Here is a 144179-nt window from a genome sequence, read left to right on the forward strand (position 1 = left end):
CTGTGTTGGCCGAGAACAGTTCCGACATAAGTTTTGAAAGCAAGTAAAGGTTTAATTCCTATAAAACAGCTCGGTTATAAACTTCGAAATATAGCTCCTAAAGCGTTGTTTAAAATGTTCGACTCAATTCAAACCTATTATTTTATATGGTTCGGAGATTTGGGGTGTTTGGGTATTAGTTCCAAATCTACAAATGTTGCAGTGCTCGGAGAATGTGGTCGATATGGTATTTATATTGTTTCTTACACAATATGTTTAAGATACTGGCTTAAGCTTCTTAACATGTCCCAAGAGAGATTTCCAAAACGGTGTTACGATATGTTAGTTAGGTATGATGCCGTTGGTAGGAATACATGGGTTTCTGCTATTAAGAATATGTTATATTATCATGGCTTCGGACATGTGTGGTAATTTTTAGGTGCTGGTGATCCTGAATATTTTATAAGTGAGTTTATTCTGAGGGCTGAGGACTGTCATGTTCAAACATGGTATTCTGAAGTGTCTGGATGAGAAATGAGAACTGTATTCATTATTTAAGACATCATTACCACTTGAACCGTATCTATTAAATGTATAATCAAAAGAAAAACGACGCACGCTTACCCCTTTACGTATTGGAGAACTGGGAATTATGCACAACACGGGAAGGAGGGATGGCATCGATAATACACTCCGGTTTTGTCCATTGAGCAAGTTAAGGGCATTTAAAAATGAAATTCATTTAGTTCTTGTTTGCCCTATTTATGAAGATATTCGCTCAAAATATTTCCCATATTTAGACTTTATTACTGGTAATAATCGTAAAGACATACTAGTCAGAATGTTAAACTCTTCCAATGTAACCTGTCTTGAGAACTTAGCCAATTATGTTTAAGATGCTATCTGTCTTCGTTCTTCTTACCTGTAAATATCATATCATGCAACACTTGATGTGAAACTAAATTGTATATATCTGTACGTGAGCCTGAGGTCTTATTACCAAATAAACCGATTGATACCTGTACTTTTATTAACAGTTTTTTGAAGTTATATGGTTGTGTTGCATTAGTGTAACGTGCCCGTGGACTCGTAAATATAGGTGCTCAGACACATGGCTCCCAGAACCTATCTGCCTTCATCTGAAAAAAGTGTCATTGAGTGACTTAGATTTACGCCGCTTTGAACAATGTTCTTGTTCCATCACGACGTGTCAGCTGAACGTGATGCAGGTCTCAGACGTTTAGTACTTTGGTGAACCTCACTAGCGCGGAAATGGTGGTGACAAACCTAGAAACATAATCACCTACATTCGTTTAGCTTGTTTAAGAAAATACCTTACACCGAAGGCAGTAGTTTGTTCTTTTAACGCCGCAAGCAGCAACAATTAAGACAGGGTCGGACCTGTCTTTGAAGCTAATGATGGTTAAATAGCTGTAAAAAGACGGCATGTTGAAGAAAACGATTTGACAATATGGGTCTACTGTATTATGTCCGACTACAAGACCGTGTAGTTTCCGCTTGCACTTTCAAAACATGTACAACAGATCATAGAAAACACGACAGAAACATCGTATATACCGATTGTGACTAAGAGTGGTGTCCCTTTGGTGTACAATAATAGATGGTAATACTGAAATGTAGCGTATTTGAATGGGCACATAGTCGCTTATGTATATTTGGATGGTATGCAGTCTGAGAACATTTAATCCATAGAGGTTATCACGCTTGTGTGTTTGGGGATGGTAAATATCCTGTATTAGGAATAAACATTGTATTTAGCGAGCCTTGGCGAGCTAAATACATAGTGTTTATTCCTAATACAGGATATTTACCATCCCCAAACACACAAGCGTGATAACCTCTTTATCATATAATGTCATTCTTTAATTCTGTGCTTCAAAATCGCTTTCCCTCTCTCGCAAACATTACCGAAACATGCAAGTTTTCCTGGAATGGGCGCATTAATATTTATTACGTCACAGGATAAGTGATGTGTCAGTCGGACTGTGACACTAGCCAATATAGTTCAAACTGAAATCTGTTTCCTATAAAGTGGCGAAGCAACATATACGCAAAACAACAATTGTTTTTAATTGCCTTCCGCGGCAATCCATCGGTCTGTCCGCTAGAGTATCTGCCCTTTGTCAAAGGGAAGCTACTCTAACCCTAGTCTATGAGACGTCACGGCCACGGTCAAACGTTGTTGACAGTCGGTCTGTCCTGTCATAACGTTAAGAAGTGTAGTCAGATGTACACACAGCGACAAAACAAAACAAGGTAACAATGCAAACATATTTCGGCCAAATCCAACTATTTTAATTGGTGGAGAAGGTTTCAAGCCGCAGAGGTCTACAAGCACAGATGTGGCTACTAATCCCGTTTGGCTAGGCCTCGTGCCCTCGCAAAATTGTTTCGAAATTTATATCTCCAAAGTTGCCAAAACTTATAAAATGCCTTAGCTACGTCACAGTTAGACACTGATTTTCAGTATATTGGACTGTTCTTTTGATAATGATAGCAATTATCCATGTAGTTTATCCAGATTCACGATGGTTAATTCTGACTCGATCGCCGAATGACGAGGGCGACGCCATGTTTGTTTATAAACAGTAGTCCCTACTTGACCTTTGATATTTGCATCTCTATCCGCGTATGACCCCAACGGATGTCGTTTTTATCCGTTGGCTTTATCCGGCCGAGAAACCTACCCATTATATGATAAATGAATTTATATTTCATGATAAGAGGAAAAAAATCAAGCTTATGTTACTGACAGAAGCCATAACAGAAGTGTTATGGATTGCAAACATACGTTATATGTCTTTCTGACTGACGTCCCATGATTACAGTTCACTCCCACTACACTGGCTGGAATATTTCTCTTTGTAAGCGTACAGAGTAAAAAGAAAAAGCTGTTTGTATTTGATGTAAACTCAAAAGTGTGGTTAACGATCGGATCAATTCGTTGTTGAATGGAACCTGAATATACATTATATTATATATCTTTAGTAAATTGTATTATTTATAATAAAACATCACTGCTCTTTCTAGCATCTCATAATCGTTTTATCTACATATAAATTGTCACTGTTAGCAATATTCATTGAAAATATATAATTCACTATCGTCTTGCTTCTGTCACAAACTGGAATACTGCTGAGTGCGGCGTTAAACATTTTATACAAATAAACCGTACAATATAGTTCCGTGTAAAACAGTGTGACCTTACAATGTGATCATGAATTCCGTGTCACTTCTCCATGTTGTTATTGCTGGCGGTTTGGAAATCCCCATGTCGTCATTGGGAAACACCCCCGCTTTCTCAACCTCTAACACAAATAAGTTTTCTGTCAGAGTTACGATAGGATTTATCTTAGCTAAGATCGTTTCGAAAATCTAGGCCCAGTGTCGTAAACTAACAGTTATAGATTAGAATAGAATAGCAGGCGTGATTTTTGTCGTAAGTCGCTAAGATTTGTCTTAGATAAGACAGCTTTGTGAATGGGCCCGCCTATATATATATTCGAGTCTGGACCAGACAATCCAGTGATTGACACTGACATAGGCAATTTGGATACGTTGATGTGCATCAACCAAGTCAGCGAACCTGACCAAACTATGCTGTTAGTCGCCTCTCACGACAAGCATGGTTTGCTGAAGACCAATTCTAACCCGGGTCTTCAAGGGGTGTGGGAAGCATGGCCCGGGTTGGCTGCTGAAGATGAATTTTGACCCGGATATAAACGGATAGAATGCAGTAATCAATTTGTGTGCTAGTGTTTACAGGACGTTTCACACTCAGCCGCATACATCCCTGAATTTTACTAAAACTGATAATAATATCCAGCTCTGACTACAATAGACGCTGTAATTACTGAATTGACTTCAATGTTCATGTAGGTTGAACGTAGAATCCGGTTTCCAAAATGTAAATCGGCGTCGGATTTACGCAAATGTATTTATAAGTCAATGTAAAACATAAGCACACATAATGAACACAATGTGTATTCTTAATAAAGGGTATTTACCATCCCCAAACCCACTCGCGTGATAACCTCTATCTGAACGCTTACGTAAAAGGACGAGGTTGTCCGCTAGAAAGCAAATTCATGATCAGTCAATACTCTATTCTAAATGGGCTTGTACTTACGTTCTGCGTTCTGACGCGTGTGAAATTTTTACGTAATGAAACGAAAATGACGTCATAAACCAAATGACGTCATACGTATGTTGTGGAGCAATGGCGGACAAAAGAAACATGAAGCTCACCCTTGCAGTTTACACGCTGTTTATTTTGGTTGGTCAGTGGACGGGTGATATGAAAGAATACAGAGAGAACCCAGAGTATTTGCTGGAGCTATGTGACACAAAACAATCCAATGGTAAGCTCCTGCCGTCGAATGTATTAATGCGTCACGCTTTTGGTAACAAGATATACTAAGGATTGACTGTGTATTTGTTTCGGTTCAATGAGGTATGAATCGAAAAACCGAAGAGCCAACTAAATGAATGCGCGACTTGGGTAGTTTGGACAATGAATATGCATGAATGTCGCTAAATGTCCTGTGCATGACGATACACGTGAGCGGAAAGGGAATTCCCTCGACTAATGGCATTCCCAGATATTCCGCAGTAATAAAAGTAATGCGCCTCGTTGGGCGTGGCTTAATGTTTTACATTCATTGGGAAATGAACACACTCCGGCGCATTGGTGACTTAGCATAACTACCACAGTCTAATTTGCATATCACGTGACCGGACTTTTCTCTTGTTTGTAAACAAGCGAGCTTTTTCAGAAATCAGAATAGAACGGACTAATGCAAGTATTTAGGGGCGCTTTACGTATTGTTTTGCATTATTATATGAATATGCTACTATAACTGCGACAGTGAGTTGCATGACAATACATATTGATACATCAAAGCGACCGTATCGCTAGCTCTCCGTAGGCTCTCCAGGGTTTTCAGTGTAGCGCCCAACACCATCACATGACAACACGTGGAGCCGTACAACCAATGTAAACATAGGATAACTACGCAAATGGAAAATAGTTTTTCACGGATTAGGATATTTTCTCAATGAAAGTTAACCATTCAATGACATATGTTTATCTAGATATGTAGACTTTTCAAAAATGAAACAGATGAAAAACATACAATATATTGAATGGACCGCGTAAGATGTGACGAATCGTCACATGGCGCTAGCCTGTGGCAAAGGTACTATGCTGGTCGCATGGAACTCCAGGGAGGAGAGTAGGAAATGAATGCAATAACACGTGACCAATTCAGCTAATCAGAATGCAGGAATTTCAACGAAATTTAATTATATCAAAACGAAGAAGATTAGACCTGGTTGTGCCCTACACCCACTGTAGTGATGCTAAAGGAGGGTGGTCTTCAGCAACCCATGCTTGTCGTATTAGGCGACTTGGTTGATGCATTTAATCGTATCACAATTGCGCAGATCGATGCTCATGATGTCAGTCACTGGTCCAGACTCGAGTATTTACAGATCGTCGTCAAACAGCTGGAATATTGTTGAGTGCGGCGTCAGACAACAAACAAAGCTGAAGGAAGGAACAGTCGTTAGCCATTGTATGCGCCACTGTATGATCCACTGTATGTGTCATTGTATGTGTCATTGTATGTGCCATTGTCTGTATGATGCGCTGTGTGTTCCAGATGTCAAAGACGAAGGGTGTCGTGAGGCCAAGAACGCGACTCTGGTAAAAAAACATAAGTACATGTCGTCCATATGGTGTGCAAAACAGTGCTGGAAAGATAAATTCAAATATTCTCTCGTAAAAGTAAGTTACATTTTAGTTGAAAATAATTATAAATGAAGCATCTTGATACTGATTGTACAACCCCGCGGACTGTCGTTAGAGGCGACTGAAATTGTTCGGGTGGCCAAGCTTTGTGACTTGAAATTCGCACGCACTAACGCACTCACGCACGCACGCACGCACGCACGCACGCACGCACCGTAATTAATAATGGACCCGTGAAGATTCTTGGGTAGAAAAGGTCTTCAGCAACCCATGCTTGCCGTAAAAGGTGACTATGATTGTCGTAAAAGGCGACTAACGGGATCGGGTGGTCAGGCTCGCTGACTTGGTTGGTGCTTGTCATCGATCCCAATTGCGTGGATCGATGCTCATGACGTCAATCACTGGATTGTCTGGTCCAGACTCGACTATTTTCAGACCGCCGTCATATAGCTGGAATATTGCTGAGTGCGGCGTTAAACAACAAACCAACCAAACCAACCAACTAATAATGCCGCTGCCTCAGTGTTTTGGACAGCGATGCGTCAAGAACAATGCTTAACATGGCCGTCTATAGTTTAGCTCAGTATTATCAAACAAGGCACTACATACATGTATACGCTTCAAAAAAAAAAGAATCGCAATACGGAAATTATTTTGTCATAAAAGAAAACTTAGCGGACCAAGAGGTGCAAAATGAAGAGGTTTAATGTGTTACAGAATCAGTAACAAATTTCCCGATTCAAAATGATCACAAGGACACGCAAACCATTAGTCGGGAAACACGAACAATTCGGAAAACCGCACCCAGTGCATTAGGGCCATGGAGCTGCACGCACTGAATGTGCAGCAGCATAATGTAACAGAAGTGCAAAGAAACAACGCCATCAGCCGCTTGCAGGCAAGAGAATCCCGATCAGCTGTAGCCAGGGTTTTCAGTGCAGCGCCCAACACCATCACATGGCTGTGGGGTCGGTTTCAACAGCAAGGGTCAACACGTGATCGGCCAAGGTCGGGACGACCAAAGTAACCACCCACACAAGATCGCTACATCCGACTGCGCCACCTACGTGACCACAGCCACTTCAACCTCATCCCAAATACCAGGACTGCGCAGAATCTCCGACCAGACCGTACGAAACCGTTTAAGAGCAGCAGATTTACGAGCAAGACGTCCTGTTCGACCCGTCATATTGAGTCGACAACATCGTCAACAACGACTGGGTATGGCCTAAACTGCGATGGAGAGATGTCTGGTTCTCCGTCGAGGGGTTGGAAGAGCACGGGTCTACAGACGTCGGGGAGAACGTTACGCCGGAAACTGCGTACAGGAAGTGGACAGGTTTGGTGGGGGTAGTGTTATGATGTTTTGTTTGTTTGTGGGCGGATATCTCTCATCATGGCAGGACAGGTTTGGACGATATCCAGGGCAATCTTACGGCTCAACGATACATCAACGAAATTCTTTTTCTACACGTCCTCCCTCTTGCAGCCAACGGCAACGGTGTATTCCATCAGGACAACGCTAGACCGCATGCAGCACGGATCACAAGAGCCTGTCTACACAACAACAACGTAGATGTTCTCCCCTGGCTTTGAAACCGATAGAACATATGTGGGATGAATTGGATAGACGGCTACGCCGACGTCAACCACAGCCCCAGACGTTGCAGCAGTTGGCTTTTGCCTTGCAGGCCGAGTGGGCTAACATTCCCAAGGATGTGATTCGCATACTCGTCTCTTCCATGGGCAGGAGATGTCAGGCCGCTATCGATTCCAACGGGGGACATACGCGTTACTGATGGTAACTGACTTTTACCTTGGACTCTTCCTATGTACCGATAACTGAGATGACTACAATTACCAAGTGTTCTCTCCACAACATTTTGGCGCAATACATTGTACGGTTCCTCGTATAAATGTATTTTTCCACCTCACACAAATCTGGCTTTGCGTTTCTTTTGAAGAGTATACTTAACTATCTATCAACATTGATGTTCGGCCTGATGTCACTTGTTTCAGCGAGGAGACCACTGCCTCTGTTCTCAAGTCCTGGGAAGCAAGGTAGACAGCAACAAGTGCAACATCCCCTGCCCATCGTCCAAGGCACAGAACTGTGGGGGCTATCACGTGGTCAACGTTCTCTATACAGGTGGGTTGTAGGGCTATCACGTGGTCTTCGTTCTCCATACAGGTGGGTTGTAGGGCTATCACGTGGTCTTCGTTCTCCATACAGGTGGGTTGTAGGGCTATCACGTGGCTACTGTTTCTGTACATGTGGGTTGACTGTGACATCTTCATTAGGCGTAGTTACCCAGGGTCTGACTGTTCTTGGTCTGTCTGATGTCTGCCCGGTCTGTCTGTAGAGTTGCATCTGGTAAGTTACAGCAACACGGGAGCAACTAAAAGATCTAGCAATGTGGGCATAGGGGGCTTCAATCTGTATCAACCCAGGGCCCGCTCGCGTTGTTCGTGTGTCAGTCGTGACGTTGTTTTTTTGTTTTTTATCAGTGTGAGTGTCTGACCTGCCGTTCGTATCATTTATGTACCCTTATTGCACGTGTAGTTTCGGCAGCCCAAGTTCATATTTTCGCATTCTACAAAAGTGTCAGTTTACTTTACTCCTCGACGCGTCTGTTTCAGGATTTGTATCCTTCAACTGGAAACGTCTTGGGAAGATGTACAGCGACGCTATGAAGTTTAAAGAAAAGCGAGCACGCCAGAGGACGAAGCTCATGGCCAAATGTTAGTGTGGCAGACATCGGCGTCAATGATGGCTTTAGCTCACCTGTACCGAAGGGGTCCAAGTAATATTTTGGCATGGCACATTGTCTGTCCGCTCGTGTTTTTTTCCAAAACAGCTGACAGGAATCTGAAACATTATGAGAACATCTAGCACCACAAAGTAACTAAGTTCATGATACCACAATAAAAAAAATAGTTGCTTTTAACGGAATATATTTACAGAATCTTCTTTTCAGAACCAACACGGCCCAGAGAGCTGAAACTATATTAAAATGCTTAAAACTTCAATGTTCCTTGAATTTGTTCCTTGCATGGACTTATTTATACGATATTTTTAAGACTTATTCAACAATATTCCTCAATTGTTAATAGAGCTAAGCGCCCTCTGTTCAGAGAAGGTCAGAGACTTGAGATTAAGCGCTGCTATGACGTTCTGACTCATTGCAGTAACCTAAGCATTTCCCTCTACAAATTGGGGCAGTCAGGTAGCCTAGTGGTTAAAGCGTTAGCTCGTCACGCCGAGGACCCGGGTTAAAGTCCATTTCTGGTATCCCCCGCCGTGATATTGCTGGAATATTGCTAAACGCGGCGTAAAACCAAACTCACTCACTCACTCACTCCTCTGCAATTTGAAACGAAAAGAAGAAAATGAAAGTGAAATCAACATTACTGAACCCTTTCCATTCACCATCATGTAAGCTCACCTCTTCCCACCCAGATGACAAGGGCAAATGCATCCAGTGGAAGCCGAAGAAGGCCTTGACAATCGATTCAGAAATAATGACCGTCGAGATGTGCGTCGTCCACTGCTTCCACTACAAATACGTGTACGCCTTGCTCACGGTGAGATACAAACTCCTTCCACTGCACATACTTCTACGCCATGCTCACGGTGAGACACAAACTCCTTACACTGCACATACTTCTACGCCATGCTCATGGTGAGACACAAACTCCTTACAGTGCACATATTTCTACGCCATGCTCAAGATGAGACGCAACTCCTTACACTGCACATATTTCTACGCCGTGCTCAACATGAGACGCAAACTCCTTACACTGCACATATTTCTACGCCATGCTCAAGATGAGACGCTAACTCCTTACACTGCACATATTTCTACGCCATGCCCACGTTGAGATACAAACTCCTTACACTGCACATACTTCTACGCCATGCTCACGGTGAGACGCAAACTCCTTACACTGCACATATTTCTACGCCGTGCTGAACATGAGACGCAAACTCCTTACACTGCACATATTTCTACGCCATGCTCACGGTGATATACAAACTCCTTACAATGCACATATTTCTACGCCATGCTCACGGTCAGACACAAACTCCTTACACTGCACATATTTCTACGCCTTGCCCACGGTGAGATACAAACTCCTTCCACTGCACATATTTCTACGCCATGCTCAAGATGAGACACAAACTAATTACAGTGCACATAGTTCTACGCCATGCTCACGGTGAGACACAAACTTCTTCCACTGCACATACTTCTACGCCATGCTCACGGTGAGACGCAAACTCCTTACACTGCACATATTTCTACGCCGTGCTCAACATGAGACGCAAACTCCTTACACTGCACATATTTGTACGCCATGCTCACGGTCAGACATAAAACACCTTACACTGCACATATTTCTACGCCTTGCCCACGGTGAGATACAAACTCCTTCCACTGCACATATTTCTACGCCATGCTCAAGATGAGACGCAAACTAATTACAGTGCACATATTTCTATGCCGTGCTCAACATGAGACGCAAACTCCTTACAACTGCAAATATTTCTACGCCATGCTCACTGTGAGATACAAACTCCTTACGCTGCACATAAACTCATTTCTATATAATTACGGCTACATTATGCCCTCTCAAGTTTACAAACACGTTATCCTCACACATTCTCTCTCTCACTATGTCTTCTATTTTGGCCTCACTCCCTTCCTCTGTCACTCCGCAGCTCAGCACGTACTGCAAGTGTACATCTGACTCACCGGAAGTACTGTCGTCAGGTAAAACCATGGAGAAGATTCTGGAACGAGGCGAGAAGACTTCCTGTACAAAAGTGTGTGGAGGCAACCGGAAACAAATCTGCGGCGGCGCCATTAACGTCAACAGCGTCCACCTCACAGGTATATAACTGATATGTTTGTTTGCATTCGGTTGATATTTCTCGAATCCGCGATCTATTGCGTGCGTCTCCGAGGATCACGTGACCCACTTTTTCTTGCAGGTCACTACGACTCCAAGGACCAAGCCAGCAGGAAGGACTTCAAGAAGCTGCCAGCTCTCGAAAGCCACTGGAAGAGTAGGAAGCACGTTTGTTATTTCCATTAGTACCTGTACTTAAGTTCTCTGAACGAGGAGGACCGTCACATCCTGACCCATCCTACCTTCACCCTGACCCAACCTAACTGTCATACCCTGACCGACCCTGTCATAGCCTGACCCACCCTAACTGTCATAGCCTGACCCAACCGAACTGTAATGCCCTGACCCACCCTGTCATACCCTAACCTACTCTGTCATACCCTGACCCACCCTAACTGTCATACACTGACCCAACCTGTCATACCCTGACCCACCCAGTCATACCCTGAACCACCCTGTCATACCCTGACCCACCCTGTCATACCCTGACCCAACCTGTCATACCCTGACCCACCCTGTCATACCCTGACCCACCATGTCATAGTCTGACCTACCCTATCTGTAATGCCCTGACCCACCCTGTCATACCCTGACCCACCCTGTTATACCCTGACCCACCCAGTCATACCCTGACCAACCCTGTCATACCCTGACCCACCCTGTTATACCCTGACCCACCCAGTCATACCCTGACCCACCCTGTCATACCCTGACGAACCCTGTCATACCCTGACCCACCCAGTCATACCCTGACGAACCCTGTCATACCCTGACCCACCCAGTCATACCCTGACCCACCCAGTCATACCCTGACGAACCCTGTCATACCCTGACCCACCTAGTCATACCCTGACCCACCCTGACATACCCTGACCCACCCTGTCATACCCTGACCCACCCAGTCATACCCTGACCCACCCTGTCATACCCATGTGCAGGAAAAACTCCTCGCACTGTGAGGGTGTAGTGTGGGTTGGTTCTGTATGGTTACTGTTCATATGTGCAGGACAAGCTCCTCACAGTGTGTGGTGTGGTTCTGTATGGTAACTGTTCATATGTGCAGGACAAGCTCCTCACAGTGTGTGGGTGTAGTGTGGGTTGGTTCTGTATGGTTACTGTTCATATGTGCAGGACAAGCTCCTCACAGTGTGTGGGTGTAGTGTGATTGGTTCTGTATGGTTACTGTTCATATGTGAAGGACAAGCTCCTCACAGTGTGTGGGTGTAGTGTGGTTGGTTCTAAATGGTTACTGTTCATTTGTGCAGGACAAGCTCCTCACAGTGTGTGGGTTGGTTCTGTATGGTTACTATTCATATGTGCAGGACAAGCTCCTCACAGTGTGTGGGTGTAGTGTGATTGGTTCTGTATGGTTACTGTTCATATGTGCAGGACACGCTCCTCACAGTGTGTGGGTGTAGTGTGGTTGGTTCTAAATGGTTACTGTTCATATGTGCTGGACAAGCTCCTCACAGTGTGTGGGTGTAGTGTGGGTTGGTTCTAAATGGTTACTGTTCATATGTGCAGGACAAGCTCCTCACAGTATGTTGGTGAAGTGTGGTTGGTTCTAAATGGTTACTGTTCATATGTGCTGGACAAGCTCCTCACAGTGTGTGGGTGTAGTGTTGTGTGGTTCTGTCTGGTTACTGTTCATATGTGCAGGACAAGCTCCTCACAGTGTGTGGGTGTAGTGTGATTGGTTCTGTATGGTTACTGTTCATATGTGCTGGACAAGCTCCTCACACTGTGAGGGTGTAGTGTGGTTGGTTCTATATGGTTACTGTTCATATGTGCAGGACAAGCTCCTCACAGTGTGTGGGTGTAGTGTTGTGTGGTTCTGTATGGTTACTGTTCATATGTGCAGGACAAGCTCCTCACAGTGTGTGGGTGTAGTGTTGTGTGGTTCTGTATGGTTACTGTTCATATGTGCTGGACAAGCTCCTCACACTGTGAGGGTGTAGTGTGGTTGGTTCTATATGGTTAGTGTTCATATGTGCAGGACAAGCTCCTCACAGTGTGTGGGTGTAGTGTTGTGTGGTTCTGTATGGTTACTGTTCATATGTGCAGGACAAGCTCCTCACAGTGTGTGGGTGTAGTGTTGTGTGGTTCTGTATGGTTAGTGTTCATATGTGAAGGACAAGCTCCTCACAGTGTGTGGGTGTAGTGTGGGTTGGTTCTATATGGTTACTGTTCATATGTGCAGGACAAGCTCATCACAGTGTGTGGGTGTAGTGTGGGTTGGTTCTATATGGTTACTGTTCATATGTGCAGGACAGGTTCCTCGCAGTGTACATACAGTGTCTCTTTTCCTTCCCAGAGTACTTCCTGAAGAATAAGGAAGTCTTGCTGGGCGTGGCAAAGGGGAATGGGATCATTTTGAGATCGCCTGCAAGTAGGTGCTGACTTATTAGCCTAGTTACTGCAACACGCAATAGGCGAAACTCACACATCAAACAACTCACACGCGTTGATCGCCGTAGCTCACACACCACACAGCTCACACGCGTTGATCGCCGTAACTCACACACCACACAGCTCACACGCGTTGATCGCCGTAACTCACACACCACACATCTGACATGCTTTGATCGCCGTAACTAACACACCACACAGCTCACACGCGTTGATTGGCGTGACTCACACATCACACAGCTCACACGCGTTGATCGCTGTAGCTGACAAACCACACAGCTCACACGCGTTGATCGCCGTAACTCACACACCACACAGCTCGCACGCGTTGATCGCCGTAGCTCACACACCACACAGCTCACACGCGTTGATTGGCGTGACTCACACACCACACAGCTCACACGCGTTGAATGCTGTAGCTCACACACCACACAGCTCACATGCTTTGATCGCCGTAACTCACACACCACATAGCTCACACGCGTTGATTGGCGTGACTCACACATCACACAGCTCACACACGTTGATCGCCGTTACTCACACACCACACAGCTCACACGCGTTGATTGGCGAAACTCACACACCACACAGCTCACACGCGTTGATCGCCGTAGCTCACACACCACACAGCTCACACTCGTTGATCGCCGTAACTCACACACCACACAGCTCACACGCGTTGATTGGCGAAACTCACACACCACACAGCTCACACGCGTTGATCGCCGTAACTCACACACCACACAGCTCACACGCGTTGATTGGCGAAACTCACACACCACACAGCTCACATGCGTTGATCGCCGTAACTCACACACCACACAGCTCACACGCGTTGATCGCCGTAACTCACACACCACACAGCTCACACGCGTTGATCGCCGTAACTCATACACCACACAGCTCACACGCGTTGATCGCCGTAACTCACACACCACACAGCTCACACGCGTTGATCGCCGTAACTCACACACCACACAGCTCACACACGTTGAACGCCGTAACTCACACACCACACAGCTCACACGCGTTGATCGCCGTAACTCACACACCACACAGCTCACACGCGTTGATCGCCGTAACTCTCACAGCTCACACGCGTTGATCGCCGTAACTCACACACCACACAGCTCACACGCGTTGATCGCTGTAACTCACACACCACACAGCTCACACACGTTGATCGCCGTAACTCACACACCACACAGCTCACACGCGTTGATCGCCGTAACTCACACACCACACAGCTCACACGCGTTGATCGGCGAAACTCACACACCACACAGCTCACACGCGTTGATCGCCGTAGCTCACACATCACACAGCTCACACGCGTTGATCGCTGTAACTCACACACCACACAGCTCACACGCGTTGATCGCCGTAACTCACACACCACACAGCTCACACGCGTTGATCGCCGTAACTCACACACCACACAGCTCACACGCGTTGATCGCCGTAACTCATACACCACACAGCTCACACGCGTTGATCGCCGTAACTCACACACCACACAGCTCACACGCGTTGATCGCCGTAACTCACACACCACACAGCTCACACACGTTGATCGCCGTAACTCACACACCACACAGCTCACACGCGTTGATCGCCGTAACTCACACACCACACAGCTCACACGCGTTGATCGCCGTAACTCACACACCTCACAGCTCACACGCGTTGATCGCCGTAACTCACACACCACACAGCTCACACGCGTTGATTGGCGAAACACACACCACACAGCTCACACGCGTTGATCGCCGTAACTCACACACCACACACGCGTAGACTGGCATGACTCACACACCACACAGCTCACACGCGTTGATCGCCGTAACTCACACACCACACAGCTCACACGCGTTGATCGCAGTAACTCACACACCACACAGCTCACACGCGTTGATCGCCGTAACTCACACACCACACAGCTCACACGCGTTGATCGCTGTAACTCACACACCACACAGCTCACACGCGTTGATTGGCGAAACACACACCACACAGCTCACACGCGTTGATCGCCGTAGCTCACACATCACACAGCTCACACGCGTTGATCGCTGTAACTCACACAACACACAGCTCACACGCGTTGATCGCCGTAGCTCACACACCACACAGCTCACACGCGTTGATCGCCGTAGCTCACACACCACACAGCTCACACGCGTTGATTGGCGTGACTCACACATCACACAGCTCACACGCGTTGATCGCGGTAGCTCACACACCACGCAGCTCACACGCGTTGATTGGCATAACTCACACACCACACAGCTCACACGCGTTGATTGGCATGACTCACACACCACACAGCTCGCACGCGTTGATTGGTGTGACTCACACACCACCCATCTCACACGCGCTAATTGGCGTGACTCACACACCACTCAGCTCACATGCATTGATTGGCGTGACTCACATACCACACAGCTCACACGCGTTGATTGGCGTGACTCACATACCACACAGCTCACACGCGTTGATTGGCGTGACTCACATACCACACAGCTCACACGCGTTGATTGGCGTGACTCACATACCACACAGCTCACACGCGTTGATTGGCGTGACTCACACACCACACAGCTCACACGCGTTGATTGGCGTGACTCACACACCACACAGCTCACACGCGTTGATTGGCGTGACTCACATACCACTCAGCTCACACGCGTTGATTGGCGTGACTCACACACCACACAGCTCACATGCATTGATTGGCGTGACTCACACACCACACAGCACACACGCGTTGATTGGTGTAATTCACACACTATACAACGTCATACAACGTGAATATTGTTGAGTGCGGCGTTAAACAATAAACAAAAGTTTATTTGTGATTGTGTTTTTTCAGTAATGGTGATTATGAAGTGTCATTGATATTCGTGACAGTTGCGTTTTATCAATTATGATGACTGTGACATGTGATCAATATGCATCTGTCAGATATGTTGTAAATAAGCGTGTGTGAGGTGTTACCGTGACTAGGAGGCGATATCAGTATTCTTTCATGATATGGGTGCTTGTACAACCTATTTCTTGTCTCCAGGTACTACTCCCGGCACAGATGTGGTCGTTGTTGACGAAGGTGAGGCTGTCGCGGACAGAGGCGGGCCCGGCATTATCCCAGTGAAGCCCTTTCTGGGTTATATTAGATTGTGCAATGAGCCCGTTGGACAAAGGTTTTGTAAATAGGAGTGGAAACATCTGTCTACGCAATATTGGGATGCGATGACATGCATCAACCAAGTAAGCGAGTCTGACCCCGGTCCTGATGAGTTGCTAAAGACCAGTTCTAACCCGGATCTTCATGGGTGAAAGCCAGTTACACTTGAAATATATATTCAAGATACGGCAGATCTAATGGATCAGTCTGTGTCAGAATCCACGCTCTCCGTTTCAATGAGACTAATAATGAATTAATGATACACGTTTACAAAATAGTGATGTACCTCATTCTTTCTCAGGGGCACGGGTGGCCCACTCGTCTCAAGGGGCATTCACATGGTACAACTAGTGCAGAGTTGCGTCCCTTGGTAACGCCAGAAACCTGTGATTGTGGGTTCGAATCCCAAATCGCCCTGATTATGTTTCTAGGTTTGTCAGAACCTTACCCATGCTCGTGGGTTTCACCAAAGTGGTAAACGTTTTAGGCCTGCATCACTTCGGGCTGTCCTCCCACTCAAGCCGTGATATAACTGGAATACTGTTCAAAGCGGCGATTAATAGAGAATCTCACCCGAGTGTCTTTTGATATGAAATATATCAACACGAGTTGATAAAAGTGGAAAAATTCCGAGGCTTGCCGAGGATTTTTGGCACTTTTATCAACGAGTGTTGATATATTTGATATCAAAAGACACTCGGGTGAGATTTTATTTATCATCCAACATCATTCTTCCAACTTTTTCAATTTGTTGACAATAATTAGCAGTGTCTTCAGTGTAAAAAGTACTGCTAACAGCTTCAGTAGTAGATCCATAAGTGATGTCATTTGATTGTGACATCATGGTAACCAGTGACGTCACGATGGTCTGCAAAGCGATATCGCCTGTGGGAGCCAGTTTTGGATGATAGACCCAACTCAGTCACTCTGTCTCGGTCATTTGGCTCTGAAAGAAAATAACAGAAGTGAATTTCCCACTGAATCCAAAACGTGTGTTTGTGTGCATGATTTATTTATTTAAGATGTATTTCAATGCAGTGTGAGTGTTGATGGGAAGGTATTCTTGTAGTTCCCTCTGGAACGTTTTTTGAACCAATCAGAGGCTGTTGAAAACACGTGGTGTTTGTCGCCTTCGCGTTATACAATAACCTCGGTTCTGTAGAAGATACTGGTGTTGTGGACGCAGGACACATATTGTTTGTTTGTTTGTTTGTTTGTTTCGCACTCGCCTGAAGCAGTCATTAGAGAATAATACAAGTATGACGTTTTGCAGATGGACATGATAATACCACCGCCAAAGTCGTCGCGGGCGTCGCATGCGTGGGGCTGATAGGGCTCGTCGTCGCTCTTGTTATCTTCATCAAACGGTAAATAATATACAAGAAGATAATCACTCTTCTTTGACACAATGTATGGTTTTTTTCTCATCAACCGAACAAGTAGACAGATTAGGGATGAGGTAAATAGGATGGTTGTCGAGAAGCTAACCTCCTGTGCATATAGTGTATACTTTATTTTAGAATTATCCCATAGCAAACAATTGGTTTTAGGCATTGGTCATTGATTCTCAGAATAATATATGCGGTCAAGAAACGATGGTTCAGTAACTTAGCTTGTTGTTTTACACTGAGCCGAGCAATATCCCAGCTATATGACGGCGGTATGTAAATAATCGAGTTTGGACAAGACAATCTTGTGCTTGACATCATGAGTGGATATGGTTTTACGCAATCTCATTAAAATCAGATCTGAGTTGTCGCTGCCGCTAAACAAAGCTTTGTTTAGCGATAGCGAAAACTAAGATCTGATTTTAATGAGATTGGGTTTTACGCCGCTTTTAGCCATATTCCAGTAATATCACGGCGGGGGACACCAGAAATGGGCTTCACACATTGTACTCATGTCGCGAATCGAACCTAGGTCTTCGGCGTGACGAGCGAACGCTTTAACCACTAGGCTACCTGACCGCCCCTTGACATCATGGAATTGATCTACGTGTTACGATGACATCCAGTTAAGTAACTAGTCAGACCTGAAAACATTGCTGTAAACGAAGAATCTTGATTATAACTGTTATAGGTAAAGGTATGTATTTCACATTGTCATTTGAAGAAAGGAAGGTATCAGTCAAAAACGTCACTGTTCTTGCCCTTTGTACTAAATTAAGTGAGTGAGTTGGGTTTACGGCGTGTGGGAGGAAAGCCCTCCTCTACCTCCTCTTCATTGAAGTAATGTAGATGTTTGAGACTTCACCGGCGGAGGTTTTCTTCAGCTTGAAGTCATTACCCGACGAAGAGTCACGCGACACGACTCAGTAGTCACGTGCTGCTTGCGTGGCATCAGTTTACCCGAATGACAATAATCTCGCGAACATTTGGGTCACGCTGCATCACTCAGAACAACCTTCGTAATTCCCCGCTCAATACATGACTATATGTTTATACGTAGAGTATTTAGTGTTGCTGTATTTTCATGTTTTGTGTTTCAGGCGTAAGAAGGAAACAGAGGTAAGTTTTATAATTTGGTTGAGATAGTCTTGGCCACGCCGTACAATATATAGTTTGTCATGCTTCCAGACAATAACGTATAGGTCCAGAGGCAGTGAGGTTTTGTTTGTGTGTTTGTTTGTTTAAAGCCGCACTCAGCAGTATTCCAGCTATATGGCGGCGGTCTGTTAATAATTGAGTCTGGCCCAGACAATCCAGTGACTGACACCATGAGCATCGATCCACGCGATTGGGATAGGATGACATGCATCAACCAAGTCAGCGATCTTGACCAACCTGGTCCCGTTAGTCGCCTCTTACGACAAGCATAGTTGCCTCTCACAGCAAGCACAGGTTGCGAGCCTGACCACCCGATCCCATTAGTCGCTTCCTACGACAAGCATTGCTATTCTACCCGGATCTTCACGGGTCAAGTAGTGAGGCCTGGACTGTCTATAATGAAATTTCGAGACTACATTGCGTCCAAAATCAAATGCATCCATGTTTGCACCAATATTAGTGTTGTTGAGATTTAACTGTCCCATTGATTCATCAGATACCACAGGGCAGCGACGGGGGGGCGGCAGGCAAAAGGATTAAGGAAGAATTGTCCAAGGTGAGGATGGTTTGATTACCGCATTACCTCTACATTGACCTCTGTTCAAAATACTGTGTGAGTATTAACCACGCTGTCGGCATCTGTGGGTATCTGTGATTAATGGTTGGTAAGTGTGGGTAACGGTGAGTAATGGCGGTAAACTGTGAGTAATGGTGGGTAACTGTGAGTAAAGGCGGGTAACTGTGAGTAATGGCGGGTAACTGTGAGTAATGGCGGTAAACTATGAGTAATGGCGGTAAACTGTGAGTAATGGTGGGTAACTGTGAGTAATGGCTGGTAACTGTGAGTGATGGCTGGTAACTGTGAGTAATGGTGGGTAACTGAGTAATTGCGGGTAACTGTGAGTAATGGCGGGTAACTGTGAGTAATGATGGGTAACTGTGAGTAATGGCGGGTAACTGTGACTAATGGTGGGTAACTGTGAGTAATGGTGGGAAACTGTGAGTAATGGTGGGTAACTATGAATAATGGTGGGAAACTGTGAGTAATGGTAGGTAACTGAGTAATGGCGGGTAACTGTGAGTAATGGCGGTAAACTATGAGTAATGGCGGGTAACTGTGAGTAATGGTAGGTAACTGTGAGTAATGGTGGGTGACTGTGAGTAATGGTGGGTAACTGTGACTAATGGCGGGTAACTGTGAGTAATTACGGGTTTCTGTGAGTAATGGTTGGTAACTGTGAGTAATGGTAGGTGACTGTGAGTAATGGTAGGTAACTGTGAGTAATGGTGGGCAACTGTGAATAATGGCGGTGAACATTGAGTAATGGCAGGTAACTGTGAGTAATGGCGGGTAACTGTGAGTAATGGCGGGTAACTTTGAGTAATGGCGGTAAAATATGAGTAATGGCGGTAAACTGTGAGTAATGGTGGGTAACTGTGAGTAATGGCTGGTAACTGTGAGTAATGGCTGGTAACTGTGAGTAATGGTGGGTAACTGAGTAATGGCGGGTAACTGTGAGTAATGGCGGGTAACTGAGTAATGGTTGGTAACTGTGAGTAATAGCGGGTAACTGTGACTAATGGTGGGTAACTGTGAGTAGTGGTGGGTAACTGTGAGTAATGGTAGGTAACTGTGAGTAATGGTAGGTAACTGTGAGTAATGGTAGGTAACTGTGAGTAATGGCGGGTAACTGTGAGTAATGGCGGTAAACTATGAGTAATGGCGGGTAACTGAGTAATGGCGGGTTACTGTGTGTAATGGTGGGTAACTGTGAGAAATGGTAGGTAACTGTGAGTAATGGTAGGTAACTGTGAGTAATGGTAGGTAACTGTGAGTAATGGTGGGTAACTGTGACTAATGGCGGGTAACTGTGAGTAATTACGGGTTTCTGAGAGTAATGGTGGGTAACTGTGACTAATGGCGGGTAACTGTGAGTAATGGCGGGTTTCTGTGAGTAATGGTTGGTAACTGTGAGTAATGGTAGGTGACTGTGAGTAATGGTAGGTAACTGTGAGTAATGGTGGGCAACTGTGAATAATGGCGGTGAACATTGAGTAATGGCAGGTAACTGTGAGTAATGGCGGGTAACTGTGAGTAATGGCGGGTAACTTTGAGTAATGGCGGTAAAATATGAGTAATGGCGGTAAACTGTGAGTAATGGTGGGTAACTGTGAGTAATGGCTGGTAACTGTGAGTAATGGCTGGTAACTGTGAGTAATGGTGGGTAACTGAGTAATGGCGGGTAACTGTGAGTAATGGCGGGTAACTGAGTAATGGTTGGTAACTGTGAGTAATAGCGGGTAACTGTGACTAATGGTGGGTAACTGTGAGTAGTGGTGGGTAACTGTGAGTAATGGTAGGTAACTGTGAGTAATGGTAGGTAACTGTGAGTAATGGCGGGTAACTGTGAGTAATGGCGGTAAACTATGAGTAATGGCGGGTAACTGACTAATGGCGGGTAACTGTGAGTAATTACGGGTTTCTGTGAGTAATGGTAGGTAACTGTGAGTAATGGCGGGTAACTGTGAGTAATGGTGGGTAACTGTGACTAATGGCGGGTAACTGAGTAATGGCGGGTTACTGTGTGTAATGGTGGGTAACTGTGAGAAATGGTAGGTAACTGTGAGTAATGGTAGGTAACTGTGAGTAATGGTAGGTAACTGTGAGTAATGGTGGGTAACTGTGACTAATGGCGGGTAACTGTGAGTAATTACGGGTTTCTGTGAGTAATGGTGGGTAACTGTGAGTAATGGTAGGTAACTGTGACTAATGGCGGGTAACTGTGAGTAATTACGGGTTTCTGTGAGTAATGGCGGGTAACTGTGAGTAATGGTGGGTAACTGTGACTAATGGCGGGTAACTGAGTAATGGCGGGTTACTGTGTGTAATGGTGGGTAACTGTGAGAAATGGTAGGTAACTGTGAGTAATGGTAGGTAACTGTGAGTAATGGTAGGTAACTGTGAGTAATGGTGGGTAACTGTGACTAATGGCGGGTAACTGTGAGTAATTACGGGTTTCTGTGAGTAATGGTGGGTAACTGTGAGTGATGGTAGGTAACTGAGTAATGGTGGGCAACTGTGAATAATGGCGGTAAACTTTGAGTAATGGTAGGTAACTGTGAGTAATGGCGGGTAACTGTGAGCAATGGCGGGTAACTGTGAGTAATGGTGGGTAACTGTGAATAATGGCGTTAAACTATGAGTAATGGCGGGAAGCTGTGAGCAATGGCGGGTAACTGTGAGTAATGGTGGGTAACTGTGAGCAATGGCGGGTAACTGTGAGTAATGGTGGGTAACTGTGAATAATGGCGTTAAACTGTGAGTAATGGCGGGAAGCTGTGAGTAATGGTGGGTAACTATGAGTAATGGTAGGTAACTGTGAGTAATAGCGTTAAACTATGAGTAATGGTGGGTAACTGTGAGTAATGGTGGGTAACTGTGAGTAATGGCGGGTAACTGTGAGTAATCATGGGTAACTGTGAGTAATCATGGGTAGCTGTGAGTAATCATGGGTAACTGTGAGTAATGGCGGGTAAATGTGACTAATGGTCGGTAACTGTGAGTTATGGTGGTAAACTGTGAGTAATGGCGGGTAACTGTGACTAATGGTGGGTAACTGTGAGTAATGGTAGGTAACTGTGAGTAATGATGGGTAACTGAGTAATGGTAGGTAACTGTGAGTAATGGTAGGCAACTGTGAGTAATGGTAGGTAACTGTGAGTAATGGCGGTAAACTATGAGTAATGGTAGGTAACTGAGTAATGGCGGGTAACTGTGAGTAATGGCGGGTAATTGTTAGTAATGGTGGGTAACTGTGAGTAATGGTGGGTAACTGTGAGTAATGGCGGTAAACTATGAGTAATGGTAGGTAACTGTGAGTAATAGCGGGTAACTATGAGTAATGGTAGGTAACTGAGTAATGGCGGGTAACTGTGAGTAATGGCGGGTAATTGTGAGTAATGATGGGTAACTGTGAGTAATGGTGGGTAACTGTGAGTAATGGCGGTAAACTATGAGTAATGGTATGTAACTGTGAGTAATAACGGGTAACTATGAGTAATGGCGGGAATGCTGTTCATGTTAACAGAAACAAAAATCACTCCGTGGCGAGGGGAAACCTAAGAAAGATAGAAAGTCAAAAGACGCGGGCAAAAAGGAGAAGCACAGTCGACATAAGGCCACAGACAGATCCAAGGAAAAAAAGAAGAAAAAGAAAAAATGAATAAATCCTATACATTTATAACCTTTTGGTTTTGAATCCACTTTTTCATTTTTGATTCGGTGCCTCGACAAGTCCATGTGCCAAGGAGGGCATAGGTGGCCCAGTAGTCTAAAGCGCTGCAATGCGTTGTAGTTGCGTCCAGAAACCTATGATCGTGGGTTCGAATACCGTTTCGCCTCGCTTATGTTTCTAGGTTTGTCAGCACCATACCCGTGCCGTGCCAAAGTGGTTAACGTCTAAACTGACACGCCGTGCTACAGCTTGAATACTGTTAAAAGTATTGTTAAACAAACACACACAGCATTTCATTCAGACATAGATGGACAATTGCTGACGTCGACCTACAAGTTAACAAAAAAGTCAAGTCAACAAGTCAACCGTCATAGTGGACGCCCTGCCTCGAGATCATTGCCCTGCTGGCCTTTGCTGGGACATATGGGGAGTCAACAAGAGTGAGTGATGCGGCAGTCAACAACATACAAGCTATATCATGACGAATCAGGAACATGCAAACCAGTGGTTGATAGCATGAGCAACGTCTCGCGCCGATTACGATGACACAAGATCAGTCAGATCACATAATCAACTATGACATTGAATAGTGGTCTAATCTGATTGGTGAATTTTGAAGTGGTTAATGAGCGATAACCATTTCTGATTGTAGGGCAGCTTCACATCGCATTGGATAATTTAGCACACGGTGACCCCGGCATATCAACAAACATGTCGTCTGATCTACTACGACTATCGATACAACATTATTATCCCCCGCCACGAAGTGGAAGGGGGGCATAGGAATGGTTGCCGTCCGTCCGTCCGTCCGTCACATTTCGTTTCCGGTGCAGATTTTGAAAACCGTGCCATATTTCTTCACCAAACTTGGCACATAATGTCATCTCGCAGTATTGAATACATTTCCATTCTTGTTGCTAAGTTCTGCATTGCTTGTGTGTATGTTCCTCCAAAAGTGTCATGGACACGGTTGTTGCATTCATTGACTAACTTTATGCAGAAACACAACTCATTACAAATACAACAGTGTAACTGGTCTTAAACCTACTCAACTGTATAAACACTGCCTCCTATCCTGTATATAGTCGTGTCAACCATACTCTGTACTTCACTTGCTTGATAACGGTGTTAAAACCTACACCGAAATCATCGATCCTAATTGTAATAAAGAAGTTGTTTGTCAATTTGTCTCATCCTTACTCATTCCAAATACAGTTACATATTCTATCATAAACTGCAGATGGGAAACAACACCAGTTATAACTTTTTTTAGTGCTGCAAATTAGGCCATTTACAAAAAGGCCCAGTGAACATAGTTCACAGGAGCTAATGCATCGCACACAACCGGACATGTCATATTGGCGGGGGATATGAGTATTTCATGCTTGTTTGAAGTGGCTTTCATATTTCGAGTAGTTCACCGTTGATTGAACGTCGCTAAATGTTACATTAAAGACACGAAGCGGTGTTTAATCAACGAAGAACAACCACAAAAGTTAACACAGAATAGGTTTATCTGGTGATTGTGACCAATCGATCTTAGTCACGGCTTACTGGCTACTGCTGGCCACTGCTTGCTACTGCTATCGATTGGTGTAAGAAATCCTCATACATGATCCATGCAGCATTTCAAAACGTTTATCATTCATTTCAGTGTTTAGTTTTCCTCCACATTCAGATGTGTATATTCTGTCAAGGAGACGCATTTATAAAGTGCTTATAGTGGTTTTGTCTGACTGGTTACACATGCGGAATGCGGATCCGGCACGAAGGCACGAGGTGAGATTGTTTGATTTGTAAGTACAGATAGTAAAGCTCACTGTCGCGATTCTGGTGCGATTGGTTCATACTTCTGCAAAACTATCTGTAAACTCAGATGGAATTCTCTAACTACACAGGCCGATCTGATTTTAATTCGAATGCGTTTGTTTACATGTGACATGCAAATTATCGCGTTGAATGTTTTACAGCAAAGCAATCTCTGAAGCTCGTATCTCATGAAAATATAGTCACGTGTAAGGTTAAACAAATATAATTTTAACAAATTCATAATTTCAGTCGCAGAGTTGAGAATGGGATGAGTATACGTTAATAGAGCTGAGAAGGAGATGCGTATAGGCTGATAGAGCTGAGAACGGGGTGAGTATAGGCTGATAGAGCTGAGAAGGGGATGAGTATAGGCTGATAGAGCTGAGAACGGGGTGAGTATAGGCTGATAGAGCTGAGAAGGGGATGAGTATAGCTGATAGAGCTGAGAAGGGGATGAGTATAGGCTGATAGAGCTGAGAAGGGGATGAGTATAGGCTGATAGAGCTGAGAAGGGGATGAGTATAGGCTGATAGAGCTGAGAAGGGGATGAGTATAGGCTGATAGAGCTGAGAAGGGGATGAGTATAGGCTGGTATAGCTGAGAAGGGGATGAGTATAGGCTGGTATAGCTGAGAAGGGGATGAGTATAGGCTGATGTACGCAATGCTGAAATCAGAGCAATCCGGCGTCATGGACGTCTTTCAGTATGATTTACAGATTGTCTGATATAATAATATAATACGCTATTACAACGTGACATAGAAGAGTATGACAATATATCTTTCAACACCAAAGTGACCATATCGCTAGCTATCCATAGGACTTGGATGTCGCAATAGTTTTTCGCGGTTTAAGATATTTTCTCAATGGAAGTTAACCATTTCATGTCATGTTTATATAAATAAGTAGACTGTTTGAAAATGAAATGGACGATTCGTCACACCAGAGACCATATACCGTTATATAAATATATATACTAGTAATTTGGTGGAGCGTACGTAAGATGTGACAAGAGGTCCCTTCATGAGGATAACGGTATATGGTCTCTGGTGCGACGAATCGTCACACCTCGCTAGCCTTTGTCTGGTGCCCCTGGTAACTCCCTTGCCTTGGGAAGATGTTGTTTGATGGTGGCTAAACATGTAACAAACAAGAAATGGTAATCATGAAGAATTTGATAAGGTGCCATTGTTGTGTTTTGGATCTTAAAGTTGCATCGTTTCGGCGACTTCGTTCAGCCGAGTAACGTTTTGATAACGTTCGTAATATTTTTGTCAAGTCCAATTTTTAATTGCAGATTTTCATTTGCTCGACGGTGTATTTCTCGTCCATTTTATTTTGGAAATGTCTGCTCATTTCTAGATTCTATAAACATATGGTAAACTTTGAGAAAATATCATTAAACGTTGGAATCTGGGTCTTTGATATCTAGTGCAAGGGTAAATTTGTAAAGATGAAGTAGAATACCGTATGCAGTATGATCTGTAAATAACTTTGAAAGTGGTTGTGGCTGTGGTGGTGTCATGCCAAGTCAATCTGCTAACAGAAGGCCATATATATTTTTCACAGGCTTGACGGGAATAGTCAGACTCCGGCGCAGTGGTGACTTGCCATAACACTACTGCGGACCTTTCTCTTGTTCGAAACAAACGCGCTTATTCTGAAATAAGAACAGACTGGCCTTATCCAAGCCTATGGGTGCACATTAAATATTTTTTTGCATAATAATAATGATGATGCTACTACAACTGCGGCAGTGAGGTGCATGGCATTTTATCTTTATACATTAAAGTGGCCTTATAACCAATTAGTCGTAGAACCAATTCAAACAAAGGATAACTACACAAATTTCTCACGTTTTGGCCCATTTTCCAAATTCTATGACATACGATTATCTTAATGTGTAGACTCGTCAAAAATTAAACAAATGAATACATGTGCAATATCATGAATGGACTGTGTAAGAAGGGACATGACGCTGGCTTGTGGCAGAGGTACTGTGCTGGCCGCATGGAACGTGGCAAATAGGCGAACGTGAGATAGATGCCAAGTCATCACTGCGCAGTCCTTAGTGTGCAGTTAGTTGCCTAGCGAAGGTTGGAGACACAAGAAACATGACGTCATTAACCTCAGTGACGTCATCGGCATTACATGATGTCACCGGCATTACATGACGTCACATAACAATGAAAGAAAAATGGACGACAAACCGTACGGGTATTGTTTTCAAAGACTCATTTGTGTGTTTATTGCAGTTCTGATACTGCCGCAGACAACGCCGTTGGGTACTGATGAAAATGTGGAACATTTGTTTGGAATGTCAGCAAGAAACGAATCTAATGGTGAGATATTTTTAAACATTCATGTTCATTCATGTTTGAATCTTTGGTACCGAATCTTTCCTTGCAAACATTCTAACCGGGATCTTCCAAATTCGCTAAGGTAGTAAACTTTACAAACTATTTCTGTATGACATCAAGGCCTTACCATGGCCTTACCCCGGCCTTATCCTGTTCCAGCTGGAGGTCTGCAGTGAGAAGAAAGCGAGGAGTGAGTGAGTTAGTATTTGACGTTGCATCGGCATTATTTCAGCCATATACCGACGAGAACATGAGAACATGAAATAATCGAGTCTGGACCGGACAATCCAGTTAATGACATCATAAGCATCGACTGGGATACGATCCACGCAATTGGGATACGATGACAAGCATCAACCAAGTCAGCAAGCCTGACCACCCGATCCCGTTAGTCGCCTCTTACGGCAAGAATGGGTTGCTGAAGACCTATTCTACCCCGGATCTTCACGGGTCTAAATCCGACTGCACTAGAATTGAAGAAAGCGTGGTGGTATGCCCCCTTGTTCCAAGATATTCCAGACATATGGAACTATAGATGTATTATGCATTGCTACAGCAAAGGCATGACAGAAAGAACGAATTTCATTTCTTTCAGAGGTGCAGGATCTCGGATGCCGCAGTCCGGAGGGGACGACGTTCACGGTGAAGGCGGAGGGGGGCATGACGGCGTTGTGGTGTGTCGTCAACTGCTGGAAAAAAAAGTACAAGTATGCTGTAATCCAGGTTGGTGATGCGAACGTGCTAATGGGATTAGTGAGTAAGTTGGGTTAACGCTCTTTGGGTGAGTGAGTGAGTGAGTTTGGTATAACGCCGCTTTTAACAGTATTCCAGTTATATCATGGCGTGTCAGCTTGATGTGGGAGGAAAGCCCGAAGTGATGCAGGTCTCAGACGTTTACCACTTCGGTGAAACCCACGAGCACGGGTATGGTGCTGACAAACCTAGAAACATATTTGGGGCGAGCCGGGATTCGAACCAACAATCATAGGTTTCTGGCGTGCCCAAGGGACGCAACTCTGCACAGCGAATCGCGGCGCGGCGCCTTAGACGACTGGGCCACCCGTGCCCCCTAACGCTCTTTGAAGAGTATTCACATCACGGCGGTCCTGCAAATGTGTGAGGTAATCCCAAAGTGATGCAGATCGAACACGTTTACCTCTTCAGTAAACCACGAGCACGGGTCATTATTCCTAGGGGATGCGACCTGACTATCTGCGCATCCTGGCACGACTAAAGGACTGAACTCTTGCGGATTCGACCATTTGCTCACCCGTGACCCTCAATGTGGCAGTGGAGGTGGAACAAATGTATAGGTTTACCCACTTAGGTGTAGTTTAAGGGTGTGTCTTGTTTTTTCAGAACGGCAAGAAGTGCATGTGCTCTCACACCCAGAGCAAGGTCGTAGACAAGAACGAATGCAACATCGTCTGTCCGGGTTCAAAGAAACAGGTCTGCGGGGGCAAAAAGGTGGCGTCTGTCTTTTTCACAGGTAATAGTAATGGAGAAGGCGGAACAGAAGAGTCGTGTAGAGTAGAAAGTTACGATCCTTTGCAATGTTTTATGCATCTGCGCAATGTCATTCGATTTCATTCGAAATTAACGACATCTCAATTTCCGGTGTTTCGTACAATATATACACCCGACAAAAGGGAATTGATGAACTTATAGTGAAGGCGTAATGACGATAAATGTCGGTAAAATTAATTTCGGGCGTGTATATCAATATCTGGTGTGTCCACCATGTTGGGCGACACATGCACGACACCTTGATGGCATAGTGTTAATTAACGTACGTATGGTTGCCATTGGTATTGCCGCCATTCCGCCTGTAGAGCTGCCCAAGCTGGCCACATTAGCGGGTTCTGGGTCCCTGGCGCACACCCTCCGTCCGAGAACATCCCACAGATGCTCTATGGGGACATGTCCGCGAATCAGTCTAATGTCCTTACGCCTTCTCGTCGGAAATGACCGCGGCACGATGTGGTCTTGCATTGTTATCTTGCAGTTCAGAATTTCTGCCGATAATTCTAGCGAATGGAACAACGACAGGAAGAAACATTCCGTCAACATGTCTATGGCCAGTCATCAAATGTCCATTAACAATAGCCAAATCAATTCGCCTATCGTGTGTGATACCGCCCCCATACCGATCATGGTAAAACATGTTGCCTTGGCATCCCGCTCGCCGCTACGACGCCAACAACGTATTCTGCCATCCGTGCTGTCCGAGGCCTTGATTCTTCTGTAAACATGTTGCCTAGCCTACCCCAATCTCAGGGATGCTGTTAGGATCATACCTTTATAGGACGCCTTGCTTTCGGTTTGTTACGGTTTGTAACGGTAGATGAAATTCGCTTTCTTGTTGTTGTACGGAGTTTTCATATTGCAACCCCATTAACAAGAAGCGTAGCCAATCATATTGGCAAATGAAAATGAAGGGGTGGGGGGTAATTTGAGAATGGGGGAACCACGAGAATGGTCCCAGGGGTTAGTGTAGGTTTACTGAAATGCTAGTCCGGGAGATAAAGAGCATGCTATAACGAGTACTGTATCATTTGCAGTTATTGTCAAATCGATCACACACGGACAACCGTGCACTTCAACCTCTTCACAACTGGTTATTTCTTATAGGAGTGGATGGTGGTGAGATTAGCCATGTGAAATAGTGTTTATAAAGAAAACAATGACGAAAGATAAGTTTGCATTTATGATCTCAGCTCACTAGTTAGTCCCGGTAACGGAAACATGTTTTGCATAGATAGGTGTCTACATGGACCGCGCACGCGCACACACACGCACACTCATGTGCCCTGATGATGTATTGCAGGTCTGGTGAAGCTGGACTTGGAAAAGCTCCACAAGCTGTACACATCTAGCCGCGTCGTGTTCAACCGGAACAAGTCAAATATGACTGGGGAAATGGCTGCCTGTGAGTAGAAGATATTGCCTCTTGTAGCTGCTAAATTTTTTATCTATTTTTTTATAAGGTATTTCACATCAGGTGCCATGATTAAACAAGTACCCTACAGGACCACGTGGCTGGTCTAACGGTCGCAGCTGGTAGCTGCTAAAGTACCAGGTATGGGTGGACTGTTTCGTGAATACATCAGGTACCTGCGTGCATCCACTGTTTCTCATTTCAGATGACAACTTGGGCCCGTGTGTGAGTGTAACGCCACACAGCTCCCTATCCTTCACTACGGACCTCATGTCAAAGGAGATGTGTGTCGTCCACTGCTTCCACTACAAGTTCATCTATGCCATGCTCTCGGTGAGTGGAAATTAGGGCGGGGCAGGGTGGAGGTGTGCACCCCTTTCAACAACACAGAAAGTATGTGAAAATCAAATTATAGTGTCTGGTGCCTGTCACCGTCCATTAGAGGCAGGTCAGGTTTGAGCAAAGTGAACAACACCGTGTTATATAGTTTATCTTTCTCTCGCTGATGTGAAAACGTTGTCTTAACATTGTTAGAGATTTTAAGAACGCTTCCAACTACAGGTGATTTTGCGCGTATGACTTCAATAACAATAGATGAGGATTGTTCCAGCTGTATGTCGGTGTCTTGTAAATAATCGAGACTGTGGTTGATATTGTGACCAGGCTTCAACTGAAGTTCTGAATTTTGCACCCGCCCCCTTAAAACAATGCTCGATAATCAGATCTGGGCTCGGCTGGGAGACGCTACATTCTCAGGTTGATGTCCACTAACCAGACATTCTCAGGCTGTTGTCTACTAACCAGTTATTCTCAGGCTGTTGTCCACTAACCAGTTATTATCAGGTTGTTGTCTACTAACCAGTTATTCTCAGGTTGTTGTCTACTAACCAGTTATTCTCAGGTTGTTGTCCAATAACCAGTTATTCTCAGGTTGTTGTCCACTAACCAGTTATTCTAAGGTTGTTGTCGACTAACCAGTACTCTCAGGTTGTTGTCCACTAACCAGACATTCTCAGGTTGTTGTCCACTAACCAGTTATTCTCAGGTTGTTATCTACTAACCAGTTATTCGATCTAAGGTTGTTGTCCACTAACCAGTACTCTCAGGTTGTTGTCCACTAACCAGTTATTCTCATTCCCAGGCTGGCGTGAGGTGCACGTGTGTGTCAGCGCTACCCAAGGACGCCAAGGAGTTCACGAACACGCGGGACATCTGCAGAGCGCCGTGCCGCGGGAACAAGAAGGACTCCTGTGGGACCAGAGACGGGACATCCTACAACGTCTGGCTGACAGGTGGCGCCCTCTAGCTTATAATACCGAGCTTCATTTGTCAGGGCTTTGCTTAACTGTAGAGAATAATCAGTTCTTGTTGAACATAACCGTATTATTTTAGACCATGTTCGGATATAATATATTCACTAAAACATCCCTTTTTATTCACAACCGATGTTGCACTATTCCTACCTATCCATAAGTAGCCGATTCGCTGCATTTAATTACGCATGGCTTTATCGACAAAATGGCCTATGGCACGTTCGGTTCCAAATTCAATTTAGCAGGGTTAAATCTACAGGTAACCTAGCTCTACATTGAAAACACAGTATGTTTATTTCCATTCTACCATGACTAAATAAAACGCGAACTTTTTGGTGTTAGCAAACATACTGAGTGAAGCGGCAAGGGATGAATCCAGTGTTTTGAGTGGGTTATCGATCTGAATTACGGAATCACCGAACAAAATATGGCGCTGTATATACTCAAGCAGTTTGTTGACACCGTAATACTTCACTCGAACATATGACAGGCATTGAAAGCATATAAGCACGGCAACTTGGTAAGCTAACATGAGGTGGGCATCCCTAAAGAAAACAAGGCAAGCTTTGCAAGGTTTTCGCTCTACATCGCGCGTCACCATTATGACGTCATATCGCTCATTGTGACGCAAAAGATATGACGTCACAGTCGTAAACAGAAAAGCGCCAAAATTCCAAGCTTTCTGGGCCTAGATTTTCGAAACGATCGTAGCTAAGATAAATCTTAACAACTGACGTTCAAAGATAAGATATCGGTTAAGATAAGATAGATTTTCGAAACTATCGTAAACCTGTCGCAGATCGTTCAGAGTTACGATACCTGTCGTAACTCTGACAGAGAACTGATTTGTGTTAGAGATTGAAAAAGCGGGGTGTTTCCCAGTGACGTCACGGGGATTTCCCAGCTGCATATGCGTTCAGCATTTAACATGCGTGTTCAAGTCTGGTATACTGTTTATTTTTATGTTTATGTCAAAAGTCAAGTTTATATTAGTGTAAACACCAACATTATACGTGGAAACACTCAAAACAAAAATTGTTCAGGAAGCAGCGCACCCACAAGCAAGTTTATATGATAATCTAAGCTTGTTAAGTTTGTTTTGTTACTTATGTATCCAATATATTTCACGAATAAACCAAGGACTTAAATACAATATCAAGCTATTAGTATTTAGATGATGAAATTATTTTTTTATCTATCTAGATCCATAATTATTTTCAAAATTTAAAAGTGACACTAATTTTCGTTCGCAAAGAGAGATAATTTAGGAATGTCAAGTTATGTTGTCTCATGGAACACGCCACAAGTTAACGTGAACATTCATATAATGTAGTCATTTTCTATCCTTTAAATTAAGTAGAGCTAATAAACTGATTTGTCTGATTTCATTTAAATCTGGCTTAGGAGCGAAATACTTTGTAATGTGTCAAATCTATTCCAGGACGTAGTTCAATGATGTTTGGCTTGTCTGACAGAATTGCTGAGGATCATTTACTAGTATTTGTCCGTTGAACCTATACGTTACAACGATTTTATTGTCTGAATGGTCTCAAGGATATCTATATTTTTGTAAAACATAAAACGGGAAGATGTAGACTTAAATATTAAAAAGACCAAAATATTTTAAAACCGGTTTATTGAATGCAAAGATTATTGTGTTGAAAATGTGTATTTTATGTTGATCAGTAAATTTCATTCAATAAACTTTTTTTCTGCGAACATATATTTGAATGTGAATTTTGGACAATGTGCAATCTATGCTACATTTTGACGAGAACCAGAACGAGCATGGGAACTCATTTTTTATTTGATTTGTCGATACAAAAATCTGTGCTTAACTTTTGCTGTCAAAATTTCAGTAAATTGTTATATTTATTAGGGAATACATCTATATGCCGTTAATCACCTGCTTTTAAAGAATGCAATTATTCAACAGACAGTTTTTAATCACTTTTTATCAAATATTTGTCTTTCAAGAGGATATAGATAACGTAGGTATTGAATTTAAAACGAAACAAATTACAATTACTTTTGCAAGAAAAATATTAGATATTGTATACAAATATTTGATCACATGTATTTCCTTGTTAAGTCAATAAATACTACTGTATAGTTAAAATTCAATTATTAAAACCACCCGTCCCACACGATTTTAGATGTAAAAACTTATGCGAAACCTTTATGGTTGTTTTTACATATGTAGATTGATATAATTTTATAAAATGCGAAAATAAAGACTAAAGCATTGACTCAAATGCGACTCAGAAAATATAACAGCGGAACTCTGCGGTTTATGAAAACTGTACCATTGAGCAAGGTGTCCCGGGCGAATACAAAGGGAAACCACTCTCAACTAGACTTTGAACTAAGATTAGCTACCCCTAAACTATCAATAAGGTCACGGTCATTACTGTAGCCTGCCGACACCTTCCGTTTTTATCCTTCCCAAATTATCGAAAAGGTATGTTGTTTCACACTTCTTCAGCATGGACTTGGATAGACAAATAATGTAAGCTATCGACTCCACAGTTATGTGTATCGCTGTCGCGATTAAGAACATTTTTGACGTGAAATCCTTGATGCGTTCTTCGTGTTTTCGAATTGTCAATTTGAATCACTCAGTTTTACAAAATTAAATGTCAATGTTTGAACGTAAAGCGGACTAGTTGTTTGGCACAATATCTATGGAAAAGTATGCCGCCATCTTGGATGAAGATAAAATAAACTTACGACAGGTATAGAGCTATCTCATATTTACGACAAACTTAAGATATCTTAGGGCTACGATAGTTTCGAAAATAGGCTACGATAGCCTACGATTTCCTTACGATAACTTTACGATAATCTTAGGGCTACGATCGTTTCGAAAATCTAGGCCCAGTTGTCTCAAAAACGTAAATACATTCCCTTTGTAGATTTCTAACGTGTTTTCTGCATGAAATGTATTGCCACACATCCTTTGAATACTGTAGTAACCGCATCTGTGCATTTTGTAACCTGTAATTGTAGATATAATTATTTAAATATGCCTGACATGACTGAAAATAGTACTATTCTATGAATATTAGCTTCCGCGGTGATGCGGTCGTCAAACCAGCTGTTACAATCAGAGGGGGTTTATGGTGATTTAATAGCCTCTGATTGACCAATCAGAATCGAGTAAATTCCAAATTCATGGTAGAATCTCCATTATTATAGACCTATGTAGGCATTCATCTAAATGTGATCCGGGCGGTCGGGTAGGCTAGTGGTTAAAGTGTTCGCTCGTCACGCCGAAGACCTCGGTTCGATTCCCGCCATGGGTACAATGTGTGAAGCCCATTTCTGGTGTCCCCCGCCGTGATATTACAGGAATATTCCTTAAAGAGGTGTAAAACCATACTCACTCACTGGGGAAAGCAAGGCAGTAGCAACACGGCTAGTGACTGGACTGGTTCGACAGTAGCGTAGAGAGCTTTAATGTCGAGCGTCAGTCAGGGTAACAAGTACCATCTTCTAACATCTTTTGGTTTGAGGCGCACCTCGGATCGAAACACCGACCTTCCGCCCTCCAGGCTGACTCTCTTCCACTAATACAGGGAAGCGGTAGGTTACCCTTGTATCAAAGGCGATTACAAGGTGAATAGGGGAACAAGTCTCATAAAGTCTTGCATCTTAATTTGTTCAGTGATAAGAAACCTAAGCCATCTTCCCGATGCAAAGGAGTCAACTATAGTTACTATAAAAGTCCAGTTTCCACCCTTGCAAAACTAGCCAAGATCGTAGTGCCATCAGTGGTTATTACGAGTTATGTCCCTTCTATTGACCAATCAGTCAAGATCGATAATCAAAATCTATATTGTAATAAAACGGGTTTTACAACGCGAAGTGTATCAGATCAAATGAGCACCTTGATTTAAAAAAACATGAAAACTTGTCATGCACAAACATTCTAAACACATGATACCATATTCAAGAAGTGTTTCAAAGCCATCTGAAGAAATGCGTTATCCAAGCACTATCAATAGGTAGTTTGCGACTGTCAATTCCGTTAATTAGAATTGACGTTATACAAGCACGTATTTGTTGACATGCATCTACTGTACGATGGTGTACGTTATCGTAGATTGTGAATTAGGTACATCTGTGTCCACATCAATCTACCGTAGGGTGATGTACGTTATCGTAGATTGTGAATTAGGTTTGTTTGTTTGTTTGCTGTTTAACGCCGCAATCAGCAATATTCCAGCTATATGACGGCGATCGGTAAATAATCGAGTCTGGACCAGACAATCCAGTGATTGGCATTATGAGCCTCGATCCACGCAATTGGGATACGATGACAAGCATCAACCAAGTCAGCGAGCCTGACCACCCGATCCAGTTAGTCGCCTCTTACAAGCATTGCTATTCCACCCGGATCTTCACGGGTCGTGAATTAGGTATATCCGTGTCAACATCCATGTGTAGCTTCAGTCTAACTGTAGAGGCACAGTATCCTGTGAATGGTGTGATGTTTGTTACGTACCTGTTGGGGGGATGTTGCAGGCCACTACAACGAGAAAGACCACCTCAGTCAAGAGGACTATCGACCAGTCAACGCCCTCAATCAAGGATGGAAAAGTTAGTCTGCTACTTTGTAATTGTTGTACCTATGTAACTGACTGAAGTGAGTGTTGTACCTATGTAACTGACTGAAGTGAGTGTTGTACCTGTGTAACTGACTGAAGTGATTGTTGTACCTGTTTACCTGACTGTACAAAATGAGTGTTGTACCTGTGTAACTGACTGAAGTGATGGATGTGTCTACCAGGTTACCTGCTGATACACCCCGATGCCGCCAAGGAACTGACCAAACTGGGCATCAACGATGGCCCAACAACACCCCCTCCCACCAAACCGCCGACTTCAGAAGGTACGTGATGAATCTGGGCGGTAGATGGGTCTTGCTACGATTTGAGTGTAAAACAGTCATGATGAGATGTCTCGGTGAAAGAACGACACACATCATGTATGATATTGTGTATGTCATTGCAGGGAACGACGGTGACGTCGAGGTGGATGAAAACGACTTGACTGATGAAGGTGGGTGCAGCCTGTCCAATGTTCGTCCAGATAAGGTAGAGTGGTGTTTATGTAGTTCTGTGTGTTTCCACAGGAAATACACGCGCGCAGTGGAGTAGCCTTGTGCTTAAAATGTTCGTTTTTCAGGTGCGATTCCCCACATGGGAACACATCTTCCCGAGGCAAGGGCGTCAGCTGACTATAAAAGTATATATAGTCACTAACGCCCTTGGCCCAGGTCCACAAAGCCCTCTTAGCGCTAAGGTGATCATACTCCAATACTTTAACATTGGCTTACGACAATCATGGCGCTAAAATCGCTTTGTGGAACGGTGCCCTGGTCTCAGGAAGATGATGCCAACAATGTATTCCTTGTGGCCCCTTCCGTCATATTGCTGGAACAAAATTCAAAGGGGCGTAAAACAACACCCTCTCACCCAGAAATACAGGTGAGGTGAGGTGAAATTGGGTTTAACGTCGCGTCCAAGATTATTGCACTTATATAGCGACGTGCATGCACGTGTATGTGTGTGTGTGGCTGCTTGTACTAGTCCGGACTGATGCCGATTTATAGTGCTAGCTCACTGAGATACCATGCCGCAGTTTAACATGAATACCCCACTCAGACACAGTATACTGACTCCGAGCCGACCAGTCCTTGTTTTAGCCCCTTAATGCCGAGCGCCAGACAGGGTAACAACAAGTACAATCTTTTAACGTCTTTTTGTATGACGCGGCCCCCAGAAATACAAGTTGTGAACGTATTCGTTGTTGCTTTCAGACAGAAGCGGTGCGTCGGGGGTGCTGGCAGGGGCGGTCATAGCAGGCTTGGTTGCTGCGAGTGCCGTGCTGGGCCTCGTCTTGTATCTCAGAAGGTACGTCATAAGAGGGCGCGTGTCATTAAGTGAAATTGATACAATACATCTTGACCATATAATTTTTAGTACATGTATAATTTGAAATAAATGAATTGCAAGTGATCCCGGGATCGGGTCGTCGGGCTCGCTGACGTGGTTCATGCGTGTCATCATCGAATCCAACCACATGAACTCGTTATTGGTAAGTAAATAAATATGTATACCACCTACTACTTACATAGAGGGGGTACATAGAGAATCTCACCCTCGAGTCATTTGATATCAAATATATCAACACGAGTTGATAAAAGTGGAAAAACTTTGAGGCTCCGTGGTAATATATTTGACATCAAAAGACACGAGGGTGAGATTTTTTTATCATCCAACATCATTCTTCCAAATTTTTCAGTTTGTAGACAGTAATACGCTGTATCTTAAGTGTAAAAAGTACTGCTAACAGCTTCTGTAGAAGAGGAGTGATGTCATTTGGTCTGCAATTTCATTGCAGCAATATCTACAATGTAGATCTCACCCAAGCGATATCTCCTGTGGGAGCAAGTTTTGGATGATAAATATTCATTTACTGGCCAATAACGAGTTCCTGTGAATCCAACTTGCGTAGATCGATGCTTATCGTGTCAATCAATTGGTTGTCTGGTCTAGACTCGATTATTTACAGCCCATCGTCATAATTATAGCTGGAATATTGCTGGATGTGGCATAAAGCAACAAACAAACAAGTGAGTTCCATTGCCACGGGGATCTACACATTGTGCCCAGCTTTTTTTAACGTTTATACTGCCATAAATGCAAAAGATATTGAGGTCAATATCAATACCATTATTATTATTTTTTTCAGGTCAACGTATTCCAATCCTTATGGGGTAAGCATACAACAGTAACGTATGGTGGAATATTACGCAATAATACGACAGTAACGGTATCCCCTCGGTGGAGTAGAAAGCAATGTCTGCGTTATTTGATCATGGTTACTGAATACGGCCACCCGTTACATACAGCCTGTTGTTTACAGTATACAGTAGTATAGGCAAAGACAGTTCTGGCTCACATGAGGGATTTTTTTTATGCAAAAACGGTTATGTGATTCCATGAGACTAAACTAAATTGTAATGAACATATTCTCTATTATTTTTACTCACATGCTTACCATTATTTCGATCAAAGTGATAGCATACCATTATTTTTAACAAAGTGATATTCAACATTTTTACCAAGTTCTTCGTTCATTTTACTGGGAAACCAGGCTGTATATTATTCATCGAAATTGGAAGAACTGATGACCGTATTTGGTTGGTTTGACATCACTGATATAATATATACCTTGTGGTAATTCTCGCCATTTGATAGGCTTGTTATTCTCCATTATTATAGACCTATGTAGGCATTCATCTAAATGTGATCCGGGCGGTCGGGTAGCCTAGTGGTTAAAGTGTTCGCTCGTCACGCCGAAGACCCCGGTTCGATTCCCGCCATGGATACAATGTGTGAAGCCCATTTCTGGTGTCCCCCGCCGTGATATTACAGGAATATTCCTTAAAGCGGCGTAAAACCATACTCACTCACTGGGGAAAGCAAGGCAGTAGCAACACGGCTAGTGACAAATTCTGTCGAACTGGTTCGACAGTAGCGTAGAGAGCTTTAATGTCGAGCGTCAGTCAGGGTAACAAGTACCATCTTCTAACATCTTTTGGTTTGAGGCGCACCTCGGATCGAAACACCGACCTTCCGCCCTCCAGGCTGACTCTCTTTCCACTAATACAGGGAAGCGGTAGGTTACCCTTGTATCAAAGACGATTACAAGGTGAATAGGGGAACAAGTCTCATGATAAGAAACCTAAGCCATCTTCCCGAGGCAAAGGAGTCAACTATAGTTACTATAAAAGTCCAGTTTCCACCCTTGCAAAACTAGCCAAGATCGTAGTGCCATCAGTGGTTATTACGAGTTATGTCCCTTCTATTGACCAATCAGTCAAGATCGATAATCAAAATCTATATTGTAATAAAACAGGTTTTACAACGCGAAGTGCATCAGATCAAATGAGCACCTTGATTTAAAAAAAACATGAAAAGATTCGCAAAAAATCTGTCGACGCTCAGTTGACGGTTCACATGCTTCGCAAATCCTGCAGTGGACAGAATTCTGCACGTTGCAAGCCAAAGTCCAGCCAGATTGTAACTCCGGAATTCCAGCCTGGTTCGGCAAGGGAGGAAACTGGACTTTTATAGTCAGTTAAGGCCCTTACCTCCGGAAGATGATCTTAGCGGTCAGACACAGGTATGCAGTTACTGTCCACACACAGCCACGCAACTTGAAGTGTTCTCTGTTTCAGTCGAAGGAGGATCGTGAAGACCACAAGCTCCTGGCGGAACGGATGGGTCGGAGTCCGACCCAGTCGAGGACCGAAGGCTGGGGGGGCTTCGACGGCGATGTATCGGAGAACGCCCTGCCCGCCAACGACGATGATGATGATGACAATGTTGCTCGTGACGAAGGCGATGAGGAGGATGAGAGTTTTGCTAATGAAAAATGATGACAAAACTTTATGTTCATTGATGAGCTTGACTCAACCATCTGGCTCCATGTTGATGTATGGTTGTGAACAGTACCATGCATAGAACAGAGATGTCCCTATGTAATTAGTGCCACATGTAGAATAGAGATGTCCCTATGTAATTAGTGCCAAATGTAGAACAGAGATGTCCCTATGTAATTAGTGCCACGTGTAGGACAGAGATTTCCCTATGTAATTAGTGCCACGTGTAGGACAGAGATTTCCCTATGTAATAAGTGCCACTTGTAGAACAGATTTCCCTATGTAATAAGTGCCACGTGTAGAACAGAGATGTCCCTATGTAACTAGTGTCACGTGTAGAACAGAGATGTCCCTATGTAATAAGTGCCACGTGTAGAACAGAGATGTCCCTATGTAACTAGTGCCACGTTTAGAACAGATGTCCCTATGTAATTAGAGCCACGTGTAGAACAGAGATGTCCCTATGTAATTAGTGCCACGTGTAGAACACAGATGTCCCTATGTAATTAGCACCACGTGTAGAACAGATTTCCCTATGTAATAAGTGCCACGTGTAGAACAGAGATGTCCCTATGTAACTAGTGCCACGTGTAGAACAGATGTCCCTATGTAATAAGAGCCACGTGTAGAACAGAGATGTCCCTATGTAACTAGTGTCACGTGTAGAACAGAGATGTCCCTATGTAATTAGTGCCACGTGTAGGACAGAGATGTCCCTATGTAATAAGAGCCACGTGTAGAACAGAGATGTCCCTATGTAACTAGTGCCACGTGTAGAACACAGATGTCCCTATGTAATTAGTACCACGTGTAGAACAGATTTCCCTATGTAATTAGTGCCACGTGTAGAACAGAGATGTCCCTATGTAACTAGTGTCACGTGTAGAACAGAGATGTCCCTATGTAATAAGTGCCACGTGTAGAACAGAGATGTCCCTATGTAACTAGTGCCACGTGTAGAACAGATTTCCCTATGTAATAAGTGCCACGTGTAGAACACTGATGTCCCTATGTAATAAGTGCCACGTGTAGAACACAGATGTCCCTATGTAAATAGTACCAGTGTAGAACAGATTTCAGTATGTTATTAGTACGTGTCGGACAGAAATGTTATGGCAACCCATGTAAGCAACAGGTAAGTATGTTTTTATCAATGATCTGAGTGTATCACTTCTACAAGGTTACGGTTGAGATGTGGAGCAGCAGTGTTGCTGGACAGAGCAATGGCTTCCAAACCGATTGACAAGATGTATAGTCCTGCTTGTACATATCCAATAAACTGAAGATGCTAAGCCATTTTTGCAAATGTTTCTTCTGATTTTAGTCAAACTAAACAACATTTAACAGATATGATAGAATGATTATCATGCAGATTGACCTCGCACTGTAGATAACAAGGGTAAGCGAGTGAGTGAGTATTGTTTTAGGCCGCTTTTAGCAATATCACGGCAGGGTATCACTCTGGGTAAGTAGTTATCGGTATAAAATATCAACGACACACTTAGCAAAATATTTTGTCAGCGTTCATATTCAAATGTATTTTGCATAAATACTGACGAAAAACTCCCCACATCTAACGATTTTTACAAAACATACACGCCATCATAACGAAAACATTCAAAGTTCAGGTTCCTGAGACCATCATTTTGCACAGAAATAGTTTACAAAGTCATTGATGTTTATGAATAGATATTTCAATATAGCTGCCATGGAGTCCCTAAAGAAAATCGGATTTGAACCTCTTGAATAAATTCAGGTGTAAGCGGTAGGACGAAAGATGCGAGTTTTCAGTTACAATGATCCCCACCCCTTAGCCTCTTGTGGGGTCAGCCCCACCATTTGTACAATTTTGAATCCTCACCATTGGAGAATGCTTCCAACCAAATATTGTTGATATCTCTTAGTTCCGGTGAAGAAGTCGCTTAAAGCAATATAACCAAATTACCCTTATCCATAAGACAACCGCCTTCAGCATGAATGACTGACCTGCACGCAGGACCACAACCTCCAACTTGGATGACTGACCTCCAACATGGATGATTGACGTCCACACAGGAAAACAGCCTCCGTGGATGACTGACCTCCACACAAGACAACAGCCTCTAACGTGGATGATTGATGTCCACACAGGACAACAGCCTCCAACATGGATGACTGACCTCCAACAAGGATGATTGATGTCCACACAGGACAATAGCCTCCAATGTGGATGACTGACCTCCAACATGGATGATTGATGTCCACACAAGACAACAGCCTCCAATGTGGATGACTGACCTCCAACATGGATGATTGATGTCCACACAAGACAACAGCCTCTAACGTGGATGACTGACCTCCAACATGGATGATTGATGTCCACACAAGACAACAGCCTCCAATGTGGATGACTGACCTCCAACAAGGATGATTGATGTCCACACAGGACAACAGCCTCCAATGTGGATGACTGACCTCCAACATGGATGATTGATGTCCACACAAGACAACAGCCTCTAACGTGGATGACTGACCTCCAACATGGATGATTGATGTCCACACAAGACAACAGCCTCCAATGTGGATGACTGACCGCCACACAAGACAACAGCCTCCAACATGGATGACTGACCTCCAACATGGATGATTGATGTCAACACAGGACAACAGCCTCAAACGTGGATGACTGACCTCCAACATGGATGATTGATGTCAACACAGGACAACAGCCTCCAACGTGGATGACTGACCTCCAACATGGATGATTGATGTCCACACAAGACAACAGCCTCCAACGTGGATGACTGACCTCCAGACAAGAAAAAAGCCTCCAATGTGGGTCAAAGGACGTTCACACACAACATTGATCCAACAGGACACAGAACATATTGAATGACCATTTTATTGCAAATGATCTGTATGAACATGAGCCAGATATATACAAAGTCTTCAAGAACAATCCATGTTGTCTTGAGACATCGAGAGCAACTGTCGCTGGATCCATCTTCTTCACATCCCCTCACTACCCTTGCTGTCGGGGAGCACTCCTAGATGCACAGCTCACACGAGCCCACCTGTACATTATGGAACATATCTACAACTTCCTGTCAAGTTCCATCCCTCTATTCCAAGGGTGAAAGTCTCACAAATCGGCACCGTCTGCCTCAAATTAATCCCTGCACAAGTCAATGTTCAGAATTGGTTGCACTTTCAATGACTGTCCACGCCCCATCCATGGAGTCGTCTACACGTCGGCCACATAGTTGGGATGCACCACAAGGATGGGATCCTCCTCCCTGATCAGGGCCTGTGTGTCGTGCTTCGATTTGGGCTTCATCCCAGTCTGTGTAAGCTCAATCAGAACGTGATCCTGCAAAAACAAATGTTCCGTTCAAAACTTCAGGAAGCAGCTCCATAGTTCAATGCTAACCTTCTGGCCTATGGACTATCAATCTTACAATAACATTTGCTCTGCTGGTTAGTTTTCCATCTGGAAACTAAATATTTCCCTCCAGACTTCTGGGTCTCTTGTTTCAGGTATTGTTATAAAGCGGTTTACAAAACAAGTATTCATTACAAAAGAATCACAATCAAGAACACTCTCTCTTCCCGGTTTCCACTAAATAAAATAATAAACAGGGCCTTATTATGCCGTTTGGCAAGAAAATGTATGCAGTGTTCCTGTTCTGAATACAAATCCGAACAGAGCCTCCCCCACTTTTGCGAATGGCTTCCATGAAATGTTTCCACTTACATGATGCACAAGTCTCTCCACAACTTTCTCAGCTATAGTTTTCTTCTCCATTAGTTCAGCCTCCGAATCGATCTCTTCCTCCATCTCTGCCAGGTACCAGCTGATTAACTCGCTCTTCCTCAGACCAACACTCTCGCCACCTGTGCACACACAGTCTTGTACATGAACACGTTTTTATGACTTCAAGTAGACAATACAATAACTTGCATTCTGTAATTTTGTTGTTATATGTCTATCTTTTTGCACAGAAAATGTGTTCACTGCATACCAGAATATACATTTTCCAGAGGCAAGGGCGTTAACTGACTGTAAAAGTCATGTTTCCGCCCTTGCCGAACCTGGCTGAATTGTCTGGGCTCGTTCGTAGTGCCACAAGTTATGTCCCTTCTATGTCCCTCACCTCTAATATCACTTAAATTTGCTTCAAATACAAAGGTGGCTCTCAGCCAGGATGATCTGATCAACAATCGAGAAGTATATTGTAATGAAACGGGTCTTGAACACCTTGATCAAAAACATTAAATGATTTGGAAAATATTTTTGACTCCAAGTTGGGCGGTACACATGCTTTGTAAATCCTGCAAGCAATTCTGTATGGCAGTTTACAATATGGATGTCGACATTATCACACAATTTTGATGTGACTATGCATAGACTCGTTAGTCCAGCCAAAAACTAACTCCAGCCTAGTTTGGCATGGGTGGGAACAGCACTTTTATAGTCAGATAACTCCCTTACCTTGGGAACATGAAAGAAATAGGGTAAATCAGTCCAGTGCTTTCACAGATGTTTACAGATTATAAAAAGCTTCCTCGGACTTTGGATCCAGGGGAGATAACTCTGCCGCCTCTCACCTGCTGTGGGAACCTCTTCTTCCTCCTTGCGTTTCATCTGCAGCACCATGAGGTTGGCCATCTGCTTGTACTCCTCGTACGTCAGCTTCAGGCCCTTCTTCTGGGCCGCTGCCGGCTCCACCGGCGTTGGCGTTGTGGACTCCTCACTTACAGGCTGAGACTCCTCTGAGGAGGGAAGACAGTTCGGGGTAAAGGAAAAGTTACTTAAAAGTCACCACCAGTTGAAGGAGCAGGCAATGCCTTTCTCTGGTTACATAATTAAAACACCCATTTCAGGGTCAGATAAACCAGTCGCTGCCAGCATGAACAATGATCAACTCTTCAAGGGCCGATGACACTCAATCAGCTGGTCAAACACTGCAACTACCTGACCCTGACATCAATCAATTCTAAAGGCTGAATGAGGTATTGGAGTACTCTCATTCTGTCCAACAAGCATGAAATACACATATCCCCCACCAATATGACATGTCTGGTTGTGTTCAAGAAATATCGTATGGTTTTCAAGATCTGCTCCGGAAACAAGCACTACCGCCATTTTCCATCGGCTTCCATCAGCTTCCAACGACTTCGAAAATGGCATCTTCCCGAGGCAAGTGACCTAACTGATCATAAAAGTCCAGTTTCCAAACTTGCGGAACAAGGCGGGAATTCCTTGACTCAATTGTAGCGCCACCAGTGGCTATTACGAGTTATGCCCCTTCTATGCCTATCACATTCAACCTCTTGTATCACTTGCATTGCTTCAAACAAAATGGCAGCCCCAGTCAAGACGATCTGATCAATAATCAAGATCTACATTGTGATAAAACGAGTCTTACATTGCAAAGTGCATATCATGCGAGCACCTTGATTAAAAACATGAAAAGATTTAGAAAATATCTGTTGACAACAAGTTGGCAGTGCAAATGCTTTACAAATACTGCAATCGACCAAAATCTGCATGACAATTTACCAACTGGATTTTGATTTCGTTGCGCGATTTTGATTGGACTATGCATAGATTTGTTAGTTCAGCCAAAATGTAACTCCGTAATGCCAGCCTAGTTCAGCAAGGGTGGAAACTGGACTTTTAAAGTCAGTTAACTCCCTTGCCTCGGGAAGATGCCATTTTCGAAGTTTTTGAAGCCATGGAAAACTGGAAAAAATTTGTTTTTTTAAATCCCAATCTTTCAAAAGGCACCAGTTAACCACTAGACCTATCTATGTGCCAAGTATGGTTAAGATCTCTCTCATGGTTTTTGAGTTCTACTCTGGAAACGAAATGTGACGGTTGGACGGACGGACAAGCACCCATTCCTAAATAAACATAAACAGCACCACAATGAGACACAAACAGAATCATGTCCACTTGCAAATAGGATTATACATCCATGTTAAAGTGTGAGTTACAACAGTTAGAGGATTACAAGAGGTATGTGCTTTGTGGTCCCTACCGACCTGATGGCCATTCATTCAAGTGTAGACCACACTTAGTCTCAGCGTTCATTCTGTCTGCAACGTACCTTCAACCTCCATGTCCTGCTCTGCCTGCTCCTCCTCCAGATGGATGTCGGGCTGCTCGACACGGATGATGGACTTGTTCAGCAGCCGGAACGCTTCCTTCACATGCTTTGGCTGCACCTGGACATGAGTGAGTGAGTGAGTTGGGTTTAACGCCGCTTTTAACAGTATTCCAGTTATAACGCGGCGTGTCAGCTTAATGTGGGAGGAAAGCCCAAAGTGACGCAGGTCTTAGACGTTTACCACTTCGGTGTAACCCACGAGCACGGGTATGGTGCTGACAAACCTAGAAACATAATCGGGGCGAACCGGGATTCGAACCCACAATCATAGGTTTCTGGCGTGCCCAAGGGACGCAACTCTGCACAGCGAATCGCGGCGCCTTAGACGACTGGGCCACCCGTGCCCCCACCTGGACATGAGGGGTGACAGGGGGAGTGAGACATGTACTAACTGTACCAACATATATGGAGTACAATGGAAATGTCTGTTAGCGCTAAGATGATTGGAACTCTCATACTTTAACATAGACTTATGACAATCATAGCGCTGAGATAAGTTTGTGGATTGGAGGACAAATTAACCCTAATTCACTGTGTTTGTAACATTTACAGAATATAATCGGCTATTAAAATTTTCACTTCTGATTTCACTCGACAGAGGAAACAGCTAGTTGTACCTCGTCTTGGCAGTGCATCCTGGCCATGCCCTCCGACAGTCGGATCATACTCTCCAGCTGCCTCACGGTGATCCTCCACGCCGACTTGGCCGCCCCCGTGCCGTCGCGCTGCCGCAAGCGCTTGTACTCCTCTATCATGTACTCCTGGGACTCCTTGTTGATCTGGGGACACAGCACCTGGTCATTACTCTGGCCACTAAATCACCCCAGGAGGGATTTCCAGAGGTAGACATTTCAAATTGTTAGCAGCAGCAAAACCTATTACAGCAATGTATAGTTTCTTATGTAACTGACCAATACATATACAGTGCAGAGGGAGAGTGTCATGTTGAGAGAAGGGCAGTAGGGGCCCGGCAAATATGTGCAGAGGGAGGGTGGCAGGTTCAGAGAACAGCACCAGATTTTCCGCAAATATGTGCAGAGGGAGGGTGGCATACTCAGAGAAGGGCAGTAGGTTCAGGAGATGAGGTGCAGGGGAGGGAGGTATATTCAGAGAACAGCAGTGGGTCGGCAGATGACAAGTGCAGGGGGTAGGGGGACATCTTTCCAAGGCAATGGAGTTAACTGACTATAGAAGTCCAGTTTCCACCTTGCCAAACTATACTGGAGTTTCGTGGCTTGATCGCAGTGCCACTAGTGGCTATTATGAGTTATGTCCCTCCTACTGACCAATCTGATTACTTGCATTTGCTTCAAACCAAATGGCACCACCCAGTCAGACGATCTGATCGATATTCGAGATTCACAATGTTACAAAACAAGTCTTAATACCTCGTGAAGTGCATGAAATCACTTGAGCACCTTGATTAAAAACATTACAAGACTTGGAAAATATCTGTTGATATCTAGTTGACAGTACACATGCTTTGCAAATCCTACAATGGACCGAAATCTGCATGTTGAAATCAGTGTTACTTACAAACCAGATGTTGAATTTTGTTATGCAATTTTCATTGGACTATACATAAGTTTTTGCTGGACTAACAAGTCCAACTCCAAAATATTCCAGCCTAGTTTGGCAAGGATGGAGACTGATGGTAAAATTTGGCTTGGACCAGGAATTCATGTGACTGTCAGTCCCTGTTGGACCAGCAAATGAAGTACCGTAAAATCTTTGTTGTTGAACAAACATTGGCTGTAATCAGTAAAGTAGTTTCAAACCCAAGATTCCGGGGGAAAAGAGAAAATTGTGACTGAACTTAAGTTACTTCAGTGATGACGTCATTGAATTTGTCAGCCATGAATGTAGACAGTAAAACAGGGTAAAAATTGGGACTGGCAAAAATAGGGGGGTGGGGGGGCCTGGTAAGTTTCAGACTTGCCACCACTCCCACCGGGACTGGCAGTATCACAAGCCACCAGGAACACGGTCTCCTCACCTTGGGCTTGAACTGTCGGGCAAACATGAGGTAGCGTGTGATCTCCTCCACGCTGTACACCCTCTCCACTGACTCTTCCAGGTGACTGTGCAGGTCCACGATCCGACGTGCGATGGCGTAGTCCACAACCTTAACACAACTCGTGCATCAGACAACAGTTCACAACCTTAACACAACTCGTGCTTCAGACAACTTTGTTTGTTTGTTTGTTGTTTAACACCACACTCAACAATATACCAGCTTCATGACATCCTTCTGTAAATAATCGAGTCAGGACCAGACAATCCATGAGCATCGATCTACCTGATTCGGCTGCAATGACATGCATCAACCAAGTCGGCAAGCCTGAAGCTGAACCCGTTAGTCGCCTCTTATGACGAGCAAGGGTCTCTGAAGACCAATTGTAACCTGGATCTTCATGGGTCAGAACTAAGTACAGATGGATTATGCATAGTTTTAATAGTTTTAATGGCACGCTTTCCGTACTTTCACTGTACTTTCCTGTACAAACCAGTGAGAGCAGTCTGACTAGAGGTAGGCACTATACAACTGTCATTAGCTAAGTTACTGAGTGACCCTGGCTACTATATAAAAAACACCTCATTCGAAGCGGTGGATTGGTCACAGACATTAAACTGTTGTGGTGATAGGAAGTATTACTTCAAATTATGGTATGCTAGGCTGTATTATCAACTGTATCTCACCTCATTGCACTCGTCAACGAGGACGAAGAAAAGGTCAAATCTTGACATGATGGGGGCTGTCAAGGTGATGTTCTGCTTCAGGGATTTAGTCCGGTCGTACCGGCCGCCAATGGGATTAGCTGCTGCTAAGATTGATGTCCTTGCATTGAGTGTCGCCTGCAACCAATCAACATTATAGCAACACACAGAACAACGAAAAATGGAGAACACTCAACGTTACCTGGAGAATAATGAACTACAGAGAACACTCAACATTACATGGAGAATAATGAACTACAGAGAACACTCAACATTACATTCTGAGTGGAAACTTCCGGTCACAATAGCAGAGTAGTGACAGCATCAGATTGTTTAGTCTTGAAGATTAATATTAATTTTCTCTGGATATGTCAAAATTGCTGTGGCGTTAAACAAAACTAGCCCATCAAATACTTCTGATTTAATGTTTGGTTTAAACCTCACCCTGACTCCAGCCTTGGTGATGGAGATGGTCTGTTGTTCCATCGCCTCGTGAATGGCCACCTGATCCTTGGGGTCCATCTTGTCAAACTCGTCAATACAACACACGCCATTATCTGCCAGCATCAGGGCGCCAGCCTCGATCACAAACTCATGTGACTCCTCATCCTTGACGACTGCAGCTGTGAGACCGGCGGCACTACTGGCTTTCCCGCTGGTGTACACTGCGCGGGGGCTGAAGTCTTCCACTTGCTTCAGGAACTGACTCTTGGCGGTACTTGGGTCACCCACAACACAGATATTGATGTCCCCACGGAGGTTTGTGCCTTCAGTTGTCACTTTTGGCACCCCACCAAACAACATGAGTAGAATGCCTCGCTTTATCTCGTCACTTCCTGCATGTGGTAAAGAAAACAGTCAGGAGAGAAGCCACAGCTGTGTATAGGACACACAGAATCAAGTGAGAAGAGGTCAGGTTCTCTACATTTCAGGTTCTCGAGATTTGTTTAAAACGCAAAATGAAAACGCATTGTTCTTGAACCACATGAATCTTTCTCATGAGCAACTTGGCAATCTTAACTTAACCATATTAGTGAGTGAGTGAGTTGAGTTAAAATTTAATGTCACATCGGCAATATTTCAGCAATATCGTCACGAGAGGTTATACATTAAAAATAGGGGTGTCACGAAAAATCTAAATATCTATATATTGCTATTGGTAAGCACGTAAAGTCAATTAATCGATTGTTAAATCAGTTTTCGATCAATAGTATTGATTTTAGTTAGGAATACTGATAGTTTCGATTGTATTTTCCATATCAATAAAATACATGCAATGCTGTTCAAATTTGTTTTTCTATTGATCATGAGTGGTCGTAATTTACACATGGTAATGTGGAAGTTTCTTTTTCTTAAATTATGAGGGTAAAGAAAAAACAAATCAGTCATATCTCAAACTTTATTTTTTCTTTGTTGTTATGGTTATCACATTCAAAGGAAACTTCAGTTCCAAGGTTCAATTCAACTCAAGTATGATATACTGAAAACTATCAATACTGATCGCAATAGTTTCTTTCGATATCAATAGTTATCACAATTGTGATTTCCAGACCAATAGTCACCCCTAGTTGAAAATTCATATATTAAGATTAAATAAACAAAAACCTGATGGACAGTAAAATAAGTAGAATATCACAGCAATCTTATTAAAATCAGATCTTAGTTCTCATTACCGCTAAACAAAGATCTGAGGACATCCCATTACGGGTCACGTCAGACCAACCTTGCGCAAACTTTGACTGACCAATGGAATGACCAATCAGAAGGCAGCTTTTTCATGCTTTACGGCACTAATTTCAAATTGCCGACTACGCTTTGAAACATATTTTGACAAATTCTCGATTACAAACTAAAAACCTAAACCAAAGAACATTCTGGAATGGCTAATAGATGGTCTAGATTGTATGGATTCAGTTGTTAAACCCCTAACTATCTTACGGAATACCCCGTGTTAAAGTTTTCGAGGTTGTATGATTAGAAATCACATTCCGACTGTCACTGTCATGATCTGGTAAGCGACGCTCTGATTGGTCGGATGAAAGGTCGTTCTGACGTGACCCCAAATGGGATGTCTTCAGATCTTTGTTTAGCGGTAGTGAGAACTGAGGTCTGATTTTAATGACATTGAATATCACAGATTAATACTTAAAACTAGCATACTACAATATAGATATCCCTATATGTAACAATACATAATAAAAAAGGGCTATAGATCACCAGCAGCTGAAGGTGGATCACCATGCTGTCCATGGGGACCCCAGCCTGATTTTACATCATCCTGTCAGGTGTTGGCAATTGCTGTCAGGAAACAATTACCCCCAATGACGTGGTCTTACATACCCTCTCTGGGGGACAATCATTTTACACTACTACAACCCCCATCAAGGGTACCGCCACTAACAATCCAAGTAAACTAATTTCCTTCAACCAAGTCTAAAAAGTTATTAAGGACATTTGCACTTGTCATAGCCATATCGTATTGTTCTGACAGACTCACCGTGTATTGTTGGGAAGAGACTAGAGCAGAGGTTCTGGTACAGAGCTTTATCTTGACTCATCTCGTAGACTTTCTGCCATTCCTCATCTGTCATCTGCTTCTTGATGGTCTCGGCCGTCATTTCCTCATCTCCCATGTTTCTTCCACCAAACTGGGGACAACAGTTACACAGTTGTACACAACAGACAACTTAACAATTTGACACCTGTTTATTTTCTAGGACATAGTGTTTGCAATCTAAAGATATTTAAAATGCTAAGGCTGGTATAGGAGAATGTCCTGATCTAAATTTGTAACAATCATAAAACTGACATCTCTTAACAGAATCACCACACTTCTAACGTCTTGTATGTGATCTATATATGCTCATAACAACGTACTCCTGTCCTTCCCTGACCTCTGCTTTGATAGAAACCTGTTTATAAATAAGACAACATTCATCAGCCAAGTGAGTCTTAGGCCCTTGAGGTATTTCAGTCTAGGGATCCCTAAAACGTTTGGTGTTAAGTTAATGACCCGTTGGGCTCACTGACTTTTATCTTTAACTTTGACTGCTGCATCCATAACCTGTAGTTGGTAGGGGATGAGGATGCTACTCACCCTAGGGTTGCTTTGTGTGACAGTGCAGGCCAGGAAGGAGAGTCTGTACGTGAGGTCCCGCACCCCGAGTGCCTTCAGACCACGCACACCCTCGGTCTCGTAGCCATCATTACCCCGTACCCGTGACGACGTCTCCGATTGAGCACCTACAAATGCAAGTCACTGCTGATTTATTTTGAATATTTTTTGGTAGTTTAACACCGCACTCGGCAATACTTCAGATATATGACAGCGCCTGTAAATAATTGAATCTCATCCAGACAATCATGTGATTGACATCATGAACATCAATCTACGCTGTCTGGATACGATGACATGCATCTACCAAGTCAGCAAGCCTGACCACCCCATCCCGTTAGTCGCCTCTTACAACAAGCATAGTCGCCTCTTACAACAAGCATAGTCGCCTTTTATGGCAAGCATGGGTTGCTGAAGACCTATTCTACCCTGGAATGATGTTGTGAACAAAGATCCATGCACCAGGGTACGATGACATGCCACCAAGTCTCAGAGTCAGACCATCTGATCTATTTGGTCACCTTTCAACCTATGTTGGTGTTCAATTCTAAGCTGTTATGAATTTTACATTATTACTTGTGATATTCTATCGTTGACATTTTTAGCAACTTAATATAGATTCAGGACAAAGAACTCATTATTAGGTAAAGTCTTCTTACTGTAGGATACCTAGAACATGGGGAAGGCTGCCTTAGGTGAGCGTTTTAAAAAGTGCCCCTGGCAGGCAAAAAATTTATTTTGTTCAAAATTGGGATTTTCTGAAAGTTTGTATTTTTTTAAATTCAAAGGTATTTTTAATTTAATGCAATAATTTAAAACGAAGCATTAGTTCCAAATTTGGATTTTTTATTGACATTTGCAGGAATCTTGGGGGCAAATATGAGCCTGTGAGCAGGTCTAGATAGATCCCTGTCTTGTAATTACTGAGATTGTGGTCAACAAATGATTCAAGAGGCTCTGTGTAGCTCACCTGGATAATTTATTTGAGCATTGGCTGAGATCATACGTGCTTCAATTGTTTTAGCTTCATGAATCTTGTGTTTTTGAAAAGGCAAAAGGTTCCTGAAACGAAGTATTCCAGCAGCCAGTTCACAAAGTTCTGTTCAGGTGAGCTACACACTGGGAGTGACGATGATGATACTCAGCATCTACAACAAGGGACACCTGGTTCTACTGACCTGGGACGGACATGCTGCCAACGTCTGGGATCACGATCAATGTGCCGGTGAAGTCACAGCGGTCGCCGGCCTGTGCCGACTCCACAGATTCAGCTCGTAACACCACCTCCACGCTACAACAGATCACAGCTGTCATTCCTCAAGTCAAAAGTACCGACGTCGTCATATTACACATCACTGACATCAAGCCATTGATTGACTGATTGTTGTTTAACGCCGCACTCAGCAATATTCCAGCTATGTGACGGCGGTCTGTAAATAATCTAGTCTGGACCAGACAATCCAGTGATTGACATCATCAGCATCGATCCACACAATTGGGATACGATGACATGCATGAACCAAGTCAGCGAGCCTGACCACCCGATCACGTTTGTCGCTTCTCACGACAAACATAGTGACATCAAGCCATTACAGTTCTCAAATTGTTACAACTGAAATGTTGGCATAAACTTACAAAGTGTAATCACGTTAGCAGTTTTGAACAGTCCTCCCACCATATTGTTCAGCGTACACACAGGATAGTACCTACTAGGGCTGGGACGGGTAACTCGGGTACTCGGGTCGGGTGGGTCCTGAGTAGGACCTGGGTACCCACAGTACTACCCGGACCCGTAGTTAGTCACGAGACATATTGTTTAATGACAAAAACTCACTGGAGCTCAGTGGTTACACTACAAGTTGCTAATGTTCCCATTTCTTTCTGATGATGCACACATTCCTCTTGACTTGTATATGTTTGAGTAAAGATAAAGCTTCAGTCAACTTCAGTGTACGCATGATTTTATCGTTTCATAGGAGACCATATATCTATTATATGGTCTCTGGTTTCAAACATGTATCTAAACAGTTTTTGCAAGGGCTACAGTTAAACTATTTCCAGTTAGACATTGTGTTCCCAACGCTTGAGACCTACAGTGGGTACCTGGGTAGGGTCCGGTAATAGGGGGTTGGGTACCCGGGTAGTAAATTTGGACTCGTCCCAGCCCTAGTACCTCCTCTTAATCGGTCTGTTGATACAAGGTGAAATGGGGTTGAACATCGTGTTCAAGATTATTGCACGTCTATGCAGCATCGTGCATGTGTGTATGTGGTTGCTTGTAGAAGGATGAGCTTATGCTGTTATTTAATAGTGCCAAAAGTCATAAAGGCAGGGAACAAGAACTATCTCTTTTAGTATGATGTGGCTAGGGATCGAAACATCAACCTTCTTCTCTCCGGGCAAACGCTCTATCCACTACACAATGGAGGTGGTCGGATACAAAAGAGGTGTTGTACCCAATCAGTGTCAAATGGACAGTCAGTATTTCACTGAACATGCAACACAGTGTGTGGCTCGTACCTTCTGGGGATGCTTCCGCGGGGAAGTTCCGCCTGTGTCTCCTGAATCCGGACTTTCTGGAAGTCTACGAAGCGAGATTTGTTCACATCCAGCATGAAACGTGTCCGGTTGTTGCAAACTGGATTCCGGCAAATGGTTGGCTGCAAGTAAGAGTTATCTCCACTTAATTAAGATAGTACTTCAAAAGCTTGAAACAACTAGTTATACTACTGGTTTCAGATCTATTCAGTCTGAACAATTTCAGAATGCTTCTTAAAATTTGTGATAAAGAAAAAAGTTCTGAGTCAAAAAAAAAAGCCCTGCTCATAAAAGTCCATACATAAACACTAAAATCTACTGAAAACATTGTCAGGTGATAGGTTCGGGTATTCGACACAAAAGCTTTGGCACAGACTGAGAAGGTGGGAAATCTTTTCAGCATGTCACATTGTTTGTCTCTGGTTTGTTGAGCAGCTAATGAATACACTTAATTTTAACAACCTATATCCATCATAAACTCACTTGTAAATCATGGTGGGTCAAATTGTCCATACCTGTGTGTATTTAAACTGCTGCTCTACATCCTTCATGACAGTTCTACAGTCCAGACACATGAATGTTCCGGACACAAGTTCTGGATGGACTGGGTGGGTTCTAACGACTTGACCTGTGATCCGCAGCATAGTCCCGATCTTGGCTGTAGTCATCTCCCGTACTCTGTAATCAAGGAGGACAATCAGCATCTACTGAATAGCGAGGGAAGAGTAGCAGCACTACAAGCACAGAGTCCTAGTAGACACCGGGCTCTTAGCGATAGTTTAAAAGTCGTATTCACTCAGGTATCGCTGTAAGGCGACACACTGCAAGGTAAACAAGGCAGTCATTACACTGATCTTGGACAATCACATCAAAATCAGAATTTAGTGCTCGCTATTACACCAAAGGTCGAAAGACATGTCATTACAGGTGACAACCTTAAACAAACTTTGAGTGACCAATGAAATGACTAACAAGAAATCGACATTTTCCCATCAGAAAGTAGCTTCTTCAAACTTTACGGCACTAGTTTCGATTGGCCACTTCCATTCCAGATTTAGTTTGAAAAACAAATTATTATGACCAAATTCTTGATTCAAACTTTGAAAACTAACCAAAAGAAAGCTCTGGGATATCTTTTCTTTCTTTGTTGTTTTAACGTCGCATTCAGATATATTCCAGCTATATGACGACGACAAGCTTGACCACCCGATCTCATCAGTCGCCTCTTACGACAAGCATAGTCGCCTTTTAGAGCAAGACAGGGTTGCTGAAGACCTGTTCTACCCAGGATCTTCACGGGTCCTGGAATATCCAATCGATAGGCCAGATTGTATGGCAGTACTTTCAACAAGCTAAGGAAAGTATTCCATTTCAAATGTTTATCACATTGAATTGAGTGATGGATACCAATTTCATCCTTCAGAAATTAAACAAGTTGTCAGGTAAACTCACTTGAGTCGTGTGGGGACATCGGTGAAGCTGACATAGAACTCCTTGGCTGGGGGGATCTGGCCCCAGTCCTTGGCGTAGTTCTTGAGTGCCCGGCACAAGTACGGGTACACCCTGTGATCATACAGAAGATTGGCATTGGAAAAAACATTGTCAACATGAGATGTAATTCAATCCACTACCATCGTCAACATTCCTAACCTTAACAGGATGTAAAGAACGATTCAGGAACAATTCAACACTTAAATTAAGAATCACTTCACAATGTTTATACACATGACAGAGCAGCATCCTCCCACCTGTAGTATTCCTCCAGGACGGTTGTCGCCAGCTGTTGGTTGTAGCGCTCCACATCCTCAAAGTTGACAGTGAGAGTGTTGCGCTCAGGGCGGATGAGCTCTTGCACTTCAGGCAGATACTTGGCCTCCCCATCAACCGCAAACCTGAAAAGTGGGGAATATCACATGAATAATTGAGAATATCACATGACTAGTGGGGAATATTACATTAAATTAGGAATATCACATGAATAGTGGTTAATATCATATGAACAGTGGGAAATATCACATGACTCGTGGGGAATATCACATGAATAGTGGTTAATATCATATGAACAGTGGGAAATATCACATGACTCGTGGGGAATATCATAAATAGTGGAGTATATCACATGAATAGCGGGGAATATTACATGAATAATACTTGCTGAGAGTTGCTATTAAAATCAATTGCTTAATAACGCCTGTGTTCCTGTTCTGGAGATCTATCAATATATTGACTGATACCAAGTGAGAGATACTTGTTCCAAAGGTCTAAGTTGTCAGCAATAAAACCTGACATGAGCATTGAATCTTGTTCTACATAAGCCTTATTAGTATTTATAGTGTTATTATAGTTAGCGACCCCGCCCAATTTGGGCGTGTGCTGGTCCTACAGAATTTGCAGACAGTGACGACAAACAACATTCATTCACTTATTTCACTATTGTACACACACAGGATGGACAGGATGGTCAGGTTTGGGGACTTGGTTGATTGAGTGCCATCATACCTGACGGAGTGGATCGATCACTGGATTGTCTGGTTCGACTCAATTATTTACTGGTGGCAGTCATACAGCTGGAATATTGCTGTGCGCAGATTCAAACAACAAACAAGCAAATCACTCAAGTTGATCTCTTCTATCATAACCAACAGACAATATTATGATCATACTCTTCAGTCCAAGAGCATTACAATTTGAGCTCAAAAACTGTAGCTACACTGGGAAATGTACTCAGGTGATGTTGGAGACAAGGAGATGGACCTAGCTCTGCTTCATCAGCACGGATCTACAGCATGCTAGCTGTACGGCTAAGGTCTACCCTGGCTATAGCCAGCATGTAGCCTAGAATTATGCGCCAACATTTTGCACATTAACTTTTCAAATGATCAGCGATCTAATAGTAACAATGCTATAAAATATTTACTCCATGTCTAATTGTTTGGTTTTTTTTAGAATTTGTAGATGCTCTCAAGTCTGTCACATATACATGGGTGAGCTAGACCTAGGCCTTTATATTTCGGACGGACCTTCAACAGGTCGATCACTGTTATGGTGGGACATAGATGATAGTACATATTGTACATTAGAACGCACATGACTTTTTGACATACACTACCATGCCATATACCCACAACTTTTTTCTCGCACACCAATATATAAATATCGGCTAAATATCAGCTGGTGGTGCATGACTACTTGATCGGAGTCGAGATCGAAAACTTTGGTAATAACTTAGGCTAGAGTCATTGGCAAAATGTCGCATATGTGTGTGTGTTTTGGGTTCAGATATACTCACTCTTCTAGAAAGTCCTGAAATAACTTTTGACATCTCTCTCCAACTTGATCTTTGACTTGGTTCGTCCTAACAGCCTGATCAGCGACATCCATGGCGATAGATCACAACTTCTCTCAGGCGAGGTGTACACAAAGCCTGTTTCCCGCGAAATTTGGTCACATGGTACAAGTTCTCCCGCGGTTGCTGACACAGAGGTCATGCATGTTTAATGTCATGAATATTCAGCAGCTTGTGTCGGTGTTGAGGGAGAGACGCGCTTTACATTATCACGTTTTAATAAGATTTCAGTTTTGCTTTGTGGTGTATTTCATGTGTAGTTGACAGAAATGAGGGCGTATAATATTGGTTCATATTCAGAATCCAAGAATTATATCTTTACCGTATTATGTTTTGTTCTGTTTGTTGTTTACGTCGCACTCAGCAACATTCCAGCTATATGACGACAGTCTGTATATATCCAGTGACAATCCAGTGATTAATATCATGAGAGTCAATCCACACTATTGGGATACGATGACATGCATCAACCAAGTCAGCGAGCTTGACCACCCGATCCCGTTAATTGCCTCTTACGACAAAGTAAAGTCACCTTTTAAGGCAAGTATGGGTTGCTGAGGACCTATTCCACCCCGGATCTTCACGGGTCGTATCGTATCTTATTTGAAACGTTTCACAGCTGAAACATTTTTTCAACTCGCATACATTAAGGTTTATAGACCACATATATCTTGCAATTATTGTAATACACTCGTGATATTGTGAAATAACAATATTTCATCAAATCTGAGTTTTTATATCTAGATTTTTATCAATTTAACTGTGATATATATTACACCATGCTTAAAACACTGAAGTTGGAATATTGATGAATGTGGTTTATTAGCTTTACAGAAATTGCCACGCATGGTCAGTGAACACGCTTGTATATAATGCATACAGTACTAAACAGCACATATGCATGCACTTCGTTCTCATCTGAGTATACCAGCATTGTCCACGACAGATGTGTGGTAGTATGTTGTCTACATCATACTCTATTAACACGTGGTCGTTTTGGGTGTTTCTTTACTGGCCGTTACGTCTATGCTTGGCCGTTCTGTATTGTTTCCTCGGACAGCGATCTAGACTAACATATAGTTTCTGAAATGAACATATCGTACAAAAAAAAACAGTTGTTCAGTTATCTTAATAAAAATATAATAAAAAGGGAGCCCAGTGATTCTCTTCATTTTCATTTAGACTTGCCAAACATTATAGACTTGCATGGGCTGTAGTTGATATATTTGTATCAGGGTCTGTAAGACAGACTAACAGCGATCGATTGGCATGGAATATTGGTGCCAATTTAACCTCCTTCAGCAAACACTCCGTCATTATACCGATATTAGATATACTAGCTGTCACAAATGTTATATTTGGGATTACACTTTCTTAATAAAGAGCAAATTCTAGCACTTTGGGGGGTGGGGGGTAGAGTCCCATCTAGAATTCGAACCCACACTCTCACAGCCAGGCACCTCTGGGCCTAGATTTTCGAAACGATCTTAGCTAAGATAAATCTTAACTACTTACGCTGAAAGATAAGATATCTTTAAGGCTAAGATAAGATAGATTTTCGAAACAATCGAAAACCTGTCGCAGATCGCTCAGAGCTACGACACCTATATCTGTTGCGGGAGAATAGCTCGAAGTGGTCAAGCGTATCGAGGGGACGAGTGAGTGAGTGAGTTGGGTTTAACGCCGCTTTTAACAGTATTCCAGTTATATCATGGCGTGTCAGCTTAATGTGGGAGGAAAGCCCGAAGTGATGCAGGTCTCAGACGTTTACCACTTCGGTGAAACCCACGAGCACGGGTATGGTGCTGACAAACCTACAAACATAATTGGAGCGAACCGGGATTCGAACCCACAATCATAGGTTTCTGGCGTGCCCAAGGGACGCAACTCTTCACAGCGAATCGCGGCGCCTTAGACGACTGGGCCACCCGTGCCCCCTTGAGGGGACGAGCTCTGTCTCGGAATATCCTCCGTCTTGTCATCAAATCATTGTCATCTTCATCATGTAAAATGTCCAGAGCAAAGTATACCGCCATCTTGGATGAGGATAAAATAAACTTACGACAGGTATAGGGCTATCTTAGATTTACGACCAACTTAAGATATCTTAGGGCTACGATAGTTTCGAAAATAGGCTACGATAGCCTACGATTTCCTTACGATAACTTTACGATAATTTTAGGGCTAAGATCGTTTCGAAAATCTAGGCCCATCGCTAGCACGCACAGTAGCTAGGCTACCTAACCCACTCAGCTACCGAGGCTTCCACAAAATGGACACTGACACATACCGCGACCGATTCAGGAAGACGTTTATTTGCAATGCAGCCATGTATATAGGCCTAGAATCACACTCAACTGCCATTGCTTATAAGATGCTACCCCCATTGTATTGTACATTACTGTCAGACACCCTAAATGAACTGTGCAATTATGTCACTTCTGAATAATTACTGTTGTTTATCCCTCACATGGCACGGATTAAGTCATAAAATATAAGACTTAATCCGTCATGTTTCAGGTGAGGCAATCGAACCCTAATGAACGTCGCGCGTGTAAGACACGGGCAGCGTGCGCGTTGTTAATACCGAAACATCAACAGTAACATCAAACAAATCCCTTCTCCAAAATAACCACACGGAAATGAAAACAAGCAACTTCGTACGAGTCACAATAACTCCATGTTTTAAGGAAACAAATCCCAACACGAGCCATATTTACAATAACCCAAGGCTAACGGCAACCCATCAAGTATACAGCTATACCTCCAGGTTAAGCTATAGTTATTAATCATAATCGGAAGCGGCATTTTCATCTTTTAGTCAAATATTCTCAAGTAGCAATTACCAAATCAACAAAACAACACAAAAGCACACAAACCGACATGTCTGCCAACGTGTATCCCTTGCACCTACCATATAAGTTAATTTCAACCCAATATAAATTTATGCATACTGTCATGCAAAAAATTATATTTTTACATGTATGATGCAATGAGTATAAAATATAGTACATGCTATTGCTATTATATGTTCATAATAATTAAGTTTAATGTATACAAGGGCGGATGCAGCATTTTTAATAGGGAATGGGCCCAAATATCAAAATACCCCTCTCAGATAATTTACTGCCTACAACATACAATACTACATTTGGTTTTCAAGGTGTGTGTGTCGGGGGGGGGGGGGGGGGGGGGGGGGGGGGGTAATGGTCCGGACCCCACTCTGGATCCACTATGGTATATTTATCCCACATGTGTGTATATACACACACACACACTCATGATGAACCTCAATAATGGCGATATATATGTGTATGACTGTGTCTCTGTGTTGTTAACGCCGCACTCAGCAGACGGCGATCTGTAAATAATCCAGTCTGGAAAAGACAATCCTGATATTCATTCATTCACCTGATGATACTCCGAAACGTTGTGTTCCTCATAATAAAGAAGTTGACAACCATAAATTCTCTTTCTTATCCGGTAACTGACATTATGAGCATCGATCTACGCAAGTGGGATACGATGACATGCATCAACCAAGTAAGCGAGCCTGACCGCCAGATCCCGTTATTCAACCGCGGGTTTCTTTTACCTGATTTGTTGAATATTTTGCTTGATGATAATTATGTGTATGGGGCGATGTATGCCTCGGGTGACAAAAAAACTGGGTTTCAGGGAATATTTAACAGTCGCTGAATTTGTATTGCTGGGGGCACATCGGGCCACAGATGAGCATGCAGTCTTGACGTCACGTATTGATACATGCACGGCCAGGTCGGTTCATGCCGAGAATTACATTATTGCCACTGTTATCACTGAATACGCCTAGGGGCTACTCGCATAACATTATGTAATTGACTATACGTACGCGGCATCTGTACGTTCGTAACGAAGTTGTGGAACACTCATATATACAATGAAAATCCTTTAGCTATACCAGCTAGAATCTGGAGGTTTTCATTCGGATTTTTTATATTAACATCGAGAAAATATGAACAAAGCTCGGCAGGGTTTATCTCTTCGGCGAACATATATTTGTAGAATACCATTTAAAAAAGTCTTAAAATTAATAAATTGCTATACCTAAATGTCCTATCTTTTTCTAACTATTTAGTCTACAAGTCGACCTGTGTTCCCAATTCCCAGGAATATAGATGAACTAAAACTAAGTTAGTGGTATATAGTACAACACGAACAAGTAAAATAATCACGTTTCTCTTCAGTAATTTAGCCCGTGTTGCTACGCGACAAATCTTTTGCCGTTAATAAGCATTCAGGATTTGTATACTTATTGCCCCGAGATGCAGCTTATGAATGTGCAATGGTGAGAGCAGCCATTCACCGCGACTGCGCGCTAATTAGAACAATCTGACTACCAGCTAATGAATTCATTAATTAAATATTCAAAGGAAGACTAATGTCGCTATTGACAAAAATGACGTAATACCTTAGAGCATATTTTATTACTTATTGTTCATGGCGGAGGATTAGCTGCGAACTGAGCTTGTTTCACAATGCACATGTAAAAATCCCTAATTAAATCTGGAAACGATCAATCGTTACTTCGAATAATAATTGAACATGCATATATCTACAGTGTGCAGAGACCATATAATATTATATAATCTATTATATGGTCTCTGCAGTGTGTAAAGGAATAGTCTTTTCCTGTTTATTTATTTTTTTATTGAAAAAATATAGAATAAACAAATCCCCAACCGTTTGTTTCAAACACCTGGGACCGAGTTTGCGGGATATTTGGAAACGAAATCTCAAAAGTCAATTTGAATGCCCAATAGATTTTCGAGTCTAAACGAATCACCAACATGTATATAAAACATTCCAAAGTATTCTCGAAACTGGTGTTATTCCTGGGCCAGTTAACTACGCGAGCGATGACGAATTTTACTAAAGTGGAATTTTGTTTAGTATGCGCAAATACTGAGACGATGATTTCTGGAAAGTAGGGAAATGAAGACGTTGTCCGGTTCTAAAAATAGAAATGGCGGGAAATTGAACAAAGGCAGGTTGAACCCGTGGGTTTTAATGATATGCTGGAGGCGAGGAACTGGAAATACTAGTCTGTCTTACAGACCCTGATACAAATATATATCAAATACAGCCCATGCAAGTCTATAATGTTTGGCAAGTCTAGATCACTGCAGTATCTGAAAATGAAGAGAGTCACTGGGCTCCTTTTTATTATATTTTTATTAAGATAACTGAACAACTGTTTTTTTTTTATGTACGATATGTTCATTTCAGAGACTAGATGTTAGTCTATGGAAATACGTGTGGCCAGTACTCTCTCACACTATTGTATATAGCTAGATTAGGTCATCTGGGATGTGAAAATACATATCCGTGGACACACAAAATACACAGAGAGGGTTAAATAATCTTTGTAAATTATAATAATATAAAGCTTCAAGTAAATTGGTTAAAGTAATAGATATGATTGCATGAAATACTCATATTAACAATCATAGAACTAAAAATGTTTTATTCATGATTCTTTCATAGCTCTGACTTTCCCCATTTAGTATGAATATTATCAAGCAAATAATTTCGTTTAGTTCGAAAACGCAGAAAGGGAAATTATTCAAATATTATTATTCAATTAATCTTTTTTACTTTAAGGCTAAAAATGATTATCTGTATGCAAAGAGAATCGCAAATTACTATGAATTTTAATCACCACTGCGAGTGCAGCCGAGCGTGACTTTGAAGGGATAGCCAATCAAAGCGCTCCTTACTTTGAACCAATTACATCCATCGACTGATAAGACCGCTACCTAGTTTCTCGGGTTCTAGAACGTTCTAAATGACGTCATATCCGCAAACGTATAAAAGGCCGCAACACGCCATTAGCCGGTAGTAACGCAGGGTCATCGAGTGGAGAGGAGAAGAGAAGAGAGAGACGGAAATTGAGCTTCTTTTATATACTATCACAGACATTGTTACACAAGGTATGTATATTATGGGTAGTCCAATGCTTTGAGGGTTGAATTTTGTTTCTAAATACCAAGGCGTAGTGTGGAAATCTGAATACGTTTTTCATTCATGAATACCGGCCTCCAAGACGAACACGTGGTTGTGACTGAAACATGGCGATTTCTCTTTCTGTGTTGGAAATAAATGGTTGCTGCACAATGCTCTCGATAGGGAAACTTTCAAAATAAGAACATACATATTACAATTAATTTCACGACAGATTATATATATCTAACGGTTTGGTTTGACTTTGTGTTTTCAAAGTCAAACCAAACCGATAATCTGAACACGTAGATCTAGATTACAGATCGATTTTTTTTTCTTAATTTCTTTGGGACACGTTGATTGTATGTAAAGTTATGGGATACGAAAACTCATTCTTTAATGTAACTGATAACAGATCCTTTTTGTTCAGTAATATTTCAAACAATGCGTGACTGGGCGTGTTCCCCAGGATCACGTGGTCGGGTATTTCGGCATAATGAGATGTCGATTGTAATAGGTTAGATGAGCTAGGTGATCACCCTAGGATAGGTTAAATGTACGCTTCACTAGAAAATCCCTACCAGAAACAAGGAAATTATTTTATTTTTTTCAAAATGAAAGTAGGCGGCTGGCCCTGGAATGTTCTAGAAGCCTAAGCGGAAGTCTAAAGGTAAACGTGACCTCATCTAATTTTCTTTTTTTCTTTGATCATAGGACCATGGCCAAAGCACCAGCTATTGGTATAGATCTCGGGACCACCTACTCGTGTGTAGGCGTGTTTCAACACGGAAAGGTAGAAATTATTGCCAACGACCAAGGTAACCGAACAACACCCAGCTATGTTGCCTTCACCGACACAGAACGTCTCATTGGTGATGCTGCAAAGAACCAGGTTGCCATGAACCCAGAGAACACAATCTTCGGTAAGTCTTTGCAATTTGTTATCATTTCAGAATTGAGATTGCTTTTACATTAATGAGGAAAAGTAACTCCAGTTAATAGTTGGGTGGGAATTTGATCTTGGGTGGAAATTTGTTATTTATGGCAGTCAAGAGGTTAATGGCCATCAATATTCCACCAAACATTTGTTTTACCTTACCTGACGCCACACCTATAGCACTGTGTAGCATCATGTAAGTATAAAAACATTGCATGTAATCAGAAATGCTCATATATGTGGATCTTTTCTTCAGATGCCAAACGTCTTATTGGAAGAAGATTCGAGGAGGCAAATGTTCAGTCAGACATGAAGCACTGGCCATTTAATGTGTTGAGTGATGGAGGCAAACCCAAGATCCAAGTAAATTACAAAGATGAACCAAAGACTTTCTACCCAGAAGAGATTTCCTCCATGGTGCTTACAAAGATGAAGGAAACAGCTGAACAATATCTTGGAAAGGTAATTTTGATACCATCAATAACTCTGTCCACAATACATCAATTGAAATGAAACTGTAATCCTAAAATATTCTAATAAGGATAGAAAATGTTCATTTACAAAACATGAAATTCATCTCAACCCAAAAGATTGCAAATACTGATCTTATTACTGAATCTTTTCCAGACAATCACAGATGCCGTTGTAACAGTCCCAGCTTACTTCAACGACTCTCAACGACAGGCAACTAAAGATGCAGGGACAATCTCTGGTCTCAATGTTTTACGTATCATCAATGAGCCAACAGCTGCAGCTATTGCATATGGTCTTGACAAGAAGGTTTGTTATGGTTTATTTATGACCAGTGTTACGTGTCTATGCTAATGTCTTCAGTAGGCTACAGGTTTTTCAACCTCCTCCTACATTGTATGTTCTAGTTCAGTAAGATTGGGGTATTTTGATGTTCCACAGTTCAATTCAACGATCTTGGTTTTTCTCGCCAACCAAGAAGTCAGACGGGGGGTATAGTAACAAGTATCAAGTTCAAAGGGGGCACATTTGAGAAATGAAAATTTACACTGATTATTGGTCTTGATCTTACGTGAATTTGAAAAATAGTCTTAAATTCATTTTTACAGAGTTGTGGTCCTTGCTCCGTGCATTTCAACTTTGTGCATACTGTGTGAATGTGTTGAGTTTTCAGAAACTTCTGAAGTTAGTTTATTTAAGGGAGTAAGAGAATTGGTGTCATCAAATTATATATATTTTTTTTACAGAGAATGGGTGTTCACATTTAATCATTTTTTCTGCTGACATAAAGTGACCCTAGTACCTATCCCTTCTTTAGGCTTTACAGGACATTTTTCTTTTCTTTTTTGTGGTTTCTTTTCACTAATATATGAACAAACAATAATTTGTCCCATGGTGGGGATAGCGATGATGCTGTTAACTTGTTAATACTGTTTTACAATTTAGCATGTTCATGATAATTGATTTGTGTTACAGGTTGGTGGTGAACGCAATGTACTTATCTTTGATCTTGGCGGTGGTACATTTGATGTGTCTATCCTGACCATTGAAGATGGTATTTTTGAGGTGAAATCCACAGCTGGAGACACCCACTTGGGTGGTGAGGACTTTGACAATCGTATGGTGAACCACTTTATCCAGGAGTTCAAGAGGAAACACAAGAAGGATATCTCTGATAACAAGAGGGCTGTGAGGCGTCTGAGAACTGCCTGCGAGAGAGCAAAGAGAACCCTGTCCTCCAGCACCCAGGCCAGCATCGAGATCGACTCCCTGTTTGAGGGAGTGGATTACTACACCAGCATAACCCGAGCCAGGTATGCAGTTTCCTGTGAAACAAGCTGTGACACTCACAATTCTCTTGTAAATCCCCTAATCATGCTCAAGTTTAAAGGTCATACAATCTTGACATTCAGTGATTATTTAAGTTGGTGTTGAGCAATGTTTGCTATACATTTCAATATTAGAAATTGTCACCAGGTCTGTAGTCCTTGCCAAACTGCCAAATAGTTATCATAAGGACTAGTAAAAAATTGACTTTTTTTTTTAGGGTTTTGCGGTGTTATTTTAATGACTAGTGGAGTAAAATGTTACTGCTGTTGCATTTAAGCTGTGTTGTCATAAGGTCTGTCTATCTATTAAAGGTTTGAGGAGCTCAATGCTGACCTCTTCCGTGGCACACTGGAGCCCGTAGAGAAAGCTTTGCGCGACGCCAAAGCAGACAAGGCTTCCATCCATGACATAGTACTGGTTGGAGGGTCAACACGTATCCCCAAGATCCAGAAACTCCTCCAGGACTTCTTCAACGGCAAGGAGCTATGCAAGAGCATCAACCCCGATGAGGCTGTTGCTTATGGTGCTGCCGTCCAGGCCGCCATCCTTCATGGTGACAAGTCCGAGGAAGTCCAGGACCTGCTACTGCTGGATGTCACTCCCCTGTCACTTGGTATTGAGACTGCTGGCGGTGTGATGACTGTCCTCATCAAGAGGAACACCACCATCCCCACCAAACAGACCCAGACCTTCACAACATACTCAGACAATCAACCTGGTGTGCTGATCCAGGTGTGTACCCTGAAACATACTTCTGGCCAACAGTTTTGGTTTATATTTCAAACATTATCATACATCGTTTAAGTACTACCATCCATTGTTACTTACTTCACTTCAATCTTCCTTCCAGGTCTATGAGGGTGAGAGAGCTATGACGAAGGACAACAACATCTTGGGCAAGTTCGAGCTGACTGGAATTCCCCCAGCACCCAGAGGTGTCCCACAGATTGAAGTAACATTCGACATTGATGCCAATGGTATCCTCAATGTATCCGCTGTGGACAAGAGCACCATGAAGGAGAACAAGATCACCATCACAAACGACAAAGGTGTGTACCACAATAATGGTCTTCAGTTTTGTGACATCGCAAAATGTAGTTCTGATCTTCCTAATTTGACACTTCGCTTTATGAACCGTTCATTCAATATTTTCAAAAGTTTATCAGGCTTGTAAGAATATTTTGTAAGTGAACTTACGGTAATTTATTGTTTGTCAGGTCGCTTGTCGAAGGAGGAGATTGAGCGTATGGTGAACGAGGCTGAGAACTACAAGGCAGAGGACGAGAAGCAGAAAGACCGTATCCAGGCTAAGAATGGTCTGGAGAGCTACGCTTTCAACATGAAGTCCACTGTAGAGGACGAGAAATTGAAAGACAAGATCAGTGAAGATGACAAGAAGACCATCACCGACAAGTGTAACGATGTCATCAGCTGGCTGGACTCTAACCAGCTTGCCGAGAAGGATGAGTTCGAACACAAGCAGAAGGAGCTGGAGGGAGTGTGTAACCCCATCATCACCAAGTTGTACCAGGCAGCTGGAGGTGCTGGTGGTATGCCCAACTTCAACCCGGGTGCAGCTGGAGCTGGCGCAGGAGCTGGTGGTGCAGGAGCAGCTCAGACCGGCGGCAGCTCCGGAGGCCCCACCATCGAGGAGGTTGATTAAACTACTCTCCAACATCCATGTGCATGACTAGAACAACTTAACCACCACATGACCTCATTCATCAAACAATGACTATAGAAGTTGTCTGGTCTCGGCTTGATGCATGTAATGAGGGAATTTACCATCCTTTGAAATAAGAACAATTTTTGACATTAGACATTCTCAGGTTTCATAATGAGAACTTGACAAGTTTCATTGTCAAGGATCAATTCTACTAAGACTGAATTCATCATGTATCATCCATTGAGCAAATTCATTTCATTTCAGTATTGTCTGTGATCTTAATAAAAGAAGCTTAATTAAATATTTTTTTGTTTGACTTGTCACATGATCTTGGAAGTTACGGTAGAGATCACATATCTACTGGTAGAAATTTGCATGACCTAAGTTACATTCGGATTTGACACTGTTACCTTTCACTATAGTAGCTGCATACTTCTGCATTTACTCATAAAATGGAACAATATGGCTTGCAACAAAAACCTGGACACACATTACTTGTTTACCCAGAAATCTGTACTTAAAAGAATTGTGAAATGATAGACAAATGTATTGCAAATTCACGAAGTCTAGAAATTACTGCACGGCAATTACAGTGGCAGTACATAAGTCTAGTACAATATTTAATGGAAAACAATTTATAAATAAATATAAATAAAAGGCTAAATAAAGTCTTGGTACTCGGGCACTGCCCACATCAAGTCTGCAGCATGTTTCCTTACACTTAGTGCGATCCAATATAAACGCAGTCACTTCCCTTTACATGCATACTGCTTCACTGCATTTTGTTATGGTCATGGCAGCAATAGGAGTTTGTATGCTTATTTATGTAGGGAGGCCCTCTACACCAGGTTGAGGTTACACACTAGTTTTAACAAGAGAAACAAAGTGCTGCCCACCTGCACTATATTTTCAAGTCATTGCCTGAGAACCTATTATTTTATTTGTAAGCCTGTGATGGTTGTAATGAGTGTCAAATACAAACGTGGTGCTGATAGCAAAAGTCTGATATTAATAGTGGTTCAAATGCCGGAGATGGGCCTAGGCTGGGAATCCGGGGTGATGAGTGATCTTTACACAGCTGGTCTTGATGTCAGTAAATGTGATATCAGACAGGCATGTGACGGCTCCACTTATATATTCCAACATCCAGAACTTTCAACATTGAACACATCACATTTCACATGCTTATGAACTCATGACATCAGTCCATGCTATTGCGGAAGTTTACATATCACACGAGCATCTAAAAGTAGTCAGTTCACCCCAATTATGTTTCTAGGTTTGTCGGCACAATACCCGTGCTCGTGCATCACTTCGGGCTTTCCTCCCACATTAAGTTGACACACCGTGATATAACTGGAATACTGTTAAAAGCGGTGTTAAACCCAACTCACTCTATATATAGTAACTTCCCTCACCACCGCTGACAGTTATAAAAACTGAAAGATGCTTGAGAATGACTGCATGGCCAGGATACCACCAGATATTAGCCACAGTATGATGCATAATATGGTTGATTGCATGAGCACCATTCCATCTCTTGTAGGGTGTGATCACAAAGTCCCATCCACACTTGTCCATGTTGGATGGTTCCACACGATTTTCGGCCTTGGCCATTGTCATCTAGCAGAAATATTGCTGACTGTGATGTCAAGCTGCTTTCAATTGCTTATCCACTGCCACATCGGTCTGTCAATGCGGGACAAGGTTTTTGAAACCACTATTGTTAGAGAGACATGTTGTTAAATCAAAACCCAGTCTTGGGAATGTCCTAGAGTTACATCCCTTGCCTTGATGGTGCCCTTTGTCCGTCATGTACAAGGATGTCATTTTGCATACATAAAGTTATGAATACGTTATCAAGTTTGAAAGCCACCTCCATCGAGAACTGATGACCATTGGAGAGAAGGGGGTTCCAAAATAGAATAATATTTTTATCTTTACAATAACACAGCAAACAGGTTCAAATGAAAACAGGTTGGGATTTTTTTTTATGCCAAATCACTTCATGAAAATTTTGCAAATGAATTAGGCTGGTTAGGACTGGTGCCTATTGTTTCAACAGAAATGTCGGGTGTTTGTATTCAGAATTGAGTTGCAGATTACTGGCTATAGTTCTGCATTGGTAAAACAAAAGTTACCTGGTTTAAAAAAGGTTAGTGGAAATGACTTTTATACTTTTCAAAATAATCTCAAAATGGAAAAAAAGAGTGCTACAGAAATGTCTATTTCACATTACGATGTGTGGATCGATGCTCATGATGTCAATCACTGGATTCTCAGGTCCAGACTCAATTATTTACAGGCCACCGTCATACAGCTGGAATATTGCTGAGTGCGTGGTTAAATAATAGCCAAACATGGATATCCTGCTCACACACAGTGTACTGACTCCTGAGCCAATCATTCCTTGTTTTATCCCAGGTAGGGTAAGACATACCGTCTTTTCACGTCTTTTGGATGCTAACAGGGATGAAACTACTGTGCAGACGTTCTATCTACCAGACCAAAGAGGCTTGATAAATGAATGTATTGGACTTGTAACAACGCTAAATGCATAGGTAAGGCTAAACTGTTAAAGAAGTGTTTTTCAAACTTCGTGTCAAAACTGGGATGTGTCAAATTCCCGGTTGTTTTGAATTCATTTTGGAGTCCCCAAGTACCCAAATTAAACATGAAATTCCCTGGATAACAGTTTTCCAGGTAGCTGATTTTCATAGATGTAGATAAAAGCAGTACAAACTTAATATTGTTGGTCAATAGAACTGCTTATTTTTCGATTTTCATTTAAAGTCTAATTAAAAAGCAACCCTATTTACTCATTGTAGCCATACGTAGGTATTTGGCCATGTCATAAGTCCAAAACTTGCAAGTGTAAGAAAGAAAAAGGCGAGAACGAACAACCCCTGCCACATCCTGGTGACAAGCCACTGACTAGTCCATGACCACAATCTACTTGTCCACTAGTCCCTGACAAGTGACAATCTACCTGTCCACTAGTCCCAGACAAGTGACAATCTACCTGTCCACTAGCAGTGAGTGAGTGAGTATGGTTTTACGCCGCTTTTAGCAATATTCCAGCAATATCACGGCAGAAATGGGCTTCACACATTGTACCCGTGTCGGGAATCGAACCCGGGTCTTTGGCGTGACGAGTGAACACTTTAACCACTAGGCTACCCGGCCGCCCCTGTCCACTAGCAGCATGTATGTGTCCGACAAGTTGGTCAATGACTAGTGTCTTGGAATACAACTGAAAAAGCCAAGCCAACAGTCCCGGAACAATTGTGTGCAACTGGCAGCCACCATGGACACTGGATCCCCATATCCCTGGGCAGTGGGGTACTTTGGTCCAAAGCAGGGTCTTCAGCAATCCATGCTTGCCATAAAAGGCAACTATGCTTGTCATAAGGGCGACTAACGGGATCGGGTGGTCAGACTTGCTGACTTGGTTGATGCATGTCATCGTATCCCAATTGCGTGGATCGATGTTCATGACATCAATCACTGGATTGTCTGGTCCATATTGTCTGGAGAATTTGCTAAGTGTGACATTAAACAACAAACAAACAAACAAAAGATCTCATGAGGATACAAAATGATACATGTGCTTAAATTTAATATGCTATTATATTTTTTTGCTGTCTGGCATACTTTTTATTGTACAGTGAGTGAGTGAGTGAGTATGGTTTTACGCCGCTTTTAGCAATATTCCAGCAATATCACGGCGGGGGACACCAGAAATGGGCTTCACACATTGTACCCATGTCGGGAATCGAACCCGGGTCTTCGGCGTGACGAGCGAACGCTTTAACCACTGGGCTACCCGACCGCCCTATTTATTATACAGAAGTCTGTAGGTGTTAAGTCTGTAGGTACCCACCCCCCTATTACCCGCCCACTGAAGGTCTCAGGAGATGTCTTAAAATGTCCAATTGGGAACATTTTTAGCATAGCCCTGGCAAAACGTATTTAGATACATGTATTAAACAATCTGGTCATTTATACACTGAAGTTGAATTAAGTTATATCTTTATTCAACCATATAAAAATCAGAAAGAAATGCGAACATTAGTGACTTGTAGTGTAACCTTAGAGTTCTAGATAATTTTTGTCATTACACAATATATAACGTGATTAACCAGGGGACCGGGTTGTCCTGTGTGTACCCGGGTCCTACTCAGGACCCACCTGACCCGGGTACCCGAGTAACCCGTCCCAGCCCTAGTAGGTGTATCTGCAAAGTGTATCATCAAGCCATTCATCAACAGGATCTAAACTATCATACACAGAGATACACAGACTAATATCTGGTCTCTGAAAAGAAAATATTTGCATTCAATACAGTTGTTAAATGATTTTAATAATTATTTTATAAATCCAGAGACTCTACATTTTCAGTAATCTAGACTTGCATGGGCTGTATTGAATATATACCACCAACGAAAGCATAAGGGAACTGATGAAATGGTAGTGACGGTGTAATGATGATAAATGTCTGGAAAATTAATTTCAGGTGTACATCAACATCTGGTGTGTCCATGTTTGGCGATACATGCATGACATCTTGATGGCATAGTGTTGATTAACTGTGTCCATGTGCATCACATACTGTTCTTGTGATTAGATGATGCATTCAGTTGCAACGCCACAGTATTGTATTGTACATGTACACCTCAACGATAGCCATATTCAAAACATCTCTTATTTTTTGTCTGTAGCATATTTGTTTCAGGGTCTGTATGCCAAACAAATGAACAAAGAACATAAAAGTAAATTACCAATAAAGTCCTTTATCTTTTCTCAGTTTAATCTGAATATGTACATAGTCTGAATTCACAATCTGACCTAGCCAACATCAGCACCGGTCCAGCTCACACACACACACACTGCTACATCTACTGAAGTGCTGCAGGCTGTTTCCTCTGTATTTCATTATAGATAGTGAGCAGATTCAGCAATCAGTTTATCCTCAGGCTTATGTCTTTACTGACGGCCAGTCAGCCACAATCATCCCCAAACAACTGCAACATTCCTTTTATGCAGACTTCTTCGCACCTTCTGGAACAGTGTCAAAGCCTTCCAGGAACTTCTCTTGTCTCACGGCATACATGGTGTAACCATCTGTTTGGAGGTTAAGGGCAGTGTTTGACAGTTAACTGTGACATTTTACCTCCATTATATCACACATTTTTATACCCAACAGCCTATCAGTTGTGATTATTATACCCAACAGCCCATCAGCTGTGATTATTATACCCAACAGCCCATCAGCTGTGATTATTATACCCAACAGCCCATCACCTGTGATTATTATACCCAACAGCCCATCAGCTGTGATTATTATACCCAACAGCCCATCAGCTGTGATTATTATACCCGACAGCCCATCAGTTGTGATTATTATACCCAACAGCCCATCACCTGTGATTATTATACCCAACAGCCCATCAGCTGTGATTATTATACCCAACAGCCCATCACCTGTGATTATTATACCCAACAGCCCATCAGCTGTGATTATTATACCCAACAGCCCATCAGCTGTGATTATTATACCCAACAGCCCATCAGCTGTGATTATTATACCCGACAGCCCATCAGTTGTGATTATTATACCCAACAGCCCATCACCTGTGATTATTATACCCGACAGCCTATCACCTGTGATTATTATACCCAACAGCCTATCAGCTGTGATTATTATACCCAACAGCCCATCACCTGTGATTATTATACCCGACAGCCTATCAGCTGTGATTATTATACCCGACAGCCTATCACCTGTGATTATTATACCCGACAGCCTATCACCTGTGATTATTATACCCAACAGCCCATCAGCTGTGATTATTATACCCAACAGCCTATCACCTGTGATTATTATACCCAACAGCCTATCACCTGTGATTATTATACCCAACAGATGTAATTATCACAACCTGGACATCACAACTGGTAGGCTGATGGGTATGACTGATCAAGGAACGTAGCCCAAAATTAGAATACACAAAAAAATAACAAAAAGACAAATTGCTATCCCATGCACTATTAAATATGTTTATGAGGTCACAAAAAAAGTACATATGGATACACATAAATGTCCTATATAAGTTTTTGGGGAGATGCCTCGCATGTGAATGGGTGAACAATGGAGGTATGGCGTAGCTCACTTAAACCCTAGGTTCACATTAAAGGTAAATGAGAAAAATCATGAAAAATGGAACATTTGACTTTTTTGTCCACCTGCTAGCTTGTCAAAATTTATACATATTTATCTCATCCCGTGACATGAAAAACTAAACACTTTCACTCATTAAAATACATGTATCTATTTTGTCTGGTCATTGGATCACATATATTTCATTATTAATTGTATATTCATTTACTTATCCTGTCTCACAATATGCATTCCTTCTTTCCTTTCCCATAAAGCGTGACTGAAAAAGTGTTTCCAGCTTAAAAAATATTTTTCCCAAACACATACCAGCATCACCATGGTTACTGTTACAACCAGGCCATGTTTGTGATCCCGTGTACATCGACCTTCCATGACCTCATCACATGTTCGTTACAGTATACTGTCAACTCATTCTCTTTTGTCAGAGCTATAAGGCTAGAGGAACGGAGATGTGGGGATGGCCGGGTGGTCCAATTCATAATAAAATTGCCAACTTATTTTTAAACTTATCCTGTCTCACAATATGCATTTATACCACAGTTGGATGGTGGGCGCAGTTCCCTTGCCTGAAAGTCTAGAACCGTGTGACAACAAAGGGAGGCTGGATCTAAACAGTAAAATGAATAAAAAGATATTTAAAATACTGGCTAGTGTCACAAACAAAACGACAAGAATTCGTGAGCGTGAAAACAAAACCCACAACAGGTGAAACGATCCCGATGCACTAATCGGAGGGAACATCAAGAGATTGGGTAGTACATGCTGAACATGTTTTCATGTATGACTGACTGAGTATGGTTTTACGCCGCTTTTAGCAATATTCCAGCAATATCACGGCGGGGAACACCAGAAATGGGCTTCACACATTGTACCCATGTCGGGAATCGAACCCGGGTCTTCGGAGTGACGAGCGAACGCTTTAACCACTAGGCTACCCAACCGCCCCGTTTTCATGTATGTCATCATTCATTTTCGCATAGCCGTAAAGGACAATTTATACAGCAGACAACTGGTAATCGATCCGGGGGGCTCCAACTGATCGATTCTACAAGAAAAGTACAGTACAGACAATCAAATCCACCCAACAAACAGGAAATCTATCTGGGAATACCTGAACAATCAAGAAACAATAAACACAGAGTTAAAGTTTAAAGATTTATTCTGTATATACACAAGTGAGGCCAGAGTACAAGAACAAGTGTATACAGCATTATCTGCATTGAGTAGGCCCAGACATCTTTTGAGCCAGGATCAGCGGTCTGAACTTTCGGAGACCCAAGACATCAGTAACTCAAACATCACGTAGGTAAAGCAAAGTCTTTACCTTATCAGATTTCCAGAAGCACCCTTTAATGATGGCGGAAACGGAGCAGTTACTGTGCTAGGCCATAGTGGAAGCGTCAGCTAGGGCTTCATGCAGGTTGAAGCTGTGGGCGAAGCAACCTTGCGGAGGTATAGGCCCTTATACCATCAAAAAAGATGATGGAAAAGGGCCCAAACGACGTAGTGGTATATGTAACCTCAGAGACCGCTGCAGTCGAGAGGGGAATATAATCTTCGCACCCGTGGTGACAATGACCGAGTTAATTGCAGCAAGGTACGTGGCCAAAAAGAACCTTTGAGCCTACGCATTGAACGAAGGTTAGGGAGATATTCAGTGATCTGTTGAGGCGAAGAAGGAGTAGAAATACTGCAAGTGCGACAATAGCTCTCGAAGGCCATCCACTTATGATCATAAAGGTGTGTGGTAGAAGATCTGTGGGCTGCAGTAACAGTCTTCGTAACCTGCTTGGAATAGCCTTTAGCGATAAAGGACCTATGCAGATGCGCCAAACGCATAGATGGAGCGTTGCAAGGTACGGATGCAGCAACCGGGTGTGAGATTGTAGCAGATGGTTGTCGCGGAGAGGAAAATGGTGGAACCCTCTTATGGCGAGCATTAACGTGGGGAACCAAGGGCGCGACCAAAGTCTGATCCAAGTGATCGGTGGCCTCCACCTTCAGGGAACCCCGGGAAAGAACACCTTCTATTGGTAGGGACGGTCTTTTGAAGGACTCTGTACGGCCTGAGGACGACTTTGATCCTCTGTCCACAACATTCTCTCCCGCATGCACGAAGAAGAGTAAAAAATCCTTGAGATCCCAATGAGGGGGCACAAATTGAGGATAACAACAATTGTTCTACTTATGATCCTCAAGTTGCTTCTTCTGCAAACAGAGGAGGTCCACTATCACCTGCAGGTTTGTGCCCTTTTGCACTTCTATTTGCAACCTCCTGGATCCGATCTATAAAAAGGCTTCCAGAGGAACAGGGGAGTTGATAAAGCCGAGCCTTGAATTGATCATCTCAAGGGCAGTGTTGTAAGACACCATGGGGATGGAGAGCCGTGACCAAGCCCTCATGGTGCGATAGAAGATCGAGGATGGTCATGATCTTGTCTTGAATGAGCAGCACATCACCACAAACAAAGGAATCATCATGCGCCTAATGACATAAGGAAGACAAGAGAGCATCTGTTGCCAACAAGACTGTAGAGATGAGAGGTAGGGTGCGACACACAGACAAAGCATAGTGCATGAGGTCTCGATGCTTGTCCACGGAGGAGGTACACGATTGTTCGGAACATCATCATCAAAGTCCATGGCCAACATACCATGGGTGCAGGTGGAAACGTGGAGTCAAGATACAGCAAAACGAGGCAAAGGCTTGATCTAGGCCTTAGTAGATATGTCCAACAACACCAGGGTCTCAGGGAGGGTGATGTTGGATAAGATGTCGTCTTAAAAAGATCAGTTGGTGTAACAGTATGAAGATGATTGATTTCAGGAGCTGGCAGTGGGGTCCGACACATGAACCCTGAGAAGAATCCAGACAGGACTGAAGAACCGGAGAACGTCGAACATGAGCCCGTTGAACAGGAGCGTCCATACCAGAACCTTTACCCGAACACCGAGCTGGAGATGGAGAGCATTGAGTCATACCAGTACAGTCCTAGCACTGATCCTGCGAATGGGAACGTTGATCCCTGACATCTGAACCTGATTGGCGATCTGTAGAACGAGAGCGATGATCCCTGTCAGACAAACGAGATTACTGATCACAAGAGCGCCGATCCTTGGACTTGCGAACAAGAGAGCACCATAATGTGGAGTCTGATTGGCAAACCTTCAGAGGACGAGTGTTAGGCAAAGGAGCAGAGGCCGTGAAGGCAGTGAACGAAGGAACCTTGAATGAAGGTTCGCGAGCAGTCAACTGTTTCCCAAGAGTATGATTGATGAACAACGTGGACGATGTAATGAACTGAGATGGGAGTGTGGACGTGGGGCCGTGCAGGTCATTGTTAACAATAGTGACATCATTGTTTAAAAACTGGCAGCTACTGCCAATGACAGACAAGATCAGTAAGCTCCAAAGTAGAGTAAGTACAACGGCAGCTCTCACACACCGGGCGCATCTGGTCCTTTTCTTCTTATTATTGTAAGAAGTTGCACTTTCAAAACAAAGCAAAAACGAAGAGAAATAAGCACCCCAAAAAGAAAACCAAAATATATTCTCTCAGTCAGAAATACATCTTCACAATAAGACGATAAGAAATGGAACGAGTTGGCAGAGACAGACATGTGATCATGTCTTGTAAGTTCAATGTGCACAGATCATGTATGTTTCCTGGTTGTTCGACAGTAACCATAGTTACCTGGGATGTGTTTGGGCAATGGGTTTTTTAGAAGCTGGAAACTTTGTTCAAGCACGTTTCCACATAGGATTGGAAGGGAAGAAGAAATGCATATTGTGAGACAGGATAAGTTTTAAAATGTTCTTTACCAGAAAATATTGATTGCAAAATAAGTGTCCATTGTAAACCATCTTTATTAAGAGGGTATTTTAAATACACAAGCTGTAATAACAATAGTATCTGACAGGTATGAGTGTAGTAATTTATTTATTACACTCATATATTATGCACATTATCTTAATTCAAAGTTGGGAAAAGGCGTATGAATGCAATATTCATAGCTGATGATTCAACCACAGACTGTTCTCTAAACTTCGACCTGGCAAAATAAAGACTGCAGACTTCAAATTCTAATTCTCTATTGTATTTGTTTTGATTAAGAGTTCACCGTGAATTTTGTCTATGAGTTGGGAGTGGCTACCAATTCTCCATAGCTACGAATTTGTTGGGTGACGAATTCACCTACAGGCTATAATTGCAAAACTGTGGTCCAGTGTTGACTAACGACAGCATAGCTTAGATTCAATCGGGTGAGGTGAAATGGGGTTTAACGCATCTTCCCGAGGCAAGAGAGTTAACTGACTTTAAAAGTCCAGTTTCCACCCTTGCCTAACTAGGCTGGAATTACTGGGCTCGATCCTAGCGCCACCAGTGGCTATTACCAGCTATGTCCCTTCTGAGCCTCTCCTATGGACCAATCAGATTCCACCACTCGTATCACTTGCGTTTGATTCACACAAAATGGTGGCGCCCAGTCAGGACGATCTGATCGATAATCAAGATCTATATTGTGATAAAACGGGTCTTACATCTCGAAATGCATCAAATCACGTGAGCACATTGATTAAAAACATGGAAAGATTTGGAAAATATCTGCTGACAACGAGTTGGTGGTGCACATGATTTGCAAATCCTGCAATCGATTTTGATTGGACTATGCATAGACTCGTTAGTCCAGCCAAAATGTAACTCCACAATACCAGCCTAGTTCGGCAAGGGTGGAAACTGGACTTTTATAGTCAGTTAACTCTCTTGCCTCGGGAGGATGGGTTTAACGTCGCGTCCAAGATTATTGCACTTATATAGCGACATGCATGCACGTGTGTGTGTGTGTGTGTGTGGCTGCTTGTACTAGTCCGGACTGATGCCGATTTATAGTGCTAGCACACTGAGATACCATGCTGCAGTTTAACATGAATACCTCACTCAGACACAGTATACCGACTCCGAGCCGACCAGTCCTTTTTTTAGCCCTTTAATGCTGAGCGCCAGACAGGGTAACAACAAGTACCATCTTTTAACGTCTTTTGGTATGACGTGGGCGGGGATCGAACCCCGGACCTTCTGCTCTCCAGGCGGACGCTCTACAACTAGACCACGGAGGCGGTCTTAGATTCAACCGGACCAGAGAGTCTATCTATATGTGACCCACCAGGAGAAAGGGACCTTATGGGTGCTAGGATATACTGTGCTATATGACAGATCACAAAGACGTCTTACATCAACTTACTTCAGTGAAGATGTCATGTATCTCTGTAATAAATATTAATTGATGCTTGTGAATTGTATTTTTGTGTTCTGAAGATGCTGTAGTTTAAAAATATAATGAAAAGTCAAACATTTTTCACTCATGTCCCGTATGTCATGGTGGACCACATAAGCCTATATAGTCTTTGTATAATCTCCCTGATCGGACATAGCGATCCTCCATGCAGCGCTAATTAAAATCCGAAAACTTGCAGTACTCCCAAGCTTTCAGACATATATGCAACACATGGTCATTACCCGCCCTGATTAATTTAACCCTGGTGCTTGCGAAGCCGAAGGCTCAACTTGTGATTTGTGAACTCTCGAAGGATACAAATTGAAAGAACGCCGACTCCAAGCAATAGACCTGTGAATGCATTTCTCTTTCTCATTGTCATTAATTTCACCGCTCTTCCCTTGTTGACACGTTCTAGTTTTCGCAAGTAGTGTTTGTCTGAGGGACTCAGATTTTGGAATTCTTTCGTCATGTCAACCTTCTCCATGCGATTATTCTCGGCCATCTTTCATGCAACACAGGAGATACCCATCGATAACTTCACATAACGACATAATTTGTCATGGTTGGAATGTTTTCTCACTGATTACGCTAATGGTGTAAAACAGTGAAAGGCCAGTGAAAAATAAATATGCAAACGTGAAACAATGACTTTTCCATGTAAATCTAATTAAAATCATGTTTGTTGGATATATCCACTTTTATTCTTTTCTTGTTATGGTTTTGAACTTCCGGTATTGGGTGTATTAAAAACACCGACTGGAATATGAAAAACAGATAAACTGTCTGTTTTAAGAGGACAGGTGGTGTTAGTAACGGTTCCTGGAAACAAGGTTGGGAACACACTATAGGCAATGAAAGGGGAAACAAGTTCGTACTGTTAGTATTTCTTATAAAGACCACAATAAATGTAGACAGGTGATCGAGGTTCTGGCATGTCTGGTGTTCTTCGGTTTTGCCATACGTTCGTGATCAAAATAGTTAGCCTTACAAAGAAAATCACTTTTAACTCTCTGTAGGTAAATGGTAGGACATGAGTGAGTGAGCCACTTTTAGCAATATCATCCACATCACATTGGGGGACACTTGGAATTAGCCAATTACTCCATACCTCAAGAGGTTTTGGAATGGTCTGACTGTTTATTTAGAGACATCTTGATAATCAATGTTATTTTCACTGACTTTGCAATAGTACACACAAACACACAAACACACACACACACACACACACACACACACACACACACACACACACAAACACACACACACACACACACACACACACACACACATACACACATTATCAAAAACACATAACTTAAACTTGGATGTTGCTATAAAGAACAGCTGTTTTGCAAAGTTTGAGGAAACATGTCCAAAACAATTATTGAGTTACTTTACATCAATTGAAAAAAAGAAAGAAACTCCACACCACCGCACCTATATATGACAACCCACTGTACTACATCTCTTATTGTCCCCGACACGTTGTTGTGTTTTCATCAAGGCGGTAAACGTGCCATAAATTCAAACATGTGCCACTTCTGTGCTACTAAGTTTGTTTGTTGTTTAATACCGCACTCAGCAACATCCCAGCTATATGACGGCGATCCGTAGATAATCGAGTCTCGACCAGACAATCCAGTGATTGATATGATGATACGATGGCCTGTGCATCAACCAAGTCAGCGAGCCTGACCATCCGATCCCGTTAGTCGCCTCCTACGACAAGCATACTAAGACCTATACTAAGTACACATGATCAGAATTTAGATGACGCACAACGAAATATAAAAACAGTGCCCAGATCCGATTATTTGCAGGCTGGAATATTGTTCTTACGATGTAATGTTATCTGAATTGGATGACGTCATATCATATGATGAAACATTGATCAATGTGACGTTACATTGTTTCATTTGACCAATCAGCGTTACGAATCGCTAAGATACATGTGGACATATTGAAATGTTATTACACTAGTTCCTTCTATACATGTCATATTACATAATTGTGTTACATACGTTTGTGAAATATATGTCAAAAGTCTTGTTTTACACGCATTTTGAGACGTTAATTAATTTCTTTATTATCCACACCTTCAAATTAGTTACGCAATGCGTAATCGTTATATGGGACTGGTGTCTGTTATTATATTAAAATACATATAGAAATGTAGATTATATTTCCTTAAAAATCACAAAAGTTATAGTTCTACCAACTAAGTTCTGTAACAGCAGACTAATATCTACGGAAGCCCATTGGGGCGACACAATTTTCATATTTTATCTTCAAAATTCAACTTCTTATCTGACAACAGTGTCAGCTCAAAGCTGAAAATGAAGCCTCGGCAAGTTTTTTTGCCCAATACAGTTTCTCTTGAAGTTTCAACAAAGTATCTTGAATTTTCAACTAAGTATCTTGGTCTAGTGGTAGAGCCTCTGCCCGGAGAGAGGAAGGACGGGGGTTCGATCCCCGGCCGCGTCATACCAGAGGACGTTAAAATATGGTATTTGTTGTTACCGGGCCTGGCGCTCGACCTTAAGGGGCTTAAACAAGGAGTGGTCGGTTCGGAATCTGTATACTGTGTCTGGGTGGGGTATTTATGATAAACTGCGGAATGGTATCACAATGGGCTAGCACTATAAATTCAGCATTAATCATGACTAATATAAGCAGCCACACATACACGAGCATGCACGTCGCCATTTTAAAGAAATAAACAGCGACCACGAGTCGTTTATGTCTTATATGAGATATCAACATTATGTACATCCTCTTTAAGGATGATGATAAAATGTACAACTTAAAAAAATTATTTACCTGTATTTAAAAAATGATGACTCCCTGAATAGAATCCGATCTCGGTAATGTCGGACAAGTCCGCATATTCTCACAATCCTCACGTCGACTACCCGTAACTTTTCTCCGAATACCGAGTGTCACATCTCTCCCGCTTTTGGATACGATCGTTCGACCACGAGCTACATCAATGGGGAACAACTCACTAGACACTGTCCTCTCAAAAATTAACGTCGTCCAATATACGACGTCATCAAGTTGCAAGCGTATGTTTGAATCTCCAAAAATATTTTATCGTGAAGTAAACCGCACTTCGTTCTTCACCGTTCTTTGTGGTTTATCGCATAAATATGTTATATAAGTATATAATCAACTTGAACGTGACGTTAAACCACTTTTCACCACACAATCGCAATCTGAATAAGCAGTCATCCAACAAGACCACGTCATAATTTTAACGTATTCCACAAAATGCCTCAGATGATTAAACAATCGACAATTTGTTGATCGAAGATAGTCTGGGTAAGAAAATGCAATATTTACCTAAACCTTTGATCCAATATATAAATATAATATGAATTCCGTTATTCCACATCATGCAATTCCACTTTTCGTATAAACCAAGCTATGTTTACATCGGGCACCTGTGGAAGGACCAGGTTAATGGAGCGATGTACGTGATATTTTCTTTCTTTGCATATGATTTTAAAATTTTCTTTTGGGATTTCATGTCTTCCGTAAATCAACTCACCCAAACGCTGGTGTCACGGAATGGCACGTTTGTTTGGTTGTAGTTTTTACGCGATAGGTCGGTCGTCAGCTGTTGTTGAGCGCTGCCAGCCTTTGTCTGCTCACAACAGGAGCCAGCCTCGGGCCTGAGTTTTGAGGGTCGGGTAGACACCACAGTCCGAGTCTCCTCACTATCAGATGTTTAGACAAAGATCTGAAAATAACTGTACTGAATGTATATATGTTAATAGAAGTAGTTATCTCTGAGATAAGTTGCACAAAGACTATCAAATGATTGTGTCCGATCACGTAAAGGAATGCATCACTTTATATCAGTGATGTAAATTTAATCTATCACCTTACAGTTAAGTTTGTGACAAGTCTTGTTTTGGAACCTATAATCTGCATGTCTTTGACAAACTTGTAGTCTCCGTACCAAACATTGCAGAAGAGTGTCTCTTGTGGGTTAATGCATCTGACCACATTTGCATGTGAAGAAGAGGGCGATCAAGTGTTTTTCAAATGGGTGATGGTCACATCTGACACTAGATAGCCACTTAAGCAAAAGAAGCATATGTCAGTGTATTTACGATTTCACTGATGCACTTTACCAATCTCATTAAGTCATATTTTAATCCTGTCTCCCTAGGAGAAGCCTGGTGTGTCAGGGGAATTTTCGAATCAACTTCAAGGCTTCAAGGCTTCTAAGTTTTTGGTATGACCATGGACCCTTAATATACTGTCCATGGTATGACTATGAGTGAGCAAAACATTGAGACAAACATATATCTGCTTTCTGTATCTCCAAAACAAATATTATTGGGGAGTTCCAGATGCAAAGAATTAAGCCGTGCTATTATGTGGTTGTGGGTATTTTAAACATCCTGTTTTTTTGTGAATGCCATTGCATCTACACCTAAAAGTGCATACTAACAAGGGTATATTTATATTCTGTTGTGATTTTCTTTGCTGAGATCAAAGTTTCCAAATCGAGGCATCTTTTTGAGGCAAGGGAGTTGACTGACTATATAAGTCCAGTTTCCACCCTTGCCGAACTAGGCTGGAATTATGAAGTTATATTTTACCAAGACCAACAAGGCTATGCATAGTTGAAAGAAAATCAACGTCCGGTTTGTACCGTCAACATGCCATCAACAGAAATTTTCCAAATCTTTTCATGTTTTTAATCAAGGTGCTCACTTGATTTGATGAACTTCGCAAAGTAAGACCTATTTAATTACAATATAGATCTTACTATGGATCAGATAGTCTTCATGCCGCCTTTTTCTTTGAAGCAAATGTAAATGTAAGTCATGTGATTGTTCAATAAGAGGGACATAGAAGGGACATAACTCATAATAGCCACTGGTGGCGCTACAATTGAGCCCAGAAATTCCAGCCTAGTTCAGCAAGGGGGGAAACTGGACTTGCCTCGGGATGATGAAATTGAGGGGGTAAAGAAACGAAACCAAATTGTTTTAGTAAGCTGACGTCTGATTGATTGGGTCAAGATGCTGAACATCCTTTATTTAGGTTTAATTAAAGTTAGTTCAGGGTGCACCTGACACGATTTTCAATGGAGATGTAAAAGAAATGATTTTAATAAGATTTGTAAAGTACAAAAGATCTAGGTCTGGCTGATGCCAAATCCATGAATAAAGTGAATGTTGAAGCTTGTCATCAGTTGTCCTACTGCAGGCATGGGTTTGATTGCCACAGTCATACAGTGTGTGAAGCCATTCCCAGGGTTGACTGGAAAAGTGATTTGAGCGGAATAAAAGCTATTTCACTCACTTACTGGAATAGAATGCTGATTCTACTGCTGTGGGATTAGGTGAGATGGATGATGACCGATCGACAGTCCAATGTGTGTAATGTCACATTGATTTCAATCTAAGGAGTTGCACTTCAATGTGCAAAGATTCGTCCAATGGGTGTGCCTGAACCCTATGAATGTGGGTTCCAATTCCTGTTCACCCTGATTGTTTTTCTCACATAAGAAGCTGACATGCAGCAATAAAATAACTGAAATACTCTTCTGACACACTCACTCATATTAAGTCCAACTTGTGACCACACTTTCATCAGCTGTTGTAGTCCTGAAGGGCTAGTGACCCTGGAGCTGCTTATGGCCACATACGGTAAACTATGTTTATAACGAACATGCTTATAATGAACTGACGGATATAACAAACTGATTTTGGTCCGGTCCAAAAGCTTTATATGCTCAATATATGCTAATAACGAACTACGGTTATAACGAACTGAAATTTGTTGTCCCTTTGAGTTCTTTATAACCGTAGTTTACTGTATTTGTAAATACTTTTTCTCACATTTACAATCAAACATGACAATTTTAGTTCAGTAAATACGCACGATTCATGATAATATGGTGTTCTTTAATTTATATTTTGAAGGATCTTCTGAAAGGAGATGGGTAACTTACATCTAAGAGGCAGTTACCATAGCAACAAGGATGAGGACAAATGCAGTGCAGATTTCCACAAGAGAATTCTGTCAGCCAAATCTGGCCAGCTGCTTCACACTTGTTCCTTTGGAAAGTGGATTCGCCATCGCAGAAAGATTTGTGGATTCACGGGGAAGACAGACTTCAGCACCCTGCGAGAAGCTCACCGACGAAGCGGGATCCTCGTGAAGCCGGACACGACGGATGGCAGATACTTCGCTGTGAGCTGGAAGAGTAAATCAGAGATCGTGATTCTTGAGAAGCTAGCGTGGTGGGTGGGGTCTGTGAAGGTTCCGCGAGTCCCTGTTCCAGACACGGAGGACCCCAACTGGTTCCGTCATGCTCAACATAATCGTACACGGAAGGAGTGCAGTGTGGTGGGCTACAGAAATGGCCTGGCTGTAGTCCAGATTAACTGTGATAGACATTTCACCATTGCAAAATTCTATATATTAGATTTGTTTCAGAAGACATGTGTCGGCCATTTTGTGGTGATGTATCATACGCGGCGTTGGTACGAGTGCTACATATCTCCAAACAAGCGGAGAATCATGTTGCGACCGGACCACTTGACTCGGGTTGTCGTCCTGCCTGACAGCTATGTCATACAGAACCTCACCCTATTCGTAGGTCCGTCCGAGTCTCCAGTCGTAGCCGCTATTCCCCCAGCCTTCAGAACGCATGCCCTCACATACAACACTAAACTAGGTGATGACTTTGTTATTCTAGGGGCTGATCAAGACATTGAAATAAGGAAACTCCCAGATTGGTCTTTGGAAAAACATGTTCCAAATCTTAATATTTCGGCAAGCATTCACCAGATACGATCAAGTCCCACAGGGGATTTCATCGCTATTCGTTACGTCCATCCTATTCACAGTCGAGAATATAGTACAAACTTTGTTGCGGTTCTCAGTTACCCCAAGCTTGATATTGTGATGAGGGTGGATGTTCGTGGTTGTTATTGGCCAGTGTCGGAGGTCATCAATCTGCAGGTGTTCCCCCGATTCTCCCCCAGCGAGTCCTGTATTGCTGTGATGCGCAACTGCAGCTACAAGCGGAAGGTGTTTGTGTACAAGCTGCCCCCAGTCCAGTCATCCCTCCAACACCTATGTCGCAGGACGGTCCTCCAACTAGTCCCCCTCAAGGACACGGAGAAACTGCCACTACCGAACAAACTCCTGGACTACCTACAGTTCCGGGAAAAGACAACAGCCGGTGCCTTCTAGCACACTCATGGACTCGTGTAGACTCACATGTCCTCTCATGGACTCGTGTAGACTCACATGTCCTCTCATGGACTCATGTAGACTCACATGTCCTCTCATGGACTCCATTTACGTTCATCAAGGAATCAAGGAATGAAATGGACTGTTATGGACCCTTACTGCCTGACATGGACCCTCATGTACTCCATTTACGTTCATCAAGGAATCAAGGAATCAAATGGACTGTTATGGACCCTTACTGCCTGACATGGACCCTCATGTACTCCATTTACGTTCATCAAGGAATCAAGGAATCAAATGGACTGTTATGGACCCTTACTGCCTGACATGGACCCTCATGTACTCCATTTACGTTCATCAAGGAATCAAGGAATGAAATGGACTGTTATGGACCCTTACTGCCTGACATGGACCCTCATGTACTCCATTTACGTTCATCAAGGAATCAAGGAATCAAATGGACTGTTATGGACCCTTACTGCCTGACATGGACCCTCATGTACTCCATTTACGTTCATCAAGGAATCAAGGAATCAAATGGACTGTTATGGACCCTTACTGCCTGACATGGACCCTCATGTACTCCACTTACGTTCATCAAGGAATCAAGGAATCAAATGGACTGTTATGGACCCTTACTGCCTGACATGGACCCTCATGTACTCCATTTACGTTCATCAAGGAATCAAGGAATCAAATGGACTGTTATGGACCCTTACTGCCTGACATGGACCCTCATGTACTCCATTTACGTTCATCAAGGAATCAAGGAATCAAATGGACTGTTATGGACCCTTACTGCCTGACATGGACCCTCATGTACTCCACTTACGTTCATCAAGGAATCAAGGAATCAAATGGACTGTTATGGACCCTTACTGCTTCACATGGACCCTCATGTACCCCACTTACGTTCATCAAGGAATCAAGGAATCAAATGGACTGTTATGGACCCTTACTGCCTCACATGGACCCTCAGGGTCTTTTGCAGGTTCTTTTGGACTCACATGGTCTCTCAAATACTTTTTACATATATCATCTATTATGATGGACATGAAATGAAGTATAAAAGAATGATACTAAAATGTTAGCTATCATGATAATACCCTTATTGGGGATTGTTTTTATTCCAGTGTGGGTCTTTTTGCCAGCAATAACATTTGCTGTAGATTTGGGCCTCAATACAGTGTCCGATTAATCTGAGAACAAGTAGATAAATCCCTGTTTTATCCTAAGGGTGTCTGTATTTGTTTGTGTTTCCGATGTGAAATGATAAAAATTTCTTATATCAATTTTCCCTGCTGCTGTGAAAGTTTATGCCCGGATGTTATAAAAAGCTGCTCCTACCATTGCGCATTAAGTGAAAAAACATGTCAGCTGCATATTTCTTCAGCTTTATTCATTTAAAATTGGTTTACAAGGCAAAGTCTCTCATCTGCGCCATAAATTAATATAAAGACTTTTAGCAAGTGTTCTTAACTTCAAAATGTCATAAGATATGTTACACAATTCAAGAAAAACAGTTTTTTAAATTTTTGTCCCCACCCACCCACTCTCTTGCTGGTTGAGGTTGGAGATGAGAACACATAAACAAATATGAATGGCCTAAGATGAAGAGGAAGAAATTTATGAGTGATTAGGCAGATTTGAGAAAAAAAATTCATGATATTTCTAGTCATGTGGCTTGTAGGATGTACCATATACTGATACAGTGGTTAATTGGAATACAGGAGAATTGTTTTCCAGTACAATACATGCTGAACATTAAATTATGTTTTAACAAAAGAATGTGGAATATAAACAAGGTACAAGAAGGGAACAAAACTGATCAAAACAATAAGCAATACAAAATATTCATCTTAGCATATTTCCTGATTATATTTTCTATATTTACAATACAATGTTAACGTGCAATATTTGTATTACTAAACAAACAAGGGCCTGAGGGGACGGATTCATAAGATGTCAAGAGATAGTTCAATCTCATGAAAATCAGATCTTCGTTCTGGCTACTGATAAAACAATGATCTGAGGACATCCCATTACGGGTCACGTCAGGCCGACCTTGCACGAACTTTGACCGACCAATGAAATGACCAATCAGAAGGCAGCTTTTTCGTGCTTTACAGCACAAATTTCAAATTGGCGACTTCGCTTCGAAACATATTTTGACAAATTCTCGATTACAAATTTGAAACCTGAACAAAAAAACTTTCTGGAATGGCTAATAGATGGTCTAGATTGTAAAGATTCAGTCTTTAAACCCGTAACTATCGTTTGGAATACCCCGTGTTAAAGTTTTCGAGGTTGCATGATGAGAAATCACATTCCGACTGTCACTTTCATAATCTGGTAAGCGACGCTCTGATTGGTCGGATGAAAGGTCGTTCTGACGTTACCCTTAATGGGATGTCTTCAGATCTTTGTTTAGCAGTCTAAGGTCTGATTTTAATGAGATTGGCGATAGTTTTGACGGATGTTTTGAATGATTGATTTGATTTGTTAAATGTTCACATGTGTCATGATATTGTTCTGATAATTCATATATCGGGATTGTGATCATTATGTCTGATCTGACCTTGAAATTTTTTACACTGCAACTGGCATGTCAACATAGTTCCTGATTTGTGATGTGTTGTTCTTTTGCAAATGGAAAATTTTCTTGAAGTGTTTTATATCAGAGGCATTTAATCAAATTTGTGGAATTATTACTCAGGAATGTATTTATGTTTGTTACTGATTTGTACAAGATTTTAGTGTATGACTACAAAAGCTTAGTAATAATCACTGAGGACAGTGGTGGAGTGTTCCTGGATGATGTGAGAATGTCTGGAGGGGGACATCGCTGGGGGAATGTTGTGCTTGGAATATGATTTAGAATAGTAAAAACTTGTGAATGGGCTTAGGATAAATGTGACCAACCATGAGATAAGGGACTTTTCATTATATTTTAAACTTCAGCATCTTCTTAACACAGAAATACAATTCAAGTTTTCAAGTCGTAATAATTAGAGAGATACATGACATCACTCATGGAGATCGTCACTGAAGTAAGTGACGTCAAACGTCTGTATGACATCACAGCACAATTGTATCCTAGCACCCAAAAGGTCTCTTTTCTCCTGGGGGTCACTAATATCAACCAGTGTTTTAACACACATGAATCACCATGGTATAAATCAGTGTTATATCGCATGTATTGCACATTGTATATCACTTTGCAGAATATCCTTGTTACATCATATGGAATAACAGAGTGTGATGTAACAACACATCCAAACAGTAACATTCATAAGGAATCTGTTATACATTATAATCAGCAATATAAAACACACGTTATATACTAGATACTGGTGTAACATTCACAGGGAATCTGTTATGCATAACGTAACCATGGTAACTGTAAAAAACAGTTGCATTAAACATGTCACATGGTCTTTGTCTACTACATCAGCTAGGACCATGTCTATTCAGCATTTTAATCACTGGTCAAACTCTTGACCTTGTGAATCACAGTATTTAGAGCCTTTAAAATGCTCACATATGTAATTTGAAACATTTTATATGTACATAATTGGTGATGGAATGTGAGCACCTGCATCTCACTGTGATGATTCACATGGATGTATAACTTCTCAGAAATATTTAGCTTTAGTGATAATATTTTTATGTATTTATTTATTTACATACTTGCCTCTGAGATTACTGGGAGCATTATTTTGCCTCATGAGTGTGTGACGCTGAATGTATGGCTGTTTTTATGTTTCACCATGTTGTGCTTACTGTACCTTGTATTTAATTATTCTTGTGCTCAACTAGCAGTAGCACTTTAGTGCCTGTCATATCCACATGTGTCTACTATGTCTAAGGCAGCCCTGTTGTGTCACCTTGCTAGATGGTGGCCTTGATGTCAGTTCCCTGACAAGGTTCGACATATCTCAGACATTGTAGTGCTGCCATATATCCCATTAGTGTTAACAGTGAAAACATCGAATAGTGCTACTCTCAGTGACAGTGATCACATCATCAGCTTTACTGTATATGGCCCAACATTACTCTATATGGCCCAGCTATACTGTATATGGCCCAGCTATACTCTATATGGCCCAGCTATACTGTATATGGCCCAGCTATACTCTATATGGCCCAGCTATACTCTATATGGCCCAGCTATACTGTTTATGGTCCAGCTATACTGTATATGGTCCAGCTATACTATGTATAGCCCAGCTATACTATGTATAGCCCAGCTATACTCTACATGGCCCAGCTATACTGTATATGGCCCAACTTTACTCTATATGGCCGCTATACTGTATATGGCCCAGCTATACTGTATATGGCCCAGCTATACTCTGTATGGCCCAGCTATACTGTTTATGGTCCAGCTATACTGTATATGGTCCAGCTATACTCTATATGGCCCAGCTATACTGTTTATGGTCCAGCTATACTGTATATGGTCCAGCTATACTATGTATAGCCCAGCTATACTCTTCATGGCCCAGCTATACTGTATATGGCCCAACTTTACTCTATATGGCTGCTATACTGTATATGGCCCAGCTATACTATGTATGGTCCATCTTTACTGTATATGGCCCAGCTATACTGTATATGGTCCAGCTATACTATGTATGGTCCATCTTTACTGTATATGGCCCAGCTATACTGTATATGGTCCAGCTATACTATGTATGGCCCAGCTATACTGTATGGCCCAGTTCTACTGTATATGGCCCAGCTATACTATGTATGGCCCAGCTATACTGTATATGGCCCAGCTATACTGTATATGGTCCATCTATACTGCATATGGCCCAGCTATACTGTATATGGACCAGCTATACTGTTTATGGTCGAGCTATACTGTATATGGTCCAGCTATACTGTTTATGGTCCAGCTATACTGAATATGGTCCAGCTATACTCTACATGGCCCAGCTATACTCTACATGGCCCAGCTATACTGTATATGGCCCAACTTTACTCTATATGGCCGCTATACTGTATATGGCCCAGCTATACTATGTATGGTCCATCTTTACTGTATATGGCCCAGCTATACTGTATATGGCCCAGCTATACTATGTATGGCCCAGCTATACTGTATATGGTCCAGCTATACTGTATATGGCCCAGCTCTACTGTATATGGGTCCAGCTATACTGCATATGGCCCAGCTATACTCTATATGGTCTAGCTATACTCTATATGGTCCAGCTATACAGTGTATGGTCCAACTATACTGTATATAGTCCAACCATACTGTATGTGGTCCAGCTATACTATGTCTAGCCCAGCTATACTCTACATGGCCCAGCTATACTGTATATGGCCCAGCTTTACTCTATATGGTCCAGCTATACTGTATATGGCACAGCTATACTGTATATGGCCAAGCTATACTGTATATGGCCTAGCTATACTGTATATGGTCCAGCTATACTGTATATGGTCCAGCTATACTGTATATGGCCCAGCTATACTGTATATGGCCCAGGTATACTGTATATGGCCCAGCTTTACTCTATATGGCCCAGTTATACTGTATATGGTCCAGCTATACTGTATATGACCCAGCTATACTGTATTTGGTCCAGATATACTCTACATGGCCCACCTATACTGTATATGGCCCAGCTATACTGTATATGGTCCAGCTATGCTTTATATGGCCCAGCTCTCCTGTATATGGGCCAGCTATACTGTATATGGGACAGCTATACTGTATATGGGTCCAGCTATACTGTATATGGCCCAGCTATACTCTATGTGGTCCAGCTATACTATGTATGGTCCATCTATACTGTATTTGGTCCAGCAATACTGTATATAGTCCATCTATACTGTATAAGGTCCAGCTATACTGTATGTGATCCAGCTATACTATGTATGGTCCATCTATACTTAGTTTGGTCCAGCAATACTGTATAAGGTCCAGCTATACTGTATATGGTCCAGGTATACTCTATATGGTCCATCTATACTCTACATGGCCCAGCTTTACTGTATATGGCCCAACATTACTCTATATGGCCCAGCTTTACTCTATATAGCCCAGCTATACTGTATATGGCCCAGGTATACTGTATATGGTCCATCTTTACTGTATATGGTCAATCTATACTGTATATGGTCCAGCTATACTGTATATGGTCCAGCTATACTGTATATGGCCCAGCTATACTGTATATGGTCCAGCTATACTGTATATGGCCCAGCTTTACTGTATATGGCCCAACATTACTCTATATGGCCCAGCTATACTGTATATGGCCCAGCTTTACTCTATATGGTCCATCTATACTGTATATGGCCCAGCTTTACTGTATATGGCCCAACTTTACTCTATATGGCCCAGCTATACTGTATATGGCCCAGCTATACTCTTTATGGTTCAGCTATACTATGTATGGTCCATCTATACTGTATTTGGCCCAGCTATACTGTATATGGCCCAGCTATACTATGTATGGCCCAGCTATACTGTATATGGTCCAGCTATACTGTATATGGCCCAGCTCTACTGTATATGGGTCCAGCTATACTGCATATGGCCCAGCTATACTCTATATGGTCTAGCTATACACTATATGGTCCAGCTATACAGTGTATGGTCCAACTATACTGTATATAGTCCAACCATACTGTATGTGGTCCAGCTATACTATGTCTAGCCCAGCTATACTCTACATGGCCCAGCTATACTGTATATGGCCCAGCTTTACTCTATATGGCCCAGCTATACTGTATATGGCACAGCTATACTCTATATGGCCAAGCTATACTCTACATGGCCCAGCTATACTGTATATGGCCCAGCTTTACTCTATATGGCCCAGCTATACTGTATATGGCACAGCTATACTCTATATGGTCCAGCTATACTGTATATGGTCCAGCTATACTGTATATGGCACAGCTATACTCTATATGGCCAAGCTATACTGTATATGGCCTAGCTATACTGTATATGGTCCAGCTATACTGTATATGGTCCAGCTTTACTCTATATGGCCCAGCTATACTGTATATGGCCCAGGTATACTGTATATGGTCCAGCTTTACTCTATATGGCCCAGCTATACTGTATATGGCCTAGCTATACTGTATATGGTCCAGCTTTACTCTATATGGCCCAGCTATACTGTATATGGCCTAGCTATACTGTATATGGCCAAGCTATACTGTATATGGCCTAGCTATACTGTATATGGTCCAGCTATACTGTATATGGTCCAGCTTTACTCTATATGGCCCAGCTATACTGTATATGGCCCAGGTATACTGTATATGGCCCAGCTTTACTCTATATGGCCCAGTTATACTGTATATGGTCCAGCTATACTGTATATGACCCAGCTATACTGTATTTGGTCCAGCTATACTCTACATGGCCCACCTATACTGTATATGGCCCAGTCTACTGTATATGGCCAAGCTATACTCTTTATGGTTCAGCTATACTATGTATGGTCCATCTATACTGTATTTGGTCCAGCAATACTGTATATAGTCTAACCATACTGTATAAGGTCCAGCTATACTATATATGGTTCAGCTATACTGTATATAGTCCAACTATACTGTAGATGGTCCAGCTATACTCTATATGGCCCAGCTATACTCTGTATGGTCAAACTACATTGTAGATGGTAAGTGGTCCAGCATAATATGTTGTCCGCTGTACTCTGGTCATATTGATAGTATTCCATCCATTGTATTCCATGTTTTATCAGTGTTGTTGCAGTATTGTTGCTTGTTCTTAGTGAATACCTTGTAGTTGTTTATAGAATGTGTAATTGCACAAGGTTTTTCTGTGTATTGTTGATATTTCCTTGTCACTTTTTACTTTGGAGCGTAATTGATCATACTTATATGTTGTTGTGATATGTTGTGTACAGTTGCTTTTCAGCTGTGAGCACTGAGATTTTTATTTATCTTTATATTATTCATTAAAGAATCTACTTGTCTGATTGGTCATTCGAAACGTCTTGTAAAAAAATCCAAAAGTCAGCTAGCCTTCATGTACGAATATCATGACGTCAATGTTTTGTCAATTGACCATGTGTATTTAAAGCCTTTAAAATGCTCACATATGTAATTGGAGAGAGTTTACATGCACAGAATTGCTGATGGAATGTGAGCACCTGCTTCTATCTGTCATTTGTCATGAGAGATTCACATGGATGTATAACTTCTCAGAAATATTTAGCTTTGATATTTTTGTGTATTTATTGATTTACATACTTGCCTCTGAGATTAGGGGAAGCATTCTTTGGCTTCACAGAGTGTATGACACTGAATGTACTGTTATTTTTGTTTCACTGTGTTCTTACTATATATACATGTGTCATATATGTCTCACTGTATGTGTGTATATATATGTATGCCGCATGATAAGTTTAAAAGAAATATTGCAGTCCTTGCCTCATGTTGCTACGAGGCAAAAGAATAAGCTTCAAACTTCAAAGCTTCAAATGTAGTTCTAAATTCACTGCATATTTATTACATGTTATCTGTGATCTGATTGGCTAACATTGATATGACACCAGTGCCTTTTTTACAGATGAAATAGGGTCAGATGTTTAATGTCTGGGTTATCAGACTAATGAAACCGTCTATGAATATGTGTGTTAAAGAGGCTTTCCTTGATCTGATTGGCTGAGCTTAGTCACTGAAATGATTGGATGTATCAGTGACAGAGGATGAATATCAAGTGATAGTACGTGGCATTTATTTACATATATGATGTGTGAGGTACTGTTAATACGTCACTATACCAGTGTGGACGTTTGTTTCATTATCACATGTATGTAATACAGCAGGTATCACCTGTACTGGAAATGATTGGTGGACTGAGAACACTGAGTCTCAGCATGGGATATAATACCAGTGTGGACTCCTCCACTGTGTCTAGTCTCATGATGTTAAGGGATATAATACCAGTGTGGACTCCTCCACTGTGTCTAGTCTCATGATGTTAAGGGATATAATACCAGTGTGGTCTCCACTGTGTCTAGTCTCACCATGTTATGGGATATTATACCAGTGTGGTCTCCACTGTGTCTAGTCTCAGCATGTTATGGGATATAATACCAGTGTGGTCTCCACTGTGTCTAGTGTCACCATGTTATGGGATATAATACCAGTGTGGTCTCCACTGTGTCTAGTGTCACCATGTTATGGGATATAATACCAGTGTGGTCTCCACTATGTCTAGTCTCAGCATGTTATGGGATATTATACCAGTGTGGTCTCCTCCACTGTGTCTAGTCTCAGCATGTTATGGGATATAATACCAGAGTGGTGGTCTCCACTGTCTCTAGTCTCAGCATGTTATGGGATATTATACCTGTGTGGTCTCCTCCACTGTGTCTAGTCTCACCATGTTATCGGATATAATACCAGTGTGGTCTCCACTGTGTCTCGCCTCACCATGTTATGGGATATAGTACCCGTGTGGTCTCCACTGTGTCTAGTGTCACCATGTTATGGGATATTATACCAGTGTGGTCTCCACTGTGTCTAGTCTCACCATGTTATGGGATATAATACCAGTGTGGTCTCCACTGTGTCTAGTGTCACAATGTTATGGGATATAATACCAGTGTGGTCTCCACTATGTCTAGTCTCACCATGTTATGGGATATTATACCAGTGTGGTCTCCTCCACTGTGTCTAGTCTCACCATGTTATGGGATATAATACCAGCGTGGTCTCCACTGTGTCTCGCCTCACCGTGTTAAGGGATATAGTACCCGTGTGGTCTCCACTGTGTCTAGTCTCACCATGTTATGGGATATTATACCAGTGTGGTCTCCTCATCTGTGTCTAGTCTCAGCATGTTATGGGATATAATACCAGTGTGGTCTCCACTGTGTCTAGTCTCACCATGTTATGGGATATAATACCAGTGTGGTCTCCACTGTGTCTAGTCTCAGCATGTTATGGGATATAATACCAGTGTGGTCTCCACTGTGTCTAGTGTCACCATGTTATGGGATATAATACCAGTGTGGTCTCCACTATGTCTAGTCTCAGCATGTTATGGGATATTATACCAGTGTGGTCTCCTCCACTGTGTCTAGTCTCAGCATGTTATGGGATATAATACCAGAGTGGTGGTCTCCACTGTCTCTAGTCTCACCATGTTATGGGATATAATACCAGTGTGGTCTCCACTATGTCTAGTCTCACCATGTTATGGGATATTATACCAGTGTGGTCTCCTCCACTGTGTCTAGTCTCACCATGTTATGGGATATAATACCAGCGTGGTCTCCACTGTGTCTCGCCTCACCGTGTTATGGGATATAGTACCCGTGTGGTCTCCACTGTGTCTAGTCTCATGTTGTGGGATATAATACCAATGTGGTCTCCTCCACTGTGTCTAGTCTCAGCATGTTAATGGGATCTAATACCAGTGTGGTGTCCACTGTGTATCGCCTCACCATGTTATGGGATATGATATCAGTGTGGTCTCCACTGTGTCCAGTCTCATGTTATGGGATATATACCAGTGTGGTCTCCACTGTGTATCGCCTCACCATGTTGTGGGATATGATATCAGTGTGGTCTCCACTGTGTCTAGTCTCAGCATGTTATGGGATATGATACCAGTGTGGTCTCCTCCACTGTGCATCTAGTCTCACCATGTTGTGGGATATAATACCAGTGTGGTCTCAACTGTGTCCAGTCTCATGTTATGGGATTTAATCCCAATGTGGTCTCCTCCACTGTGTCTAGTCTCACCATGTTAATGGGATCTAATACCAGTGTGGTCTCTACTCTGTATCGCCTCACCATGTTATGGGATATGATATCAGTGTGGTCTCCACTGTGTCTAGTCTCACCATGTTATGGGATATTATACCAGTGTGGTCTCCTCCACTGTGTCTAGTCTCAGCATGTTATGGGATATTATACCAGTGTGGTCTCCACTGTGTCTAGTCTCACCATGTTATGGGATATAATACCAGTGTGGACTCCTCCACTGTGTCTAGTCTCATGATGTTAAGGGATATAATACCAGTGTGGTCTCCACTGTGTCTAGTCTCACCATGTTATGGGATATTATACCAGTGTGGTCTCCACTGTGTCTAGTCTCAGCATGTTATGGGATATAATACCAGTGTGGTCTCCACTGTGTCTAGTCTCACCATGTTATGGGATATAATACCAGTGTGGTCTCCACTGTGTCTAGTGTCACCATGTTATGGGATATAATACCAGTGTGGTCTCCACTATGTCTAGTCTCAGCATGTTATGGGATATTATACCAGTGTGGTCTCCTCCACTGTGTCTAGTCTAAGCATGTTATGGGATATAATACCAGAGTGGTGGTCTCCACTGTCTCTAGTCTCACCATGTTATGGGATATTGTACCAGGGTGGTCTCAACTGTGTCCAGTCTCATGTTATGGGATATAATACCAATGTGGTCTCCTCCACTGTGTCTAGTCTCACCATGTTAATTGGATCTAATACCAGTGTGGTCTCCACTCTGTATCGCCTCACCATGTTATGGGATATGATATCAGTGTGGTCTCCACTGTGTCTAGTCTCAGCATGTTATGGGATATAATACCAGTGTGGTCTCCACTATGTCTAGTCTCAGCATGTTAATGGGATCTATGCCAGTGTGGTCTCCTCCATTGTGTCTTTGTCTACCAAAGAGATTAAATAAACACTTTTCACTTGTTATTTTGTCTCTTTTTCTTGGGTGCTCTCGCTCTCTATCTGTGTGTGTGCGTGTGTGCGTGCCTGCGTGCGTTTTTTACAAAGTGACTGCCCTTGATCTATGTTATTTTACTTAGTACAGGGTGTCTGCAATGGGGATCAGTTTTCTCAGAAACTTCCAGAGAAGGTGCTTCTTGTGTGTATTAATTTCACATTTAATTTTTTTTCTGATGACATAAAGCGACCCAAGTGCTTTATAGGACTCTTTTTTAAAGTTTATATTCACTACTATACCAGCAAACAAAATTATAATGTGACCCATGGCGGAGGATAGTGATAACGTTGTTTTCTTGTTTAATATGGAATATAATGCAATATATTTATTCATATTAAATTTCAGAGATAAATGCATAACTGGTAAGTGCGTGATTTGTGAATGGAAATGTCAGGAACAATGGATGAAAAGTGAATGGACTTCATAGATTCACTAATAGATCCCGTGAAATACGTCATGGGCTATCTATAAATGTAGAAGGATGTATAGAAATACCCACAGAGACTACCATGGATCCCGTGAAATACGTCATGGACTATCTATAAATGTAGAAGGATGTATAGAAATACCCACAGAGATTACCTTGGATCCCGTGAAAAACGTCATGGACTATCTATAAATGTAGAAGGATGTATAGGAATACCCACAGGGACTACCATGGATCCCGTGAAATACGTCATGGACTATCTATAAATGTAGAAGGATGTATAGGAATACCAACAGGGACTACCATGGATCCCGTGAAATACGTCATGGACTATCTATAAATGTAGAAGGATGTATAGAAATACCCACAGGGACTACCATGGATCCCGTGAAATACGTCATGGACTATCTATAAATGTAGAAGGATGTATAGGAATACCCACAGGGACTACCATGGATCCCGTGAAATACGTCATGGACTATCTATAAATGTAGAAGGATGTATAGAAATACCCACAGGGACTACCATGGATCCCGTGAAATACGTATTGGACTATCTATAAATGTAGAAGGATGTATAGAAATACCCACAGAGATTACCTTGGATCCCGTGAAAAACGTCATGGACTATCTATAAATGTAGAAGGATGTATAGGAATACCCACAGAGACTGCCATGGATCCCGTGAAATACGTCATGGACTATCTATAAATGTAGAAGGATGTATACAAATACACACAGAGACTGCCATGGATCCCGTGAAATACGTCATGGACTATCTATAAATGTAGAAGGGTGTATAGAAATACCCACAGAGACTACCATGGATCACGTGAAATACGTAATGGACTATCTATAAATGTAGAAGGGTGTATAGAAATACCCACAGAGACTACCATGGATCCCGTGAAATACGTCATGGACTATCTATAAATGTAGAAGGATGTATAGGAATACCCACAGGGACTACCATGGATCCCGTGAAATACGTCATGGACTATCTATAAATGTAGAAGGATGTATAGGAATACCAACAGGGACTACCATGGATCCCGTGAAATACGTCATGGACTATCTATAAATGTAGAAGGATGTATAGAAATACCCACAGGGACTACCATGGATCCCGTGAAATACGTAATGGACTATTTAAATGTAGAAGGATGTATAGGAATACCCACAGGGACTACCATGGATCCCGTGAAATACGTCATGGACTATCTATAAATGTAGAAGGATGTATAGGAATACCCACAGGGACTACCATGGATCCCGTGAAATACGTCATGGACTATCTATAAATGTAGAAGGATGTATAGAAATACCCACAGGGACTACCATGGATCCCGTGAAATACGTCATGGACTATCTATAAATGTAGAAGGATGTATAGGAATACCCACAGGGACTACCATGGATCCCGTGAAATACGTCATGGACTATCTATAAATGTAGAAGGATGTATAGAAATACCCACAGGGACTACCATGGATCCCGTGAAATACGTATTGGACTATCTATAAATGTAGAAGGATGTATAGAAATACCCACAGAGATTACCTTGGATCCCGTGAAAAACGTCATGGACTATCTATAAATGTAGAAGGATGTATAGGAATACCCACAGGGACTACCATGGATCCCGTGAAATACGTCATGGACTATCTATAAATGTAGAAGGATGTATAGGAATACCAACAGGGACTACCATGGATCCCGTGAAATACGTCATGGACTATCTATAAATGTAGAAGGATGTATACAAATACACACAGAGACTGCCATGGATCACGTGAAATACGTAATGGACTATCTATAAATGTAGAAGGATGTATACAAATACACACAGAGACTGCCATGGATCCCGTGAAATACGTCATGGACTATCTATAAATGTAGAAGGATGTATACAAATACACACAGAGACTGCCATGGATCCCGTGAAATACGTCATGGACTATCTATAAATGTAGAAGGGTGTATAGAAATACCCACAGAGACTACCATGGATCACGTGAAATACGTAATGGACTATCTATAAATGTAGAAGGGTGTATAGAAATACCCACAGAGACTACCATGGATCCCGTGAAATACGTCATGGACTATCTATAAATGTAGAAGGATGTATAGAAATACCCACAGAGACTACCATGGATCACGTGAAATACGTAATGGACTATCTATAAATGTAGAAGGGTGTATAGAAATACCCACAGAGACTACCATGGATCCCGTGAAATACGTCATGGACTATCTATAAATGTAGAAGGATGTATACAAATACACACAGAGACTGCCATGGATCCCGTGAAATACGTAATGGACTATCTATAAATGTAGAAGGATGTATAGGAATACCCACAGGGACTACCATGGATCCCGTGAAATACGTCATGGACTATCTATAAATGTAGAAGGATGTATAGGAATACCTACAGGGACTACCATTGATCCCGTGAAATACGTAATGGACTTTCTATAAATGTAGAAGGATGTATAGAAATACCCACAGGGACTACCATGGATCCCGTGAAATACGTAATGGACTATCTATAAATGTAGAAGGATGTATAGAAATACCTACAGAGACTACCATGGATCATGGAGAGGTGAGATGAAATGGTGTTTAACGTCGCGTCAAAGATTATTGACTTATATAGCGACGTGTGTGTGTGTGTGTGTGTGTGTGTGTGTGTGTGTGTGTGCTTGTACTAGTCTGGACTGATGTCGATTTATAGTGCTAAGAGTGAGTGAGTATGGTCTTACGCCGCTTTTAGCAATATTCCAGCAATATCACGGCGGGGGACACCTGAAATGGGCTTCACACATTGTACCCATGTCGGGAATCGAACCCGGGTCTTCGGCGTGACGAGCGAACGCTTTAACCACTAGGCTACCCGACCGCCCCTTATAGTGCTAAGAACACCGGGATATCATGCCGCAGTTTAACATGAATACCCCACTCAGACACAGGTGAGGTGAGGAGAAATGGGGTTTAACGTCGAGTCCAAGATTATTGCACTTATATAGCGACGTGCATGTACGTGTGTGTGTTTGTGTGGCTGCTTGTACTAGTCCGGACTGATGCCGATTTATAGTGCTAGAACACTGACCACTGAGATACCATGCCGCAGTTTAACATGAATACCCCACTCAGACACAGTGTACTGACTCCGAGCCGACCAGTCCTTGTTTAAGCCCCTTAATGCCGAGCGCCAGAGAGGGTAACAAGTATACTAGCCAAATTAAGAAACTGTGCACGGAGAAAATATAGATACAACGTCTATATATGAAATATAGGTTTGAACACAGCAATTATTGGAGACATTCAAACGCTCATGCACGTGCCATGCGATATGACGTCGTTGATGGGGGCCTATGGACGTGCAATGTGTTACTGCACGTGCATCCTGTGCACCCTGTGCAGCTGTACACAGCATGTGCAACTCAAAATTCGCTGTCACTTTGGAAAGCATGATCTGTGGTCATTAAAAAATTCAAAACTTCTCAGGCGCAGACATAAGCATATCACAAGCAAATCATGCCAAGATTGACAGCTGCACAGCGTCATGAAGCCATTGGAATGATCCGAGCGGGAATGAGGCAACAACAGGTGGCAACACATTTCCAATGCCATCGTAACACGATATCGGCATTGGTGAGGCGTTATCAGAACACAAATGACGTTGCCGACCACCCACGTTCAGGACGTCCCCGAGTAACGACGCCAAGACAGGACAGATGGATTCGAGTTACACATCTCCGGCACAGGTTCCAAACGGCAGTAACGACGTCCCAGACAATTCCTGGACTGCGCCGTATCCATGCCAACACTGTCAGGAATCGTTTACGTCAGTACGGGATTCGACCACGACGCCCTGCCATACCTCCCATCCTGACACAACGTCATCGAGTCAACCGTCTAAGATGGTGTCGAAATCATGTTCGCCAACCTCGAATATGGTGGAGAAATGTTGTCTTTACAGATGAATCGAGGTTCAACATTTCCCACAGTGACGGGCGCCAACGTGTCTACCGGCGTTTGGGAGAACGTTATGCACGCAACTCTATTGTGGAGAGGAATCGTTTTGGAGGTGGCTCTGTGATGATTTGGGGTGGGATAACAGCACGGCACCGAACCCCTTTGGTGGTTGTTCAGGGCAATCTCACCGGTGTTGGCTACAGAGATCAGATTCTGAGGCCTGTGGTCATTCCTTTCCTGCAACGTCATGGCCCGGATTGACATTTCAACAGGACAACGCTCGTCCGACACACGGCTAGGGTCGCAATGGATATCCTTCACCATAACAATGTCATGTTACTGCCATGGCCTGCAGTTTCTCCAGATCTCTCCCCAATAGAGCATGTGTGGGATGAAATGGAGCGCCGTCTGCGTCGTCTTCCACATCCTTCAGATAACGTCCGTGACTTGGCACAGGAGGATATAGCAGGCCATTCCCCAGGCCTTCCATGCCCATTTTGTGGACTCCATGCGTCGCCGATGCACTGCTGTGATTCACGCACAGGGTGGTCATACCCGTTATTGACTTTGTGACTTTGTCGTATGACCCCCTACTCCATTTTGATCTTCTGACGTCATCGTAACAGATGTTGTTCAGGTCCCGTTGACATTTTCTTATGGTCCGATCATTCAGCTGCTACAGCGTCTGCATCATTTTGTTCTTGCTGTGTTGTATTTCAAACCAGAATATATTTTCTCCGTGCACAGTTTCTTTATGTGGCTAGTATACCATCCTGTAATGTCTTTTGGTATGACGCGGTCGGGGATCAAACCCAGACATTCCGCTCTCTTGGCGGACGCTCTACCACTAGTCCACGGAGGCGGTCAGTGATGGCCATAAGTGGTTTCAGCTTGCACGGGGGCGGTCCCATTGATCATGTAAAATGTGAAAAGAACTGAATGTTAGTCCAGCAAATGGAATCATGAAAGAATTTAAAAGAATAAATGCGTACATAGTACTGTTTTGTCCCTTCCCATTTTGACTACTCGGACAACGGAAAGGTCAACAGTGATTCAGTCAACCTCACCTGGAAGTACAGGGCCGATAGGTAGTAATCAGCAGTCACTGATCCACGAAGGATGTCCATTTGAACAGTAGTCATAATAGGAATTTGTGAGAAAGGTAAGTAGTCATAATGCGTGGTAGACGCAATTGGAGAGTCACAATTGGTAGTAGTCATAATGAGAAGTAGTCACAATGTGTAGTTTGTTTGTTGTGTTTGATTGTTGTTTAACGCCGCACTCAGCAATATTGCAGCTATATGACGGCGGTCTGTAAATAATTGAGTCTCGACCAGACAATCCAGTGATTGACATCATGAACATCGATGGGACAACGGGTACTAGTCATAATGAGAAGTAGTCACAATGGGTACTAGTCATAATGAGAAATAGTCCCATTCGGCAGTAGTCATGAGAAATAGTCACAATGGGTACTAGTCAGAATGAGAAATAGTCACAATGGGCAGTAGTCAGAATGAGAAGTAGTCACAATGGATACTAGTCATAATGAGAAGTAGTCACAATGGGCAGTAGTCAGAATGAGAAGTAGTCACAATGGGTAGCTGTCATAATGATAAGTAGTCACAATGGGTAGCAGTCATAATGAGAAGTAGTCACAATGGGCAGTAGTCATAATGAGAAGTAGTCACAATGGGCAGGAGTCATAATGAGAAATAGTCACAATGGGCAGTAGTCATAATCAGAAATAGTCCCATTCGGCAGTTGTCATGAGAAATAGTCACAATGGGCAGCAGTCATAATGAGAAATAGTCACAATGGGTACTAGTCAGAATGAGAAATAGTCACAATGGGCAGTAGTCAGAATGAGAAGTAGTCACAATGGGTAGCTGTCATAATGATAAGTAGTCACAATGGGTAGCAGTCATAATGAGAAGTAGTCACAATGGGCAGTAGTCAGAATGAGAAGTAGTCACAATGGATACAAGTCATAATGAGAAGTAGTCACAATGGGCAGTAGTCAGAATGAGAAGTAGTCACAATGGGTAGCTGTCATAATGATAAGTAGTCACAATGGGTAGCAGTCATAATGAGAAGTAGTCACAATGGGCAGTAGTCATAATGAGAAATAGTCACAATGGATACTAGTCATAATGAGAAATAGTCACAATGGGCAGTAGTCATAATGAGAAGTAGTCACAATGGATACTAGTCATAATGAGAAGTAGTCACAATGGGCAGTAGTCAGAATGAGAAGTAGTCACAATGGGTAGCTGTCATAATGATAAGTAGTCACAATGGGTAGCAGTCATAATGAGAAGTAGTCACAATGGGCAGTAGTCATAATGAGAAGTAGTCACAATGGGCAGGAGTCATAATGAGAAATAGTCACAATGGGCAGTAGTCATAATCAGAAATAGTCCCATTCGGCAGTTGTCATGAGAAATAGTCACAATGGGCAGCAGTCATAATGAGAAATAGTCACAATGGGTACTAGTCAGAATGAGAAATAGTCACAATGGGCAGTAGTCAGAATGAGAAGTAGTCACAATGGGTAGCTGTCATAATGATAAGTAGTCACAATGGGTAGCAGTCATAATGAGAAGTAGTCACAATGGGCAGTAGTCAGAATGAGAAGTAGTCACAATGGATACAAGTCATAATGAGAAGTAGTCACAATGGGCAGTAGTCAGAATGAGAAGTAGTCACAATGGGTAGCTGTCATAATGATAAGTAGTCACAATGGGTAGCAGTCATAATGAGAAGTAGTCACAATGGGCAGTAGTCATAATGAGAAATAGTCACAATGGATACTAGTCATAATGAGAAATAGTCACAATGGGCAGTAGTCATAATGAGAAGTAGTCACAATGGGTACTAGTCATAATGAGAAATAGTCACAATGGGCAGTAGTCAAAATGAGAAGTAGTCACAATGGGTAGTAGTCATAATGAGAAGTAGTCACAATGGGCAGGAGTCATAATGAGAAATAGTCACAATGGGCAGTAGTCATAATCAGAAATAGTCCCATTCGGCAGTTGTCATGAGAAATAGTCACAATGGGCAGTAGTCAAAATGAGAAGTAGTCACAATGGGTAGTAGTCATAATGAGAAGTAGTCACAATGGGCAGGAGTCATAATGAGAAATAGTCACAATGGGCAGTAGTCATAATCAGAAATAGTCCCATTCGGCAGTTGTCATGAGAAATAGTCACAATGGGCAGCAGTCATAATGAGAAATAGTCACAATGGGTACTAGTCAGAATGAGAAATAGTCACAATGGGCAGTAGTTAGAATGAGAAATAGTCACAATGGGCAGTAGTCAGAATGAGAAATAGTCCCATTCGGCAGTTGTCATGAGAAATAGTCACAATGGGCAGTAGTCATAATGAGAAATAGTCACAATGGGCAGTAGTCATAATGAGAAGTAGTCACAATGGGTAACAGTCATAATGAGAAGTAGTCACAATGGGTACTAGTGATAATGAGAAATAGTCACAATGGGTACTAGTCAGAATGAGAAATAGTCACAATGGGCAGTAGTCAGAATGAGAAGTAGTCACAATGGATACTAGTCATAATGAGAAGTAGTCACAATGGGCAGTAGTCAGAATGAGAAGAAGTCACAATGGGTAGTAGTCATAATGAGAAGTAGTCACAATGGGCAGGAGTCATAATGAGAAATAGTCACAATGGGCAGTAGTCATAATCAGAAATAGTCTCATTCGGCAGTTGTCATGAGAAATAGTCACAATGGGCAGCAGTCATAATGAGAAATAGTCACAATGGGTACTAGTCAGAATGAGAAATAGTCACAATGGGCAGTAGTTAGAATGAGAAATAGTCACAATGGGCAGTAGTCAGAATGAGAAATAGTCCCATTCGGCAGTTGTCATGAGAAATAGTCACAATGGGCAGTAGTCATAATGAGAAATAGTCACAATGGGCAGTAGTCATAATGAGAAGTAGTCACAATGGGTAACAGTCATAATGAGAAGTAGTCACAATGGGTAGTAGTCATAATGAGAAGTAGTCACAATGGGCAGTTGTCAAAATGAGAAGTAGTCACAATGGGTACTAGTCATAATGAGAAGTAGTCACAATGGGTACTAGTGATAATGAGAAATAGTCACAATGGGTACTAGTCAGAAAGAGAAATAGTCACAATGGGCAGTAGTCAGAATGAGAAGTAGTCACAATGGATACTAGTCATAATGAGAAGTAGTCACAATGGGCAGTAGTCAGAATGAGAAGTAGTCACAATGGGTACTAGTCAGAATGAGAAATAGTCACAATGGGTAGTAGTCATAATGAGAAGTAGTCACAATGGGTACTAGTCAGAATGAGAAATAGTCACAATGGGCAGTAGTCAAAATGAGAAGTAGTCACAATGGGTAGTAGTCATAATGAGAAGTAGTCACACTGGGCAGGAGTCATAATGAGAAATAGTCACAATGGGCAGTAGTCATAATCAGAAATAGTCCCATTCGGCAGTTGTCATGAGAAATAGTCACAATGGGCAGCAGTCATAATGAGAAGTAGTCACAATGGATACTAGTCATAATGAGAAGTAGTCACAATGGGCAGTAGTCATAATGAGAAGTAGTCACAATGGGTAGCTGTCATAATGATAAGTAGTCACAATGGGTAGCAGTCATAATGAGAAGTAGTCACAATGGGCAGTAGTCATAATGAGAAATAGTCACAATGGGTACTAGTCAGAATGAGAAATAGTCACAATGGGTACTAGTCAGAATGAGAAATAGTCACAATGGGTAGTAGTCATAATGAGAAGTAGTCACAATGGGTACTAGTCAGAATGAGAAATAGTCACAATGGGCAGTAGTCAAAATGAGAAGTAGTCACAATGGGTAGTAGTCATAATGAGAAGTAGTCACACTGGGCAGGAGTCATAATGAGAAATAGTCACAATGGGCAGTAGTCATAATCAGAAATAGTCCCATTCGGCAGTTGTCATGAGAAATAGTCACAATGGGCAGCAGTCATAATGAGAAGTAGTCACAATGGATACTAGTCATAATGAGAAGTAGTCACAATGGGCAGTAGTCATAATGAGAAGTAGTCACAATGGGTAGCTGTCATAATGATAAGTAGTCACAATGGGTAGCAGTCATAATGAGAAGTAGTCACAATGGGCAGTAGTCATAATGAGAAATAGTCACAATGGATACTAGTCATAATGAGAAATAGTCACAATGGGTAGTAGTCATAATGAGAAGTAGTCACAATGGGTACTAGTCATAATGAGAAATAGTCACAATGGGCAGTAGTCAAAATGAGAAGTAGTCACAATGGGTAGTAGTCATAATGAGAAGTAGTCACAATGGGCAGGAGTCATAATGAGAAATAGTCACAATGGGCAGTAGTCATAATCAGAAATAGTCCCATTCGGAAGTTGTCATGAGAAATAGTCACAATGGGCAGCAGTCATAATGAGAAATAGTCACAATGGGTACTAGTCAGAATGAGAAATAGTCACAATGGGCAGTAGTTAGAATGAGAAATAGTCACAATGGGCAGTAGTCAGAATGAGAAATAGTCCCATTCGGCAGTTGTCATGAGAAATAGTCACAATGGGCAGTAGTCATAATGAGAAATAGTCACAATGGGCAGTAGTCATAATGAGAAGTAGTCACAATGGGTAACAGTCATAATGAGAAGTAGTCACAATGGGTAGTAGTCATAATGAGAAGTAGTCACAATGGGCAGTTGTCAAAATGAGAAGTAGTCACAATGGGTACTAGTCATAATGAGAAGTAGTCACAATGGGTACTAGTGATAATGAGAAATAGTCACAATGGGTACTAGTCAGAATGAGAAATAGTCACAATGGGCAGTAGTCAGAATGAGAAGTAGTCACAATGGATACTAGTCATAATGAGAAGTAGTCACAATGGGCAGTAGTCAGAATGAGAAGTAGTCACAATGGGTAGCAGTCATAATGAGAAGTAGTCACAATGGACAGTAGTCATAATGAGAAATAGTCACAATGGGCAGTAGTCATAATGAGAAATAGTCACAATGGGCAGTAGTCATAATGAGAAATAGTCACAATGGGCAGTAGTCATAATGAGAAGTAGTCACAATGGGTACTTGTCAGAATGAGAAATAGTCACAATGGGGTAGTAGTCATAATGAGAAGTAGTCACAATGGGTACTAGTCAGAATGAGAAATAGTCACAATGGGGTAGTAGTCATAATGAGAAGTAGTCACAATGGGTACTAGTCAGAATGAGAAATAGTCACAATGGGCAGTAGTCATAATGAGAAGTAGTCACAATGGGTAGTAGTCATAATGAGAAGTAGTCACAATGGGCAGGAGTCATAATGATAAGTAGTCACAATGGGCAGTAGTCATAATGAGAAATTGTCCCATTCGGCAGTTGTCATGAGAAATAGTCACAATGGATACTAGTCATAATGAGAAATAGTCACAATGGGCAGTTGTCATAATCAGAAGTAGTCACAATGGGTACTAGTCAGAATGAGAAATAGTCACAATGGGTAGTAGTCATAATGAGAAATAGTCACAATGGGTACTAGTCAGAATGAGAAATAGTCACAATGGGCAGTAGTTAGAATGAGAAATAGTCACAATGGGCACTAGTCAGAATGAGAAATAGTCCCATTCGGCAGTTGTCATGAGAAATAGTCACAATGGGCAGTAGTCATAATGAGAAATAGTCACAATGGGCAGTAGTCATAATGAGAAGTAGTCACAATGGGTAGCAGTCATAATGAGAAGTAGTCACAATTGGTGGTAATTATAATGAGAAGTAGTCACAATGGGCAGTTGTCAAAATGAGAAGTAGTCACAATGGGTACTAGTCATAATGAGAAGTAGTCACAATGGGTACTAGTGATAATGAGAAATAGTCACAATGGGTACTAGACAGAATGAGAAATAGTCACAATGGGCAGTAGTCATAATGAGAAATAGTCACAATGGGCAGTAGTCATAATGAGAAGTAGTCACAATGGGTAACAGTCATAATGAGAAGTAGTCACAATGGGTAGTAGTCATAATGAGAAGTAGTCACAATGGGCAGTTGTCAAAATGAGAAGTAGTCACAATGGGTACTAGTCATAATGAGAAGTAGTCACAATGGGTACTAGTGATAATGAGAAATAGTCACAATGGGTACTAGTCAGAATGAGAAATAGTCACAATGGGCAGTAGTCAGAATGAGAAGTAGTCACAATGGATACTAGTCATAATGAGAAGTAGTCACAATGGGCAGTAGTCAGAATGAGAAGTAGTCACAATGGGTAGCAGTCATAATGAGAAGTAGTCACAATGGACAGTAGTCATAATGAGAAATAGTCACAATGGGCAGTAGTCATAATGAGAAATAGTCACAATGGGCAGTAGTCATAATGAGAAATAGTCACAATGGGCAGTAGTCATAATGAGAAGTAGTCACAATGGGTACTTGTCAGAATGAGAAATAGTCACAATGGGGTAGTAGTCATAATGAGAAGTAGTCACAATGGGTACTAGTCAGAATGAGAAATAGTCACAATGGGGTAGTAGTCATAATGAGAAGTAGTCACAATGGGTACTAGTCAGAATGAGAAATAGTCACAATGGGCAGTAGTCATAATGAGAAGTAGTCACAATGGGTAGTAGTCATAATGAGAAGTAGTCACAATGGGCAGGAGTCATAATGATAAGTAGTCACAATGGGCAGTAGTCATAATGAGAAATTGTCCCATTCGGCAGTTGTCATGAGAAATAGTCACAATGGATACTAGTCATAATGAGAAATAGTCACAATGGGCAGTTGTCATAATCAGAAGTAGTCACAATGGGTACTAGTCAGAATGAGAAATAGTCACAATGGGTAGTAGTCATAATGAGAAATAGTCACAATGGGTACTAGTCAGAATGAGAAATAGTCACAATGGGCAGTAGTTAGAATGAGAAATAGTCACAATGGGCACTAGTCAGAATGAGAAATAGTCCCATTCGGCAGTTGTCATGAGAAATAGTCACAATGGGCAGTAGTCATAATGAGAAATAGTCACAATGGGCAGTAGTCATAATGAGAAGTAGTCACAATGGGTAGCAGTCATAATGAGAAGTAGTCACAATTGGTGGTAATTATAATGAGAAGTAGTCACAATGGGCAGTTGTCAAAATGAGAAGTAGTCACAATGGGTACTAGTCATAATGAGAAGTAGTCACAATGGGTACTAGTGATAATGAGAAATAGTCACAATGGGTACTAGACAGAATGAGAAATAGTCACAATGGGCAGTAGTCAGAATGAGAAGTAGTCACAATGGATACTAGTCATAATGAGAAGTAGTCACAATGGGCAGTAGTCAGAATGAGAAGTAGTCACAATGGGTAGCAGTCATAATGAAAAGTAGTCACAATGGGTAGCAGTCATAATGAGAAAAAGGCACAATGGGGAGGAGGCATAATGGGATATCGTCATAATGGGAAATAATCAAAAACGTCGAATGCCGCAGAAGGAATACCCCTAACTGCCACCGACAAACAACGCTCATATATCATGGCCACCGTCACCAATTCAGGTCAAGTTATCTTTGCTGTCAAGACAGGAAGCTTCTTTGCTTCAAGGAATTTGAGATCGTTGCTGGTTGTGACCTGGCTGACCCCAACGGTCTGGTTGCTAGCGCTATCACCCACTGGTTCGTTAGGTCCAGATTCGATCATGTACTGACTTCATCACAGTCAAATAGTAGAATAGACCATTCCTATGTTTATACTTATACAAACACGTACGTACATACACACGTGCGAACAGACACGTACGGACGCGGCTGCACGTAAGAGGAGATTCTCAGGATGACCTGGAAATATTGCCGTCTTTCATTCCTCAGGAGAACACTGTTTGATGACCAGCACAGAATACGGACGTTACAAGGCACGCGTGTGTGAATTCTTTAGGGGACATTTGCGGGCACTTCAGTGCGTTTAGAACCATTTCCTTAGGTGATTCTTGGGGAGTTTTATCTCTTCTCAAAGACCCTGATAACTTGCAAGTACATAACCTTAAGTGTCCCACCTCAAGACACACACGCACACGCACACGCACACGCACACGCACACGTTTATACACTGCAAAAAAACCCCGCAAAGTTGTTAAATCGTAACCACCACACCAGTCCACTTCCGGTACAGAGTACGTTCCCCGTGACGCCTGTAAACACGACGTCTACCATCCGCACGGCGAAGCATAAAACTGGACCCGTCACTAAAGCAAACGTGTCTCCATCCTCTGTGACCTTCATACCATTGACGTCGCAGCCAACGATGCAGGTCCGTCAAAATGACACCTCGAACTGGTTGTCTTGCGCGAATACCTTTAACCGCGTAAACGGTTCCTCACTCTCTGGAATGATACCCATTCCTTGAATTGCCGTAGTTGTAGAGGTGGTCGTGGTGGAGCTTACATGTAAGTGAGGTAGCCGTACGAATCTGTCCTGTGCTCTAGTAGTGATACGTGGTCGACCGGATCTGGTAAGGTCACGTGTTGTCCCGTGTGTCTGAAAATGGAGGTTTGTGCTACGTGGAAAAAACCTGGGTATAGCTGAAGATGATTCTCTTGTTTGCAGTCGGCCGATGGCGTCGTTGCGTTGGCTTCTGTCAGTCGTGGCATGTTTTCACTTGTGTAAGATTGTGATGGCATGCAAATGAAAGCCCAACGTTTTCTTATGGCCCAACAATCTATCTGATCTATCTATCTATCTATCTATCTATCTATCTATCTATCTGATCTATCTGATCTATCTATCTATCTATCTATCTATCTATCTGGGATCTCCATTTAAATAGTTCCATGAGAGTATTACTATTTTATGTATGTATGATTTGTCTAAATCGATGTAAGCCGTATCATGAATAACACAACTGCGCTCAGTTAATGTGTTTCAGTTAATTGGGAGATGTGTCGCAGCATGAACAAAGCTTTTATCCAGGTCGTAAAATAACCACAAGTTAAAACGAATCGCTATCGATCGGTACAGTGGTTTTAACAACCACATGATGTAATGACGTATTTAGATTTGTTTGATAGCATGTTACACACGGATGGGTTGTAGTTATCCCATTGTGTTCTCCTGCACGTGGTTTGGGACGTTGATGGACGTCGCTGAAGCCGCGCAGCAGCCTGAACGTCGCGTGTTGTGATGGCCGTCAGACTGAGTGAGTGAGTTATTACGCCGCTTTTAGCAATATTCAATCAATAAAACGGCGTGGGCACCAGAAATGGGCTTCACAAATTGTAGCCACGTGGGGAATTCAACCTGGGTCTTCGACGTGAAGAGGCAACACTTTAACCACCGCCCCGAGGACAGAGAAACGATAGTGTGAAACTGAACTGACTGCTTTATTGTTTGAAAAATATTTTTAAAATAGGTAAATAAATCACAAAGGGCTTATGAAGTTTGCCTGCAGTCGGAATCTGAGTACGAGAAGATAAAATATATATTGAATGAGTCACTCGTAAAATATCCACATGTAGGGTGCATGATTCAACGGTTCCTACAAATCCCACCAGTTTTGCGTGTTTTGTTTTGTCTTATTTGTTTGTCCCAACGTCCCAAACCACGTCAGCCATTTTCCAGCTATATCACGGCGGTGTGTAAATGATCGAGTCTAGACCAGACAATCCAGTGACTGACATCACGAACATCGCGCTACGCAATTGGGAAACGATTACAAGCATCAACCAAGTCAGCCCATTAGATCCCGTTAGTCACCTCTTACGACCGGTATGGGTTGCTGAAGACCAATTCTAACCTGGATCTTTACAGGGTTCCAGCTTGACGCAATGATTGCATTTTGGTAGAACAGTTATTTCCAAAGAGGGTGTGACGAAGCCCCACCTGATGTCAGGGCCATAGGGGTGTCTATCATTACTCGCTGTAAAGAGAGTGTGTCAGTAGTCGGTGTTGAGGGTGTGATGATTAGGAGACCTGTATTGATCCGGGGTAGAATAGGTCTTCAGCAACCCCTGCTTGCCGTAAGAGGCGATGCTTGTCATAAGAGGCGACTAACAGGATCGGGAGTTCAGACTCCCTGACTTGGTTGATGCATGTCATCATATCCCCATAGCGTGGATCAATGCTCGTGATATCAATCACTGGATTGTCTGGTCCAGACTCGATTATTTACAGACCGCTGTCATATAGCTGGCATATTGCTGGGTGCGGCGTTAAACAACAAACAAACAAAAGTTTATATACGAGATATAGCCCCGGTATCGGTAATGGTGTAATTGTAGCGGGAGTGACTTATGCAGGTTGTACCGTGTACATTGTGCGCCTATTCCACTGGTGTGGATGTAACCCGGACGTTCTCCAAACAAATGTTGACATCAACAGAATGTCTACTGTTCAGTTGCCATGGTGACGGATACCAATGCGTGTCGCTTAGATTGATCCGTGAACAGGGGCAACAAAGCAGCAAAGCCGCTATACGGACAAGGGCAATGCCCGCCATTGTTTATGAAGCGGCAATATTAGCTTATTATTACCCTCCTCAATGTGTGACAGTGTGACATTAGTAACACCACCGCCCGCCACACCCGTCATATAAACCAGCCATTTGACATATGGGATACGTGTACAGAAGTGAAGGTCTGCTACTATCAGAATTGATATCTCAGTATACTCAATCTTTCAGAAATCCTTACTGAATCCTTAGCTTTTATAAGAAAATCAATAATCAGAGAGGGAAATGCTATAAATATGGATTTTCGAAACTTGGCTTGACGTTTAGATGTTGGAAGGCATACAGCACCATGCGGACTGGGAAGGCCTCCCTGGGACATACACTCCTTCGGTCTGACAGAGTGTGTGAGCTGATTTGGCAACGCTTTGATTTGTTTGTTTCTTTGTTGTTTATCGCCGCACTCAGTAATACTCCAGCTACATGACGGCGGTCTGTAAATAATCGAGTCTGGACCAGACAATCCAGTGATGTACATGTATCACATGTATCATTTTGTATCCTCGTGATATCTTTTGTTTGTTTGTTTGTTGTTTGATGCCGCACTCAGCAATGTTCCAGACAATATGGACCAGACAATCCAGTGATTGATGTCATGAGCATCGATCCAGGCAATTGGAATACGATGACATTCATCAGCCAAGTCAGCGAGCCCGACCACACGATTCCGTTAGTCACCTCTTACGACAAGCAAAGTCGCCTTTTACGGCAAGCATGGGTTGCTGAAGACGCCGCCGCTTAGAACGGTGTGTTGGTAATATCATCGGCACCCGGAAGAGATGCAGGTGATGTTTCTCATAATGTCACAACCCACAAGCACGGGTATGGTGCTGACAGTCCAATGACGGCAATAGGGGCGAGGATTCGTACCCACGAAACCATACCCGTGCTCGTGGGTGTCACCAAAGTCTGCATTAGTTCGGGCTTTCCTCCCACATTAAGCTGCGGCCCTTCATGCGTTTCCTTTTCCCCTAACACGGGGGCAGGTTGTACTGGCAGCCATAATGCAATCTTCGTACATGTACATGTATATGCTGAATTGAATACTAGCCCACCATGGCCGAGTCAGACACGTATGCTAAATGTCACATACGTCTACACTATCTGAACACTCAAACACGTATGTGTTGAAATAAATACGTTTATTTAATGTCTGGACACTCAAACACGTATGTGTTGAAATAAATACGCTTATCTAATGCCTGGACACGTATGTGTTGAAATAAATACACTTATCTAATGCCTGGACACGTATATATTGAAATAAATACACTTATCTAATGTCTGGACGCGTATATGTTGAAATAAATACACTAATCTAATGTCTGGATACGTATATGTTGAAATGAATACACTTATCTAATGTCTTGACACGTATGTGTTGAAATAAATACACTTATCTAATGTCTTGACACGTATGTATTGAAATAAATACACTTATCTAATGTCTGGAAATGTATGTGTTGAAATAAACACGCTTATCTAATGTCTGGAAATGTATGTGTTGAAATAAACACGCTTATCTAATGTCTGGAAATGTATGTGTTGAAATAAACACGCTTATCTAATGTCTGGAAATGTATGTGTTGAAATAAACACGCTTATCTAATGTCTGGACACGTATGTATTGAACCAGTCAGCTATTTGAAATTACATATTTAACATACTTTACATTAACAATACTTATTTAAATTTGTTATAAAATTTGAAAAAAGGAATAGCTGATATCACGATAATTTAAAATTATTCACCTGATCATAACACTGTAAACATTCTGGGTAGCACTGAGTTGCACGGCTGCCAGTAGACTAAAATCTAGTCTCTGAAATGAACATATCGTACATAAAAAAACAGTTGTTAAGTTATCTTAATAAAAATATAATAAAAAGGAGCCCAGTGACTCTCTTCATTTTCAGATCATTTTTCCTGATACTGCAGTGATCTAGACTTGCCAAACATTATAGACTTGCATGGGCTGTATTTTGATATATATTTGTATCAGGGTCTGTAAGACAGACTAGGCTGCCAGAAACACGTCAGTAGTAACGGTATAACCGCCTGTGCTCTGGACAGTGTCCTATAGCCGTCAGGGTACATCATGTCCACGCATGGCCTCGAGGGCGGGGGTAGAGGGATGAGCATTGGGACCGACATGGCGCCGACAGATTGCACACAGTGCTGCTGAATGTCAAATTTGCAATTTCTATGAATAATATAACTGTTTAATAATATTAACATGATAATTGAGAGACGCAGTGCAACAAATAAATCTTCATATTGTGACGCATGGTTTGAAGCAGGTGAGGCTTTCAGCGACCTTATGGCGATGAATGGGCTCACATTTAGTCGACGAAATCTTATATTTAAAAGTATATCTACAAACCAAAAAAGCAATTAAATGGAGCCCAGAATCATTCTTAATTTCCTGGAGCTGAGGCAATCTAGACCAAATCATTCCAGGCTTGAGTTGAATTTGTTTTTAATATATATACTTGGCGGTCCGGGGGCCAGACTAGTCGTAGGAGAACGCACGCGATGCAGACATTAACTGTTTACGTCTACTAGCGTGAGTGAGTGAGGGTGAGTGAGTGAGGGTGAGTGAGTGAGTGAGGGGGAGTGAGGGAGCGAGCGAGCGGGGCACCAGAAGAGGGCTTCTATATTGACATCAAGTTGGAATCTCAAACCCTGTACGTGGAGAGGCTGAGGATATAACTGCTGTCAGTGCAACTGATAGATCTTCTCCATTGTCTCATGACACAGTCGTCATTATCCCAGCAATACCCTTGATATATCCAAGCAATATCCCCAGTATACCCTAGCTCTATCCCAGCAATATATCCTAGCTCTATCCCAGCAATATATCCTAGCTCTATCCCAGCAATATATCCTAGCTCTATCCCAGCAATATATCCTAGCTATATGCCAGCAATATATCCTAGCTCTACCCCATCAATATATCCTAGTTATATCCCAGCAATATATCCTAGTCATATGCCAGCAATATATCCTGGCTCTATCCCAGCAATATATCTTAGCTCTATCCCAGTAATATATCCTAGCTATATGCCAGCAATATATCCTAGCTCTATCCCAGCAATATATCCTAGCTCTACCCCATCAATATATCCTAGTTATATCCCAGCAATATATCCTAGTCATATGCCAGCAATATATCCTGGCTCTATCCCAGCAATATATCTTAGCTCTATCCTAGCAATATATCCTAGCTATATCCCAGCAATATATCCTAGCTCTATCCCAGCAATATATCCTAGCTATATCCCAGCAATATATCCTAGCCATATGCCAGCAATATATCCTAGCTCTATCCCAGCAATATATCCTAGCTATATCCCAGGAATATATTTTAGCTACTAGTATATCCCAGCAATATATTCCCGCTATAACCCAACTATATCCCAGCTTCCTGCAATATCTGTAATATCATAAAACTCCTCTTTCATTTTAGTCGACTCTTACGAGGACGTGAATGCTGTTTTACACCGCAGTCGGTCAACTTTTCCGGCGAACACAGGCATCTTGACGGGGTATCCTCAAGAGAGGGAAATACAAACACAGGATAAAGGATACAGAACAATATCACTAGGCTACCTGCACAACAGTGAGCTCACCCGAGAGCTGCCCTGAACACAACCGAGATACCGTGGACGTGGTTGCTACACAGGCTGTCGCAACTAGAGTACATACTAGTGAATAAAAAATGAAGCTAGATGTTAAAATGTATAACATAAGTTTGGCGGAGGGTGACGACACACTTCTCTCAGATCAATATTGTCGCCCGTAGGTTGGGGAGTGACCTCTCTTGGTGTGGCCCAGCTCAGGCTCACCAGTGACAACTTATATTGGTAAGTGAGTTGGATTTTACGACGCTTTTAGCAATATTCCAGCAATATCACGACGGGGGACACCAGAAATGGGCTTCACACATTGTACTCATGTTGGGAATCGAACCCAGGCCTTCAGCGTGACGATCGAACATTTTAACCATAAGGCCCCATCGTCCTCTTATATTGGTAGTTCAGATAACCGATGTTGGTCACCGTTGCATTCGTTAGGTTTGATTAAATACAAATGCATGCCGGTAACTTAGACCCGTACGGTATAAGCTGAACCTATCACAGTTCAGTACTGTAAGTTAAAGCCTAGAGTACAGAAATGTGCATACTGACTACGAGCCGACCAGTCCTCGTTTAGTCTCTTAATACCGAGCGCGAGGCAGGGTAAAAACAAGTACCATCTTTTAACGACTTTTGGTATGACGCGGCTGGAATCCAACCCCGATCTTCCCCTCTCCGGGCAGACGCTCTCCTACTAGACCACGGAGGCGGTCTTTACTGAATGTAGACGTTCTAAAGGGGAACCACAGGGGCAGGAGGGGTTTTGGGGAATAACGGGATCCGTACTGACAGGGTTTCAGTGTAGAGAGATAGGTAAGTATACTTACTGCTGCCGTCTAAACTACAAGGCAGTGAATTGTTCGGTATGTTTATACCCCTCTGCACACGACCTATAGTATGCTGTTCGTGCGGCATGTTTTATTGACGAGGTCGACCACCCCGCGCTGAGATAGATCAGGGATTATACAGGGACGAGGTCAAGGGGTATATATTAACGCTCGATATAGCTCTTTTCGATACACCTCACCCACTGAATCGAATGAAGATAGTATCATGGATTTCAACTTTGAAGTCTATATTAAACGATATCTACAGAATGCATATACACACGAGTAGACAGTGGTGCCGTTCTGCGCGGAAGCGAAGGGTGTCGGGATTATCGAGTGTGCTAGGATAGTATCGTTCGTTTTTAACGCAGACTTAATCGCACGGGGCGCAGTCACAGTAAATAGAGTTGAAATGACTTCCCTGTTAATGGAAGCCATGTAACTGTATAAGGTGGCCATATAATGTTCGTGGCCCTATAACGCTGCCGACATCACATGATCCGGGCGTGAAGGGCGACAAGTGACTTCGGTGACGGTTCGGGGGGTATAGAGTGGATAGAACCAGCTTTCAGACCAGCAGGTAGGCTTAGCGGATTTAACAGATGAAAAAACGAATTTACAAAATACTTACAGATAACGTTATCGCTTACCATTGTGACCTGTGTGTTTATCTTGTGTTTAATAGTTCGGTGATTTGCGAGAATCTTTATGAAGAGAATTGTCTATAACGGTTCCAAATCTCTCAGTCGACCACGTGTATCAAAATACACGTGCGTGTACATGGCAGTGTGTGTGCGCGGAGTAAAGGTGGTGTGGTCGGCAAGCTAATTACTCCCAGGTATATTGCTAACGTATTAGGTAACAGACAACAGCAGACGACCCCTGTCTGCACCAGACCTTTAAAACCGCGTTAACGCTCTCCTGCCAGGAGACGAACTACACACAAGCGTTGTCTGTTTAAGATAGCCAAATTAAAAGTCAAGATACCACAAATTGCAAAGAATACACGCAAATAAAGTTTCCATTTGTATATGATAATGTTGACATAACTAAATGGACCCTCACCAAGACGTTTTTTTCTATCGTGAATCCTATCAACATTTCAATATCACATCTGTCATTCAGAAGTCTTCGCCGACTAAGATTCTGATATAACGTTGATGTTTGTCAACTGTGAGAAATTACGGCTAAATTTTAATACCATATGTACGCAATTCCTGTTTTAACCCATGATGAAGGTAATACTTTTTGTGAATAAAGTTACAAGTTTGACATGCGTAGGGTCAAGCCTTATAATGAGGTGATGAAACTTCCTGCTCTGTGGGAAAAGACGCATGCGCGAAACCTATAGCATGCTGAACTCATGGTTTGAGTCAGAATAGATTCGCGGAGTCGAAAATGGATAAATTTGGAGGAATTTCTTTGTGAGAAGGAAATCATACCGAGGAATTAAATGGGAAATAATTTTCTGGATCTTTAGCGTCTGCAGAAATACGTCGCTGTCTGGATTACCCGTCGTGACAGAAAAGGTAGGAAGAATCCACAGAGTGTGCACCGTATGTTTTGGCAATGTGAGATAGCCCATTATATTCCAGCCGTGCAAGCCGGCATGTCACATGAATTTGTGTAGAAGCCGAAGTGTTCTGGTTGAATAGTTTCTTTGCAGCTTCTGTGTATTTATTGTCATTTGCAATTAGCAGCCAACTTTTGGATGTCTGGGGATCGCATGCTGTCAGTTCTTTATTCTCTCTCGATTGCGAGCGTCGGCAATCGGTGCTGAATATTTTGGTAAATTTATAGTACGCTGTCAGTGGGTCTCCGTGCTATAATAAAGGCCCGTGTCGGCGTTATGACGAAAATCTCCTTTGTTCCAATTTTCGTGTTTTCCTACGATCAATAAATACTGCTATCAAATTACGATTCATTACACACACAATTCTGTTTCGGGTCTTTGTCTGTTGCGTCTCGATGTTTCATTGTTTCTCCAGCATGTTCAACATCAAAGAATACCCCATGGATACACCGCGCCGTATTTTGCTATTTATGTGATAAGCATGGCTTAGGAGACTTATTGTTTTTAAATTTTTCGTATGTAGATAGTATATTTATTATTTATATAGGTTAAACTAAAACCTACACCCGAGCTTGAAGACCGGTGGAACCATGTTAGTCGCGACATCACGGTCGACCGGCTGTCAACCCAAGACGGTGATTCAGTCAGCTGTTTTAGACTTTCATAAGGACGCTATCCAGTTGTGTTGAACGTGCTGAAAGTATTACAATTTTATGTACGTATATAAAGTACCCATTTTCATTTTTGGTGAAGAAAATAATTGATAGGTGAATGTTTAATTTTTCAAATCAGCGGTGCGGACCCTGTATATCCTACTGTCCTGCTCTATAGAACACATGCCAGAGCCTCAGTAGCTGTGTGTTTGTATATTTACACTTTGATGAAAGATGGTTCACAGTCAGTCAACACTCACTGAAGCATTTCGTTATTCACTGTATAATAATATTGAGAAGTGCAGCCTGAGGCAGGCCATGACACATACACATTAAGCTGGCATTGACAACTTCGTTATCTGGCAGCAGCAAGGCTGTAGAGGTGGGCTGCCAAGATAGTGAACGATGTTACAGTCAGCTGGAGAACTAAGTCATGTAAATAACAGTTGTTGAATAGCAGTGGCATGGAGGGGCCGTTAATTAGGGAAGAGGGACGGAGCAGGGGTATGGTCTAGACATAGATAGGTAGATAGATATATCCTGGGGTTATCTATGCCTGTCCAGAGGCTAATATTCCCTGCTGCAAATGTCAGTAAAACTTCCAAATTAAAATGAAACATTTTCCCAATTCACGATCTTATAGTAATAACTTATAAACGTGATCAAGAGGAAAAGGGTCTATGGCGTAGTTTTAGATTATTGAATGCAATGCAACAAATGCAAGACAATACCTCTTTTAGAAAATAAAACGATTTCAATTTTGAACAAGACAATGTTCTCTTCCCAGTTTGCCAGAAAAGGGCATTTAGTTCAGAAACCTGAATAGACCACTGTAGACACCAGAGTCCTCTGTAAGTAATGGTGATCGACTTTGTTTCTGAATTGAGAGCTGTCAGTTCCTGTTCTCTGCAATCTTGGATTACATTTTAGTACTTTAACCAGTCTAGGTTTTCACTTCCAAAACAAAAAAGTACATTTATAGTTCCGTCTGTATACTGAGTAGCATACAAGGATGTTTGCCTTGGTAGTGAGCAGTGTCCTCCTCCAGCTGATTTGAGAACCTCCTGCCCCCTCCAACCCCACCATCCAGTGTGGTGACAGTTTATAAGGAACAAATAGGCAGAGGTCTCTGGAAGTTTCTGTCGGACATGGGTAGAATGACACTGTGTCCTCCAAGTAGCGGGGTGAGTAGGGACTGTGTTCTATCTGCCCTCAAGCTGTTTCTGCACTGATGCACTGTAGTCAGGTGACAGGTAGACCCGTTTCAGGTGCAGGATGAAATATTTACCAACCTGGTAAATGACGGTATATACCCCTGGATACATGACATCTTGTATATCCCCCAGATAGAGGACATACTGCATATATCCCCCAGATAGAGGACATAGTGTATATATCCTCCCAGATAGAGGACATACTGTATATATCCCCCCAGATAGAAGACATACTGTATATATACACACACACACACACACACACACACACACACACACACACACACACACCCCACCCCCGATACAGGACATAGTGTATATATCCCCCCAGATAGAGGACATACTGTATATATCCCCCCAGATAGAGGACATACTGTATATATCCCCCCAGATAGAGGACATACTGTATATATCCCCCCAGATAGAGGACATACTGTATACACACACACACACACACACACACACACACACACACACACACACACACACACACACACACACACACACACACACACACACACACACACACAGATAGAGGACATACTGTATATACACACACACACACACACACACACACACACACACACACCCAGATAGAGGACATACTGTATATATACCCCACCCCCCCCCACCCCCCCAGATACAGGACATAGTGTATATATGTATGTCTTTCCTCTTCCACCCTTGCAGATAAAGGATATACAATTATAGATTTATCAAACAGGATGCTGTATAGATACTATGGAAATCATGTTTCATCACAAAACAGCAAAGTAAATAACTTCACCTGTTTTCAGTAATACCATAGATTTTCCTCATTAAACATTCAGTCGATTCAGTATTGGTCCATTTTAATGCTTACCCACCCACTCGAACAAATACACAGATTTATAAAATTCAAGTTAAGCAACTGAACTTAAAGATAATTTCTCCTCGAGTGTGAAAGAGGCGTAACTTTTCTGTTTAAGAACAGTAATTAGGTGTATTTGGTTGTGCGGAGAGTATAGTGTGCTTTCTATGCCTTCTTCATTTGAAGTTGAATAAAACATGTAAAACTTGCAAAACCATGCTGAGGAGATGAAGCTCATACATCTTCATACATTATGTATCACCCCGAACCCCCACCCGTAACCCCCACCCCCTAACCCTCACCCCCTAACCCTCACCCCCTAACCCTCACCCCCAACATACTTTCTTACACACAATAAATTGTGTACCATCTCCAGTTGGTGAATAACCCTGTGTTAAGGTGTGCAGACACATTATATTGTGTATACCATCTCTAGTTGGGGTATAACCCAGTGATGAGATTTTTGAGGACACATTATATTGTGTATACCATCTCTAGTGCGTGAATAACCCAGTGATGAGATGTGAGGACACATTATATTGTGTATTCCTTCTCTAGTTAGTGTATAACCATGTGTTAAGATGTGAGGACACATTATATTGTGTATACCATCTCTAGTTGGGGTATAACCCAGTGATGAGATTTTTGAGGACACATTATATTGTGTATACCATCTCTAGTGCGTGAATAACCCAGTGATGAGATGTGAGGACACATTATATTGTGTATTCCTTCTCTAGTTGGTGTATAACCATGTGTTAAGATGTGAGGACACATTATATTGTGTATACCATCTCTAGTTGGGGTATAACCCAGTGATGAGATGTGAGGACACATTATATTGTGTATTCCTTCTCTAGTTAGTGTATAACCATGTGTTAAGATGTGAGGACACATTATATTGTGTATACCATCTCTAGTTGGGGTATAACCCAGTGATGAGATGTGAGGACACATTATATTGTGTATTCCTTCTCTAGTTAGTGTATAACCATGTGTTAAGATGTGAGGACACATTATATTGTGTATACCATCTCTAGTTGGGGTATAACCCAGTGATGAGATTTTTGAGGACACATTATATTGTGTATACCATCTCTAGTGCGTGAATAACCCAGTGATGAGATGTGAGGACACATTATATTGTGTATACCATCTCTAGTTGGTGTATAACCATGTGTTAAGATGTGAGGACACATTATATTGTGTATACCATCTCTAGTTGGTGTATAACCCAGTGATGAGATGTGAGGACACATTATATTGTGTATACCATCTCTAGTTGGTGTATAACCCAGTGATGAGATGTGAGGACACATTATATTGTGTATACCATAACTAGTTGGTGTATAACCCAGTGATGAGATGTGAGGACACATTATATTGTGTATACCATCTCTAGTTGGTGTATAACCCAGTGATGAGATGTGAGGACACATTATATTGTGTATACCATTGCTAGTTGTGAGGACATATACAGTTTCAGGTAGGCTTATCACTGTTTCCTCCAGGCTTGCCACAGGCAATAAGTGACTTGTATAGCTCATTGCTTTTATCTGATAAAGCCTTTGGTTCTGCAGTTGTATTGTATGGCTCATGTTTTGTTCAGTGCATTGAATGGAATTGTGGAGACACACAGTCAACATTACAACCCCTGTGACTCCGTTACCCTGGATACTGTCAGATCCTTCAGATTTAGAGAATAACTCCCAATTGCTGATTACCCTCTCCTGATTGTTTGATGTTGTAATTTCCCAGATGCACAGGACATCTCTTGTTGAGGGATGTCACGCCTACTGACCTTTTTAAATTGGGTTTATTTACCCAGTTAACATGGCTTGAGAATTACACAACATCGACCCATTCCTAAAATATTACTGTAATTGTTGATCTTTTGCTATTTCATATTATTTATCACTCTAATTCAGGGATCAGGAAACCGGTCTGTGTGCGGGATTTGTCTGGTTGTGACTGCAAAATGTCTGATTTGAAAAAGTGCAAACCGGACATTTTAGAGTTTGCCAACCTGATATTTTGAGATAGTTCTTGCCGGACCTATTAACCTGAGACTGGATATCATAACAAAGGGCATAAAATGAAGAGGTGCAGCCAGACTGACACATGCCGTCTTGTTGATTAGTGTGTACAAGACTTGCAAGGGTGACCGAGTGCTTTTGGTCAACATCATATCATGCACGGTAAAAAACTACATTGTATCCCTTCAAGGAATTAGGTGTTAACCATGTTAACAAACTTTATTGGTAAATAAAAATCTGAAATTTGAGATATGATATCAGTAGACATGATGATTTACCAATTAAGTTGTATTTCCTATTCTGCTTGACATTGTACTAGATGCAGAAATTGAAATTACTGTCTGTGTTTTCTTGTAATATAAGCCGGAAATAGCAATCACTTGTACAAACATTTTCTACCAATCTACTGGTGATTTGATTAAAAAATACACAATTATATAACCTCAAAGAATTTTGATGCAATGATTCAAAGAAATGTATTTGAAACTATTATTTTCTCGGACATAATATATTCCAATATCTTGTTATTTTAGTTGCAGCTTTTACCATGTATGTTTAAAATGATAATAACCATAAGTGTAGCACTTTGGAACAGCTGATCGCTATTGCCGAATATTTTTATTGAACAATTTGATCTGTCACCGTTGACCACCACGGGAGCCATATTGAACAAGCGATTTATGGCCATTACTCAGCAATTTTATAGGTAGTAGGACAAGATATACCGTATTCGACGTATTAAGCACCAAGGGCACTCTCAAAATTAGAAATAGGGGCTCTTATTAGATTATAATTTTGGTGAGAAAAACATACAGAGTTGAAATATTGTAAATTTTGTGCTTTATGCTGACAGCCGGCAATGATACAAAAGAAAAGTGGATGCGTATTATACATGACAGATATATTTTCCAGAATTTAATTGCCCATAATTAAGGGTGCCTATAACACACGAGTGCGTATTATACACGAGTAAATAAGTCTTGTGTACATTGATCAATCTGAAGGGGTGCTAATTGGGATTGTTCACTAGCCAATATATAAGCAAATATCGCCATGGGTGCTTATTAGAGCAGGGTGCTTATTAAGTCGAATATGGTATGTACTGTTTTTTAATGACATTTTGTTCTTGCTTTACCCTTTGACCTTTGTCCATACTGCAAGCTGAAACCACTTATGGCCATCACTGACTGCCTATGTGGTCTAGTGGTAGAGCGTCCGCCTGGAGAGCGGAAGGTCTGGGTTTCGAATCTGGCCGCGTCATACCAAAAGACGTTAAAAGATGGTACTTGCTGTTATCCAGTCTGGCACTTGTCATTAATAAAAAGGACTGAAACAAGAACAGGTCGGTTCTCAGTCTGTATACTGTATCTAAGTGGGGTATTCATATTTAAGCTGCTACATGGTATCTCAGTGGACTAGCACTATATAACATTGGCATTAGTCTGGACTAGTACATGTGCGCACATGTGCATGCACAGCGGTAGAAAATAACATTTTTAGTCCACTAATCCTAATACTGATAACATATAGCAAAGCCCTTATGAATGGCAAATTTCTACTAGTCTTTCTGATACCTTAACTATTGGGAAGTTTGGCAAGGACTACAGGACGAGTGCCAATTTCTAACACTGATGCATGTCGCTATATAAGGGCAATGTTAAACCCAATTTCACCTCACCTTCTGCAATCACTCAGCCTATTTTTGTTCAAAATGTAATAACAGTTGGTATATACAAAGTCAGTAGTGAATCTCAATACATATATTCTGTTTTTCATGATATTTTAGATATAGACCATTATTTATCCTCTAGTTTTCTCGGGGGCACAGATGGCCCAGTCGTCTAAGGCGCCGCAATTTGCTGTGCAGAGTTGCGTCCCTTGGGCATGCCAGAAACCTATGATTGTGGGTTCGAATCCCAGTTCTCCCCGATTATGTTTCTAGGTTTGTCAGCACCATACCCGTGCTTGTGGGTTTCACCAAAGTGGTAAACGTCTGAGACCCGAATCACTTTGGGCTTTCCTCAAACATGAAACTGACATGCCGTGATTTAACTTCAATACTGTTAAAAGCGGCTTTAATCCAAACATCACTCACTCTCTCTAGTTCTCTCAAAATGTATGTCCTCACTGTGTAAACATCACCTCCTCAGAAACCGCTGGGCCAGCAAAGCTGAAAATTCACAGTATTCTCACCGATCTGCCATATAGCAGCTAATTGAAAAATCTATATATGGCCATTACTCAGGCATTTTTGTTAAATATATTGAAATTTGTTATTTCTTTTGTTTCAACACAATATTATACAGTTTGTCCTTGTTTTGACCATACACTTAAATTATCTCAAAAGACATATATGGCTCTAGAAACTCCTCCCATAAAATTGCCAGCACTAGATAGCTGAAGTTTGGCATGCATGTTTCTCCTCATGATGATATCGCTGTTTTCAAATCGTTAGATTGTAGTGATAGTTTTTACACCACAGTATTTATGAAGACATGTTTTGATTATCAATGCTGACAGCATCTGTCTTTGTCTTGTTGATACCTCTGACTACATATCCAGACTCAGCTACAGTGCTGTGGCACTGATATTTCAGTATGTTGTGGATGTCAGTTGTACCAAGTGTTTGATCCATTTGATGGACACTATTGGGTGTTGTGCGACAATGGCATGGAGGACTCACGGCCTTCCTTGATAAGAAACCTGGCTGTTTGTTCAGCTAATTCCATGTACGTCTAGCAGTCGGAAAAGTCGGAAGTCGGAGGAGTGTCGTTTGGGTAGAGGGCAGAACTTCCTCTCATTTAGCAGGGCTGTTGGGCTGATAGGTAGCCGGTGATAGTCCACTTAGAGATTTCTACCTAACTTTGTTCATGTTGAAATTCAAACATGTGTCATATTTGCAATCTCAACCTCAACCCCTATCTGAACCAATGGCAACAATTCTCTTCATCTACACCCAACCCCAACTTAATCGTCCACCGCCCCATCCCCCTGCCTCACACACACTCTCTACCCCACCCCACTTCAACATTCCTTACTCCAACCCAACCGGACCACACACACTCTCTACCCCACCCCACTTCAACATTCCTTACTCTTACCCGACCGGACCACACACACTCTCTACCCCACCCCACTTCAACATTCCTTACTCCTACCCGACCGGACCACACACACTCCCTACCCCACCCCACTTCAACACTCCTTACTCTTACCCGACCGGACCACACACACTCTCTACCCCACCCCACTTCAACATTCCTAACTCCTACCCGACCGGACCACACACACTCTCTACCCCACCCCACTTCAAAATTCCTTACTCCTACCTGACCGGACCACACACACTCTCTACCCCGCCCCACTTCAACATTCCTTACTCCTACCCGACCGGACCACACACACTCTCTACCCCACCCCACTTCAACATTCCTTACTCCTACCAGACCGGACCACATACACTCTCTACCCCAACCCCACTTCAACATTCCTTACTCCTACCCGACCGGACCACACACACTCCCTACCCCACCCCACTTCAACATTCCTTACTCCTACCCGACCGGACCACACACACTCTCTACCCCACCCCACTTCAACATTCCTTACTCCAACCGACCACACCACATACACTCTCTACTTTTTTAAAGAAAACATTGTGTGCTTGTCCCTAAATGGCTGAAATCTTGCCAATGCAAGATTCTAGTATCACTCACCTGCTCACTGTTACAATATCTAAGTTGATGAATTCCACTTGTCCACTGTGTAGACTTGTCTGTCATGGCACAAGTTGAGATAATGTACCTCCTTGTCCTATGATGAGTTCTGCCATGGCTGAGAGAAATGGACAGGCCTAAAACAATCCATTTGATACTGTGCGGTGACAGTGGCAAGTACCCTTCCTGTATGTCCAGCGAGATGCCAGCCAGGTGCTTTAGACTATGATGAATAGATCTGTGATTAAGAGACACTGGTACACATCCTGTATAAACTTACTAAAGAACACAATGAATGACATCATTACTCCTGTGTGACCGGTGACTCAAGTCTTGCTGAATACAAGTATCTCGACCTTTCACTGTTCATTCATTAATAATTCTCAGTGTAAACAAATATCATATGTGCTTGACTTGTAAATATTTTGCAGTATTGATGTGACTTGTGTAATCTGGAACTGCAGAGCCCTATAGGATCACTAGTGAGTGAGTGAGTGAGTGAGTGAGTTGGGTTTAACACCGCTTTTAACAGTATTCCAGTTATATCGCGGCGTGTCAGCTTAATGTGGGAGGAAAGCCCGAAGTGATGCAGGTCTCAGACGTTTACCACTTCGGTGAAACCCACGAGCACGGGTATGGTGCTGACAAACCTAGAAACATAATCAGGGCAAACCGGGATTCGAACCCACAATCATAGGTTTCTGGCGTGTCCAGGGACGCAACTCTGCACAGCGAATCGCGGCGCCTTAGACGACTGGGCCCCCCATGCCCCCCGGATCACTAGTGAGAGACAAGAGGTGAGACCCGTGAAGACCCAGGGTAGAACAGCTCTTCAGCAACCCATGCTTGCCGTAAAAGGCGACTATGCTTGTCGTAAGAGATCGGGTGGTCAGGCTTGGTGACTTGGTTGATACATGTCATCAATCCCATTTGCGTGGATCGATGCTCATGATATCAATCACTGGATTGTCTGGTCCAGACTTGATTATTTACAGACCGGCGTCATATAGCTGTAATATTTCTGAATGCGGCGTAAAAACAACAAGCCAACCAACCAACAACAAGTGACAACATGATTTTGACACCACAGAAGTGATATTCTGCTGGTATAGGTATTTGTTGGGTTCAGTCGTCTGTCTCCCAGACCCTAGAGCATAAATTATGGAGTGATACTAGACTTGCATGATTTGGCAAGTCTAGATTGCTGAAGCTCAAGGAACTTAAGCTTTGTTCTGGGCTCCTTTTGGATTGTATAATAGGTTTTCTGGAAATATATTTTGAAGATAACATTTCTGGGACAAAATGTTTGTCTACAGTTTCAGCTGTATCACCTTGTGTCAGCTGTTTGCTACGTCTTCCTGCACTTATGTTCCAAACTTTAGGTATCAATCATGACAACCAGTAAATAATCAAGTCTGGACCAGACAATCCAGTGATTGACATCATGATCATCGAGACATGCATTTGGGTTATTCAAACATTCAAACGGCCAAGTCACTGACCAAGTCACTGGTCCATTTAATCGCCTCATACGACAAACATAAGTTCTTGGTGACCTATATTCTCACCCACAATACCAACAGTTCTGTGTACAATGATGTGTAAGAACATAAATTGCTGGACAAAAGATTTTTATCCCCCCGGCATATAATGCAGGGGGATATAGTGATCAGCCAGTCTGTCCGTCCATCCGTCTGTCCGTCCGTCCGTCCGTAATCATTTCCTTTTCCGGGGCAGAATTCCAAAACTATTCAGTGTATTTGATCGAAACTTTGCAAAGCTATCAGGCACATACTGAAGTGGTGCCTTTTGATATTTTGGGATTTTTCTAATTTTTATTTTTTACAATTTTTATGGAATCTAGTTGGACATAGACTCAATTGGGGATGGGGTTCGTTTCCGGGGCAGAATTCAAAAACCATTCAGTGTATTTGATCGAAACTTGGCAAATCTATCAGGCACATACTGAAGTGGCAGCCTTTTGATATTTTCTTTTTAACAAATTTTTATTTTTTACAATTTTTATGGAAAGAAGTTGGACCTAGACTCCATTGGGGAACGGGTTCGTTTCCGGGCAAGAATTCGAAAACCATTCAGTGGGTAAACAATGTATGCTTCTTAAAGAACATTCAACTGTTGACTCATTACATACAGAATTGCACATTAACTAGTGGTTACTTTACAGACAGCTGCCGGGGGGATATGTCATCTTTCTGATGACTCTTGTTAGAAATAGTTTCTGTAAAGGCCATATTTGGCCTGATTTTAGATACTCTAATGGGCATGCAGGTAAAAAAACATTATAGCCAGCTACTTGAATCTCCACTTGATGAACCCACTGACACTGTCTGTTTGTTCAAGTTGATGGTCATGATGTAAATGTCAGTATTATGTTCTATGCTATAATAGTGTTATTCCCAACCGTACATGCCACACTGTACAATTATGTTCTATTTTGTGATACAAAGATCAGGACATGTTGCTGTCTGTGTAATACAGTGTTTGACTGTCTTGTACTGTGTTGTTCATTGTTAGCAACTTCACAGTTGGCTGAGCATACTGCAGCCACCCACACTCACTGCATGGAGGGAAATCACTGATGCACATCCAACAACTGCCTCAACCTTTGTGTCTGGTCTCCCTGCTGGGCACGCGCTGCACCCTCACATCGAGACATACACCTGTTGGTTGTTACCTGTCTCGGTTGCCCTACCTGTCTCGACAGTTGCACCACAAGTCAGTGTGTTTTGTCACCTGTCATGTAATTAGCTTGTATCGTTACCTGTAATATGTTCATTGTCACCTGTGATTTAAGTCTATATTTAATAATCAGGTAATTTCTCTAGCTGTACATATAGGTATATATAGCGTGATAGTAAATTGAGAAGGCTTCGTAAATACAGTTAGGCCTAACCCTATACACCTGTAAATTAAATATATTTTTATGGAAATAATTTGAACAAGATTTCTCGACCACTCCGCTTAATCCCCCTGTGCGTAACCGCTGTCCTGAAGTCATCAAGGAAAAAGTGATCCGATGTTGTTGGACAGTTCACAACAGGATATTGTTGTACCCTTCTTGATGTTATGTAAATAGGACCAGGGCCTAGCGTAGCCTAGGGAGTAAGGTATCTAACTCATCAGGATGGGGTGATTCTAGGAGAGCCCACTCACTGTACACCGGTCTATATACTGTACCCGCCAGGAACAGTCAGGTAAAGGGGAATACTTTGTCATATTGTGATTAACGTGTGTAGTGTCCGTAACATGACTGACAACCTTGCATAACAGCAGATGTTGACATGAAGTTTATTTGGAATGATATCTTGTCATGATGTCCCCACTGTCAATATGGCACATATCAGTTTCGGAGATAATGACTGTTTTTAATAATGTTTTCAAACGCTATCCTATGATACATTGACAGCAATGCATGTGTCATGCTGGTATGATGTATGTGTTTGCTTATATCCCAGTCATGCCACTCGAGATTGGATGAAATTGTGGAAGATATTGTTCGTTTTCACTCCCTCTTGTATTGTGCTGTAATGATCAGTTGATTGAGAGATGTGATGTGTAACCTCGTTGTGTTAAACTTCAAGTCCTTGTTTTACTCTTGAAAGGGTTGAGAGATGTTGTGAAATTGCTTTTGAATATTTGCACATGTGCATTTAGCATTTCCACAAGACATAGCTGATTTGTCAGTTAAGACAGCATGACGTCATATTGCTGCATTGTTAAGAACAATGTGAATTAGCAACTTCCACAGTTTGTGAAAATGTGTCGGTAGAAGAATGTTGAACTTTGTACCTAGCCATATATTATTAAGATGCTGAAGATAACATTACTTCAGGGTCTTTGCGCAGTCCTTCATCACCACTGCATCCCACATACCATACTGTTTTATTTGTTTGTTTGTTTGTTGTTTAATGCCCCATTCAGCATTATTCCAGCTATATGACGGGGGGGTCAATAAATAATCGAGTTTGGACCAGACAATCCAGTGATTGATATCACGCAATTGGGATACAATGACAAGCATCAACCAAGTCAGTGCGTCTGACCACCTGATCCCGTTGTTGTCTCTTCCGACAAGCATGGGTTGCTGAAGACCAATTATGACCCGGATCTTCACAGGTTCCATGCAGTTGTGAAAACCAAGGTATGAGTGAGAGAGTATGGCTTCACACCATTGGAAGTGTGATTCCAGCAATATCATGGTGGGTGACACCAGCGTCACATTGTACCCATGTGGGGAATAGAACTCGGACCTTCGGCTTGAAAAGCGAAATTTTAAATATTAAGCTACCTACCACTCTTATCGCAGAGGGTGATTAATGATATCATCTCATAGCAACTGAAGCATCCTTTTCTTGCCATGTATATGTGATGTGTGGATGATATTTAGAATTAGTTGGTTTCCATGTACGGCTATGATGGCTGTACGTTAAGTTGGTCTGGGTTATTATCAGTAGAGTGAGTGAGTGAGTGAGTTGGGTTTAACGCCGCTTTTAACAGTATTCCAGTTATATCGCGGCGTGTCAGCTTAATGTGGGAGGAAAGCCCGAAGTGATGCAGGTCTTAGACGTTTACCACTTCGGTGAAACCCACGAGCACGGGTATGGTGCTGACAAACCTAGAAACATAATTGGGGCGAACCGGGATTCGAACCCACAATCATAGGTTTCTGGTGTGCCCAAGGGATACAACTCTGCACAGCGAATCGCGGCGCCTTAGACGACTGGGCCACCCGTGCCCCCTATTATCAGTAGGGGATGTGATGTGTACATAGGACGGTTGCCAGCTACACCCACAAGTGACTATTTGTAGGCACGCATGACTGCCCCTCAATGGACCACAAGTTTCTCCATGTAGCTCAACAACTTCTCTACAAGTGTTATTTATCAAAATACTTATGCAAGATAAGATGCAGTAATTGTATCACATGAAATAAATGTAAAAAGAACGGCTAAAACAGTTAAACTTGGAGAGAAATGTGTGAAACTAGAGAAAAAATATTTGGTTATTGTATTTTGTTATCTGTGATGTGATTTCCTGTACCATAATGATATGACTTATACAGTATATAATTAGATGTATCCTTGATGGCCTTGGTCGTATATCACAGCCAGGTTTTCCTGTACAGTGTCACACTGTACCATTACTGCTAGCTATGTTGATAAGGAACAATGGAAGTCTGACACATCTGACATTTGTAGCTTGAACACTCTGAGTAGGCAACAATAAACGATGCAAAAAAATATCTGAAAATGTTTGTACATATTTCCAAATATTGAAACCTCATTTGTCTGCTCTTGAGAAACTTTGTTCTCTGGATAATTGCTATTTGAATGTCAGTGTATGTACAGTGCTGTGTTTCTTAGGTCTGGTTTACAAGATATACGGATGGGAATGAGTGAGGGAGCACTTAGTTTTAGACAGTAACATGATCTCCTTTCTTCCAAATACGCGTTGGAAACAATGCACACAAACACATCTCAACATTTGACTAAGATATATTTTGAATTGTATGCGTGCTATTTTAAATGTAGTGAGAGTAAAGCTTATTTCCCTCTATCTTTCATAGTTCCCTTATTTGTTTCCATCAGTATATTTGGGACATTGGGACTTCATTAGACTAACATTTAGTCTCTGAAATCTTATATTACACAATATCCTTCTTGACTCTAAAAATATAAAAAAATTCCCTATGCTGATTTCAGCTTGAGCTGGCTAGACTTGCTTTTATATGCATTTCTAGATGATTTTTTTTCATAAAATAAATATATTCCACGGTCATGGTGCAGGACTAGGACTTATGGGAATGGTACCCTCTGATTCATAGCAGTTTCACTGCATCCACAATTGGATTGGTGACGGTGTATGTCAGTACATAGCCTCACAAACAGATACTGAAAAAGGAATATTCCAAAATCCAATGCAAGTCTATGATGGTTTTGCAAGTCTAGATTTCGGACACAAAATGATGACACTGTCTTGGCTCCTTTCTCATGTTTTATCATGACAAATTTGACAAAATCAAAATCATTATCAGACAAGTTGACCAAATGAGAATATTTTATTATTTTCATTTTACAATTGTCTTTTGATATGTAATAGGAAGGACCAGAGTGAAAGAGAAATTTAGACCTGCCAAAGAATTGTGGTGTTGCTTTGGAGTTTTCGGATATTTTTGGTTGAGGGTCTGTGTGAGAAGCTGTGTTCAAAGGTAATGTCTTCCGCCTGCTGACATTCAAACAATGTGGATTGCTGTGTCTAGTCTCAGCCCTTGTGATACCACATGGTCAGGAATGAGCTGCCGACTGGTGTGTTGGAAGGCAGCATGGATCCTGGGCCTGGATGCTCATGTGAGCTGGGAGGAGGGGTATCACACCAAGGGGCACCTGTCAGTGATAGGAGGGTGTCCCCTGTGTCAGGCCTGGGAAGCAGGATCTCGCCCTACACTCCATAGATGCCAGACACACCACACATGTGATGTAGGGGGGAGTTCTGTGTCTCTCATTAGACTTCTTAGTTCTGTTGAGATTTTGTGTCTCTGACACATTACCACAGTTACTGAATGGACTGACTGTATGGGACACAATTACCTGAATACCCTTGTGACAAATTACCTGAATTCACTCACTCACTCACTCGACCCTTCACGATCCTGGGTAGGATAGGTCTTCAGCAACCCATACTTGCCATATAGGCGACTATGCTTGTAAAATGTAAGAGGCAACTAACGGGATCGGGTGGTCAGGCTCGCTGACTTGGTTGATGCATGTCATCAATCCTCAATTGCATAGATTGATGCTCATGATGTCAATCACTGGATTGTCTGGTCCAGACTCGATTACTTACAGACCACCGTCTGATAGCTGTAATATTTCTGTGTGTGCGTTAAACACCAAGCAAACAAACAAATAAACAAACACTCAATCACTCGTACTTCTTGCTGTGAAGAGCATATTGAACCCTTGTGCTACATTGAGGCGTTGTCAGTCGTGTCTCTGAAGGTTCATGTCCAGATCCATCATATCTTGTCATTGTTGTGATGTAACGTGTGTGTTGCAATGAGAGAGACAACTTGCAGCTCTTGACAGACAGACAGGCAAATGAGTCCTGCGATTAGCTCAGATTAGAGAGACAGCTTCCATAATGGGCTGCTGTGTTTGTAAGAATGTTCGCTTAACGTGGATAAATTTGTTTAGTAATCCTCACTATGTTACACATTGTTCTGCAGCAAGGCGCTGACCCTGGAGTTGAACAAAAACTGACATTGCTGACGTTTTGTTCATCTTTACTTTTCATATATGAACAAGCTTTGCAAGCTTTGTGTCCTCAGCTCAGCCCCACTGGTGACATGTTTTGCCATCATCAACTAGTTAGACTAGTTACCATGGTTACACAGACGCGCGCGACTACCGTCCGTTTCACAATGTTTTGTAAACGATGGTTTGTTTGCTCTTCAATCAGTTATTTACTGCGTGCAATATCTCGGTGTTCGCAATCATTTCCCTGTGTGAAGATCACATGTTGTGTGAATAGTCTGCAGCCCAGTCATGTTGATATTCAGAAATATATGTACTGGCTACTGTCTGTATAAACTACTGGCAGCGGTCTGTATAAACTACTGGCTACTGTCTGTATAAACTACTGGCGGCGGTCTGTATAAACTACTGGCTACTGTCTGTATAAACTACTGGCTACTGTCTGTATAAACTACTGGCTACTGTCTGTATAAACTACTGGCGGCGGTCTGTATAAACTACTGGCTACTGTCTGTATAAACTACTGGCAGCGGTCTGTATAAACTACTGGCTACTGTCTGTATAAACTACTGGCAGCGGTCTGTATAAACTACTGGCTACTGTCTGTATAAACTACTGGCGGCGGTCTGTATAAACTACTGGCGGCTGTCTGTATAAACTACTGGCTACTGTCTGTATAAACTACTGGTGGCTGTCTGTATAAACTACTGGCTACTGTCTGTATAAACTACTGGCTACTGTCTGTATAAACTACTGGCTACTGTCTGTATAAACTACTGGCTACTGTCTGTATAAACTACTGGCTACTGTCTGTATAAACTACTGGCGGCGGTCTGTATAAACTACTGGCTACTGTCTGTATAAACTACTGGCTACTGTCTGTATAAACTACTGGCTACTGTCTGTATAAACTACTGGCGGCGGTCTGTATAAACTACTGGCTACTGTCTGTATAAACTACTGGCAGCGGTCTGTATAAACTACTGGCTACTGTCTGTATAAACTACTGGCTGCGGTCTGTATATAAACTACTGGCTACTGTCTGTATAAACTACTGGCAGCGGTCTGTATAAACTACTGGTGACTGTCAGTATAAACCAAATGAAGATAATGAAGAGTATGTACAAAAACAAACCGGGACACTTTCGTATAGAACCGTCTACCATGTATACTACTCCAAGAAGTTAATGAACACCTGATCCTTTCATGTTACTGTTGTTACTCTGTCATGCCTTGTACATGAAGGAATCGGGTGGTCACATCTTATTTTGAGTAGTATTTGAAACAGGTGTGTTTTCTTTAACTTCTTTTGAGGTGTATATGAAAGAATCAGTTTGAGAGGTATATGAAAGAATCAGTTTGAGGGGTATATGAAAGAATCAGTTTGAGGGGTATATGAAAGAATCAGTTTGAGGGGTATATGAAAGAATCGGGTGTTTTTTAACTTCTTTTGAGGGGTATATGAAAGAATCGGTTTTGAGGGATATATGAAAGAATCATATGAAAGAATCAGTTTGAGGGGTATATGAAAGAATCGGGTGTTTTTTAACTTCTTTTGAGGGGTATATGAAAGAATCGGTTTTGAGGGATATATGAAAGAATCAAGTGTTCTTTAACTTCTTTTGAGGGGTATATGCAAGAATGGGTTTTGAGGGGTATATGAAAGAATTGGTTTTGAGGTGTATATGAAAGAATCAATTTTGAGGGGGATATGAAAGAATCGGTTTTGAGAGTCATATAAAGAATTGATTTTGAGGGGTATATGAAAGAATTGGTTTTGAGGTGTATATGAAAGAATTGGTTTTGAGGGGTATATGAAAGAATCGGTTTTGAGGTGTATATGAAAGAATTGGTTTTGAGAGGTATATGAAAGAATCAGGTGTTCTTTAACTTCTTTTGAGGGGTATATGAAAGAATCGGTTTTGAGGGTTATTGGTACCTATTGGTAGGTGTGGCGTCATCCCATCGGTTGGCTCTATTGGCAGGTGTGGTGTCATCCAATCAGTTGGCTCTATTGGTAGGTGTGGCGTCATCCCATCGGTTGGCTCTATTGGTAGGTGTGGCGTCATCCCATCAGTTGGCGTTACTGGTAGGTGTTGTGTCATCCCATTGGTTGGCCCTAGTAGTAGGTGTGGTGTCATCCCATCGGTTGGCCTTACTGGTAGGTGTTGTGTCATCCCATTGGTTGGCCCTAGTAGTAGGTGTGGTGTCATCCCATCAGTTGGCCTTACTGGTAGGTGTGGTGTCATCCCATTGGTTGGCCCTAGTAGTAGGTGTGGTGTCATCCCATCAGTTGGCCCTACTGGTAGGTGTTGTGTCATCCCATTGGTTGGCCCTAGTAGTAGGTGTGGTGTCATCCCATCAGTTGGCCTTACTGGTAGGTGTGGTGTCATCCGATTGGTTGGCCCTAGTAGTAGGTGTGGTGTCATCCCATTGGTTGGCCCTAGTAGTAGTTGTGGTGTCATCCCATCGGTGCCTGAAACATGTGATGTTGTGTTCGTGCCCTGGTGTATGTAGCCTGAACCATGGCAATGAATGGTTTTGACAGATGCTTTGCTTCCTGACAGATAAACCATGTATCAGTCAGGGTTGCATGTGTTGGTATTACGGTTGATCAAGTCCATGAGTGATGGACAAACTTTCCTGATACTCTTTCTGTGTAAATATAAGCTTGTGTCAACAACTCAACTTTTTGTTTGCCACACAGTCATACGTTGTCTTCCTGTGCATGTAACCTGCCTGTGTGTGTCATCTGGGTTATGACATTCATGAGGCAGATGACACACACAGGTAAGACGACATAATGTTTGCCCTGTGTTAGACCCTGCTCATGTCCTCTGTCCCGTCTGCCCCATCTTCTACCCCCAGTGTGTCTGCCCTGTCCTCTGCCCTCTGCCTTGTCCTTTGACCTGTCCCTTGCCCTCTCCATCATCTGCCCTGTCCTCTGCTCTGTCCTCTGCCCTCTGCATTGTCTGCCCTGTCCCCAGCCCTGTCCCCAGCCCTGTCCCTTGCCCTCTGCATCCTCTGTCCTTTCCTCTTTCCTGTCCTCTGCTCTGTCTTCTGCCCTCTGCTTCGCCTTCCCTGTCTTCTGCCCTCTGCATCGTCTGCCCTGTCCTCTGCCCTGTCCTCTGCCCTGTCCTCTGCCTTGTCTTCTGCCCTCTGCATTGTCTGCCTTGTCTTCTGCTCTCTGCGTCGTCTGCTCTGTCGTCTGCCCTGTCCTCTGCCCTGTGTATGTAGTTTGCCCCGTGTGCAGAAGCAGACGGTGTGAAGTGACATTGCTGCTGTCTACTTAAAGATTTGTGTTTGCCATCCAGGCTTATTTGAGGGAAGATAAATGGATCTATTGTGTGCATTTGGCCCTCTGATGAAGATGGCAGATCAAGTGAGGATCATCTAAAGTCAATCTCCCCCATCAGTAGCCATGTCACCAGTTTCAGGGCACAGTTTCTCCATGTTTTATCGAACTTACAGTCTTTAGAGACTGTTCCCCATGTAATGGAATAGCCTAGCGGTTGTCTATGTCATGATAATGTTCAACAATGACAGGGTAAAGTTATGATTAAAACTTCACTGGATGTGAACCATCCTTGGTAGTGTAGGGTTGTCTTAGTCTCAGGTAAATTAAGTCTTTCCTTCAGCTACACTGGTGTAATATATCTAACTCATTCACGCATCCTCTCAACAATTGAACAAATTGTGGGGAATTGAATATGAGCCTCGGCTTTCAGCACTAGAATAGACAGTCTCCCATAAATATGACAAACAGTTGATGAGACGGTCCCTTCCCTCATAAGAGAGGGTCATAGGACCCCTCTACATTTTCCTGTAGCATGTTATGAGAGGATGATGGTGTCCCACAGTTGGATTCCAAGTTCTAGCAGAAATAGCATTATCAAAATCATTTAGCTGCTGAAGAAGTCTTCGACTTTAATTGACGTTGGGAGAGGGCAGTGGCTTCTTGTGTCAGTCCCACTTGCTCCTAGTATCACTTATAAGGATTAGGTGTTGTGCTCAAGGGAATTGTGCAGAGTCAGCAGATTATTCTGGACCTCTTTATGGTATCACCAAAATATCAAAATCCTCTCTCCGAATAATTTTACTGCCTACAGTATACTACATTTGGTTTTAAAAAGGGCGCCCGGACCCGCTGGACCCGCTTTCGCTAACCTAAAGGCTCAAGAGACCTGTGAGGATCCGTCAGTCCCCCTTCCTCCTGGCAGGTGTTCAAGGGAATTGTGCAACATATTATTCTGAACCTCTTTATGGTATACATCACCTTAAAATCCTACCTCACATAAAATGCTTCATTCATGGTAACTATCGACCCATGCAGCCACAAGTTGCTTCCCTTAGCAGTGCCAGGATCTCCAGAATCTTGAAACACCCTGATTATGATCTTTGATTTGTGCTTGTGGGTTCTGCCAAAATGGTAAACATACATGACTTGTGTCACTTTTGTCTTGTGTTAAACAAGTTAAACTCTTGTGCTAAACCCTTGTGTTATAAAACCCTTGTGTTGAGCCTATCTCTCTCTCACTGACTGACACAAAGTTATGTCAACCTCAGTGACTGAGAAATTACTTACGCTACATAAAATGCTTACTCACTTTTTCATTATAAATAAAATATTTCTTGACTTTCTGGATGTGGGGCAGTGGGGTAGCCAAGCATTTGCTTGTTTTGCTGAAGACAAGGTTCAGTTTCCCATGTCTGTAAAGGCCCACCCTGATCAGCAGCTGGATATTGCTGAAAGTGGAATAAAACACCCACCCTGCCACCCACCCACCCACTGTGTTGGGCTGCATCCAGATTTGATCGTCACCAGATGATTGTAATTTCTGTTTGACTTATGGATTTCGAATCCACGTGGAATGGATATTTTGTTATCACTCAATTACACATCTGAGAGTTATAGACTGTTATCTACCTACTTGTTAAATCATTGTAAGCTATTTGTATATTCACCAGGAATGTGATAATAACATGTGGTTCTACCAGTGAAGTGTTAAGCAAAATCGTGGTTGTCGTAATTACATTCTGTATGGGCATAAATATAGACCAGAGGTTTCAGCAATCTCGCTTCATGCCTGCTTCCACGTCCCACACAACCATTACATTGTCTGCTGTACAGACGTCACCAACATCTACAACTGTGTCTGCTTCTCCGACGTCACCAACATCCACTACTGTGTCTGCTTCTCCGACGTCACCAACATCCACAACTGTGTCTGCTTCTCCAACGTCACCAACATCCACTACTGTGTCTGCTTCTCCGACATCACCAACATCGACAACTGTGTCTGCTGTACAGACGTCACCAGCATCCACTACTGTGATTACTTAAGTAGTAACGGTGTCAGCCAAGGTCCTTGCTCTAGTTGTATCATTGATCTGTCAATCGCCCTAGCTAGCACTCGCAGGAGACAAGAATGGCTGGATCAAGAATGAAACATTACTGGTTTGCAGAGACGATATTTGAAAGCCTTGGCAGGGGTGATACTTGAAGGCCTTGGCAGGGGTGATACTTGAAGGCCTTGGCAGGGGTGATACTTGCAGGCCTTGGCAGGGGTGATACTTGCAGGCCATGGCAGGGGTGATACTTGAAGGCCTTGGCAGGGGGGGTTACTTGCAGGCCTTGACAGGGGTGATACTTGCAGGCCTTGACAGGGGTGATACTTGAAGGCCTTGGCAGGGGGGGTTACTTGCAGGCCTTGGCAGGGGTGATACTTGAAGACCTTGGCAGGGGTGATACTTGAAGACCTTGGCAGGGGTGATACTTGAAGGCCTTGGCAGGGGTGATACTTGAAGGCCTTGGCAGGGGGGGGGTTACTTGCAGGCCTTGGCAAGGGTGATACTTGAAGACCTTGGCAGGGGTGATACTTGAAGACCTTGACAGGGGTGATACTTGAAGACCTTGGCAGGGGTGATACTTGCAGGCCTTGGCAGGGGTGATACTTGAAGACCTTGGCAGGGGTGATACTTGAAGACCTTGGCAGGGGTGATACTTGAAGGCCTTGGCAGGGGTGATACTTGCAGGCCTTGGCAGGGGTGATATTTGAAGGCCTTGGCAGGGGTGATACTCGAAGACCTTGGCAGGGGTGATACTTGAAGGCCTTGGCAGGGGTGGTTCTGAGACTCAGGGTCAGGGGTTACACAAGGGAGGCTGGATGTTTGTTACTTGTCCCCTTATCAAAGTGCTTTAAGTTTTGTTGGTTGATTTGCACAAATATTAAGGTGTTCATCTAAACAATAAGTATTTAATTGCTGGAACTGTATTCTTGCCTTCGCTCAGATGGCTGCAACACCTGTCACAGAGATTATATCTTATCTAAATGATAGAATCCTTGCACCTGCCATAGGAATGCATGATCTAGTGCCTTGTGTAAAGTACATGACCGAGAGCGTGGTGCCTGGTGTGTTGGACTCATGTGACGGGGCTAATCCTAGCTGAGTGTGACGTGATGCACCCAAGCACAGGCTGATATTGATTTACGCACATCATCTGTCATAAATATCTCTGTGACTTAAGTCTTCTTTCAGTGTGTGCTGGGGCGGTAGGGTAGCCTAGTTGTTAAAGCGTTCGCTCGTCATGCTGAAGGCCCAGGTTCGATTCCCCACATGGGTACAATGTGTTAAGCCTATTTCTGTTGTAGATACAGTAAAACCATACTCACTCACTCACTCACTCACTCACTCACTCACTCACTCAGCCATCCAGCCACCCACAAAGTCACTCACTCACTCATGGACAAACACTCACTCACTCACTCACTCACTCACTCACTCACTCACTCACTCACTCACTCACTCACTCACTCACTCACTGCTTTATCAGCATGTCATGTAAACATGCCACATAGTCAGCCTTTCCGGTATAGTAGGGGTCAAATATGGCTATACACATTACATCGAAGACTTTAGACTGTAGTGACAAAGCATATAAAGCATTATTTTGGGATGGAATAAAGTGACTCTGTTCCTTCACGGCTTGACCTAGATGTTCGAAACAATCTTAGCCCCAAGTTCTTATCGTAGACTGTCCTAGCCAATCTTCGAAACTACTGTAGCCCTAAGGTATTGTAAGAATGTTGTAAATTTAACCCTCAAATGCAAACCAATAATTAGGGTGGCTCAAGATTCAGGAGATCCTGGCACTGCTAAGGGATGCTACTTGTGGTTGCAATTTGTAGATTGGCCAATGGGGGAGATCATCCTGAAATATCAAAGTTGAAGACTGTGATGTGAGTTGTCCTGTCAGTGATGCACTGCCTAATGTGCTGGTGTGCTGGTGTGCTGGTGTGTGCAGGTGAGCTGCTAGTGCTATGCTAGACTCGTGTATACAGCATCGCTGAGGAAGTCTGGTTTTACCATCACATCAAAATACATCACTGTTGTGGCCTTTAAAGTACCTGATGAGCCATATGGTGTTGGTTCCATGACGTATACAGTTTAGATGGTTGTGCAGTCAATTATTTTCCACTCCTTGCATACCCTTTCCTTAAGTGCTCAGGTCCCCTGACAACGCTGCAGTTCTTTATCAGGCTTTTCCTTGTTCAGCTGGATGTCTATGTTGATTAGTGTGAGACTGACAGTGCTCATTACCTAGGATATCAAGGCAGGGTTCGTCAGTGCAATTAGCACTGATTTCACAGAAACATGTTGTTGATCTGTGGAAACTATAGCACAAGAAGACAGCACTCTTCATTGGGTCAAGGAAAGTTAACATTATTGACATTATTGACATTATTGTCAATTATTGACTTGTGTAAAGTTTCATAATGTTATGGATACTTTACAGTTAAAAATTGACTCTTGTAAAATTTCATAATTTTAAAGGTTAGATTCATGACCTTTATATTAAATCACATTGTGGAGGGCAACGTTTCAT

The 144179-nt window shown here is 42.3% G+C and overlaps 5 protein-coding genes across 5 annotated transcripts; 4 read left to right on the forward strand and 1 right to left on the reverse strand.

Annotated features, from left to right (window-relative positions):
• Positions 1-4185: 4185 nt before the first annotated feature.
• Positions 4186-23049, forward strand: LOC124114737. Its single transcript, XM_046475449.2, has 13 exons — positions 4186-4361; positions 5664-5788; positions 7772-7901; positions 8393-8494; positions 9213-9337; positions 10476-10647; positions 10749-10823; positions 12981-13055; positions 16143-16181; positions 17533-17626; positions 18748-18766; positions 19302-19361; positions 22894-23049. Exons 1-13 carry the CDS (start codon positions 4193-4195, stop codon positions 23026-23028), a joined length of 1320 nt encoding a protein of 439 aa, XP_046331405.1. The 5' UTR covers positions 4186-4192; the 3' UTR covers positions 23029-23049.
• A 3957-nt stretch (positions 23050-27006) lies between these two features.
• On the forward strand, positions 27007-41210 carry LOC124114739. Its single transcript, XM_046475451.2, has 12 exons — positions 27007-27190; positions 27804-27931; positions 28568-28697; positions 30036-30137; positions 30352-30479; positions 31288-31438; positions 35987-36061; positions 36252-36353; positions 36476-36523; positions 37284-37377; positions 38219-38243; positions 39711-41210. Exons 1-12 carry the CDS (start codon positions 27019-27021, stop codon positions 39909-39911), a joined length of 1356 nt encoding a protein of 451 aa, XP_046331407.1. The 5' UTR covers positions 27007-27018; the 3' UTR covers positions 39912-41210.
• Positions 41211-42779: 1569 nt separating this feature from the next.
• LOC124114738 (zygotic DNA replication licensing factor mcm6-like) lies at positions 42780-57887 on the reverse strand. The gene is made up of 16 exons (XM_046475450.2): positions 57727-57887; positions 56186-56329; positions 55890-56000; positions 54953-55115; positions 54420-54559; positions 53078-53190; positions 51882-52027; positions 51282-51432; positions 49229-49620; positions 48767-48922; positions 48063-48191; positions 46684-46845; positions 46007-46124; positions 44502-44666; positions 43648-43787; positions 42780-43263 (listed from the first exon to the last, which is right to left on the reverse strand). Exons 1-16 carry the CDS (start codon positions 57816-57818, stop codon positions 43138-43140), a joined length of 2448 nt encoding a protein of 815 aa, XP_046331406.2. The 5' UTR covers positions 57819-57887; the 3' UTR covers positions 42780-43137.
• A 5735-nt stretch (positions 57888-63622) lies between these two features.
• Positions 63623-68469, forward strand: LOC124114740 (heat shock cognate 71 kDa protein). The gene is made up of 8 exons (XM_046475452.2): positions 63623-63755; positions 64480-64688; positions 64959-65164; positions 65330-65482; positions 66149-66486; positions 66814-67234; positions 67353-67551; positions 67720-68469. The coding sequence occupies exons 2-8, from the start codon at positions 64484-64486 to the stop codon at positions 68163-68165; spliced, it is 1968 nt and encodes a 655-aa protein (XP_046331408.1). The 5' UTR covers positions 63623-63755; positions 64480-64483; the 3' UTR covers positions 68166-68469.
• Positions 68470-83053: 14584 nt separating this feature from the next.
• Positions 83054-88918, forward strand: LOC124114746. The gene is made up of 2 exons (XM_046475478.2): positions 83054-83101; positions 85575-88918. Exon 2 carries the CDS (start codon positions 85591-85593, stop codon positions 86851-86853), a length of 1263 nt encoding a protein of 420 aa, XP_046331434.2. The 5' UTR covers positions 83054-83101; positions 85575-85590; the 3' UTR covers positions 86854-88918.
• Positions 88919-144179: the final 55261 nt, after the last annotated feature.

Source organism: Haliotis rufescens, unplaced genomic scaffold, assembly GCF_023055435.1.
Source record: "Haliotis rufescens isolate VD_foot unplaced genomic scaffold, xgHalRufe1.0.p SCAF_4, whole genome shotgun sequence".
Classification (NCBI taxonomy): domain Eukaryota; kingdom Metazoa; phylum Mollusca; class Gastropoda; order Lepetellida; family Haliotidae; genus Haliotis; species Haliotis rufescens.

Bases quoted from the DNA above. Each gene is read 5' to 3' on its own strand.
- LOC124114737 (XM_046475449.2), top strand. From the start codon at position 4,193: ATGACGTCATACGTATGTTGTGGAGCAATGGCGGACAAAAGAAACATG. The intron at 10,824-12,980 runs GTAGGAAGCACG...TTTCCTTCCCAG, and splicing joins TCTCGAAAGCCACTGGAAGA to AGTACTTCCTGAAGAATAAG. The intron at 16,182-17,532 runs GTGAGGCTGTCG...GACGTTTTGCAG, and splicing joins TGTGGTCGTTGTTGACGAAG to ATGGACATGATAATACCACC.
- LOC124114739 (XM_046475451.2), top strand. From the start codon at position 27,019: ATGACGTCACATAACAATGAAAGAAAAATGGACGACAAACCGTACGGG. The intron at 27,932-28,567 runs GTTGGTGATGCG...TTGTTTTTTCAG, and splicing joins ACAAGTATGCTGTAATCCAG to AACGGCAAGAAGTGCATGTG. The intron at 36,524-37,283 runs GTGGGTGCAGCC...TGTTGCTTTCAG, and splicing joins AAACGACTTGACTGATGAAG to ACAGAAGCGGTGCGTCGGGG.
- LOC124114738 (XM_046475450.2), bottom strand. From the start codon at position 57,818: ATGGATGTCGCTGATCAGGCTGTTAGGACGAACCAAGTCAAAGATCAA. The intron at 49,621-51,281 runs GTGAGTCTGTCA...TACCACATGCAG, and splicing joins TCTCTTCCCAACAATACACG to GAAGTGACGAGATAAAGCGA. The intron at 46,125-46,683 runs GTACAACTAGCT...ACTCATGTCCAG, and splicing joins GGATGCACTGCCAAGACGAG to GTGCAGCCAAAGCATGTGAA.
- LOC124114740 (XM_046475452.2), top strand. From the start codon at position 64,484: ATGGCCAAAGCACCAGCTATTGGTATAGATCTCGGGACCACCTACTCG. The intron at 65,165-65,329 runs GTAATTTTGATA...AATCTTTTCCAG, and splicing joins CTGAACAATATCTTGGAAAG to ACAATCACAGATGCCGTTGT. The intron at 66,487-66,813 runs GTATGCAGTTTC...TATCTATTAAAG, and splicing joins ACCAGCATAACCCGAGCCAG to GTTTGAGGAGCTCAATGCTG.
- LOC124114746 (XM_046475478.2), top strand. From the start codon at position 85,591: ATGGGTAACTTACATCTAAGAGGCAGTTACCATAGCAACAAGGATGAG.